General features: G+C 36.2%; 9 protein-coding genes, 2 long non-coding RNA genes and 1 other non-coding gene across 19 annotated transcripts; 6 read left to right on the top strand and 6 right to left on the bottom strand.

Moving 5' to 3' along the window:
• Positions 1–2,084: 2,084 nt before the first annotated feature.
• LOC125777256 (uncharacterized) lies at positions 2,085–3,239 on the bottom strand. The gene is made up of 2 exons (XR_007422201.1): positions 2,745–3,239; positions 2,085–2,690 (listed from the first exon to the last, which is right to left on the bottom strand). It is a non-coding gene; the product is annotated as an uncharacterized LOC125777256 (long non-coding RNA).
• Positions 3,240–3,482: 243 nt separating this feature from the next.
• Trnat-agu (transfer RNA threonine (anticodon AGU)) lies at positions 3,483–3,556 on the top strand. Its single transcript has one exon. It is a non-coding gene; the product is annotated as a tRNA-Thr (tRNA).
• A 9,923-nt stretch (positions 3,557–13,479) lies between these two features.
• LOC105223856 (high mobility group protein Z) lies at positions 13,480–33,301 on the top strand. 3 transcript variants are annotated; one of them, XM_049451941.1, is made up of 4 exons: positions 13,508–13,871; positions 29,544–29,628; positions 30,549–30,789; positions 32,016–33,301. In XM_049451941.1, exons 3-4 carry the CDS (start codon positions 30,637–30,639, stop codon positions 32,199–32,201), a joined length of 339 nt encoding a protein of 112 aa, XP_049307898.1. In that variant the 5' UTR covers positions 13,508–13,871; positions 29,544–29,628; positions 30,549–30,636; the 3' UTR covers positions 32,202–33,301. The 3 variants fall into 3 exon arrangements, with proteins under 3 accessions (XP_029405128.1, XP_049307898.1, XP_019844976.1); XM_029549268.2 differs by lacking the exon at positions 29,544–29,628 and having other exon boundaries at positions 13,480–13,871; XM_019989417.3 differs by lacking the exons at positions 13,508–13,871; positions 29,544–29,628 and adding an exon at positions 19,199–19,647.
• Positions 17,264–19,018, bottom strand: LOC125777336 (uncharacterized). The gene is made up of 2 exons (XR_007422249.1): positions 17,444–19,018; positions 17,264–17,366 (listed from the first exon to the last, which is right to left on the bottom strand). It is a non-coding gene; the product is annotated as an uncharacterized LOC125777336 (long non-coding RNA).
• Positions 33,302–34,535: 1,234 nt separating the features above from the next.
• On the bottom strand, positions 34,536–35,993 carry LOC105223857 (selenide, water dikinase 2). The gene has a single exon (XM_049451934.1). It carries the CDS (start codon positions 35,877–35,879, stop codon positions 34,755–34,757), a length of 1,125 nt encoding a protein of 374 aa, XP_049307891.1. The 5' UTR covers positions 35,880–35,993; the 3' UTR covers positions 34,536–34,754.
• Positions 35,994–36,442: 449 nt separating this feature from the next.
• On the top strand, positions 36,443–40,323 carry LOC125777334 (histone-lysine N-methyltransferase SETMAR-like). Of its 3 annotated transcripts, none has more exons than XM_049451937.1 (2): positions 36,443–36,599; positions 37,681–40,323. In XM_049451937.1, exon 2 carries the CDS (start codon positions 37,731–37,733, stop codon positions 38,748–38,750), a length of 1,020 nt encoding a protein of 339 aa, XP_049307894.1. In that variant the 5' UTR covers positions 36,443–36,599; positions 37,681–37,730; the 3' UTR covers positions 38,751–40,323. The 3 variants fall into 3 exon arrangements, with proteins under 3 accessions (XP_049307894.1, XP_049307892.1, XP_049307895.1); XM_049451935.1 differs by lacking the exon at positions 36,443–36,599 and adding an exon at positions 36,657–37,254; XM_049451938.1 differs by lacking the exon at positions 36,443–36,599 and adding an exon at positions 37,295–37,504.
• On the top strand, positions 40,187–42,624 carry LOC105223858 (high mobility group protein D). 2 transcript variants are annotated; one of them, XM_011201735.4, is made up of 3 exons: positions 40,187–40,326; positions 41,824–42,035; positions 42,110–42,624. In XM_011201735.4, the coding sequence occupies exons 2-3, from the start codon at positions 41,886–41,888 to the stop codon at positions 42,299–42,301; spliced, it is 342 nt and encodes a 113-aa protein (XP_011200037.1). In that variant the 5' UTR covers positions 40,187–40,326; positions 41,824–41,885; the 3' UTR covers positions 42,302–42,624. The 2 variants fall into 2 exon arrangements, with proteins under 2 accessions (XP_011200037.1, XP_011200035.1); XM_011201733.4 differs by lacking the exon at positions 40,187–40,326 and adding an exon at positions 41,255–41,414.
• A 1,212-nt stretch (positions 42,625–43,836) lies between these two features.
• On the bottom strand, positions 43,837–45,769 carry LOC105223859 (transport and Golgi organization protein 11). Of its 2 annotated transcripts, XM_011201736.4 has the most exons (3): positions 45,612–45,769; positions 44,695–45,407; positions 43,837–44,119 (listed from the first exon to the last, which is right to left on the bottom strand). In XM_011201736.4, the coding sequence occupies exons 2-3, from the start codon at positions 45,247–45,249 to the stop codon at positions 43,847–43,849; spliced, it is 828 nt and encodes a 275-aa protein (XP_011200038.1). In that variant the 5' UTR covers positions 45,250–45,407; positions 45,612–45,769; the 3' UTR covers positions 43,837–43,846. The 2 variants fall into 2 exon arrangements, with proteins under 2 accessions (XP_011200038.1, XP_011200040.1); XM_011201738.4 differs by lacking the exons at positions 44,695–45,407; positions 45,612–45,769 and adding an exon at positions 44,193–44,349.
• Positions 45,770–46,079: 310 nt separating this feature from the next.
• Positions 46,080–50,099, top strand: LOC105223860 (lamin-B receptor). Of its 2 annotated transcripts, XM_011201739.4 has the most exons (3): positions 46,080–46,256; positions 46,465–46,785; positions 46,841–50,099. In XM_011201739.4, the coding sequence occupies exons 2-3, from the start codon at positions 46,504–46,506 to the stop codon at positions 48,695–48,697; spliced, it is 2,139 nt and encodes a 712-aa protein (XP_011200041.2). In that variant the 5' UTR covers positions 46,080–46,256; positions 46,465–46,503; the 3' UTR covers positions 48,698–50,099. The 2 variants fall into 2 exon arrangements, with proteins under 2 accessions (XP_011200041.2, XP_049307889.1); XM_049451932.1 differs by having other exon boundaries at positions 46,080–46,785.
• LOC105223861 (uncharacterized) lies at positions 49,983–52,404 on the bottom strand. Its single transcript, XM_011201740.4, has 3 exons — positions 51,821–52,404; positions 51,457–51,756; positions 49,983–51,409 (listed from the first exon to the last, which is right to left on the bottom strand). The coding sequence occupies exons 1-3, from the start codon at positions 52,039–52,041 to the stop codon at positions 50,452–50,454; spliced, it is 1,479 nt and encodes a 492-aa protein (XP_011200042.2). The 5' UTR covers positions 52,042–52,404; the 3' UTR covers positions 49,983–50,451.
• A 447-nt stretch (positions 52,405–52,851) lies between these two features.
• Positions 52,852–101,493, top strand: LOC105223869 (uncharacterized). The gene is made up of 9 exons (XM_049451487.1): positions 52,852–53,707; positions 61,652–63,051; positions 83,131–83,275; positions 83,777–84,566; positions 84,756–86,768; positions 86,844–87,132; positions 87,231–87,697; positions 93,941–95,225; positions 96,700–101,493. The coding sequence occupies exons 2-9, from the start codon at positions 62,310–62,312 to the stop codon at positions 98,409–98,411; spliced, it is 7,443 nt and encodes a 2,480-aa protein (XP_049307444.1). The 5' UTR covers positions 52,852–53,707; positions 61,652–62,309; the 3' UTR covers positions 98,412–101,493.
• LOC105223862 (protein mago nashi) lies at positions 89,020–89,766 on the bottom strand. Its single transcript, XM_011201741.3, has 3 exons — positions 89,694–89,766; positions 89,368–89,633; positions 89,020–89,305 (listed from the first exon to the last, which is right to left on the bottom strand). Exons 2-3 carry the CDS (start codon positions 89,626–89,628, stop codon positions 89,123–89,125), a joined length of 444 nt encoding a protein of 147 aa, XP_011200043.1. The 5' UTR covers positions 89,629–89,633; positions 89,694–89,766; the 3' UTR covers positions 89,020–89,122.
• Positions 101,494–121,162: the final 19,669 nt, after the last annotated feature.

Below are 121,162 nucleotides of genomic sequence, written 5' to 3'. Positions count from 1 at the left end.
TTTTATTTTTTTAATATTTACATTAAAAAATTAATTTTTGAAGCAAAAAACTTAAATATTTATTTTTTAAAATATTTCGATTTGAAAAATATTTAAAGTATAGTAATAATATTTCAATTTGAAAAATATTTAAAATATAATAATAATATTTAGTTTAAAAAAATTACTTTGAATTTCATTTTTGAAATAAAAAATAATGTTTTGAAAAATAATTAACAATTTTTGTTAAAAAACATATTTGAAAGAGATTCTAAAAAAAATATTAATTATATTTTGTTATAACGATTAACTTTGGAATATTTCGTTTTTGATAAAACCCTTCTAAATACCATTTTATCAAAAAATTGTTATTTTGAATTAAACTTTTGAAAAAAATGTAATAATTTATTAAATACTACTTAAAAAAAAATTATTGAAAAAATATCTAAATAGTATTTTACTTAAAACATTACTTTGAATTTTCTTTTTGAAAAAAAATGTAAATAATATTTCTGAATATAGTTTCAAAAAAACAAATTGTTAAAAAGTATTTAGAAAAAGCTTAAAAATATTTTTAATAATATTTGTTGAAACGTTTTACTTTGAAAATTTTTACTTTTGAAAAAAAGTTTTATTTTTGAAAAAAAAAATTTTATCATATTTTGTTAAAAAATTAATTTGAATTTCATTTTTGGAAAAAAAAATTGAAATCTTATTTTGTTAAAAAAAAAATATTTTGAATTTCTTTTCAAAACAAAACTTTTAATAATATTAAAAAAATTACTTAAAATTTGTGAAAAAAATTTAAATAAGTACTTCTTAAAAAGTAATATTTAACATAAAATTTTTGGAAGTAAATAAAATTTGGGAAAAAATTGTCAACTTGTTGTACTGCAGCATTTAAACAACATAAATATAAATATTTATATGCTAAGAGTATGCTATTTGCAAACATAATATATTTTATATTGTAGAACATACATAATTTAAAAAATATAAAACCAAAATACTGTTATATTGCTAATGTTTATTGTTGTAAGTAAACATATAGCAGTTTTATAAGCGCGTAGTTACAAATATATAGAATATATAGCAATAGTTTAATATATTTTTTGCAATTTCCATAATAACTACAAATATATATACAATTACATAGATACATACATACATACATACCAATTTTGCAGCAATGGTAACAAAAGCTTTTTAAACCAAAAACTGCAATTGTAGCTTGCATTAAAAAAATAAAATTACTTCAGTTTATAATAAATAAAATATTTATACAAATACAATTACGTAAGCTTAAATAATAACAAAAACAGTTTCCAATTTTTTTAAGTGCAATAATAAAAAAATTAAATAACAAATAAATAAGTAAGTTAATAACCATTATTAATATTTTATAGTTAAATTTTATAAAATTTCCAATTCTTAAGTTAAATTAAATATTTTTTACTTAATGGTTGTAAGTTAAGTGCGTGTTTTGTGGTATTTTATATGTAAACTGAAAATACTCTTAGCTGTTATTTTATGAGAATTTCTAAAAAAAATTTGTTACAAATATAAAATGAAAGTGAAAATAACTGCAAAGCAGCCATTTTGCAGATATTTTCATTATTTTGAATGCAATAAAATGAAATGTTGTCTCTAAGTTTTTTAATAAATATAATTTTTATACAAGTTAAAATGAAAAAGATTTTTCTTTAACGTGAAAACATAATATTGGTAGTCGAAAAACTCTTTTCGTATTTATAATCAAACTTCAACTATTTTTTTATATTTATAATGAACTTTAATGAACCAAATATGTTCCATTTCGGTCGACCACTTTTTGCCATTTTTCCGCTAGAGACATTATTCCATCAGTGTAAAACTTTACTGGTTTCTCAGCGGAAAACTGCGACAAGTAATTTTCACAGGCGTCTCTTGAAGCCAACTTTACTCCATTAAGGTAGTTCTGCATTGACCGAAATAAATGGTAGTTCGATGGTGCAAGATCAGGGCTATATGGTGGATGCATCAGAACTTCCCAGCCAAGCTCTCCCAGTTTTTGCCGAGTCATCAAAGATGTGTGTGGTCTAGCGTTGTCCTGATGAAAGACGAAGCTACACATTTTTTCCGATTGCTTGCTTCAATCTCATCAGTTGTTGACAGTAAAATGTAGAATCAATCGCTCGTTCAGGCTGGAACAGCTCATAGTAGATAATTCCTTTCCAATCCCACCAAACACTCAGCATAACCTTTCAAGGCTTTGCGACCATTTGTTGAGCTTCACCACGCTTGATCTTTTTCACACGTTATGGTCGTATTTAGTCCACTTTTCGTCTCCTGTTACCATTCGCTTCAGAAATGGTTCGATTTCATTTCGTTTCAGCAAAGAATCGCAGATATTAAATCGGTTCATTAAAATTTTCACCAATAATTCATGTGGTACCCAGACAAAGAGTTTTTTTGTCTAGCCACTCTTTTTTAAACGGTTCAAAACCGTTTGATGTCGTCCGTACGGATGAAAACACTCCAGCTCTGAAAGAATTCGACGCAGTACTCTCCGTTGGAGAGATCAGGTAGAGAAGGGACTGGCTGCACTTGGTATCTCGAATTGGTAACAAATTGTAAAAAGAAGAAACGATTGGCGCGCGGATCCAGATTTGGTGAATACGGTGATGGTATTCCTTGCGTTTTTGGCTTTAAATTCGGTCACAATCACGCTCCTTAAAAAAAATCAAAAATTATCGGGATGAGTCGAGCAAGAACGCGTTTCATACCCAATATATCCACCAAAATTATTCAAACGTACTCGCGAGAGATGTCGAGTTCTCTTGCCATCACTCTAACAGTTGCCTGACGATTTTTGAGCACCATATCCTTCACTTTTTTAATATCATCAGTTGAAGAGGTCGAAGAACGTCCAGAACGAGGCATGTCGATCTCTCGACCGCCTTTAAAAGCTTTGTACCAATCGTAGGCTTGTGTTTTTGATAAAACTGAATAAAAAAAAAGTTTGTTCTAAAATCACAAAACAAAGAGTTTTCTAACTTGTCAGTGAATATAACGTCTTAAAATATGAACCAAATTCAAATCGTTTCTTATGATTCATTAAAACCAATAGAACCGTAAGAAAGCTGGGAAACCAAATGTTTAGAATAATATCTTCACAGGGTAGAAATACTTCTATGAACCAATGAAGTATGTGATTGTATATATGTATACCTACAAATCTATAAAAAAAAATAATTATCGGTTCTTCATTAAAAAATAATATATATTTGCTTCTTCCCTCGTTTGACAAAATTTTACTATTATTTTAAGTGCCTACATACATAACATACATATATATTCGTAAGTAATCCGGTTATTTTTAACCGTAATCTCGTACGGTCATAATCAAGGTGAATTTATTTCCAAACTGACCACTATGTTCTATTCTAGTGGTGGATAATGCTTGTATGTATCGCTTTCATATTTGCGTTGAAGTTTTGCCATTTGCTGACAGGGAATCAAATGGCGCCGTGGCTTAGTTGGTTAAAGCGCCTGTCTAGTAAACAGGAGATCGTGAGTTCGAATCTCGCCGGGGCCTTCGCTGTGTGTTTTCGCAGTCGATATTTTTTTATTTATGTTGAAAATAAATATCATAATTTAAACATTACTTATTTATGAACATAAATATTTATAACGGTTCAATTCCAGTTCAATCTGCCTTGTAAGCTTTTTAACTGTTGTCAAAAAGGACTGATGATCACAAATTTATCGCCACAGTTATAATTCTAACTGTCGTAGACCCGAAAAACATCCGCTTGAAATGAAAGTTTTAAAAATAATGCCTAATCTTAAACTAAATATCGACATTGGAGAGAGCATAATTGTAGAAGGTCTAAAAAAGTTTTATGTTAAATTTTAATGTGTCCAAAATTAATTTTGTTAAAAATTACTTTGAAAAAAATCTAATTAATTTTTTCTTTAAAAATATACATCGAATTTTAAAAAAAAAATTATATAATTATAAATTGTTAATTACTAATCAAATATTTCGTTAAAAAATTGGAAAAAAATACTAGAAAATATTCTGTTAAAACATTCAAATTTTATTTTTTAATTTAAAAAAAATTTTAAATCGATTTTCTTAAAAAAAGTTATGTTGAATTTCAATTTGTTCAAAATTATTTTTTTTTTATTAAAAAAACTAACCGTTTTGTCAAAAAATGTATTTTAAATTTCAATTTGTTCAAAATTAATTATTTTTAAATTACTTTGAAAAAAATGTAATTAATCTTTTCTTAAAAAATTATTTTGAATTTCTTTAAATTAATTAATTGTTAATTAATAATTAATTAATTGTTAATTAATAATTAAATATTTCCTTAAAAACTTGGAAAACAAATATTAAAAAATATTATATTAAAACATTCAACTTTAATTTTTTTAATAAAAAAAAATATTCTAAATACTATTTTGTTTAAAAAATGTATTTTGAATTCCAATTTGTTCATAATTAATTTTGTTAAAATTTACTTTCGAAAAAAATCTTATTAATTTTTACTTAAAAAATTCTTTTGAATTTCATTAAAAAAAATTAATTAACTAATTAATTAATAATTAAATATTTAATTAAATTTAATTAAAAAAAAATATTTATGCATGAAGAAATAAGACAAGAAAATGTGTTTTGATAAAAAAATTCGAGATTTTGCACACTAGTACTATGTATAAACAGTGATATTAAATAAGGTTAGAGGCTTCTCGTAATACTAGAAAAGTTAGTTCTAAGCTTTAATACGGTTCTTCTATAAGCTAAGTTGTTCTGTTGCTATAAATATATAAAAATCTCTCATACAGTTTTAAAGACCTTAAATAAAAGCTGCAAAATTCGCCTCTGACAGCATCGTTTATAAGTAATATTAGGAAACAGTACCGTTATAAGTACTATAGCATTTAACCATCGACGGTTAAGGACAAGTTCTTATTCAAAATTTACCAATATAGTACATGCAACATTGCGAAGCATTCCGCTTAGTTTCGCTTTTCTTACACCATCCCTACGCTCAAATATTGTTCATACATATCTAAATACATATGTACACATGTACATATATTACATGAGAAAGTGAAAATTAGGCCTTTGAAAGGCTCAACACTGAATCCGAAACTAAGAAATTCCACAATAAGCCAAACAAGCACGTTTGCACACCAAATACAAGGGTACATCCTGCGGCAAGGATACACGTTGAGCTGGCGTGCGTGGCCACAAATTTAAATATACATACTATGTATGTGTGTTTGTGTGCGTATCATACGACAAGCGTCAAGTTATGGTACGTTACAATTTCAAATACAATGCATGCCATTGACATTGTTGTTTCTTCCACCGATATTATCGCTTATTGTAAACGCATTCGAGCTATTTACGTGTGTGTATGTGTATATTTGCTTATAAGCATACGATTTAACTGCTGGTAGAGCTACCTCTGTTCGGATATTCATAACGGTCGTTGACAGAAAGTGCCACAATACACATACATATGTATGTATGTACATATGCTTGGTTGAAAACTATAGCTTACCCTTCAGATGCAGGACACCTAGATACAAGTATCAATATTCATACATGCATATCTACATACATAAGTATGTGTGTATGTTTGTGACAGCATCGTGTGACAGCAAAACCGCCGATGCATGCTGCTACTTTCCAGAAGGATACACGGGTACGGAGCTGTTGCAAGGCGTGCCAAAAGGATAAACGGCAGTTGCAACTGTAAATGTGCCTGGGGAAGTGCAATATTTGGAACAATAACGACAACATTGAGGGCAAACCGAAATCGAAGCATCAACGATGACATGTATATACATACATATGTATATACATACATACATATATGTATATTCATATGTAAGTTTGGATGGATGCAATTTTATACGCCATTGTGTGCATAAATGCCTACGAAGTAACGATCCTTTGCCGTTAAACTTGACACTGCATATTTTGGTGTTGCAATAATTGGGGTTGAAGGCTGTATGCTTTTGTTGCATAAATGGCCTCCTCATGCCACGTTTGCTATGTTTTATAACAAAACATAGAAAGGAAAACATAAATTTATCTAATTTTATGAGGTCAAAGGTTGACACTTTAAATCGTTCTATTTAAACTTTAGAAATGACGCTACGAAAAGGTGGTAGATTAATGAAAATTGCGTTATCCCATATCGAATATGCGTATGCTTTCTTCTCGACAAAAATTTCTAAAACTCTATTTTTTCTGGCCCTCCGCATGTTTCGCCTTCTTTACTGCCGTCGACAGCGCTTACGCGATCATAGCCGAGTTAACAACAGATGGCCAGTCGTTTCTTCTTTTCTCAATTTGGCGCCAATTCGAGATACCAAGTACAGCCAGGTCCTTCTGCACCTGATCTCTCCAACGGAGTGAAAGTCTTGCTCTTCCTCCGCTTTCCCTGGCGGGTACTGCGTCGAATACTTTCAGAGCTGGAGTGTTTTAATTCATACGGACGACATGACTTTGCCAGGATAGCTGCTGTCTTTTAATTCGCTGAACTATGTCAATGTTGTCGTATATTTCGTATAGCTCAACGTTCCATCGAATGCGATACTCGCCGTTGCCAATGCGCAAAGAACCATAAATCTTCCGTAGAACCTTCCTCTCGAAAACTCGTACCGTCGATATCTCGACTAATCCGCATGTTTGCTCATGTAAAAAAAAATGAATTTATACTTCGATGAAATTATTCTTTTGTTTCTCGCTGAAGACAAATCTAATAACAGCCAAAGTTAACGCCTGCAGCACTGATTATGATACCACGCTTCTTTTGTATACACATTGCTTATAAAAAAGTTATTGGTTAGGTTAGGTTAAGATGTCGACCCTGACAAAGATCTCACTTGAGTAGCTTAGAACGCCGATCCTTTGTAGTACCTAAAAACCCTATAACTGATATATACTGGATCATAGGACCCATACAAATCGACAAAGCATTTTTGGTTAGATAAGGTGTGATAGCTGATGAAAAGATCGCACTTGGATTGCTTTAAGCAGTCCTTGGTGATGCAATAAAGAACAAACTCCTGTACTGTGAGCACAGGCGTGTAATTTATATGCCCGCCACTAAGGCGAGCACTTAAGTGTTTAAGCCTTGATTTCACAAAGGCGGACAATCAAGAAGGAAGTACTAAGATGAGTGCACCTCGTCTTCTGCCATACATCTTCTGCAGCTGGAGTCGAGTACGATTCTAAAGCTTACAGTATGAACGCCGAGAGGGAGAGGGTAGACTTACTTGGCCAAAAGAACATTACCACACCAATAGTAGAACACACGAGGAGAGGAGACAGGAGCAGGGCTAGGAAACCCTTCCTTACCAGCTCATCAGCTGTCTAATAAGAATTCCTACGAAAGCGACAAAATGAACTTTGTTCAGGTGGTTCAATAGCTTTCTAGCACCAACTACTCTAGGCCAAAATTATCTCGCAATCGCACAGGAGCTTATCGTCGACCACTGGGTGCTAAACGTATGGCATCAATTCTAGTTAAAGCCTACTCATGCTTAACCCTTCTGTTGATAACACCGCACTACATAAATACATATGTACATATATCATTGGAATCGCTGGAAATGAGTTTGCAAGAAAGGGCACACTGTTGTTGTTTTTATTGTTGTAACGTCAAAAAGATCACCAGTCAGTCATTGGCTTAAATTCGAGTGAGTTCCAGTTGCGGGGCTGCGAAGAGAACATCCTCGTGGGGAACAATTCCCTATCATTTTAAAGGTATATTCATTGTAAGCTGTGCTTAAAAATAGCTCCGCAGGTCGTAAGACTGGTATTTTCCAGGTGAATACATTGAGTTCTAAGAAACTTCTTGTGTTCAGCTAGGTATGTTGCTCTCTAATCACAGTTGTTCCGACGGGTCGTTGTCCACCAGCAATTGGTGCACCTATGTACATATGTATGGCCAGACTAAAATCGTCCATGATCATTGTCGATGCTTGACGACAAAGTATAAGTGGCAGAACAAAATCTAAGAGCTACTCATACCTAGCCATACAGCTGACTGCATCACAGGCGGCATTCCATGTCCGGTCAACTGAAAATTAATTAACCGTCAGAATAACTACTCCATCACCGAACTATTAGCGATGCATGCCGCTCACTTTTACAAACGCCACATACACATACATACCTACACATTGTGAGGCGCTGAGCACATGCCGTTCGCATTGGCGTTAGGATATGCAGATTCTTAATTTGTTGTTACTTTCGACAAACGGCTGCAAATCTTAGCAATTGACTCTACAACGTTAGGCGCCGCAAAGCTATGCTAACACTAAACATATACATATGTATGTACATATATATGTATGTAGATACAGACAGGTTTAAGCACAAATACACACATACATATGTACAACTAACATTATACATACATATATACATAAATATACACCAGACAAGATTTTTAGACAAGAAATCACCTACAAAATCACATTTCCGCAGCCTGAGTATGGCAGTAAACCAATGTTATAACATCACCACCAATAATAACAACAAACACAGTAGTAACATATGTATAAATGATTTGTTTTGAACGGTTAAATTTGCTTTGGGCATCGAATTAACCCATCGGGAAATGGAAGCAACAATCGCTGAGTTGTGACCCACAATAATCGCTACATAAATAACACAATCCTACGAGTTGTGTATATGTATTTGTGCTGTTGATAACCTCCAATTTGATGCTATATGTATTCCCTACGCGTTAGATGTTGACAACGTCATTTACAGTTCAGCAGCAAGCCAGACACAGAGCAGACAGAACAAGAAAAAACATTTACCTTTGGTTACACCGAAGCTAATACATACATCTTCCTACATGTATTTCTTATAGCATGAAAGGGTATAAAAACATCTTTATCTGGATTTTGAACGTTTGGTTTGTAATGTAGCTACATGCTATAGTGCTTTGAACTGAATAATACAAGTATGTTCGAAAATTGTAACTTTGCCTTTGGAATTATATGTACATATGTACCACATTTTTCGTGAAAATATCTGGCCAAATAAAAAATTCCCCCTACACGAACTTGAATTGAATGGCATATAAGAAAAACAGGCACCGCGACTGGTCAGTTTTCGGACGGCGCAAGATGTTGTGATGTTAAAGTCACAAGGTGACATCACTGTAAGCTGGCTGCCAGCTGGCTCTGTAAAAGAAAGGCACCGTGCCTGGCCAGTGCTTAGCTGACATCCGCGCCACGATAGTTGTGATGTTAAAGTCACAAGGTGACATCACTGTAAGCTGGCTGCCAGCTGGCTCTGTAAAAGAAAGGCAGCAATTGACATCACTGTAAGCTGGCTGCCAGCCGGCTCTGTAAAAAAAAGACAACAAGTGACATCACTGTAAGCTGGCTGCCAGCTAGCTCTATAAAAGAAAGGCAGGCATCGTGTCTGGCCAGCGCTTTGGTGACACTCGCGCCGCGATGTGTTGCAATTTGTAAGTCATAAGGTGACTTCAGGGGAATCTTGTAGCAACTGGTATAATATATGTATGTACATATGTATTGTATGTAAATAAGAAGGTTTGGCTTGCCCCGCTTTATTCAGCTACCGTTCTCATAAATGTGTTTTAATAATAAAAATTTGTTTAAATAATAAGTGGGGTCACCCATAAATAGGTTCTTCCTAATGTTCAGACGCACACAAATATACATATCATACATACACACACATACATTATAGACGATAGTACCCCTGCCAACCATCAGCGGGTAAAAAACTAGATAATTAGTGGGTAACATTGTGGTAAACATATGGAGTGTTTTTTTAGGCCGGGCGGATATTTTACCCACTCACGTACGTATACATGTGATCATACAACAAAAATACCCCGAAAATGTGCGTTGGGGTTAGTGCATAGAGAAAAAATGTGTAGTTGTATTGAAATTTTTCTCACAAGCGGGTAGCCGTGGTTGGCTGGGTACATACTTACATATCATAATACATACATAATATGACATACAAATTAAGTATTCTACAGTTCCTATCTTTTATTTGTGATCATTTTTAAATAATAAAACCAAAATAATATTTAATCGATATGAAATATGACAACTAATTTTTATTACACAAGAAGCATATTATTTAAATTATTTATATACCCACACTAGTATGTAGGCTCAGAAGTAGCATGATGATTGGGTTACTTCTTTGCAGGAAGTCGATTTCATCAAGCTACCAACAAGTGAGACAAATCACACGCAACCAAGGCAAAAACTACTGTACTGAAGCAACCTCCTGTACATAATTACGTTTATATTTATGTATACATTTCGAACATACATACATATGTATGTATGTGCCAAATAATTACATGTAAAAAGCTAAACAGATATATACACACACATACATATGTATGTATGTATATCCACCTCGAAGCCAAGAAATTGGCGTTAATATGCCGCATTAAATATGAAATAAACGAACGAATGAAAATCGAATAAAGAAAGTGGGAGGATGATGATTTGCGGGTGGATTTGGCGGCTAAAGCGACTAAGGCAGGTAGAAGAGAGGCAAATGCGTGAGCGGCAACTTTTACACCTTCCCCACGTTATCAATGCGAGTACGTCACTCGCCAACACAATTCACCTCAGTTAAGTTGTTTACACAGCAGAACGTATGGCATAGATGTACATATGTGTGTATGTATTTATCTATATACATTTCAGAGGCAGCGGAGCAGTTGAGTGGCGAATGAATGTCCATTAAATTGGCAACTAATTTGAATGGCTGAGTGACGGGTTGACTAAGTGTCGCAAGTGTGCGTGAATGATGCGCTTCGTCAACGACAACGGCACAACGGCAACACTTACCTGATTGAGAGAGCAATCAAACAGCATATTTACAAATATTTTATAAATATGAATATATGTACATACTTATGTACATACATATATTGTATGTACGTATGGATGTGGCTTTAGAGATGGTGAGACTGCAGACATATTTCTGATGAAACTCATAAGAGGCTTCCCATTAGCTATGAGGCGTCTATATTTTTTTATTTAAACCGAATGACTCCAGATGTTTGAAGGTCTAACTTGCTACAGTTCACAAGCTATGTAGATACATACATACATATGTATGTATTTACAGCGAGCATATGAAAAAACACTAAATACTTATAAAAGACTACTGCTATACTCGAATTGGAGCAGAATTGAAAATTATGTACTTTCTTGGTATTTGAAACTCATACTGAATACTCCACAGCAATATAGAATAAGTTGGTGATGAATGTTTAATTTTTATAAAATTAAAAATCAGCCTTTTCATTTCTCGTTGTGGTTAGTTCCTCACTAATAATGTTGGTGAGCACAAATAACGACTGCGCACCCATATGTACATATGTATGTATGTGCATGTGTGTATGCACGCGTTTGCGATTACCAAACTGCTTTGTTGATACTTATTTTTTACTATCAACCGCATATTTATACCCTTCAATTCGTTAGAAGTAGCCTTCAAGCAATATCATTATCACCGGCTTATTTCAAAAATCAAAGTAATCTAAATAAAAAATAGCAAACACTAACTAAATACTTAGTACATATTGTATTATTACGAAACTCAACTAACTACTTTCCCAGCGTCGGCACACACCAAACGACCAATCTATAATGACAGTTATATGTCCATGTGTACATTAATGAGTATTTTTCAGCAGCGAAGTGGAATGCATATAAACGAGTACAAGAGACAACAACGTCGACGCTTATGGTGAGTAGTAAGCTTTTATCACCTTTTATTCGTTAATGGGTTTACTCGTTAGACTTATTATATTGTTGTGTTGAGTTAACCTTATGCCAACCAGAATACTGCTGAGTTAATTTCTTCACGACAGTACTGACTCAAATGAGTCAACGAATATTCGTACTAGTTCGTTTGCACTCTTACTCGCTGTCGACGCAATTATACGAGCGCATACTTGTGTAAAATGCGTCAACAAAACGGAAGAGAAAACTAACGAAACTTTATGAAATAATGTAGCGAGTAGATTTTATGGAAATATGTTGCGCTAAATTATATATTTTACTACCGCATGGGATTTCAAGTGCTCAGAGTTGCCACCATGTTGCGATTCATAGTGTAAATGATAATAAAAATTATTTTTGTTTGTAAACGCAAAAATATTAAAAAACCAGTTATTAAAAATTAATTATTACAATATGAATAAAAATTATACAAAAAAATTTGCTCAATCAGCCCATTTAGAGTTGCCATGTTACAACAATCGCGTTATAAAGTATCCTCTCTTTATAATGGCTTCCTTGTACACTGCTCATTGCCAGTATTATGTGCTTATTACAATGTTGTTATTGTAGCGTATGCTCAATACGAAATGTCGTTCATATATGTAAATATGTATTGAAGTAAAAATTTGCCACGTATGTATGTTAATTGATATATACAAATATGTATAAGCACATACGAATTCAAGTATTAACTAGAAGATGCTCCTGAGTATAGAATACAGTGGGCCATTTTGAAATTATCCGCTTGAAAATTTCGAAAAATCGATTTACGATATGTATATATATATACATATATGGAAATATTGACCGAAAGTCTGAAGTTGGCCCGCCAAATAGTTGTGGAATTTTGAGCATACTTGTAAGAATTTTTTAACTTAGTCTAATCGGCTCCCATAATCTTAAACTCGAAATGCCTCTTCTCAAAGCTTTCAGACTCGGTGAGAAAATTTTCTGAACCGGGCGACTTGAAATTTTCACATGACCAGGAAATAATCGCAGATACTTTATAATATTTTTAATTACAATTTTGAAATTTTTTACCACCTTAAAGTGTAAATATTTCCCCTTTTTTGGGAAGCCGAAATTTAAATGTATTTACATATCTAATTTAATAATAAATTTTCTTATTTTTGGATTTGAGATATTTTAAACAGAAAAATTTTCCATTTATCGAAGGTCCTGCTGGTGATTCGCTACGGCATCAAGGCAATACAATTTGCTCAAGCTCAAGCTCAAGCCTCTTCCACCTTAATACATAATTTTAACTTTGCATAACCGTTACAATGCCTAAAAACAAAACACTGTTGGCCTAAGCGGCTTTACACAGTATACAAACACTTTGCTTTGACATACTATTCAACACCGACCCTCAACCCCCGTTGTTTTTGCTCAGCGGGCCCATCATTCGTACACTCGTTAAAAAGTTGTTTCTGTTGCTGTTTCCATTAGCTCGCTGCCTGACGGGCTTGTGCGGCTCTAATATAGCTGCTGCTTCTTCTTCAACTCACGAAATACTGTACTTGCATACGGAGCGTTTTCATATGAACCCCCCACTACAGCCCACCAAACCCTCCGCCCAAATTTGCTTTTGCTGTGACGTTATATCGTCACTTCCCCTGTGAACCCGTTACTGCTACCTCAACGATTTTGTATATATATATGCGAGTGCTCCCATACGTACGAACGTACATTGGCTGGCTGGGCTGGTGGTTGGCTGGTCATTTGACTGTGGTGTGATGAGTATTTCATTCGTTCGTATGCTCGTTCGTTTGCCTTCGTTGGTACTCTACTCAACTGGCTGGCCGTATGGCTGATACAATGACTTGCTATAGGCTGGCTGGTACTAGCAACGACTTTATACTAGCGAACTGGCGAACGAAACACTTGGTATCTGGTAAAGGCAAGCAAGCAAGCAAAACCAAAAACCGAAGGCAAACTCAACTAAACTGCATTGAATAAAATCTAAAGTGAACACGCAAGGCAAAACTACAAGGCAGCCATAGCCAGTGGAAGTATAGAAGAAATATTAAATTTTAGTGCGTGAATTCAAAACGAAATTTCAGCGTTTTTTCCCACAGGTAAGTGAAAAGTGCTTTTCCAACATCGATTAAAAATTGTTCAAGGTGTTTAATTTTTATAAAACCGCACAAATTTGCTGCATTTTATTACATAAAAATTGCGAAAGAAAACGACCCAATTTGGCGTGGGTTTTCTATGAAATTTTCATACTCGCCGCCGTATTATATTGGAAGATTTCAACATGGACGGCGCTACTTGGCTAGGTGGCTGACTGGCGCGAGTTTGTTCGTTATATGTCTCGTTCGAGTACCGTTGCTCGTTGATGGTGGCATTATATTCTCGTTTCTGATATATTCCGCTGTATTTTGTACTGTAAGAAAATTAAGCGCGCGCGTTTTTCATATTTTCCCATACAATGCTGAAAGAGACCGTTATTTTTTGAAAGCCACAAGCGAAATTTAAAATGTGTTTTGAAAAGAAATGCAGCAAATATGTGAAGATTTTCTATAAATGTACATTGAAATATGTGGTTAATTACGTCGTATAAAAAAGTTTAGCTGTAAGATGGTGTGAGAGTATAGGCACTTGGGCGGTGTAGTGCAGTGCAGAGGGGGCTGCGCTGTACAAGGGGCTATACATACATATTTACATACTGTGTGTGTGTGTGTACATATGTATTTCATATACAAGTTTGTATGTTTGTACTAGTACTGTAATGGTGGGAGCGGGAGTAGTGCGGTTAGGAACTAGGTGATTATTGAGGAGGGCGGCTTAATGCAAGGGCGCGAGGGGTAATGCGACGACAGCGCGGTTGAAAGCAATGTGGAGCGTTGATTGTTCACACCGGCAGCGTTAACGTCTGCGTTTACGTCAACGGCAACGGCAACGTCAATGTTTGCCTATCAACGAGGGCGCCACTTTGAAGCACAGCAAATGGAACGCAGGGGAAGAAGGCCAATAGCGGTGTTCATGTTAGCACAGTTATACATACATATGTATATACGCTTATATGTAGAGTTGCGTGGCGAGTAACCAACATGATTATTTAATAAACGGAAAGTGCGCGCGCGCGGGCCATGTATAGAGATACCACAATTCTCATGCCCCTTTTAGCTATATAATATTTAAATTTAATAATTTATTGACTGAGAATACAAAATGGTAACATTTGCAAAAAACAACGTTTCAAAGCGTTAAATGCCGAACCAAATCACACTAGGAAGTAGCGACATTTTTATGAGCTGCTGCCGTCTTCACGGCATTTATGCGCGCGCGGCGTACAAAAGTATGCTTTGAAGCCGCGCGTCGCTACACCAAAACACACACCAGTAAGTTCAAGAAGTGACGGGCGCGCGCATAAGCATAATATCTTAAACCTATACATACACACAAATCTGTTTATTGTGAATTCATTTCGAAAGGGTGAAAGCAAATCTGAAACAAAGCTCTGCGTTGATTTTCCTACGGATATCAATATGTATTACAATATGCTCACAGCTATGCTGAGCCTCCCTCGATAAAACCAGCGCGGTGCTCTTGCTCTAGTGGCGTTGCTACTTTTGTGGCTTTTATGCAAACACACAAATACACTGATATTGGACTTAATCGCACAATTCAGACACACACAGCTATGTGAGCTGTTGAAAACAAAAGTACTCACACGCAACGTAGTGACAGCGGCAGCAAAAGCAACGCTGACTAGTAGCGCTGTGAAGTCTCGCCATTGAACGCCACTACAGTCGTGTCTCACGACTACTACCCCATGCGTATGTAATTTTATGCTGAGTTGCGACAAAATTTACACAAATTCATACATAAGTAGTTCAACAATATGGACGCCACTGTCAGAAAACATGCGTTGTACGGCTATATTTCAATTTTATACGAGATACTTTGGGCGCGCAAATTTTTAGACGTACACACGTACCAACTTCTGTCCCGGGTATGAAAGTATGGTGTGTAGGAGTAGGTACTTCATGACAATACGCACTTCATTGTTAACTCCGCCAAACAGTTAGTGCGCCAGGCAAGCCAGCTCGAATGTGCATCTTACGGTTGTAGTCCGGTCAAAGGGCAATAGAGTAATGCAATACATACAATGTACATATGTATATGTATAGATATTAGTGTATATGCAATTTCGAATGGCATCGTTTTCGTTGTAAATCTACGTACCGATGAATTTTAATATTTGAATTGGCGTTTGCGCCACATGTGCGTACGTAATACCTTGCCTGGCTACCACATATGGGCTTAGTGTTAATTGATGCTAATATATCACCTTGACCTACATTCAATAGAATAGTAAACAGCGTGTAGATTCTAGTTTATATTGACAATTTAATTGCTGTATTTATTTATTTTATATTCAATCATTTAATTAAAAATTCCATAAGTAATTGTGTGAAAAATATATATTGTGTCATATTTATATACATATGTATTTGTATATAGTATTTTTTAAGTTCCAAAAAGTTTTTACAGTTCTGTTGATATTCCGTCCAAAAAAAATTGAATATAACTATATGAGCTAGTATCATACTAAACTCATATATGTATGTACATATATAACACTACTTACCAAACCATACCGGGTTGGATTGCCAAAATAACAGTTCTGACAGGGTGACAACATTCGGTCTGAAGCATAACCAAAATTGCAGAGTACGTCTTTTATCTAATAGAAACAGAATCCAAAATCGAAGATAAAAGAGTTTTTTCCCAAAAGGAGAGTCATTTCAGCGGTCTGTAACCTTGGAGTATATTTTAACACGAAAAACTTACAGTAAACTCCAAAAATTGCACTGAAAACATTTAAACATTTTTGGCGATATCCATGTGTCGAATAGCATAAGAAAGCTATTACCAATAGATCCATATTCATTTGTCGGATAGCATCAAAAAGCTGTCAGCAATAGCAGGAATATCGTGTATAATAAACTAATAGATATGTGAATATTACAAAAGTAACATACTTATAGTAGATATTAAAAATATAAAAGGTATAAACACACTACCGAATATTTACTCACATAGTATGTACATATGTACATACAAATTATGGACTAATTTAATCGATTTCCGTTAGCACTGGTTGGTACCAAGCATAACCAAGAACAAACGAACAACTACTCAAAAAATAACAAATCTTCTTGCAATTACTTAAAGCCATTGATACACTTAAAAAAACACACGCCACTAAGTGTTTGTGACACAAATTTCCTGAATATATGTAGTACTCATAAACCTCACAAGTCAAAGACTTTTAACTCCACATGTCGGCCAGTCCATCCGATGGATATGCTGAGTAACGCGCGCTTAGCCGGTATAAAATCATTAGCATGTGCTGCGCTCGAACTACCGGTACCGATGCCGGCAACTAATAAACAATCTCATGTGCATGCGTACTTCTCCACATTCCCACATACCAAGTACTGTATACTGTAGTACATATGAACATGAATGCATGCGCTGGTAGAGATTTTCCCGCGATAGCTGACTAACTGGCTACTTACCTATCTGGTAGTCGACTGTCTGGTTGTTTACTTGGTTGTCTAAAATATATCGGCGACTCAATAAACGATTTTACACTAACGTGTCAGGATATTGGAACGGTGTCAAAAAAACTCACCAAACATTTCATATGAACGACACACAGTGCAATGGCCGATTTTCATACGAAGCCATCAGCTTAATGTGCACGCCACCAGTGTGATAAACGTCAACAGCAACGCACTGCAAGAGCAACGACGTACAGAAATATATGTATATTTTTCTCATGCAGAGCCAAAACGCCACCCATTCGTGAGCATAACTATATACATACATACATGTATGTGGTGTTTATTCGTTCGTTTTGTCAATGAGTCGGCAGCTGCTTGCTGAGTTTTCGGTACAGACGTTATTTGCACGACGCTGTGGGACATTTGCTGCGTGAGGGTAGATAGGCGGTCGTCGAACGCTTCGTCTCATTCGATTCCATATAGTACATGTAGATATGTATAGTATATGCTATGTATGTACATACATATGTAGATAGGTAGTTGTGAGCTTCGTGCAAAATGTGCTTGTGTTTTTTATTGTTGCTATCTTTGCTTCAGTCAGCTCATTGCTGTAGCACAGTACTGTACTGAGGCGGCTGATTATACGACAGCTGTATGCGTTGCTACTTTAGTATGTTTGTTGTTCTTGTTGTTTTTTATGTTAAACCGTTGTTTTTGCAATCGTTTTTGTTGTTGTTGTTATTAATATTAACCAGCCTGCTCGCTGGCGCACATACATACATATGTACATATTTGTTCGTTAACTCATACCGCCGCCTTGCCCCACCACTGCAATCCAGTACCCCGGCAAAATTCACATAGTACCCTTCAAATGACTACCATTTCTCACACCACGAATCAACCGTTTTTGTATACGATCGAGCGAAATCTACTTACTTTACTGGCACTGCCTGCCTGCCTGCATACTTGTATCTACACCAGTCGTAGAGTACAGCCAACAAGCCAGTCAAAGCAGTCACAATGTCAATTTGTCGGGCTGTTCGGTGCGTCAGACGCTCGGCGAGACCGCCAATCAGTCAGTCAGCCAGCCAGCTCGCCATTTCGATTTAGCAGTGGTGCTTTGCTCTACAATCGCCTTTACCACGAGTTGAATTGAGTTGAAATGTATCGAAATCAGTCAGCAGCGCTACAAATGTGCGTTTACATACAGACGTATGTATGTACATGTATATAAATTTGCTTGCCGTATTCGTATGGCCGTTCGTTAGTTCACCGGCTTGCTGGTTCGTTAGCTCGTTCGTATGGCAGCCATATTAAAAGCAGCCAAAGGCAGGCCAGCTATATCGCACAACCATGTCAGCTATACTTTTGCTTTGCCGGTGCTGTTGTTGCAGCTGCCACTACTAATATCGACGCTGCTGCTCTTGCCTTGATGGCCTCTCTACACGTAAATATGTATGTATTATTATAGTATGTCACTCACTTCTCCTCTATAGTCGCTCTAGACGCTGGTCGTCAGCACGTACATGTTCGTATGTTTGCATAACTAAATGTATGTGAAAGTGTGTATGCGTTATATCTGCTGCCGGCCCGTACGCCTAGTGGCAACTGCTGACATACAGACATGCACGAAGTCTCTGCTGGTCTGTGTAGTGGTTGCTTTTTGACTCGACTCAACTGTATATTGCTGTGTAGCTGCTTGTTCTTCTTGCTGCCGCAGTACACAAGGCACGCAGGCAGGCAGTCAGCCAGCCAGGCAAGGCAGCCCAAGTGTATGTACCTATGCAGAATCGTTTAATGTCGTCGACAACGACAACGGCAAAGGCAGCAGGGCAATCAGCAGCAATCAGAGTAGTAGCAATAGCCGCAGTAGCAGCAGTGTATAAAATTTTCTTCGCTGTTCATATAAACCCAAGCACAGCGCAGCCAAAGCAAGGCAAACCAAAGTATTTTGTATTTCATACTGTATTCGTTAATGCTTCGTTCTGTGTGAGAATCGACTCAACGACTCAGCTAACAAGCAAGCCAGAGCCATACAGCGCCATAAAGTGATAATAGCGTCGAAGTAGCAACGTACGCCAGCCAGCCATACAGCCATATAGCCAGCCAGCGAAGCAACGACGAAGAAATCAACCACTGTGGTGGCCTGCATATACTCGCTGTGTTCAAGTGTATTTTCTACTACTGCTGTATTACTGGCGCTGCTGCTGCTGCTACGTATTCATATCGCCAGTACTACACAAGGCAGTACGAAAGTCTCCTAAGCCACCGTGGGCACAGTACGTTTTGTCGTTTTGATCTCAACGCTAGGCGAACACACGCAGTGCTTCAAGTGAGTTTTTTTTTTTCAACACTGAAAATTTCACAAGTTTTATCATTTTATATATATAACTGTAGAGTATTTTGTGTCATTGTGGTTGGTTAAAAATTATTTACAATTTATTTAAACAAATTAAGAAGTTAAGTAGAAAGTGTGGTGTACTAAATTTAAGTGCAATTAAAGTTATTTGTTACACTGTGCGCCAATAATACATACTATAGCTACTATATATTCATATGTTGGCGAGCAATGAGCAGCAACGCGTTCATCTGTACTGACTGTATAGCGTTTGTGCTAAAACTAGGCATGTGCACAAACATACATACATAAAACTATGCAATTTAGTATATTGAAAAGCATTAACGGTTTTTGTAATATTCTAATAAATTGAAAATGTCAGGAAGAGTGCATGGCAAGTTAGAAGGCTAATTTTGCACTTAATTTCGTATGTATCTAAGTATGTGTGTATGCATGTATGTATGTAAATATTTATCTATCTAAGTAAAAATTACATGCATACAGCCTGGCACATTTCTCGCCGAGTTTTATGCAAAAACAGCACATATTTGTTGCAACAACAGTGCGTTGGAAACGAAAGTATCGCTTTACAATGGCAATTGCACAGATTCCAATCACCATATTGGCGCAATGGCGCTATCGTTAACAACAAAAGTATCAACAGATTTGAATTAATGCGCACAGTTGTTGGGTAAAAAAAGAACAAATACGTTTAAGCAAATCACTGAAATTAAAAAAAAATTGAAAATTTGTACATGATTACATACAAATGTACAACCAGTAGGTACGTACTAAATATACACAAAAAATTAAATTTAAATTATTGAAAAATTAATGTGAATACAAATTAACTAAAATATTGATAATGAATGCTGCGAAAAATAGTAGCTGAAATATTGAAAAATAAATAATCAAAAATTTACTGAAATATTGAAAAGTAATTACTAAAAAATTAATTTAAAAAAATAATAAAAAATTATCCAAGCCAAGAGGACAAAGAAATACTAAAAAAAATTCATAAAATATAAAAAAAATAATTGCTAACTAAAAATGTGCTCGCATATCTTTTTATAATAATTAATAAAATATTGAAAAATAGTTAATCAACTTAGCTAAATTAATGAAAAATAATTACTAAAAAATTAACCAAACTCTTGACAAAGAAATACTAAAAAAATTCACAAATAATTGAATAGTAAATACTAAAAAACTGTTATATTAAAAAATAAGTACTAATAATAATAAAGCTAAAATAATCAAAAATACCGACTTAAATATTGGAAAATAAGTACTGAAGCAAAAATTAGATAGAATATTGAAAAATAAATACTAAAAAAATTAGTAAATATGAGACTTGCAAAATCTCAAAGAGTACTTATTTTGTAGTTTTCAGATTATATAAAAAATTGATTGCACATATTATTTAAAATTAAAGTAAATTAGCTAAAATACTAAGAAATAAATACTAAAAATCAAACAAAAAAATGAGAGACTTGCAAAATCTCGGAGAGTACTTATTTTGTAATTTCCAGATTATATTAAAAATTATAATTGATTGCACATAATTAAGACCATTGATTGATTGATTTTACACGTAATACACGCGACTTCTGGATTACTAGCTAGATACTTGTACATTAAGTATACATATATTTTGTAAAAATAAATTTAATACAAAAAAATGTGGTAAAAACAATACCTAAAAAAAATAATAAATGAATGCATAAAAAAATTATTTAGTATAAAACAATTATTAATAATTAATAAAATTTTTTTTTTATACAAAAATAATTACTTAATAAAAAATTTAAATGCATTTAGTTAAAATAACTTGGCTTTAAAAATATAATAATACTAACAAAAAAATAATCTACAAGTACTTTTTACCCAAAATAATATCTAGTCTAAATAACAGAAAATATTCCTGCATATATTATTTATTCAAGTAAATTAAAAAAACATTTTCACACAAAATTGTAATAGTCTTCGAATTTCTATAACATTACTGCCACCAAAATTTGCTGTTGTTATGAGAACGCAGCTCACGTTGGCAGCGATCCACATTGATTTTATAACCACAAACTTTTTATTGACTAAATATTGATTACAAATTACACAAACAATCAATATGCAAGCGCAAAAAGTTATTTTTATCTACTAACAAAAATCTTATCGTTAAAGATTTCATCACATAAATCACTGCTGTAGATAGTCAACTAAGCAAACAAATTTAAGAATATTGAAGGTCAAAAAATAAACAAAAAGTTGAAATTTTCAACACCAATTTTATAAAATTTTACTATTATGCTAGTAATTGTTCACTAAGCCTGCCATGCAACACTGCATAACAATATATTTGATTTGCTTGCATTAAAATATATACATAAATATATTTTAAATAGTTATTGCTGATTTGATTGCAAATATAAACATATTTTATATTCTAAACACTTCAAGCAATATTTTATAAATATAAATGGTCCCAGTAACCCTTTAATAAATAATTTTTATTTAATTAAAAATATAATTAATTGCTGAGCAATTGCTAATTAGCTTTTTGACCGCAAACAAAATTCCCTAAACAAATATTTAGATATTTTTTAGTGGTTGAACACAATCTAAAAACCGCCAATTATAAATATTTATTAAGATATGCTTATAAAATGTAGCACTATCAGCAAATAAAACACAATTCCTTAAATGTATCATGAAGTCGCCAACATGTGCTACCACATGCATTCTTCAACATTTGTAGAAATGGCGCCAAAAATTGTTTACCATTGTATGTGTGTACCGAAAATTTCGTCTGTATAGAATACAATCGTGTACACGAAGATCTCGCATACCTTTTCCACTACCATGACTCAATCTCAACTGGTACCGACAAATACCTACTGTATACTTATTCACAACCCATATGTGTTTGCTTCTTCATGCGCTTTTATGTATGTATGTATAAAACATATTGGTTAAAATACGTTTTTGATATACTTTAGAATGCGTGTCACCGACATTTAAGTTTCAATTTTAGAATTGTTAAATATTTCATTAGCTGAAAGCTAAATATAACAAGTTTTTTTTGATAAAAATGGCTAACATTACGCGTTGATAAGTTTCAACTATAAAATAAGCGATAAATTGAACTGTAGAAAGTGGCGCAACTTGATAAAAAAAAATTATTATTTTTACCAAAATATTGTTTGTATTACCGCCTTATTTGCTCCTTATCGTTACACTTAATTGACACCGTAAATATGTAAATATTTTCAAACATTCTCAAAGCAAAAACCTAAGTTAATAAATGCTTTGAATTAATGAATTTGCGCACGTGTAAAATCGTACAAATGTTTTGCTAGCAATAACTATTTTTAGCATTATGCCTAACAGGCCTTTTGTTAATTAGGAACTGCATAAACAACTGCTGTGCTGCATTATGGTAGAAACATATAGCATGTGCCGTGATGCAGCAATGTTTAAGCGATTTATTTAGTAAGGAAACTAATATTGTTGTTGTTATGTTGTTGTGGTAGCGGCATAAAACATTGACAAAAATTAATTTTTGGAAAATAGTTTCAGCAGACATAATTTAACAGGCTGTTTTTTGCTGTCATAGAACCGACTTATATGAGAGAGAGAAGATAACAGCACAAGTAACGTATTTTCACGTAAAACACTCACATTAATGTACTGTGTGTATACACTCTCTTTAGACATAAGTACATATCTGCCTATAATGCTTAAAATTTCACAATTCGATCTCAAAAACATAAAATAATTTAAAAGAAAACCGCGTTTAATGACAAGTGCCACACAAGCGCTGACACAAAGTTAGGCTCTTAAAAAATCGTTATATGAGCAGTGGTAGACTTTGTGCCGTTTAAACGCGCACTCACTTTTCATAACGTAAGCATATTTTTTTTCCTTAAGCTAAACACCTTCCTCCGCAGCGTTTGCTTATTGTTTGCGCAAATATCGCAGCGATTGCTCGGCGATCACGTTCGCCATATTAAAGTATGTACAAACACATCTATGTATATACATATGTACACACGTTGCAGGTTTACATATATTTAGCTGTATCTATGTGTGTGTACATTGTTTTTGAAACCGTGAATATTGTGTTAAAAGGGGGTGTGCACTGTGTGGTATTTTGCGCGCCATTACCACTTATTCACCACACTAACACCGACTACCCCGCAAAGTGCTTGAGGTGTATACTATATATGCGCAAATTGTTTTTCAAATCGACGCTTTTCTATTCTATACGACATATACTCAGCGAAGTGTATCTGTTTATTCAGCGATCGTGTATTTTGTGAACCATTATCGCTCGTTGACTGATTCTTATATAGCACTCGTTGCATGCGGCGCATACACTTTATAGTGAAATTACATGTACTGCTCATATACATATGTATGTACTATATGTATGTATATACACTTTTTCGCGTTATATTTATTTTGGAGAGTTTGAGTCAAGTCACTTTGTAGAGTGTTATCGCGGTTATGTCAATTTTTTATTTTTTTATTATTTGCTGTCAATCTTTATATACACTTATCGCTATTTTTTGTTTGTTGGCGTGAAGTAAGTTTAGTAATGGCTGCTTTTGAGTGTAAGGTGATGACTATAAGGCATTCTTATAGCTAAAATATGAACGAATTTATAGCAAACTGCGCAAAAAGTTGGGGAATATGAGGTAGCAGGGTTGCCATGTGACTTATACGTACAGACATACTTTAAATGAAAGCTATGTAGCAATAGATAATTTATTATTAATATTTCATAAGCTAAAGAATACTTATACAAATGTATGTATATACATACATATCTCGCAAAGTTGCTGCAAGCTATAAAAATCGATTTTTTATTTGAAAATATTAAATGAAGCTTAAAATCTCAACTTTCCACACTATACCACTGCAACGACATCTAAAATACGAAAAGACTTTTTCGACTACCCAATATAATAATCTTTTTCCATTTAAAACACCACCAAACTATCCTATTATTCGTATGAAACGCTGGTGCAAGTAATTTCACCACCAATAGCAGGTTTAAAGAAATATTTGTTTCCAATATTTTCCACAAAAACAAAAATAAGAGTTAATTTTGACTGCACCGAAACCATAAAATCCTTAACAGTGGCTGCTTTGGTCAGTTTATATGGCGTCTATATGCTATAGTCGTTCAAACTGAACAATATGCTCGAAAATTGTTGCTTTACCTCTTACAATACTATATGACGAATAACATACAGATCATTTGTCAAATAAAAAAGTTTTCTATACCATATTCAGATATATAAAATCAAATAAATAATCTCACCTAACCTCACTTATGTACTCCCACGTTCAAAATTTTATAAAATACGCATTTGCTATAATATGCTTTGTTGTAAATTGAAACATCAACGTTCGTTTTATACTCAACTGCGTTTATTTCAAATAAATGTCGACTGCTATTGCAACGATATCTTTTAGTATCTAAGCATATGCTAGTAGCCTGCCAGTTTCTTCAATGCATTTCACCAACAAAGAAACATTTTACACTTTCAACTTTGCCTTTCTACATATGTAAGTATGTACATAAGAAATTCAAAGCAAGTCAAATAATAACTCACACCAAAAACTGAAGGCTACATGTAACTCCTTTAAGCATTGCATTTGTTCCGTGCTTGAAGAAAAATTTCCTCAAGCAAATGCTGAGCATTACTAGCACTGCCACAATGGCGACTTTCAGTTATTTGAATAACTTTTCATGCATACATGCTTGCATACATACATTTGGATGATTGCTTGTAGCTGTATGTGTTGATGAGTCGACTTTTAGGCGAGTAACCCTCAGCTGTCTGCTTGACTGCCTGTGAATGGTTTGGCTGTCGTGAAACATATCAATCGAAAAACGGACTCAGCCGCCATTAAACCGCAAATATTACAACTTTGTAGTTAAGCAACTTTTTCATTGCAATTACATTTTTCTGCAAGTACTTTTGTTTTGCCTGAGGGAGTCTGCAGCTAGTTTGCTGAATATACCATGCATATATAGCTGCTTGTATGTATCCATATTTAAATGATGCTTAAACATGAAATGATATTACAAATAACAGAAATAATAATATAGCATGCGATAAATTCATATATTACATGCAACTACCAATTTATTGCAAGCCTTAACTGTGCGACATGGCGTATGAGTAATATGCCAGAGTTCATGTGCATGACAGTATGTAACGTTAGGGCGAGCATGCGCAGCTAAATAATATGGGAAGAAAATTTAGTACAAAATTTAGCACCAAACTTAACTTAACGCCCATGTGCGTATATCCGTAAGTTGGTATATGTCTGCAAGCAAGTTTTTGCGTGCTCTATTGCGCATAACTGTACCTCGCTAAGCGTTAAACGATAGCTGTGAGCAATAAATGTGCGCACAGACACAGACGCGCAAAACATTTTAACAGCATTTATTTACTTTTTTTTAGCAAATATAAAAACTTCAAAAACTAAAAACAAGAACAAATAAATTTGATATAAAAAAATCACAAATAATTAAAAATTAATTAAAAAGCAAAAAAATTATAAAAGAAAAAAAAAATTAGTAAAATAAAATTAATAAAATTTAAAATATAATATTAACAACGGCTGAGTAATAAGTAGACGGCGTGCCATTACACCCACTGTATACAAATATTGCTTGCTTATGATACTCGCAAGGGAAAGTAATTACACAATTTTATGAGTGCTATGCATGTATTGTGTGTTTGGCTGTTTGTACTGCAGCAAAAACAAACTGTAACCACTGCAACTACAACAACAAACATCGATTTATTTGCTGGTGTTAGTGAAGACGTGGCCGACAGCTTGAAAGCGCGCATACATATGTATGTATCTGTATGTATGCATGTATTTAAATTGTATTCCTATGTTTTAGAGAAAAAACACTCAAACGTCGTCATTTAAATACATATCTACTTGTAGGCGCCTGCATAACTACATGCATACATATGTATATATTTTTCCAGTATTTGCATGTATGTAACGCTGAGCGCCAAAAAGATACCTACTTATTTAAACGCATATCGTATATGTATGTACATATGTATTTATATACATACATATATGCATATGGCCCAACGATTTGTGCTCGCATACAAAAGCATAGAAGCAACTGTCCACTGCGCAAATCCCTGCAAAAGTATCTACCCCAAAATGCTGGCATTGCGCACAAGCTCAAAATCTCCAACGCCAACACACAGCAGACATGGCAAATCCATAATCAGCACGCAGCACCAACATCAACACCAATGCCGATGCGAACAAATACAACCGCAAGCACTCACATATACATTTGCACACACACACACACTCCTACAACCAACGGGCAGATCCAACTCAACAGCTAGGCTACGCTACGTTTGCTTTTGCTGCTCTGCCGCCTCTGGTACTTTACCCATTCCAGTACACGCAGGCGTATGAGTGACACGACGACGACAAGCATGACGCGTCGCGACAACTACGAATATGTACGACGACTGTCGCTAGCATTTTTCTGTTCTGTGTATACGCTACGTCAGTAACAATGACGTTGGCAGCAAACACACACTGGCGCGTGGCAGCGACTGCGACAGCGTCGACCCCAAACTGACTGGACGTTGACGTCGCGCGGTCGACGTTGGCGCTGTCAGCCTTTATGAGCTTATGCCACTACGGATGCACACTTGTATGCGAACAAATACACAGTTACCGCTACTTGCGTTTGTATGTATGTATGTGCGTGTGTGAATGTTTATGGGTTTGTATTGGTGTGCGTTTGTTTTTGTGTGCCATATTTGACAATTTATTGTTGCTATTCATGATAATTTGTTGCTGCCGTTGTTGGCTGAATAACTTTATTGTATGTGTGCGTTGATTGCTATGTCATTTTGCTCGCTCGCTACTTACCTCAGTTTGCAAAGCTTCATAAAATGTTTTTAGTATAATATTTTGGCGTAAAATGTGGGGAAAATGTAATCAAAAGGGCGCACACACTAGATTTGATGGTACGAAGTGGCCGATATGCTAATTTTTTTTTTATGAAAAGTTAAAAATTATAATTATTAATATACATACATATACATATGTATGTACATACATATGTAGATGCGTAGAATTTTATAAGCATCTTTAATCTAATCTATGACCAAATATGATAAGATTAGAGCGATTACACAAACCTGCACAAAATAGTGGTCGTCACGTTAAATTCTCTTGTTATGTTAAAATTAAAATACATAATAAATATACATAGTATGTATACATATACATATGTACATACATACATTGTACATAATAAATACTATTCACATTTGTGAGCCAATTCGCAAATGCAATACTCAAGTAAAATTTAGCAATTAAAATTAATATTAAAAAATTATTTGGGAAACACTGCTCAGGGCATGTCAGCCTTTGTTTCTTTGTTTTGCTTTTGGCAACATGAGTAGAAATGCAAAATACTCAAAAACAACAGCAGTAAAAATAATTCTGTGATTTACGCACTAGAATTATTGGCGTGTTCTTTGAGAAATATTCATTAATTATTTTATTTCAGTATAATCAATAGTTCACTGACTATATAGTGTTTCATTTTACCTGAACTATACATATGTATGTACATATGTGCATTCCATCATTAGTTACACATAGCTGTAATGTAACTGAAATATATATACATACATACATACATGTTATATATTTATTTGCAAAACTATGTAAAGGGACGCCCTGTTGGAAATTTCTTTGCTATGTTTACATAGCTTTTAACTGGATGCTTGCCTGTTCGATTTGATTAATAAAAGCTGGGAAGTTATGTATGTACACTCGTGGCCACGCAAACCTTACCTTTATACTTTCTTAAATTTCTTTTTCGAACTTTTTCGTTCGTTCGGGATTTTCTGCATTTTTTTTTAATTATAAAAATAGCCGTCTTTCAAAAATCAATTTTTCCAGATCAATATTTTTCTATTCCTAAATGTAAGTAATATTTGCCCAAATAAAGCCATTATTGAGCTTATACTCGAACACCAGGTTTATATCCGCATATTTATACGTATGTACTAGGGTGGGTCGATTCCGGACTTTTTTCGATTCGGGATTTCTAATAGTGCGGAAAAGTTGCCTTAGTACTTCCTGATTCCAATGCAACTTTTTGTTTTGAGATCGGATTGCATATTCAACTCCGGCCGAAATTCGCCTAAAATCGTGAAATTGTCTACTTAGCTCCTGAAATACGCATCTCATGGCAAAATGTATAAAACAAAAATTATTTGTCATTTCATTTGCTACCGAAATGGTATATGTGATCATGGCCGTAGGATGAACCGTTCCCGAGATACGAACGAAAAGGCGGCGCGCCACAGCGCAAGGTGAAAATTGTTGCAGCTCTCAGCTAACCTGTATTGGTCACCCAGAACCCACCGCGTGGATGTGCCTGCTCTTCGGGTTCCTCCCAAGCCCAACCCAACCAACCAACCATATGTCAGGCTTGTTTTAGTCTGAATCTGTGTCAAATTTATTGATAAAATCAGATTTTGTACTAAACTTTGGCACTTGTTGCCTAGATTTCAGTGTAGAGCGTATAAAACGATCACGAGATTGGGGGCCAATAACTTTAGAAGATGCCTCTGTCACCAGTTTGACGGTTCTCTCGACTGTCACGGTGTCAGAGGGGAATTCACTAAATTTCCATACCTCTGCAGTGTCTCCCGACAGCCCTTTTATGAGTTCTTCGTTAGAAACTGAACAAAGAACTGGTGGAACAGTCAAGGTAATAGTCTTCCAGTTAATCATATCGTAATAATTATTAGCTTTGAAATTCAGCTTCGGCACTTTATTACATCTAACCCTTCCATTTACAGTGTCAGACTGCTTATCTGGCTGCCAGAAGACGGTCAAGGGCTATTCTGTTGAATGGATGAATCGTCAACCTTGCGCAGTTTAGCAGTTAAGTATCTCGACCTTTGAATTGCAGCATAGAGATGGCGCGAGCCATCTTTGATTGAACTGTTGAATCTTATTGAGAACCACAAAGGTGAGTAAACTGTAAGTACGTCTGTGTTAAGGTCCAAGGCGGTTTTCGCCAGCAGTGCTTGGGCTGCCGAACAGTGGTTCAGATTTAACTGAAGGCACTTCATCTTTGCGGTCTTGCGGCAGCCTTTTTATAAGCTGGGCAGCTAAAGCTACCAGTCGGGTGCTTATTTGTCCCATGTGGGCATAAGAGACATAGTGGCTCCCTGCTGCATCCTTTTGCGGCATGCCCCTTTTCTCCACATCTATAGCAAGAGCCGGTGAGATCTCTGCTGCTTTTACAGCTACACGATATATGGCCAAACTCAAAGCATTTGAAGCATACTTATGTACATACATATATACATATGTATACAAACACTTACAAAAGTACATATAAATAATTAAAATAATATAATATTCATGTGCACCTGATTGATTATAAATACCTAACTAGGCATGTGTGTGCATATATTTACCTACATACTTATATACCTATCACATGTATTTTTGGGTAGCTAATTAGGTAACTTCGAAAACTCTAATGAACAAAAGTATATTACATGCTATCACATAAGGGTTTAATGACTATACAACTACTATATGCATATTTGTATATGTATGTATATACATATGTACTTACATATAATGATAAACTGCAATAATAGTTTAACACGATGACATATACATATACTTATGTATACATATACACCCGCGCCTACTTATGTATAACTACTTGCGTATACACAAGCAAAGGCCATAAAAACCACAATCCTTGTAACTATTAACACTATTCATATTGTACATAAATACATATGCACTTAAAATGAAAATTAATATATGTTCTTTTCTTACAGTTGAAATTGCCAATTTGCCCAATTAGCTGTGCTAATAACTTGTACTAAACGTCTCCAAATTTGAACAATCCCAACAAATATTCAAAATATGGCCGGTGAACGTCCAAAGCGTCCTCTGTCAGCTTATATGCTGTGGCTGAATGAGAATCGTGAACAGATCAAGAAAGATAATCCCGGCAGCAAAGTCACAGATATTGCCAAACGTGGTGGTGAATTATGGCGTGGCATGAAAGACAAATCTGTAAGTTTAAAACAATTCAAATAATATATGTACTAAACGACGACCCCCAGCGGGTTAGGGGGCGGTAGAATTTACCCGCGGTAAGGTATGCCTGTCGTAAGAGGCGACTAAAATCCAAAACAGGTGTATCTCGACGGCTAAAAGGTAACATCGCCAAATGTTACCATTTTTAGCGTCGTCTACTGCCTGTGCACATATACATTGATTATAAGGTGAGGATGAGAACTAAAAATACTACTTCACTTGGAACATGCTTGAGTGTCAACGTTATGCTTAAGCATAACATGACCCCATGACCAATAACAGTAGTATAAGAGTCTCTGTTATTCACATACTTCATTGTAGTGCAAAAAAGCGAATAGGAAAATACAGATTGATTGCAGGGCATTTTGAACAAGTGAGATAGATATGACAAAAATATGAAGAGGATAAAGTTCAACCAATTTTTAGTATCAGTCAGAATATATATAGGACAGCCAGGGACCTAATTCGATGAGTACAGTTGGTATGAAACAGCTTCACATATATAGCATTGATATAAATCAATTGAGTCAGTCAGAATAAACATATGCTAAGGTTAAATAGAAGATCTGATATTCGTTTCATTTTTAGTGCGTTAACACGTGAAAAAGAAAACAGAATTTTGAAGAGTAGAACAACCCTCAGAGAACTGAACGGGTACAGGAGTTTTCAAAACAGAGGATGCGCCGAGGCAGAGACTCGGTGTAAAGAGTTTATTTTGTGGTTCGCAGGGAAAACACGACTGCGAGTAATAGTTACCATGAATAAAGCGAGGGAGCTTTTCGCCAAAAAAGCTATATTAACATATAACAAGCTAATGTAAAATCCAAAAAAAAAAGAAAAAAAACCTAAAAAACATAAAAAAAAAATAAAAAATAAGAAAAAAAAAACAAAAAAAAAACTATAAAACAATACGAAAAAACAAATAAAAAAAAATAAAAAAGGAATTCCAAACATTGGGCGTACAGAATGAACAACAACATATTCTGCAGCGCTCAAAACAATTGACAATTCTCGCGAGATGTCACAACAAAAGGGTTCGGTGTAATGGTGTCAAGTTTACTAATATCTTGTTTATCATTGCATAACATCTATGGACCCGACAAAACAAACACCAAAAAAATATATTATTATTTAAAATTTGCATAATTTAAATTTGCATACACATAAACTAAACGGGTGTCGTTTCATTTCGCTATCAACAGGAATGGGAACAGAAAGCAATGAAAATGAAGGAAGAGTACAACAAGGCCGTCAAAGAGTATGAGGCCAACGGTGGCACAGACACCGGTGCTGCCAAGAAGCGGAAAGGCAAGCCCGCCGCGAAGCCCATCAAGAAGACAAAGAAGAAAGATACATCCGATGAAGAAGAAGAGGATGAGAGTGACTAAGCGCTGGCGCGCTGACGAGTTACTGGCGTTTAGCGGAGTGACGAAAACTTAAACTATAAGTTTTAAATATTTTATTAAAGTAATTTTAAGTGGCATATACAAATGTATGTATACATATTTACGGATGACATTGATGGGTAACTTTAGTTATACATACATACAAATACATATATGCACTCAACAAAACAAAAACAAGAAAGAAAATACAAAAAAAAAATATATACAAAAAATAAAAAAAAACTTTACTTAAAAATAAAATAGCCGTAAAAGTAATACAAGTACATAAAGTTTCCAGTTTTTAAAACGTTACAAATACGACAAACCACATAAGAGGAAAACAAATAGCAAAACAAACATTTTTGTATTCCTTCCAACTGAATTAATTTTCTTATTTTGATTTTCCTTCAAATGATTTCCTATATATTTTTTAGTATGGTATACTTTAATTTTATATTGTAAAATATAAATTAATTATGTATTAGAAAATCATGCGATTTTTCTTGCATGTGCATACATTTATATGTAGTGAAAACTTGACATTTTTATGTGGTAGTCGAAAAACTCTTTTCGTATTTTGTCAATACAAGGTACGTTCCAAAGTAAACAGGAAAAGTTACAGCTGTTCAAAAATGAGTGAAAATAATGCAGAAATTTGCAATATTTTGAAATTTTTGTATAAAAAAGGGAAAAATGCCACGCAAGCCACCAATGAAATTTGTGAAGCTTACAGAGGCGATGCTGTATGAGTTCGTGTAGCATCGTGAAAGATGCACCTCGCCCTGGTCGACCTATCTTTGAAAAAGTCAATGCGATTCTTTGCTGAAACGAATAAGACTTTTTCGATTACCCTATATTTATATTTTAAAAATATAAATTCTCTTATCTACTGCTAACTATATACTACAATGATCGCTGTTTTCTGACTAAATATTTTTTTATCTAGTTAATATTTAAAGAAATTCTCTCCTTTCATTTTTCACCACATTTTACTGTAAGTTCGTTTTAGTTATGTTTTGTAAATTTACTTGATGTAATGTGAAACTTACAAAACCAGTAATAAAAAACAAAATGAAATAAACAAAATATATATAAAAAAATAAACTAAAGACATTTAACTTATTGTGTATTTTCATATAAGCGTGGAAAAGATAAAAATTTGAGGCAAGCATTGATACAACAAAAAAAAAGAACAACAACAAAAATTTGTGTATTGTATATGCGAAACGAAAAGTAGCAAACAAAAAGTTATACAGAGACACATAAACACGTGCATACAAAATTATCTGAAAATGGACTTATTAAGGTGTAGACAAGTTTTTAGAAAAAGCAAAAAAAAAAGAAAACATTTTCATATTTGTCTTTTTGCAAATTTTGTTGCAAATAATTCATATAACAAATGTATGTATATTGAAAGCAACACAGCAGCATTATAAGGATATTTTTAAATTAAAGTTCATAATTAAACAAATATTAATATTTAAGCAAATATTTAAAGCAAAATCTTGAACCAATCAATACAAATCAGAGAAAAAATGATAGTTCATGAATTTAATATATTGAGAAAGGTATATATATATATATATATATATATAAATAAATGTAGATTTGAGCCAGAAATTAAAAAAAAAGATAAAAAAAAAATTAATAAATATTAAAATGTATTAATTCACAAAGAATCCAAGTTTTTCATATTAAGGTGCCAATATTATTATTTTAATATAAATTTCGAAACTGTTTAGTCGAATTGTTGACAGAATTCAATTTGCTCTTTTTTTTAGTTTTGATGGAATATCTGCAAAGAGAAAAGTGTGCTATTCCAATAATATGCAAGTAAAAAATTTGTTTTTACTTTGGTGGCCCGAACTTACCTTACTTCTGAACATGGTTGCGAATTTTTAAATTAAAATATTTTGGGCTGAAAATTAGATTTTCGTTTTTTATGTCCGATTTTGAGAACGCAAATTAATTTCTAACCCAAAATGCTTGAGCCTAAAATTTATTGCGTAAGTTTGCAGACCAATGCTCTAGACTTTAGAGTATTGAAGATGACGCCCTTTTAATCCGGGTTTGGTCTTTTTTATCCAACATTAAGATTTTCAGGATGACAAAAAGTAAAAAAATTTTCCATCAGTTATTTTTTATTGCTTCAAGAACTGAATGTCACAGCAACCTTTAAATATCTTCAATTAAAATCCACGTTGATACAATAATAACACTTTAAGGTTTAACGCTAGAAATTAACTTATTTATTTGTGTACTACAATAAAAGTTAATATCAAAATTATATCGGAAATTTTCGGGATTTATAAATCTTTACGAACATCTCGTCATTAGTTGAATATCTTAACTTTTACAATTTTGTAATGAAACAAACTTTTAAGCACAATCCATAATTTGTATATCGAATAAAAGATCAAAAAAAAATCTCAGAGCTTTTCATGATTTAAAATCTTTACGAAAAACTCGTCATCAATTGAATCCAGAACTCTTTATAATAATTATGGTTGAAACTTGTATACATTGTAAATAAGTTTATGTAACAAAAGATGAGTTTTATTGATCAACTTCAAGGATTTCCGCATTGGATTGAAGATACGCATCTCGTTCTTCGGCGCGCTTGACACTTCCAACAATCCATGCTTGTTGCTCTTTATTACTCAGCGTAAAGAACTCGTCGCAAAATGCTTTGGCCTTATCGGCTGATAAGCATATTAATAAGCCACCAGAAGTTTCCACTGCTTTGCCACTTTTTAGCTTAAGGTCTTGTCCCAGTATTTCACCAATTGTTACTACATTCGCAATAATCGGCAATTTATTTAATACAAAAGATAATTTATCTTTCTGGAAACAAGCGAGATTTTTTGCATGTCCGAGCAAACCAAATCCAGTCACATCAGTGGCAGCATGTGCTTTATATTTGTGCATAAGTTGAGCGGCAATCTTATTGAGGAATGTCATTGATTTGACTGCGCTGTTGAAAGTTTTCCTAATGTCATCATCACACAAACGTGCCGATATTTTAAGATATTTCTCATTTTTCTCCTCCATCCAAATATAGGCGTTGGTAGCTAGTTGTGTACCAAGCGGTTTAGTTAATATAATGGCATCACCATCTACAGCATTTGAGGGCATAATAATTTCTGCTTCAGTACAAAGTGAACTAGCTATGCCGCCTATTATGCACCAAGGATTGTATGAAACACTTTGCACATGTACTCGAATTCCGGCCTCCTTTGCCGATTCGAGAAATCCCTCAACTATTTGCGGTATTATAACATCTCTTTCCAATTCTGAAAATTCAGTTGAAACGCTAACCAGCATATTCAGCTTATCAAATATCGTGACACCCACAGCATATATGTCGCTTACAACGTTGGCTAAAGCTATTTTGCCCATTATTTTGGGATCATTAATTAATGGATAGAAAAAGTCAACAGTTTGAACGAGAAAATAGTTTTTGTGGCGAGCCAAAGGTATAACAGCACAATCCATTCCAGAGCCAATAAATCCATCCTTATCCTTTTTGTTTTCATCATGAGCAACTTTATGTAAAATGTCTGTTTCCTGTAGATACTTAAGGAGTACCGCTTCAGGCAACTTACATCCTCATCCTCTTAAAGTCGAGAAATTTGTGAGTCGAAAGTCTTTAGAAAGGCCGTGGTCAGTAGGATTAAACATTTTTTCAGTGTGTTTTCACGTGGCAGCGGCTTAATATAAACTAAAAAAAATTAAGGTTAAAACTGTTTACTTATTTTATTATTAGATTTGCTTGCATATGTTATTTACAATATGATTTTCAAAATCTATTGTGATCGGTTTAATGTGCATTCTCAATGATGTTAAGTTGTTCGTGTTAGTAAATCGAAAACAACTCACAACAGCTCCAAGTAATATTATTGGAGATATATTAATTCCCAATTATAAGGGGTTATTAAAATCTGTATAAAAAAAATTATTATAGAGATGTGTCAGCGTCCATTTACTCATAACCGTCCATTTAATTATAAAAGCAGTAATGCAATTTAAAAATTTTCTACTCTAAACTGCGTAGATGCATGTGAATAGTGTTGATTATTATGTAGGCCCATATAAAGAAATACTTTTACAATTGATAACCTTCTAGAAAATACAAATTTATTTAATGTTAAATTAGTTAGAAACATTTTTAAACAATTAAAATTTAATTTTCTTAATTTTGTATGAAAATACAACTTTGGCTGAATTACTCGTTATACGAATTCGTTACTTCCGCATTCGTTATTTTTTCATTGTGCAAGTTTTCTACTGACAGAGGAACTGAACTTCATTCCGATTTTGTAGTAAAGTGAAACACTTAGATTTTATTAAATTCGTGACATTTATTAATCAAACTTTTGATCAAATTCGATTGCTTTCAAGGTAAGGTAATAAAACTTAGTTTTTTAAAGTAATGAAAGGGAAGTATTTTCCTGCAATAGAAAGAAAATAATTGACAACTTCAACGATGCTGAATTACAGTCGGTGTCGAGAAAAATTAAAATAAAATTTTGCTATAAATATTTTCATACAATGGAAACGATATACAATTGTTTATCATCCTATTTATTGTTTTCTCCATTTTCCACTCTGTTCATCACAATGCATACCTGCGCTTCGGTAGAATTGCCGCCATCGCGGTAAGTCATTTGTTTTTATCTTTTGTTACGGCTTCGCTCGATGAGTTTTTTGTTGTTACTTTCTCATATTTGCCGGCATCATTTAATTATATATGTATGACTCGCTACCTATGTACCGACATAGGTAAAATAGCGAGTAAACAGGCATTAATACAGTTTAGTGACTGCGCAGTTAGCAGCGCAGTTGACGCAATATAAACTGCAAGAGAGAATCGTCATTGTTAGCATAAGCCATAGTAGGGAGGCAAGTCAAAAATATACATCGATGTTTTTTGCGATATAATGCATCAATGCATTTCGATGTATCATATAAATATATCGACAAATCGATGCCCTGAAGAAATACATCGATATATCGATGCATATCGGAAGGTCCAAGGCACTTGATATTAACTCTGGTGAGAAATTGAAAAATATTAAGTTTTTAATCTATAACTATTAACTGGAAGTAAATAAATGTATATTCAAAAATAATAAGCACTTAGTGAGTGGTGTACATTTAAAAAATTGACCCTGCTAGGTACATAGTATCTGATGAAGCTGTTTTCAACTAAAGTTATTTTGAAATCCCGCGCTATTTGTATGCTTCTTAACTTCACTTGATGAAATTGTACATGAAATAAAAAGTCGCTTCAACGCCAGCAAAAAGTTGGTATTTTATAAGTGTAGCTGTAAATATAACGCAAGATTAGGACTCAACATCTTATTTACTATAATTCGCTACATACTGTTGTCTACAAAATCTTATATATGCATAAATAATATTTGTTATAACTTATTGTTGTTTTTAAATTCATTACATAAACATTTTTTATCATTTTCAGAAAAAAAATTAAAATCGGGAAAATTGAAGAAAAGTTACAGCTTTTCAAAAATGTGTGAAAATAATGAAGAAATTCGCTATATTTTGAAATTTTTATTTAAAGATGGGAAGAATGCCACACAAGCCACAAATGCAATTTGTGAGGTTTACGGAGACGATGCTGTATCGGTTCGTGTAGCACAACAATGGTTCGCTCGCTTCCGTTCTGGAAATTTCGTTGTGAGAGATGCACCTCGCTCTGGTCGACCTATCGTTGAAAAAGTCGATGAAATTATGGAAAAGATTGAACTGGACCGTCACATAAGCAGCCATGACATCGCAAAGGAACTTAACATTCATCATCAAACGGTTTTGAACCATTTAAAAAAGGCTGGCTACAAAAAGATGCTCGATGTTTGGGTACCACATGAATTGTCTGTGAAAAATTTAATGGATCGAATTAACATCTGTGATTCTTTGCTGAAACGAAATGAAATCGAACCATTTCTGAAGCGAATGGTAACAGGAGACGAAAAGTGGATCAAATACAATAATGTGCGAAAAAGATCATTGTCCAAGCGTGATGAAGCTCAAGAAATGGACGCAAAGCCATTATTGACGCCTAGAAAGGTTATGCTGAGTATTTGGTGGGATTGGAAAGGAATCATCCACTATGAGCTGCTGGAGCCTGATCGAACGGTTGATTCTACATTTTACTGTCAACAATTGCTGAGATTGAAGCAAGCAATCGAAATTAAACGGCCAGAACTGATGAACAGAATCGTCTTCCATCAGGACAACGCTAGACCATACACATCTTTGATGACTCGGCAAACACTGGGGGAGCTTGGCTGGGAAGTTTTGATGCATCCACCATATAGCCCTGACCTTTCACCATCAGACTACCATTTGTTTCGGCCATTGCAAAATTCCCTTAATGGAGTAAATTTGGATTCAAGAGAAGCCTGTGAAAATTACTTGAAGCAGTTTTTTGCCGAGAAACCAGAAAAGTTTTACACTGATGGAATAATGACTCTACCGGAAAAATGGCAAAAAGTGGTAGACCAAAATGGTACATATTTGGTTCATTAAAGTTCATTATAAATATGAAAAAAGTTAAGTTTGATTAGAAATACGAAAAGACTCTTTCGACTATCCTATATTTATATTTTAAAAATATAAACTTTCTTATCTACTGATAACTATAACTACAATAGTATAAATCGTTGTTAAATAATTAGTTAAATTCTCTCCTTTCATTTTTTACCACATTTTACTGTAAGTTCGTTTTCGTTATGTTTCGTAAATTGACTTGATGAAATATACTAAGAAAACCAGTAATAAAAAAAGAAAAAAACAAATGAAATGAAACAAAATATATATAAAATATGAACTAAAGACATTTATTTTCTTTTAAGCATGGAAAAGATAAAAATTTCAGGCAAGCATTGATACAACAAAAAAAAAACCAACAAAAATTAGTGTATTGTATATGCGAAATGAAAAGCAGCAAACCAAAAGTTATACAGAGAGACATAAACACGTGCATACAAAATTATCTGAAAATGGACTTATTAAGGTGTAGACAAGTTTTTAGAAAAAGCAAAAAAAAAAAACATTTGTCTTTTGCAAATTTTATTTGCAAACAATTCATTTAACAAATGTATGTACATATCTATGTATATTGAAAGCAACACAGCACCAATATAAGAATTAAAGTTCATAATTAAACAAATATTAATATTTAATCTTGAACCAATCTATACAAATCAGAGAAAAAAAGTTAGTTCATGAATTTAATATATTCAGAAAGGTATGTATATACTTATGTATATAAATAAATATAGATTTGAGACAGAAAATTGCGCGCGGATTGTTACCCAGAGGACACTTGGTCAAAGACCGGAAGTCATGAGCTGCTGGAGCCATATGTAAAAGAATCGTTTCTGGCCACTCCCAAGTGAATGGCGATCAGAAAACTTTTGTCACTTGCGTGAACTTCTTATCCTTTTTGTTTCCTGTTTCCTGTAGATACTTGAGGAGTACCACTTCAGGCAACTTACATCCTCATCCTCTTAAAGTCGAGAAATTGTTGAATCGAAAGTCTTTAGAAGGCTGTGATCAGTAGGATTAAACATTTAATACAAACTTAAAAAATTATAACGTTAAAACTGTTTGCTTATTTTATTACTAGATTTGCTTACACATGTTATTTACAATATGACTTTCGAAATCTATTGTGATCGGGGATGCTGTTGTCAAGAGCCGTTACAAATGTAGATGTACACAGCCTGAATTTCAATTAACTAATTGAAAAGAGTTGATTATTGTGTAAGCTTATAATACTTTTACAATTGATAAACTTCTAGAAAATATATATTTATTTAATGTTAAATTAGTTAGAAACATTTTTTATCAATAAAAATTTAATTTTCTTAATTTTGTGTCAAAATACAACTCTGGCTGAATTACTCGTTATGCGAATTCGTCACTTCCACATTCGTTATTTTTTCATTGTGCAAGTTTTCTACCGAGACAAGCTTCTTGTACAAGTACAGTTCTTGAACAAATTCATTCCGATTTTATAGTGAAGTGAAGCGGTTAGATTTTTATTAAATTCGTGAAATTTATTAATCAAACTTTTGATCAAATTCGTGGTGTTTTCAAGGTAAGTTAGTAAAACTTTGTTTTAAAAAAATTCAAAGGACAATACTTAATAGTGCAATAGAAAAATAAAATAATTGACAATTTCAACGATTCTGAATTACACTGTTGGTTTCGCGATATCGTCTTTGCGCATTGTATATACATATATGTAAGTATATTGGCGCCAAAATTAATTACTGATGCTTTCACCTTTTTTATGATTTTTATTAATGAAATCATTATGATTGCTCAAACAAACTACTTTGCTTCAGTTTAGGGAGGGCCGTTAATTAAAAAAACTTTCAGGACTCGAGCCACGCACTTACAGCTGTACCCAAGTAAACTTACGCTAAAAAGTTTAATTTTACTGTGCCATTTGCCGCTATCTTGAGTTTTAGCAAGACGACAGTAGAACAAACTATTCTTGATATATAATTAAAAATCTGCCTACGAATTCACTCCAAGTCAAATTAGTTCAGGCACTTTTATGAATGAACTGAAATTTGATTATAAACGTGTTCGATTGAGTCCTTAGCTAGCAAGAGTGAAAATTATTACATTATACAAATTTAAAATAGACGCCAAATAAATTATAGAATAAGTGTCCATTGTAAGTTATAACGGAAAGGGAGGTGAAGCGTACTATTATATCACTTTATTCCATTTTATTCTAATTAAATTTTGCTACAAATATTCTCATACATTACAAACGGTATACAATTGTTTATCATCCTATTTATTGTTTTCTCCATTTTCCACTCTGTTCATCACAATGCATACCTGTGCTTCGGTAGAATTGCCGCCATCGCGGTAAGACGTTTGTTTTCATCTTTTGACTCGGTTTCGCTCGTTGAATTTTTTGTTATTGCATATGTGTTACTTTCTCATATTTGCCGTCATCATGTAATTATATATGTATGACTCGCTACCTATGTACCGACATAGGTAAAATAGCGAGTAAACAGGCAATAAAACAGTTCAGTGGCTGCGCAGTTAGCAGCGCAGTTGACGCATTATAAACTGCAAGGGAAAATCGACATTGTCGGCACAAGCCATAGTACAGTTGAAATCAAGGATTGCAGAAGAAAGGTTAACTTAATTCTAACTCTGGTGAGAAATTAAAAAATATTAAGTGTTTAATATAAAACTATTAACTGCAAGTAAATAAATGCATATTAAAAATAATAAGCAGTTAGTGAGTGGTGTACATTTTAAAAATTGTCCCAGCTACGTATGTGTATCTGATGAAGCTTTTTGCAATTAAAGTTATTTTGAAATCCCGCGCTATTTGTATGCTTCTTAACTTCACTTGATGAAATTGTACATCAAATAAAAAACGTCGCTTCAACGCGTGCCTGAAAAAAGTTGTTCTTTTTATAAGTGTTGCTGTAAATATTCGATATGAAGAATCATGCTAGATTTTAGGACTTCAACTTTTTATTAACTAATTCGCTAAATAACTATTAGAAATTATAGTTGTTTTTAAATACATTACATAAATATCTTTTATTATTTTCAGACGCAAACTTGAGTTGTATTGTTAATTCAAACATCACCTAAAATAAAAAAAAAACAGTAAATATGTCTGATAAACCAAAGCGTCCTCTATCCGCATACATGCTATGGCTCAACAGTGCACGCGAACAAATTAAGCGCGAAAACCCCGGTATTAAGGTGACTGAAGTCGCGAAAAAGGGAGGGGAATTATGGCGTGCAATGAAGGACAAATCGGTGAGTTGTGATAAGATTTCAAAAATAGAGAATCTTAACATTAATATGTTCTTTTATTAATTATACTTTAATAGGAATGGGAAGCAAAAGCTGCAAAGGCCAAGGAGAATTACGAAGATGCTGTAAGAGAATTTGAAGCGAATGGCGGTAGCTCTGCAAATGGCACCACCAAGAAGCGTGGTAAGGCAGCGAAAAAACCTGCCAAAAAGAGCAAGAAGGCTGAATCTGAAGACGATGATGATGATGAGGACGAAGAAAGCGATTAACTTTAGATGATATATATTAAATAAATCATAACACATCTTTTCAATATACAGTAAAAAGAAGACCGGCTTGCCCATCTGTAACCATATCGATATATTCACACAATACATCTATAATCATATAGTATATGTCGTAAAAAAGTTGATTTTTTTTAAACAAATTTGCACAAAATTTCAAGTACGTGAAAAACAGTAAAAGAGAAATGCATTTATGGTATAAAAAGTCTTTAGTTCTAGTAAAAGTCATATGCAAAGTAATGTAACAAAAAAATTGCATTTAATTTAATATTATATACTTAAATAAAAAAACGTATTAAATGGAAAAAGAGCCATTATTACACTAAAATATGTGGTCGTTGAAGCCGTGGGGAAAAAATAAAAAATATATGTATATAACTGCATTTATTTACATATACATACATTAGTGTAGGTATAACGTGAAAGGTTGTACATATATGCGAATTAGGGTTTTTGCTTGAAGAAAGTAAATTCTTAGCTTTGTGTGTTTTTCAATTCAATATTATCAGGATAATGCACGTTAGGATCTACAATTTGGTTTCGAAAAATGAATAACCATTAAAAAAAAAAAATAAGCCAAAATTAACTAATGTAGCAATAATTGCACTAAAGATACGGATTGTGCGGCAACATTTTTTTTCAACTTCGTTCAATAGGGTACCAATTGTAACACAGGAAAACGAGTTAACTAAACCCAATCGAAAGATGTTGAAGGAAATAAAATGCAATAATTTATTTATTGGTACGATTTATAATCCCTTAATAAAGCATTTTTAATTAGAAATAGTTTTAGATCCCTTCAAAGACGTGTCTCGCGTCTCCGCACTTTTATTAAATAAAGAAGTTAACAGACAACGTGCTGCCTATTTTTTTCTAACTAGTTTCATTTCTTTCAGATTTAACATATTTAACAATAATATGGCATTAGAGTAGAAATCATTGTAATGAAAATTTATAAATAGAAATATATGAATATAAATACTAGTAAAATTAACTCAACGTTGTAGTATGTATTTAAAGTCCAAATAAAGAAAAAATATCAGAAATAAATCATGTTAAATATTTTTTCTACTATTCTTATTTGAAATTAACGATATTTTATGTAAATGTTTTGATATCATGGGCAAATATCGAAATAACTTAAATATTTAATTCAGCAAAGACATGTGTCATATATTATTTTCTTCTCTTTGCATTTAAATATTTTTATTTTACTTCGATATAAGCACATTATTAACAATATTAATATTGAAATAATTTAGGCTAAAACATATCAAATGTTCGTGGGTTTATCAGTTTAAATTCAAATACACACTTTCTCCATTGCTATAAAATACGAAAATGAAGACCAAATAAAAAGAAAACATTGTTATAATATAGGTATTAGCATTAGCGCTACTTACAATACCGCCCCAACCAATAACATTTTTTTTCGTAATTCTCGAACCCCAAACATTTTTGGCGAATAACAAAATTCCATTAAGATACGTCGTTTTTTTTGCGCTTACTAATGCTCCTCGTATATAAAATTCAATTACGATTTAGCCAGAAGACAGCCTTCAAAACAAAATACGCTAAGCCTAAACAATAGACGATTTTTTCGCGTTGCAGGCGCTGTTCATTACTGATTTCAATGTTCAATACGCGACGATTAAGTTTGGCTAATTGCCGACGCAAATATAGGATCTCTTCATGTGGTGTAAGCTCTCCCATTGGTGTACCTTCGCGATGGCTGACAATTGATGCATCGTGGTTATTGTATGCCAATTGCTGCGAACGTTTGCTGGCACCACCCGTAGTCAACTGAAAAATAATAACCAAAAAATTATACATATATGTATATGAAATGAACCAAAGAAAATTTTGCTTTAAGCACCAGCAAATCTTTTAAAGCAATTGTTTTCAAAGCATTTAGCATTTCACAAATTTTAGTTTACAATATGGCAAATATGTAGAAAAATGTCTTCTTAGCAAAATAAATTGAATAGCTGAGAATGTGTTTAATTTTCACAATGAATTTAATTGAAATTTTGTGTTAAGACAGTTTTGAGTGTGAATTCTTAACAAGTTGTTTTCAGTCAAGATATGTATTATTAAAACAAGAAGAAATGTTTTCTTTTATTGCACTGAAACTCTAATACCCTTCACAAATAAAAACAGTTTTCAAACTAAAACTTGATTTTAATGGGACGGTTTGTATGACAACTATTAGCTTAGCATCCGATATGAAAAATTTGTTCGGAGATTATATCAGTATTAAAATGATACCACACTTCATATTTAATTATATATTTATACTATATATAGCGTTTCTGATAAGGTTGTTGATTTACACATATTGCATTACAATTAATGCTTATTTTTTTATGTAAACTTACTTGTGAGTCAGATTCCACAGAATTAGAGTCAGTGGGATGAAATCCGACTTGCGCATGGCCTATACCATTAGCTCGTACGTAAGGAGGAGGACGTGTATCATCGTCGTCATCGTAATCGCCATCTTCAAAGTCGGCTCCGTCGTCATATCGATGTGGTGAACACTCCTCAGAAGCAGACGGAAAATGGTGTTCATTTAATGTAATAACACGAGGTGGCGTCTGTACACGCATCATGCTCTCCGTTGGATTCTTTGGTAGAATTGAGTTTTCCAGTTGTATTTCTCGTGGTGCAGAACGTGTCTCGAGATGTTGATTATGACCTAATACCACTATGCGATCTGGTACGTTCATGTCAATTTTATCGTGATAATTCCATGAATTAATTAAACCATTTTGATTTGATAAGAGTAAATCTTCGTCAGAAAATTCTCCTGTTGCTTTAATGCGCTTGGGAACACGCATTTTGTCATTTATTTCATGTGCAAATTTAGCTTCTTTATAAATATCTTCATCCAGACCATTGAACATGCGGGTTGGCGATTGTGGTGTAGCCATTCTCTATAATGGGTAAACGTTTTTGTTTCTTTTCTTGGCAGGTTTTCCTTTGGTAAAGTTTCTGCCTGAAACTCAAAGTTGTGTTGGTGACTTTATTATAGTTTTTCCACAAGATTATGTCACAATATGCGGTCGTCGACACTTTACAAAAGTTATGCCTATGTTCCGTTGGATTTTTTTTTTTGCAGCGGTATTACCAAATTTTACAACAGCATAGACGGCAGACAGGAAGTAAGGCCAAGTGGAATGTTTGTAAAAACAAAGAAAATTTTTGGTTTGACGGAAGAAACGGAAAATTTTTAGATTAACTACTGCAACAAATAATGTTTTTTATGTATTGAATTTTACTTTTTCTTGCTTACTTTCTGATTCTGGTGGAACAAAAAATATTGGGAAAACGATTCAATAATTTTCCAAATTTTCCTCTACTCCTGTTTTTGTTCTTTATTGCAATTGCGTGTATATTTTCTCAACTTACGAAATGCAATTATCTGACAGCACTAACAAGTTGCCAGGGCTTAAAAATATTACATACGTTTTTTTTATAAATGGATTTGTTAGAACTAAACTGTTAATAATAAGTCTTTTATTAGTGAGTTAATGTATGCTTACGTAAAATTATTTAAAATTCAGAGCCAAACCTTATTGAAACTATATCGTTCCTCCCGTTTAATAAAAATAGATGTTTTTTGTTAAAAACTACATTAATTTTGCTGTTATTCAACACTAGTAATCCTAGAACTTTTCAGCTGCCTGTTTTGTTTGTTTCATTCACACACAAATGTTTCTTTCCACCACAAACCCCCCTGAAGATGCCTTCTCTCTTTTCCTTTTACATACTCTCCCTTTTCGACGCTTACATATATTCATTTATTACAAAAGTCTAAGCGGCATCACCTTTGAGGAACAATTTTGTGGCAAAATAATTTAAATTCAAATTATTTGTTAAATTGTTAATGCATATTTGTCTAATTTCTTAACTGTGTGTTTAACGAATTTACTGTTAGGTAAATATATATTTTAGTCTTCGACCAATGTTTAGCGAACAAAAATACCTCGGCAGGGCCACAATAATACAATCAAAAAAATAAATGTACAGTAACGTCGACGTCGACTTTGTGTTGCGCGCGAAAGAAAATTGTGCTGGTCAATCAGATAAATTCCAATTCAACTTGATAATTTCAATTATTATTGGTTTCATATATTATTTTTTAGAAAAAAATATAGGGATTGCAAAATATAAATTTATGAAAAATGGAAGGACGGCGTACTCGAGGGCGCCCAAAACGCAAAGACGTTTCGGTTACATTAGCAGCAACTGAAAAACCGAGCACAACAAGTACACATGTAAATGTGCCTACCAAGCGCAGTACGTCTAAAACAAACGTCTCGCCGGCAAGACGTGCATCGCCTGGTCGCACACGTCGCTCTTCGCGACCACGAACATCAATTGTGTCGTCAGCGCCATCCACAACAACAATTCTGATAAGATCCTCTCCGGAAGCAAATCCTTCCCCCATAAAGGAGTTAAAAGAGGTATGTTAAATAATAAATTAAAGTTTGTAAAAAAATTTATTTATTATGTAATTAGACGCCGTCACCTAAAACAACAACATCCAAAACACGTATACCAAGTATAGTTGGTTCGAATCTCAATACAGGCGGCAGAAGCTCACCGCGCTTTGCAGCAAAGTCTTCATCTTCTATACACAGCACCTATAGCAGTAGTAGCACTCAAAAAACTATTGAAATACGTTCAACAACATCTGCTTTGGATACTGAATTCCAAAAATTATCGGATTACATACGTCGATCTGTATCAAAAGCCATTGATGGAGATAAGCGTGAAGGTACGCATACGCCAACAACAAACACTGAACTTGAAAGTCGATATAGCCGATCTGTATCACGTTCTATCTTCGATGATGGCGCTTCTTCTAAGGCAGAGTTTTCTGATAATGAAACAAATGGACGCACTGGTGAAGATGATGAAGAGGAAGAAGAAGAAATCGAAGAATACAAAAGTTTCAATGTTACCAGCCCGCATTCATACTCTACTTCAGCAATTGGGAAAAACTGTCGTCAGTTAGAGATACCAAGAGAATTTGGTGGTTGGATAGGAGCAACTCTTTTGATGACAGTTGCGCCGTGTTTAGTGTATTATTTGCAATGGTGTTGCCAGAAAAATATTTGTGAGTTGAGAATGCCCTATGCAGATATCTACTCGGTAAAAATGGACGATATTTGGAATTCGATTTTCTACGGTGAAGCTATAATTGCATTTCTTATATTCAATGTGGGAGTAATCATATTATCGATACTGCTATGTGGAAGATACGTATACTTGCCCACTGAACGCACCAGTCCATACTATCGACTTGAATATACGTTTAATGGATTGCCTATAGCGATAATAATTACATTGGCACTTGGTTATATCCAAATTGTAAACAAGGGTGTTATTGATTTCCTGCTATATCATCAACTACAATTTTGCGTTTACAGTTTTATAAATGCTTTTATTTTGGGATTTTGGGCTTATATACGCTCTTTGGCAGTAGTAGGACGCGCAAATCGTGTACACGGAAATCTATATGGCAGAACCGGCAACTTTTTGGTGGATTACGCGCTAGGCAGACAAGTAAATCCAAAATGGTTAGATTTTATCGATTTCAAATTGGTTTTTTACCGTATGACTTTGTTGATGACACTAGTCTATGTGGAATGTTACTTAATAAAAATAGTAACGTTGCCTGACAATCCGCCAAGTGGAGAAGGCATCTGGAGCGTAGTTATGTACTATTACAATAACACACGTTATGATAGCGCTGCTCTACTCACATCAGGTATGCTGTTAATATATATTTGGGATGCTTTAATATTCGAGCATCATTTGGCCTCGTCGTTTGAACTGCAAAGTGAAGGTTTCGGTGCATTGTTATTGCTACGTTATGGTGCTACGCCACACTTGCTGACAGCTGTAGCACGGTACTTCTTTGAGCAACAACTTGACCGTAATGTGCAAAGCTCAACACCACTGGCTTGTTGTTTTGCCGCTTATATACCAATCGCATTACTGATCACCGGTTTATTGCTTAAACGTATAAGTAGTGCTGTTAAATATAAATATCGCGTAAACCCCACAAATCCTTACTTTGACGGCATCGAAACTATACACACTTATCAGGGAAGACGTCTTCTACTCGGCCCGTTATGGGGTCGTCTACGTCATCCTAATTATGCGGGCGAATTACTGGCGCTCTGTGCTTTGGCTATACCTTTGTTTGTGCGCTTTGCTTGGCCACCACTCATTTGCATACTGCTCCTGTGCATAGTGTTGTTGCATCGCACACAACGTCTACAAGCGCGCAATATGTCGCGTTATCACTCATCTTGGGTACGCTACTGCAACAAAGCGCGATACTATATACTGCCGAAAGTCTATTGAGCGGTTAACTATAAGTATATATGCATATATGATGCAATGAGATTGCAACTGATACAGGCAAATATTTACCCTAAGTTTAGTTCATAAAACATTTATATAAAAATTATTTTAGTACAAAATTATAAATATAAAAAATTTTATTTTGTCCTTTAGTTTAGTTTGTTCGTACTGACTATGTGTAGTTTAGAAAGTACTGTTTTAAAAAATGTGGCATAATTAAGACGCGTGAAAAATCTAGTTTATATTATGTTCGTAATTATTATCATATTTTTTTGTCAATAATTTAACTTTTGCAATTGTATATAAACCAAACTTGCATGATTTGTGAAAAACACAACACAACAAAAGCAATTTTATATGAAAGAGTTCATATTTTTGTATTGTCAACGAAAACAGAAAATAATTTTAAAACTAAATATATACGAAAAAGCAAGGTAATCCTTTGCAATAGCTCAAATATGCACATGTAATAACGAGGTCAATATACATATAAGTTTTATGCGCTTAGGAAAATCGAGTGTGTATACGCAACCGAACGGCGGAAGAATCATTTTTCAGCCTATTGCATATATTAACTTTTCTGTGGGCCTTTAATTGGTAACTCTCTGCTCAAAGTGTATAGTTGATAAAATGTGAACGAAAAACTCTAAATACGCGTTGCTGTACACTTCGATTTTTCAAACGCATCCATTCATAACACACGTACATACGATAAGTTATTTAGGTCACAAATGTGTAGTAGAAGGAATTATTTAAACCATACTATCTGGATAATTCCGTTGACGATATGATATTCATTGACTTAATTGCCCTCTACACATGCATATGTATTTTATATAAAATATTAATAAGTGACTTTTTCTTATAAAATTTAGTTTTAAATTAGTTTTACTTTGTCTCAGCAGACTCGTACAAATCCGCGGTAATATAATAATATATAATGTAACAATCAAAACTTACAAAATATTTTGTTTTAATTTGGATTTGTATTTAAAATAAATAGTACTTATGAAGTGTTATAGAGTAGCGCAGCAAATTTTTTACTTTAAAAATTTTGAATTAAAAATTGTATTTTCAATTTTAATTCTGATGTTAAATATTTAATTTTTAATTCCAATTTTGGAATTATTAAATTTTTGATTCCGATTTTGCATGAATTTGAATTGGAAATTTCATTTTAGTAGTAAAAATGTAAAACTTAATGTTTAAACTCAAAGATCTTAGATTAAAAATTCAGGAATTAAAATTTTCAGTTTAAAGTTGGAACGAGTTAAAAAAGGAAACATTGTCTTGGTGTTTGAATATTTTATTTGTAAGCTTTTTTTCAAATGGGCTTCATCCATTTTAAAGTAGCACTTAACGACTACAAAACAATCACTATTTTTTTTTTTTTTTTCAAATACATACAGCGATAAATAACATAATTTACAAAATATTAAAAATAACATATAATTTACTTTAAATTTTACTACTGCTTATTAATTTGAGCATTTTCAAGCTTAAATATGTATAAGAAAAATCTATTTTAACGCAGAAACCAGTTTACGGCTCTGCCGACCCAGTTGGTCAATAACGTACCCAATTAAATTAGCAAAATTATTACAAAAATTAAATACTAGGCCTAACATTACTCCTACAACTATTGCCAATTTCAGCAACTATATGTGATATGGCTTATATATTTACATAGCTATAACTTAATACATTAGAAATATTGAGAATATAACATGCAAGTAGATAGTATATAGCACTACTTAGATCAAACTGGGAAACAAATCGTTAAAACTACCCTGCCAGCCGAAATCTTCAACATTCGCGTCGAACTGTTCTGTCGCTGTAGATGTTGGTGAACCAATAATCGATTCATAACCATGATCTGAGGCGGTTGAATGTAATGACGGTGCAGGTGATTTCGCTAACGGACGTTTAGGTCGCAAGAATCGCTCTATGGGATCGAAATTAAAGTCATCGTCCGAATCATCGACCACATTGAGAAAAACATGTGAGGGTGTGGTTGCAGGTGTTGGATATTTTATTTCGTCACCCATTTGCGGTGTTACACCATCACAGTATATTTCTTCGACGGCCTCATTTACTGGCACTGCATCATCATCCATTACAATTGTTATAGAATTTGTTTTGGCATCGTATGTACCATACACCGTATCCGGTGGTATTGTGTGGACATCTGTTGCTTGTTCTATTCTAAATATTTCATTGTCTGTAGTTATTGTAGGCGTTGTTGTTGTTGTTGCTGATGCAATTGTAGGATTACTATTTGGCATAGTTTTTAATTCATCATTTATCGCTGTTGGTGATTTATTTTGTAAACGTTTTGCATCATTTTTTCTGGATGATGTCCATGTTGTATCATTTAAGCTGACACTTTGTGTGTTTGTATGTTGGCTGGATTCCAAGCACTCTGTTTTGGGCCCCACCACTGATCCAGGCAGTCGCTCTGCGTTGCTTGCAACTTCGGCAACATTTTCATTGCACGCTCCATCACCAGCTTCCATGTCTGCTGCGATATCGGCCAAGAGGCTTTCGGCAAGCTCTTCCAATTTGCTGGCGTCGAATTCTTCGTCGACGAGGAGCATATCTTGAAGAGTAGGCAAAGTGCAATAATCCTCCACAGTGACGCTACTGAGTTGCTCTTTTTCAGTTGTTCTTCTGTCGACTGCGAGTCCATTTGAGTTGATCCCTGCTGCAGAGGGTCAGTATATATGGATACTGCAGATCCATTGAGTATGGACTCACAGCCGGCACAAGTTTCAACTGTAGTTTTAGCATTCAATTTGGCTGCATTACTGGCGAGTTGCTCCTGTTGTTTCTTCTGTTGTTGTTGCACTTCATTGAGTTTTTGACGCAGAAGTTCTACTTCCATATCCAATTTGCGATTTTTCTCAAGAAGTGATTCATTGATGGCTTGTAAGCTTTCACATTTATTTTGCAAAATTTCTGTTTTTTGTGTCAGTTCATCAATTTCATGTTCCATGTCTTCCATACGCGCTTTCTTACGGTCGCGTGATGTTTGTGCGGCTACACGATTCTTCAATTTTCTGCAATTATTTTTTTATACATTAAAAAAGTGATCTTAATTTAAAAAATAAAACCTATACTCACTTTCTTTGTATTTTCTCTTCCCAAGTTAGGTGGTCAAGGCGGCGCTTCTTGCCCCTAGGCGCTGAAGCACCATCCTCAACCACCGCATTTGCATTAATTGTTCCTTGCGATGACGTGGTCATTGGTGCTGGCCTTATCTTTGGCAATGTCATGGTTGGAGTGTGCGATATAGCCACGTACTTGGGCACAGTAATAAAAACGGCTGGTGCTGTCGCTGCCATAGTGTATTCCGTTTGAGTCCGCTTTACTTAAAGGTCCAACGAGTTCTCAATCAAATAAATTTTTCTGTACGGTCTTATCCGAAGTTATGTTATTTTCTAATGAGGCATTACAGCTTCTTCGACTTTAAATTGTAATTCCTTTTCTCTATTTCATGTTTACACTTTCCCTTATTATTTAAGACTGACGTGTCTTTAGTAATTACTTTTATCCACTTTATTTTTACGTTTATGTCGAGTTAGGTTCTGCTGCATTTCTCAAGCCTTAACTTTTTCTCCTGCACTTTACATGACTACGTTATGGTATCTATAAAAAATTTCGTGTTTCACTAATCGCTGTCGTGTTCAATTTGAACTGGTGATTTGTAATCTTTGCACTAGTAGTTTTTTTTTACTTATTGTTGTCATTTACTGACTTGGTGTTTTCTGATTGGTCGTAGCAAATCGGTGTTGGACTTGATGATTCATTGGTGAACGTATATAAAATACGCTCTCTGATAATAACAATTACAGGGTTGTATGAGTAAAAAAAATATATATTTTAAAAATTACGATTTTATTTATATTTCAAATAAATTATAATTCAGACTGCACAATTAGTATTTGCTTTTTAAGCATATCAGATTATATAGATTATAAATTTAATTTACGTAAAGATGTATACGTATATTTCTATTGCGGGCTTTTAAATATTGAACATTGTACACCCTGTGACGAACAATAATAATTTTGATCTTCTACAATCTTTTCCAGAGTTGCATGCCTATGTTTTCGGAAAACGAATTCCGAAAAAATGCGCAACGCGATTTTCGGAATAGTTTTTGTTTTGATTTTTGTCTTTATAAAATTCCTTAATCCGGAATAGAGTTATTTATATATACAATGAAATAATAGTGCCTGGAAGTGATAAAACAAATATATACTGTTAAAATTACCTCAAATATGTAAAGTTATTAAATTTAGTTATCTTAAACCACTTGTTTGCTATTAAAGTGTCGCTTCTAAGCCAACTTATGTGTGTATGTGGAAATAGATGGTAACTTTATAAGAAAATTAAAGGAATGTTGGCAAAATAAATTTGTGTAATTAAACATAAGGGGATACATATAAAAGTTTTTTTTATATAAAATAATTCGCGTAAGGATTAATACTTTGTTAGCATATCTAAGCGTTGCAGCTATTTTCTTCATGCAATGTTATAGGAGAAGGGGATGATTGTGCGCGGGTGAAAATGTCTGACACAGGTGCACGCAAGTTAGCCAAGTGTAACATTACAGGTGGCCCGCATTTGAAACATTTTACAAATACATATTTTTGGTTGTAAACAAAATATTTTCCTTTATATGAAAACTCTTAAATTGCTTCCAGAATTTAAACACAAAGTGTTAAGTGAATTGAGAGATGAAAATTGTAAATTCCAATTAGAACGTATAACATCAAAATATACATATTTTAGTACTATTAGTACGATTGGCAGCAACTAACCTTAGTTAATTTTTTTGTTAAATGTGTGAAACGGTTTTTAGTGACAATTTTAAAAATAAGAAGTAAATAATGAACTTGGGTTAGTGGCCAACATAAAAATACCAAGACAACTTACTTCTTGGTAAGTTCCGGATATTTATACTGTAAAGGCTACTAATACGGCGCTGAGACCCTGTATAGTTTGGTAAGTACTAGTCGGCACTGTCAAGTTTGAAATCCTTAGTAATTGATCAATCGTATTAATTAGCTGGCATTTGGATCACTTTTGAAACATTCCTTCTAAGGATCTCACCACTAATGTTTAGAACTTTTTGGTTTACAAAAAAATAAAACAAACCCCACTTGGAGGCTTTTTGTAGCGCATATTTTACTATCTATTTAACTTTGCTAAAGAAATTGTCAGACGTTCGACCGCAACAGCAACGAGTTGCTGGTAGAGACTTGAGGCGAACGGCAACATCAATGCTGGTTTCGAATGTTAGTTCGATTCGTTCGTCGTACCTGTTGGTTGTGTCCGTTCGGTGCGCTGCTTTTTGTTTCGCATATTTTGCTGGAGCGTGTGCTTCATTGAACAGCTATTTACATATTTATGTATGTGCTAGTATATACATACATATAAATATTTTGTGTTTTTATTTGTATAAAAATGTGCATTGTACTAGTACATATTTATATACTATGATATGCAATAGTTTAAATTAGACTTTCCTGCGTCTAATGACCATTGAAAACCATAAATATACATGCGTACATATATGTTTGCAAAAAAGTGGCCAAACAGCACTGTATATTTTTTTACACTATTTGCCAAACGATTGACAGCAGCAAACAGGTGGAGTTGGTGGAAACCGGCTGACAAACCGCTTGCGGAAAAGGTGTAGAAAAGAAAGTCAAGTGCGTTTTAAAGTCTCGGTAGCGCGTGAGATCTTCACTGTTGTCTTTGTCGTCGTAGACGCCATCGTCTGAGCCTATAGTTAAGTTGTAATCCGAGGCACTAGTAGTGATGTTGTGAAACTTCATATGCATTATACATACATACGTATGTATATACACATAGTCCGGTTGTCGTCTAACGTCTTTGCCGATGTGTTGTTGTTTTATTTTTAATTTTATTTTCGCAAAGATAAAACTATTGCAAATATTGCAGTAAGTACTTAGCTACACCTGCAGCATTATCACACAACCGTAGATTCCAACACACACTATCAATAACGTGTGGTCAGCACAACTTTTAACAAGTAATTTCGCTTGCTGTTTACTATTGACTGCTGCTGGCTTTTTGCATTTGTTGTTCATGACACTTTAACGTTTCTTCTTTGTGCCTGCGTTTATAATTTAAATGTGTAGTGTTTTTCGTGTTTATCGACTGGGCGACGATTTGTTGTGGAACGTGATTTAATCGCGTATGATTTTGATTTGTTGTGAGTGAAAATGGAAAGTGATGATCTTTCACCAGCTGCGGCTTCCCGTCCTTTACTGCGACAGCTGTATCAATGGCAACAGTATTGCTTGTGTAAATTTGAGTGCAGCGGTGTTAAATTTATTTATTTTTTTTGAATTCTGTGAGTGTGTTTAGCTGCTATGAATATACATATGAAGATATATATTTTGGTGCCAGTGTACGTGATGTGCCAATAAATAAACATGCAACATAAAGTAAAATCATATAAGAAATGCAAAACGTCATTAAAACGTGTCAATGCTAGTTGTTGGTAGCAACTGAAAGTGAATTTTAATTGAACATATTGAGATTATAAATTTTATGGATTAATAACATAAACGACAATTAAAACGAATTTGTTATTTATAAAAAAGTTCTGATAATAAATGAAAGTTTTATATGTTTAAATGGATTGCAAGAAAAAATTTAGGTGATAAGAATAATGATACGATTTTTGACAACTCAATTTTTATTAAAAGTGCCTTTTAAATTATTTGTGTTGTTTTTGAAGTATTAGAAAAAAGACGTTATAGTGGGTTTTTTTTAATTAAAAAAATAAATATATATATTCTTTAATTTTACAGAATATAGGAAGTACTAGAGTAAATAAATGTGTACATACATAAATGCTACATATGTCAGTTGACACACATAACAAACTCAAGGAGACGCAAATGGTCAAGTCAAAAATTAAATCCTTATGTAGGCATTCTGAAGAGTAAAATTTTAAGTTCACATGCTAAATATTGTAGTTATTGTATATGTATGTACAAAACACGTACATACATATGTATGTATGATACAATATAATTGCATTTAACTTATAACATAAATTGCTTCCCAGCACGCTAGGGTTAAATGCATTTTCTATGCAATTCGGTCTACTGCGTTTTCCAATGTCTATGTTTTCTTCATAATTAAAATTAAAAAAAAAAAAAAACAACTGAAATGACCTCTGATATTTTTTTCTCATAAATTTTTTTTTTATATGAAATTTTATGAATTTTTTTTTATAAAATTTTGGGTTTTCCAATATGTATCACATGATTTCTAACTGTGAAGATTCCTTCTGGGTATATGCTGTTCAGGGTATACAAAGTATATACATATATACATACATTCATACATACATATCGTCACCTGAAATGCAAAATAACGTATCATCAAAAAATTCGAAATTGAGTGTCTTATTGATTACGCTTCACTACATCAAATTATATACGTAATATTAAATATGTTCAACATTTTCTGGTTCTGCGGTCATATATAAACCAGTTTTAACCAATATTAATATTTTGTTTCACTCATGTTCCATTTTATTCCGTGTTTCATTCATGCCACTGTAAATTTCTGAAAATGTTGTTACGTTAATTTGCATTTCAGGTGACGATATGCACTTATCTTTGTACATACATACATATGTAAGTGCATCTTTCGATATCTATGCAACCAAAAAATTCTAATCTATCTCTCACTTTTGCATTTCATATGATTTGACTGAAAAATTGGATTTCTAAGAATTTTTTTCATGCGTAGCTCCTCCTATTTGTTTACAAGCAGCAGGTCGCGGCATCTGTAGCTTTTAATTCTTTTTATCTTCAAATTCATGAAGATACGTTATATTGCACAAGTTATGCGTCATAGCTGCTATAGCTCAAATATACTTACACATTTACACACATACATTTGTGTCTGCTTACCTTTGGCTACATACCTTTTATCTTGGTCACCACAATTTCTAAGAAATTCTTATTACACTCTTCTCTTTTCACGTAACTTTTATTCGTTTTTATACTCTTGCAGCATGTTGCTACAGAGTATAATAGTTTTGTTCACATCATAGTGCTCGGGTTCAGAAATTTTGTTCAAACACCTAATACCGTAACACTTTTTTGAACATACATACGTATTTGAATAAACACCCATCTTATTTCTTTTATAACTTATTATGACCCTAATCTCATAATTGCATTTGAGTTATTTCTGCAAAATTTTCAAATTGTCACGCATTCATTTGCACAGTCTGATAATTCCACAGTTTATTGTAAAAGCGCATTGTATAAAATATTACCTATACATATGTATACACTGGTATATAATGTATGTTCCTCTGTAGATCGTGCACAGAAAATATACACAGTTGTAGAATGATAAAAATATTGTCTCTTAAAGTTTGTTTAATCTGTTTAATGTTTCCGAAAAAGAGAGAAATAACCAAAGAACTACTAAACTCCCAGCAGAAGCACAATAAGGAGAGAGTATAACGAGAATGGTATATATGGAAGTACATATTGTTTCAGGCCCAGATGTTAGATCATATATTTCACCCGGATCATATATTTTCATGTATTTTACCACAAATCTTTATTAACTCAGTGTCTTCAGCGCATGACTTTTAATGGCTCCAGTTTCGAAAGCAGTAAATATTCGCAGGGATTCAAACCTGCTGAATACGGTGGCTGAGCGATGATTTTCGTTTCGTGTTTGGCCAAAAAATCAGTCATAATGTGATGGCGCATTATTGTTGTGAAAAATGCATGATGTTTCTGCTCACAAATCCGGTCGTTTACGACGAGTTCCTTTACGTAGATGTCTTCAAACAGCCAAGTAGTATTGCATATTGACTATTCGACCCTATGAAACGAAATCATTATGAATCACATCACTTTAATCAAATAAAAGATGAGCTTGATGTTGATTTTTGACCGAAATTGACATGGCATCTGCCTTTTGCGACGTCATTTTTGCATACAACTCAGGTTTTTTCCTCCAAATCTAGCAAAGACACGGTCAAAACATGAACCAAAATGTGTTGAGTCGATACATAAGAAATCTTGAGATCATCTCCTAACTCTCTAATGTAAAAGACGGCTTTCAAGCAGTGTTTCTTTAATATTTTCGATGCTAGTTTCATTGAGGGGTTACAGACGCAAAAAAACGGCCTATTTCCAACAATTATTTTTTTTATTAAAAATTAAGTATTTTACACAAATTTTTTATTATGCAAAGATACATATTTTACAAAGATTTGGAGAAACTTCCAACGTAAAATTCGGCTATCACGACGTCATTTCCGGCAGTCTCTCAGAAAAAAGGTGCCTCCGTGATGACGGCAGATCCTCTTACAAAGTGGAAAGGCAAAAATACGTGTTTTAGTTAAGACCATAAACTAGGTATTGGAGGAAGGGAAAATAAAAAAGGGAAAATTTTAGTTTTGACAGTTTTTATTTTTTGACTATAGAGCTGACCTCGAGCGCAGCTTTTCAATGCTGTATCTCTAAAACTCTTTCTCTCTCTCTCTCTTGCCCAAATCAACTTGAGACTTTAGCACAATAATCTAGAGATGTTAAAGGGTTTAAACAATGTTTTTTTTGAAGCCGTGAAACCCATGTAATCCCTTAAAATATTGGGTAGTCGAAAAAATCTCTTCGTATTTCGTCAATAGGTGCCGTTGCAGTCGTATATCTCCAGTGCTACCAATAAATAATCGACGACTCGCATAAGTCAAGTTTTGGATGACTTCTACACCTTGCTTTGTGCCAGTCATATACTTGTGTTTGTGATAAAGTAGACTCCCCAAAACACTTCTGCAAGATTTTTCCGTAGCCGTGATTTCATTGGAAACAAACATTTTTTATCGATTCACTTTGCGTACGCCGTTTAAATGGACCAGTCCGTCTCCAATTTGTTGAAATGGTAAATACATGAATATTCGTAATCCTATGTAGGTGAGTCCTCCAGCCCTTGCAGATTACCGAAGTTTGCGTGTTCGGCGTTAGAGTTTTAAAAACATTCACGCTATAGCTTAAGCGTTAAGATTATAGAAAGCATAGATCGCTCATAATTTCTAACTATAGTATCATAAACTCGACGTAGGTATTCAACAGAAAATAATACAACAACATTATTAACACAGTAGCAATGGAACAATGCCACTGCCACATTCCAGCAACAATGTCATGTGACTGCATTTTTTTGTTGCGGTACATCTGCAATTACTCTGCTTAGCGTTGGCGGCTGTAGCACTCAACATGTCATTTGGCTGATGATATTGTTGCCGCAAACCGGCTTAGTACTGCACTTGGCACCACCGTTGCCATCGATTACCTCACAAACGACTTGCGGCTGATGCATTTAGCCATCCAACACGCAGTCAGGCAGACGCTGGTCTAAGAGTCCGTCAGCAAGTCTAGCAGTTAGTCAATTGCTCATGCAAACACTCAGTCAGTCAGTTATACGGTGTCTTCGTAGCTTTAAGCTCGTCTTGTCGATTGTAGCGTGTTGTACGGCTGTCGCTTCAGTCATTCCTCACATCAGATCAACTGGCAAGCTTTTTCTTGCGTTTATCTTCATATAAAATAATTCCAGCGGCAAAGAGTTGTTTTTTTTTTTTGAAAAAACAAAATTCCAATGAAATTTTTTGTACAACAATGCATGTTGTGTTTTTGCGAAATTTTCAGTTCACACGTTTATACATTTAGCCACACACAGGCTAACTTATGCTTTACTACTTCCCGTCGACTTTCCATTGCGATAATGTGGAAAGTTAAAATTCAATGTTTTAAATATTTAACTCGCACAGTGTGTCTTCTGTATACTATCTAAGCTTTTTCGGGAAGACGATTATTTTGATTCTGGTGAGTCTATATAGACGTGTATGGCCCAGTCCTGATGCAGCACAATTTCTCTCTGGATGAACCTCGTTCCTTTTGGAAGATAGTTTCCTTCAGACGGTCCAATTGCTGACGCTACAGGTCTAAATTAAGAGTTTGGCCGTGTGAGAGCAGCTCATAGTATATACTTTTCTGCGGATCCCACAAAATATATAGCAAAACTTTCGTGACCGTCAATTCCGACAGGTCACCGTTGCAAATCGATTACGATCGTTCTCGCTTGACGTTGTCGTATGTGGCCCACTTTTCACTACTATTTACCATCCGCTTGAGATATGGATACATTTTTTGGGATTCAGTAGTAATACGCTGATGGATTTTTGGTCCATGAGGCTTTTTTTTGTTAACTTATGTGACGCCCATGTTTCAGGCTTCGTTTTTACGCAATGTTCAGGTGATGGTTGGACGGGACGATTTCCGCTGTTCTCTCGATATTTTCGACAGTTGGCCTTTCAGAACGTGGTGGACCTTTGACATCAAAATTACCGGAACCGAATTGACGAAACCAAAATTGCCCACAATTGGCTGTTACAGTATCAGTGGCATACGCTTTTCCCATTTCAGCCGCCTGACGTATGTTTTCGCTTTTATCGTAGAAAAACTCTAAAATATCGCGAGTTTTCTCTCTGCTTTCTGATTTGTATTCTTAATAAATTACTTAAGCGAAGCTTAATTTCCGGTTTTGAGTATTTTAAAAAAATAATTATTCTTAACTCCGAATTGCCTACTGTGCTGCATTCCAGCTTCAGCGTCGTTAGCTCTTCGGACATTCCCTTTTTCTTTCTCCTTACCGCTACACTGCATCTTTCACACATTAATCACTTTTGTTTTCCATTGCGATTGCCACAAGGTCTGGTCTGTCTTTACGGTTAACCGCCTTACGACACTCAGGTGCAGCTGAATATTATTTGTACGTTGAGGTTAAGTAGCAGCTTTAAAAGAGTTTAGCGGTCTTTGGCCACGATTAGCTTAAGTTTGTAGCTTTCCTTTTCGCATTACGCCACTTTTTAGTATATTTTTAATATTTTAATTTGGACTTTTTATAAGTAATTTTAGTTTCAATGAAAACTGGTTGATATTTCTTTGCCAAAGACCACTTTAAGCTGCATATTTATTTTGTGTCTGTCGTCTGCCATGAAAACTTTTAAATGCTTATGCTAAAGTTATTACGTATTATAACTTAGACATACTGCTATAAAAGTTAAAGTTTCCTTTCACTTGTTTCGGGCAAAATTGTGCAGATATTTTAAGCTTGACATCTAACTACTTGCAATCTGCGAATAATTTAATTTTTTATGGCTTTCTCCAAGGTAAGTATCTATATAAATTTTGACAAGTCGTTTATATGGCATTCAGCATTCGGGCTGTAGATACGAAATTTAAAAAAATGCGCAGAAAATCATATTTTCCAGCACTCGAAACACTTTTCATAAGCACATTTTGGGGTCATCTCCAGCACCTTCTGCGTATTTTTTTTTTAACTCTTCGATCGACTGAAAACAGGTTCCCACGGAGCAGTAATTTCAGTTGCAGGAACAGAAAAAAATCACGCGGAGTGAATACGGTGGTTGATCGTTGGTATTCATTGCGGTTTTTGTTTTAAACTCGGTCACAATCGGAATTCGCACGATCAAGTACATATGTCCAAAGAGATCTGTTTGCGGTACTTTTTTCGAAAAAAATTCACCATTATCGAGAAAAGTCGAGCAAGAACACGTTTCATACCCAAAATACCAACCAAAATCCTTCGAACGGACTAGCGAGAGATATCGAGCTCTCTTGACGATCCAAACTAGGTTAGATCTCCAAAAAACAGTCCTTGACCGGATAATATCTAGATCTATTCCGGAAGCGTAGAACCGCCTGTCGTAGGAATTGGTCAAACCACATCATTGCTGCATATGTTGCTTCGGTGCAGCCGAAGTTAACGTTTTTCTTAGTATTTTTTTTTTATTTCTAAATCCAACAAAGTTCCATTAATATAATAAAATTTTTAATTTTATTTATTTTTCAGATGTTTTTCTACGAAAGCTACTCAAATTTTATTCAAAATAAATAATATTAAGAGAAGTTGTAAAATGGAATATTGCTGATAATAAAAAAAACCTTAGAATTTAACGCAAAAAGAGAGAATATGCAATTTGCCTATATTAAAGACAATCGTGGTAGTGAAGTGAAAAAGTTCTTCTAAAAAATCTAAAAAATATATTAGTGCATATACGAGTACAACTATGACGACAGCAAGAAAATTGTGCATTTTGCTAAAGTAAATTTGCTCCAACAGGTGTACGTATGTATGTATCCACGTAACTCCGTACGTAAGCGTTGGATATTGCCGGCATAAATAGAATGTTCTGTGCCTCGAAATGGTGTATAAGAAAATTGCAAATAAAGATAGTAGTGCTCGTATTTAAAGTCGCGTGTGAAATCGCGAAGCAAACAAACGCACGAAGCTCCTTACAAACGTCAAACTGTGAAAACAAGCAAACGCTTCAAATGTACGCAATTTTCTACTACAGTTAACGTAATGTAATTAAACAGATTAGAAAGAAATCTCATTAAAGCATAATAGAATAAAATAATTGCAAAACAATAGCAACAACAAACAGCTAAATTAAAGCCAACAATAGAACAACAACAACGAACTGCAACCGACAAAATCGCGTAGAAAAATGCCGACATTGGCGGCAAAAAATTCACAAGCCGCAATTGCTAACATGGCAACAGCAGTCACAACAACAACAACACCACAAACAACAGCGACGGCAATAAATTCCGGTGGCAGCGAGCAGTGCGACGCTGATGTTAGTGCAGCAAGAATAGCAACGCCAACCGACACACAAAACACCGGTGCCGCGTTGAACCATCATTATCATCATCCGCCGGCGCCGCATGGAGGCTCGCATGCCGTTGGCAATGCCTTGTCGCCGATGATAGCAACTGCAACAACAACAACTGCAGTCTCAGCGGCCGGGGCAGCTACCGGCAGCGTTGCAGCCAGTTTAGCCACATTTAACGGAAATTCAAATTTAAACGTTGCCAACGGAAACATCGGCGGCAATAACAATCACAACAACAGCCACAACCACAATCACAGTCACAGTACGCACGCTGGTGTTGTGGGCAAAAAGCCATTGACAAACATGCATACATCCCGTGAGGATGTTGCATCACCACAACCACAAACCCACCTACCACCACCGCCGTTAACACAACTGGGCAATGCTATGCCGCCAACATCAGCTTCCATCATCAACAATCAGCAGTTGTCAGCCACTAGCAGTCAGAGCAATCACAATCATAACAACAATAATAATAGCAATATCAACGGTGGCAATGGTAGCAATAATAATAATAGCAATGGTAACGGTAATGGCAGCGCAAACATTAGCAGCATTCTCAAAGGAAGTAAAGGTGAGTCCAATTCTATTTGAAAGCTGATAATTATGTATTCAATAAAATGCATATGTAGTTATGTACGTATGTATCGAAAATTGCAAAATGCCATTTCAAATTGAAAATCAAATTTCAAACTCTCTATGTACTCTTATGCAGTTTTTGATACTCCGAACCATATTACTTCCATGAAAAGCACACATTTTCATATTCAATCCGTCTATGCACAGAAATACATATGTATATACAAACAGTTATTTATGTATAAATGCATATGTATGTATGTACATATGTGAAATGGAATGGCTCATTAGCGTTTAGACCAGTTACTAAGTAGTAACCTTGTTTTGAAATTGTTGATCGACTGTGGGAAGTTGCTTATTTACATTTGTAATTAAAACCTATTACTATATTACAATATATAGTACATACACATATACAAACATATATATACATACACATGCCATTAGTTTTAGTCATTTCCTAAAACTATCAATTTCAAAATTTTGAAAGCAACCACTTTGCTTTAAATCACAATTTGAAACACAACTTAATCAATGAGCAATAGATTCGTTGGATTTCGTGCATACAGGGTTTGTCCGGAAAGTAATAAGACTGAGTCGATTTAAAAAAATATCGTTACAATTCTTTAAAAACTGTCAAAATAGGTTCCTTCTGAAACATTGAAGGCGTCAGAAGGCATTCTCCAGATTAGCGTTGAGAGCCGAGGTGCATACTGCTTGGATTCACTCTGTCGTCTTGCCTTTCATCGGGCTTTTTAGGCAAGGAAACAAAAAAGTCCGGGGAGGCCACATCTGTGCTGTGAGGCGGCTGCGGTAGCGTTGAGATGCCGGCCTTGGTTAGGTAGCTGATCTCAGGAAACGCGGTGTGGTGCAACTTCCAATCGGCTGCGATGTCTTCTCGATGTTCAAGTCACAATGTCATGAACCACAGATTTTGAAAAATTTAACATTTGTGCAATTAAACGAATACTTAGTCGCCGGTCTGAGTTCAAAACTTTGCGCACACAAGTCACATTGTCGGTGTTTGTCCAAGTTGCAGGTCTACCAGTATGGTCTTCATCAGCGACATCTCCCCCACCCTCTAAAAAGGCATGGGGCCACCGAAACACACCCCTTCTTTGTAAAATAACATTTGGGTAAACCTGCTTGATGATATCAAACGTCTTTGTGTGTTCTAATGAACGCTGCATTTTTGGCTGGCACCGCTGACAGAATCACGTCGTGCGAAAATGTTTGTCCTGACTCTCCAGGTGCTTAGAGAACTGACCACCTGCTCGTTCGTTAGCTAGGAACGACGTCTACCGAATCCAGTTAGTGCGCGCTACCTCCGAAGTACAGTCGCGGCGGAAGAAAATCAGTCCTATTACTTTCCGGACAAACCCTGTATTAGATTCATATACGCATAGTATATTGTAGTTGTTTTTGGAAATTTGTTTTATTTCGGATTATTTTTACCAACCGCCAGTAATTATTATTTTAAATTTATGCAGAATGGGAATAATGAGAGACTTACAGAGTTTGATCTTTGTTCGTCGAGAGAGGAATTTACCTTTCAGTTGCATGTCAGTCCAAATTAGCATTTGTTTGCTCACCATGTGGTGACCAAAGTACATAAAAGTCGTCTTATTTGCTAACTAGTTTTAACTAGTAACTTTTGTGTGATTATAATGATATCTTTTGACATTAGGAAGGCATTAACCAACCACTTAGTATTACGTTCCACCTCTGAAAGAGTCCGATTCGTCTAAAAAAGGGGGTTTTATACGAAGCTTGTTGCGTTTCTCATTCACAATGTCTTTCTTAGGTGATGTGTTCGAAACCTATTATAAATTGTTAGCTCCAATGTCCAACATGTCTACTTCATAAAATAATTCATTCAGCAGAAATACTACATTTACCGTAATGCTACAGCTACCATGGCATATTCTACGTTTTACTACAGTCATTCAAAGTCGTCGTGTTTACTATGTCATTCTCTCCCTTCACAACATTTCGTTTCGCACTTCAAATCAGTACAATTCATTATAAAAAAGCGCTACTATTCTTATTGTCCATTATAAACAATAGTCACGAAGCTTTGTTTACACTCTCTGTTTCTTGTAATGCGTGGTTTTAACTAAAAATAAATTCGTATTCTATTTTGTATTATACAATGTGTAGGCTGACGCCTTAATCGGCGCGTGTAGCCAAATAAAAGTCAAGCGGCGATTCGTAAATTCAATGCCGGCTTACTTTACACTATAAAGTTGTGTGGGACCAATGTTTTTCATTTACCATTACTCATGCTTTTGCTCTCCAAGTTACATGCCGTGTGCGCTGAGAAGAAAAAAAATAAATGAAAAGAAAGGTAACACGTTTTTCGGACGCTAGGCCATTGACCCTTTCATTTTCGTTGCTGCCCTCAAAATCGTTTTCTCTTATTTTCGTTTTCCTTATGTAATTTCTCTTACCCTGACCTCTCAATGCATTGTTCATATGTACGTTTGTTACATAATGACTGTGGCTATTGACCGTTGTGTTGTAATATACCTGACTCGATTTTTAATTCTGTATATACATATGTATGTAGGTGTAAAAATTCATTAGCTACTTACAGTCTCAAAATTCTTAAAATTCTTATTGATATGATTTTTGAAACTTTGCATTTGGAAAAACTGAGATTTGAATGAGTCGACGTTACGAGTTTTCGAGAGGAAGGTTCTGCGGAAGATTTATGGTCCTTTACGCATTGGACACGGCAAATACCTCTTTCGATGGAACGATTAGCTGTATGAAATACACGACGCTATTGACAGAGTTCACGACGAAAACACATCAGTTCTGAAAGTCTTCGACGCAGTATCCGCCGGGAGAAGCAGAGGAAGAGAAAGACCTCCACTCCGTTGGAAAGGCCATGTGGAGTAGGACCTGGCTTCTATTGGAATCTTCAATTGGCGCCACCTTGCGAAAAGAAGAAATGGCTGGCGCGTTGTTGTTAACTCGCGTAAGCCGTGTCTACGCCAGTAAAAAAGAAGAAATTGTGTTATTTTTGTAGGTCTAACTGTTCAAAATTATTGATTGGGTGCATTTACTAGCAGAATGTCCGTGGACCTCGGACATTAGGGATCTGGTATGGGAATTGGTTGGACTGATGGACGATTAGATGTTAGTGGTGCGATTTCCACTAGTCGGAATACCGAACAGTTAGGGTCGTTTGCGCGTGAGTTGTTTAAGCGGCGAAAGCGGTTAGCTGGGAATTAGGGTTAGATTTTGTATCAGTGGTGTGCGTGGGGTCCAACCCCTGGCTACCAGTCCAGAACCGTATGGAAGTTCCACTGGTAGTAGCTTCGGCTACAAGGTCGGACCGGAGACTTAATTCTGGTACTACGGGGAGCAGGAGCCCTTAGAGTTTACTCCAACCTGCTCATGCGGACGGGCCCCACGGGGAGTATCGTGGTGGTTGTGGTTAAAACTCAAATCCGGGAAGAACTGTCTTTGTCAGTTGAATGTGGAGTGTGGAGCGCGGCAGAGGTTTTAGATGGGCCTTGTACCCGACCAAGGTGGTTAGTGTGTCCATTCCACACTGCCAATTGGTACTGAAAATGCCTAGCATTCTCAGGGCGCTGATCAACGCATTCTATTAATCTATGTGCTTTTTAAAGCACCATGAAGTTATGCCGATTTCGGCACGTATCTCGACTTATTTGTGGAAATATTTGAAGTCTTTTGTGAAATCCTTGAAACGATGTATGCTCTGTAAAGACATTTTGGTTCACAGGCCCAGTGTAGACGTTAAACTCAATATAAAAAATGTCCGAATGAACTCTGAAGTCTACACGTGGTTGTTACTATGTTAAGTCCTTCGTATATTCTATAGTTCATGTTGCAAGCATTTAGATGTATTACAGACGTTTCAACTGTTTTGTTGTAAATCAAGTTGGTGTTAAAAGTCATCTGTTACATTCCATATTGTTGTTGTTTTGGCAAATTTGATTGCCGCGGTTGGCTGCATGCGAATAATTGGCGGGACATGCGACTTGCATGGTCGAGTCACAGTCGCCATACGACGTGGAATACATACATATTTCTATACATGAGTAATTTCTATAAATGACAATGAAAACGCCAACGAAGACGCGGAAGTTTTAAATACGGCTGTTGCTGGTGTGATTGTCATAAGAAGAGAATTATAGCAGTGAGGTTCATTAGGACATGCAAGCAACTTCAACGCCTGACGTTCAAAAATGTCCATAGCTATTCACTGTGGCGGTGATATTTTATGTGGGCGTGTCCAGACCGTTGAAACTTTACAAAGAACGACATAAATATACTAAGATAGCACTGAGAAGAGACGTATAAATGCAACAAGAACGCTTCGGTAATGAGAAACTCTGACCGAAACTTGCAAAGAAAATCGTCAGAGCAGAGTCTTACAATTTGCAAGCATCGAAAATTATATTTGTGAGTTATAATTGTCGGTTGTCGCCGCTGAAGCTTTGCTGGTTCGTTCGTTCCGGCTACTTGTTGCACTGTTGTGTGTTTTTGTTGTTTTACAAAAAGTCGTACGAAAGTCGATCTTCTGCCTTCTTCCTACCAGCAGTTCCTCATACCATTTAGTTTCGTTGCCTCGAGTAAAAAGTGACCTATTGTAATTTTTTTTTATATAAGAAATAAAATAGCTATAGTAAAAGATATTTTTTGGCAAAATTCGGTTTTCTTATTCAATGGTGATATACTGATTATTGCGACCCTCAAACTTTTCCATACCATTTTTGTAGTACAATTTGTCCTTTGCTTCAAAACAGGTATAAGTTTCGGCGATCACTTCTTTATTCAACAAAAATTTCTTCCCAGCGAGTGTTATTTTGAGGTCTGAGAACAGGAAATAGTCGCTGTGGGTCTGATTTACAGAAAACGGTGGATGCCGAAGTATTGCACATCCCAAAATACACACACCATAACCTTGCTAGCCATCTGATTGCGAATTTCTGCGCTTTTGAGAGGATTGTCGTGTAAAGTCCAATCGGATGGCTTTCGATTCAGTTCACATCTTTAGAGTGCTTGCTATTAGGAACAACTTCACTTTACGGTTAACCGAAATTTTATTTTGGTTAATTTTGTGATGTTATTGTCGGTAACAGTCTTCTTAATTGTATTTTGAAGGCCTGTATATTTCGGTCGGTTGAGTAGTTTGCGAGAGATCTTGTCAGCCGACTTTGAAAACACAATTTTGAAAAAAAACGTTTAAGTTATGAGTGACTCGAGCGCGCAATTTATCAAGGCTGTATTTCCAAAACTATTGCTAGAAGCAACTGGTGAGATCAGGATAATAGTCTAGAGATATTACAGATTTAAATGAGACAATAAAATTAGTTTTTTTTGAAGCCGCGAAGTCTGTGCTACCTTTTAAGCCCAGTGGACATTTTGCTACCGCAAATTTTTGGGTCTGTCGGCAAATTTTCTAGTAAGCAATATTTGTCGGTTAACGATTTAAATAATAGGGTGCAAATATAAATAATAGGTACAAATTTTATTTAAAATGATTTTTTTTGCCACATAGGATTTCCTTGTACTCTTTTTATATTATTTTCTTATGAACTCCATGTTTATGTTTATAAGCATATTTGCTACACAACACTTGTGGTATAAACAATTTATGTTTCACATGTTTGTAAGTACGTATGTATGTTTGTATGTTGCATCGTGTGGCATGTTGCCGCGGCTGGCTCATGCACACACAGCGGCTTACTGGCGTTTTCTATTGTTGGCGCGCGCGTGTACAAGGTCTTTGACTTGCTGACATCAATAAAACGAGCGAGTGCAACCGGCATGTGGACGGTACACAAACAAAAAAGCTGCTGGAACCAGCCTAACAGCAGGCAGCAGTGATCGTCGTCGCCGCATAATACGCCAAGCGTTTGGGAGTTTTCGCCTTCGCCTTTGGCATTTGCAATACAACGCAGTGCAGAAGTCAGTTTTTACTCACAGCTGCTCCATTTGCTCACGCATTAGAAATTTCCGTTTTTGTACTTAAATACTTATGTATATGGTTTTTGTTATACCCTCAACAGGGTATATTAAGTTTGTAACGTGCAGAAGGAAACGTCGGAGATCCTCTAAAGTATATATGTATACTCATAACTGATCAGAGTGTTGAGTTGAGTCGATTTAGCCTTGTACGACTTTTTGTCTGTCTATAAGCAGGGTTTGTCCGGAAAGTAATTGAACTGATTTTCTTCTGTCGTGACTGGATTCGATAGAGGGCATTCCTAGCTAACGAAAGAGCGGCTGGTCCGTTGTCTCCAAGCATCTGGAGAGTCAGGACAAACATTTTGGCGCGACGTGTTTCTGTGAGTGGTGCAAGCCGAAAATGCAGCGTTCGTTAGAGCAGAGGCGATTAAATTCTGTGTGAAACTTGCTAAATCTGCAACAGAGACTTTTGTTATGATCAAGTAGGCTTACCCAGATGTTGCTTTAGCAAGAAGTAGTGTGTTTCGATGGCACCAGGCCTATTTAGAGGGTCGGGAAGAGGTCGCTGATGAATGAGCAAATACAAAATGAAAAAGCTCATTGTCTTTTTTGACACCAAAGGCATCGTCCACCATGAATATGTTCCTCCTGGACAAACTGTCAACGCCACGTTTTACGTGGAAGTCTTCAAGAGACTCAAACGAAGGGTCTATCAGGTCAGACAAGACATCGCTGCCGATTGGAAGTTGCACCATGACAACGCCCTAGCTCACACCGCCTTTCTTGTGAACAGCTACCTAACCAACACCGGCATCCCAACGCATCCGCAGCCGTCCTATAGCCCAGATGTGGCCCCCGGACTTTTTTGTTTCTTGCCTGAAAAGACCGATGAGAGGCAAGCATTTTGAGACGGCAGAGGGGATTCAACCAGCATGCACCTGCCATACAAACTGAACGTTCTGAATCAAGTTCTTGTAAGGAATCTCTTGTGTTTGTGAATGGTGTTATAGCTTTGGTGCAAGCGAAGTTAACGTTTTTTCTTATTTTTATTTGTTAAGGGTATTATAGCTTCGTTTTTTCTTGCTTTCTTTATTTCTTTTTGCCCATTCAACACATACTATGTATGTATATTTCTGTATGAATGCTTTTTCGCTCGTTTAATTTAATTCTTTTTGATTTTTTTTTTTACCCTTTTTCCTTTCTGTTTTTATTAAATGTACTTATGGGCACACTTATGTATGCATCTTCATTACTTATAACAGTATATTGTAGAACATTTCAATTCACAGCTTCGCTTTTTTTATGAACAGACCCTTTTATGCAGAGTATTTGTAAAGGCTTCTATGTACTTGTTGTTTTCTGTTGAGACGCTAAGCACTTGTGTAAGTCTCTGCCTCGCACATTTGTTTATATTTCTGTTATTAAGTCACTTAAGTTATACAAGTAAGTAATTTTTAATGCATATGCACTCATGCCATAAAAATTTGATGAGCGTAAAATTTCTTGCGATAATCATAGAATTTATTTGAATGTCTCACTTAAAGTTTATTTGAAATTTTTATTATTTAAGATAAACAACTCTGTAAAATTTGCTTGAGACACCTATAGAACAGTTTTGGTCGCACCGAAATTCTCATTGTTAAGAAAATATTCTCACACTTTTCCGTATTCCAGCCCCATACACTATATGGTATGACACAATGTGATTGGGAGCACTGAAGATATACGACTGCAATGATATCTATTGACAAAATACGAAAAGACTTTTTCGACTACCCAATATTAACCGTCCGCAATTAAGTAAACACTAAAGAGTGGTGAATCGAACAAGCAACTGGCTAATTAGAAAACTGGGGTAGAAACGCGGTGTTTGTGGTACTCGTCACATTATTTTGCTCGAATTTAACAGTATCCCTTTATAGTTGCTTGTATACCATCTGATCACATTTAACCCGGACTGACAAAAAACTAGTGGTGAACGACACCACGTTAATTAAATTAAACGATTGCTCTTTATCTTAATTTTTGTTCGAATTTGGCTTAGCTTTTCGATTTCATCTTATTTTTGGTGCGCCATTTACTAGATTGTTGGACTGTTTCGCTTTTTGAAGGTTAGGGCTAACTGAAAATGCTATGAATTTAATTCTAGCAGCGCCATCTATGTGTCAGGCCGACGACTTTTCAATTGACCTGTTAACAGGCATTTTAAAAATTTTCGTATAAGTCATCATGAATGTTTCGTTAAATATTGTTTTCGCACCACAAGTGAGGTAGCATTAGTTTACCTGAAAAAATTTCGTATTTTTTTAATTACCCTAAATCATTATACCGTCTATTTAACCTATTCTCATTTACTCCCTTTATCTCTAGCCTAAGAAAATTTAACCTAATTCCACTGTAGTTACAAAAGCACTATTTCAGCACAGTTAATTAAAACACATACAGACAAATCTAAGCATTGAAGGCATCATTTGTAAATATTTGCCTCCACTGAAGCGTTTAAAACTCATTTGGGTTAAGCAAGCAGACACATTTGCTCATATGTAGATAGTAACTAGTATACATATACCATATAATAAACAGTAACTATGGCTATGGAATTGCAAGCGTAAAGTGATTGAAATCATCTGTGTGAAAGTGATTTTTAAGGGAAGCTTTGAGCTTTGAGAACATATGAAAAATATTTAATTCATAGAGCGCAGCATGATGGCTACTCTGTCGTTGCGGTCAACCGACATGGCTTGTTGTGATGAGTATATCCACTCGTAATATCCGCTGACCAGGCACCGTGACTGCATTTCTTTTATAGAAGCAGCTAACAGCCAGCTTCCCGCGAGTTTACATTATGACTGTTAAATCACATCACCACGCGGCTTGAGTGCCACCCAAGCACTGACCAGGCACCGTGCCTGCATTTCTTTTATAGAAGCAGCTAACAGCCAGCTTCCCGCGAGTTTACATTATGACTGTTAAATCACATCACCTCGCGGCTTGAGTGCCACCCAAGCCCTGACCAGGCAACGTGCCTGCAATTCTATTATAGAAGCAGCTACCATCAAGCTTCGCGCGAGTTTACATTCTGAGTGTTAAATCACATCACCTCGCGGCTTGAGTGCCACCCAAGCACTGACCAGGCACCGTGCCTGCATTTCTTTTATAGAAGCAGCTAACAGCCAGCTTCCCGCGAGTTTACATTATGACTGTTAAATCTTAGCCACCTTCCCGCGAGATTACATTATGACTGTTAATCACATCACCTCGTGGCTTGAGTGCCACCCAAGCACTGACCAGGCAACGTGCCTGCATTTCTTTTATAGAAGCAGCTAACAGCCAGCTTCCCGCGAGTTTACATTATGACTGTTAAATTGCAGCCAGCTTCCCGCGGGATTACATTATGACTGTTAAATCACATCACCACGCGGCTTGAGTGCCACCCAAGAACTGACCAGGCACCGTGCCTGCATTTCTTTTATAGAAGCAGCTAACAGCCAGCTTCCCGCGAGTTTACATTATGACTGTTAAATCACATCACCTCGCGGCTTGAGTGCCACCCAACCACTGACCAGGCACCGTGTCCGCATTTCTTTTATAGAAGCAGCTAACAGCCAGCTTCCCGTGAGTTTACATTATGACTGTTAAATCACATCACCTCGCGGCTTGAGTGCCTCCCAAGCACTGGCCAGGCACCGTGCCTGCATTTTTTTTATAGAAGCAGCTAACAGCCAGCTTCCTGCAAGTTTACATTATGACTGTTAAATCTTAGCCAGCTTCCCGCGAGATAACATTATGACTGTTAAATCACATCACATTGCGGCTTGAGCGTCACCCAAGCACTGGCCAGGCACCGTGCCTGCATTTCTTTTATAGAAGCAGCTAACAGCCAGCTTCCCGCGACATAACATTATGACTGTTAAATCAATTCACATCGCGGCTTGAGTGTCACCCAAGCACTGGCCAGGCACCGTGCCTGCTTTTCTTTTATAGAAGCAGCTAACAGCCAGCTTTTCGCGAGATTACATTATGACTGTTAAATCAATTCACATCGCGGCTTGAGTGTCACCCAAGCACTGGCCAGGCACCGTGCCTGCTTTTCTTTTATAGAAGCAGCTAACAGCCAGCATCCCGCGAGATAACATTATGACTGTTAAATCACATCACCACGCGGCTTGAGTGCCACCCAAGAACTGACCAGGCACCGTGCCTGCATTTCTTTTATAGAAGCAGCTAACAGCCAGCTTCCCGCGAGTTTACATTATGGCTGTTAAATCACATCACCTCGCGGCTTGAGTGCCACCCAAGCACTGACCAGGCAACGTGCCTGCATTTCTTTTATAGAAGCAGCTAACAGCCAGCTTCCCGCTAGATTACATTATGACTGTTAAATCACATCACCTCGCGGGTTGAGTGCCTCCCAAGCACTGGCCAGGCACCGTGCCTGCATTTCTTTTATAGAAGCAGCTAACAGCCAGCTTCCTGCAGGTTTACATTGTGACTGTTAAATCACATCACCTCGCGGCTTGAGCGCCACCCAAGCACTGGCCAGGCACCGTGCCTGCTTTTCTTTTATAGAAGCAGCTAACAGCCAGCTTCCAGCGAGATTACATTATGACTGTTAAATCACTTCACATCGCGGTGCAAGCGTCACCCAAGCACTGGCCAGGCACCGTGCCTGCTTTTTTTTTATAGAAGCAACTAACAGCCAGCTTCCCGCGAGATTACATTATGACTGTTAAATCACATCACCTCGCGGCTTGAGCGCCACCCAAGCACTGGCCAGGCACCGTGCCTGCATTTCTTTTATAGAAGCAGCTAACAGTCAGCTTCCTGCTGGTTTACATTATGACTGTTAAATCACATCACACCGCGGTGCAAGCGTCACCCAAGCACTGACCAGGCACCGTGCCTGCATTTCTTTTATAGAAGCAGCTAACAGCCAGCTTGCCGCGACATAACATTATGACTGTTAAATCACATCACATCGCGGCTTGAGCGCCACGCAAGCACTGACCAGGCACCGTGCCTGCATTTCTTTTATAGAAGCAGCTAACAGCCAGCTTCCCGCGTTTTACATTATGACTGTTAAATCACATCACATCGCGGCTTGAGTGCCACCCAAGCACTGACCAGGCATCGTGCCTGCATTTTTTTATAGAAGCAGCTAACAGCCAGCTTCCCGTGAGTTTACATTATGACTGTTAAATCACATCACCTCGCGGCTTGAGTGCCACCCAATCACTGGCCAGGCACCGTACCTGCTTTTCTTTTATAGAAGCAGCTAACAGCCAGCTTTTCGCGAGATTACATTATGACTGTTAAATCAATTCACATCGCGGCTTGAGAGTCACCCAAGCACTGGCCAGGCACCGTGCCTGCATTTCTTTTATAGAAGCAGCTAAAAGCCAGCTTCCCGTGAGTTTACATTATGACTGTTAAATCACATCACCTCGCGGCTTGAGTGCCTCCCAAGCACTGACCAGGCATCGTGCCTGCATTTTTTTTTATAGAAGCAGCTAACAGCCAGCTTCCCGCGACATAACATTATGACTGTTAAATCAATTCACATCGCGGCTTGAGCGTCACCCAAGCACTGGCCAGGCACCGTGCCTGCATTTCTTTTATAGAAGCAGCTAACAGCCAGCTTCCCGCGAGATAACATTATGACTGTTAAATCACATCACATCGCGGCTTGAGCGTCACCCAAGCACTGGCCAGGCACCGTGCCTGCATTTCTTTTATAGAAGCAGCTAACAGCCAGCTTCCTTCAGGTTTACATTGTGACTGTTAAATCACATAACTTCTCGGCCTGAGCGTCACCCAAGCACTGGCCAGGCACCGTGCCTGCATTTCTTTTATAGAAGCAGCTAACAGCCAGCTTCCCGCGAGATAACATTATGACTGTTAAATCACATCACGTCGCGGCTTGAGCGTCACCCAAGCACTGGCCAGGCACCGTGCCTGCATTTCTTTTATAGAAGCAGCTAACAGCCAGCTTCCCGCGAGATTACATTATGACTGTTAAATCACATCACATCGCGGCTTGAGCGCCACCCAAGCACTGACCAGGCACCGTGCCTGCATTTCTTTTATAGAAGCAGCTAACAGCCAGCTTCCTTCAGGTTTACATTATGACTGTTAAATCACATCACCTCGCGGCTTGAGCGTCACCCAAGCACTGACCAGGCACCGTGCCTGCATTTCTTTTATAGAAGCAGCTAACAGCCAGCTTGCCGCGAGATTACATTATGACTGTTAAATCACATCACACCGCGGTGCAAGCGTCACCCAAGCACTGACCAGGCACCGTGCCTGCATTTCTTTTATAGAAGCAGCTAACAGCCAGCTTCCCGCGAGTTTACATTATGACTGTTAAATCTTAGCCACCTTCCCGCGAGATTACATTATGACTGTTAAATCACATCACCACGCGGCTTGAGTGCCACCCAAGCACTGACCAGGCACCGTGCCTGCATTTCTTTTATAGAAGCAGCTAACAGCCAGCTTCCCGCGAGTTTACATTATGACTGTTAAATCACATCACCTCGCGGCTTGAGTGCCACCCAAGCACTGACCAGGCACCGTGCCTGCATTTCTTTTATAGAAGCAGCTAACAGCCAGGTTGCCGCGAGATTACATTATGACTGTTAAATCACATCACCTCGCGGCTTGAGTGCCACCCAAGCACTGGCCAGGCACCGTGCCTGCATTTCTTTTATAGAAGCAGCTAACAGCCAGCATCCCGCGAGATAACATTATGACTGTTAAATCACATCACGTCGCGGCTTGAGCGTCACCCAAGCACTGGCCAGGCACCGTGCCTGCATTTCTTTTATAGAAGCAGCTAACAGCCAGCATCCCGCGAGATAACATTATGACTGTTAAATCACATCACATCGCGGCTTGAGCGTCACCCCAGCACTGGCCTGGCACCGTGCCTGCATTTCTTTTATAGAAGCAGCTAACAGCCAGCTTCCCGCTAGATTACATTATGACTGTTAAATCACATCACCTCGCGGGTTGAGTGCCTCCCAAGCACTGACCAGGCAACGTGCCTGCATTTCTTTTATAGAAGCAGCTAACAGCCAGCTTCCCGCGAGTTTACATTATGACTGTTAAATCTTAGCCACCTTCCCGCGAGATTACATTATGACTGTTAAATCACATCACCTCGCGGCTTGAGTGCCACCCAAGCACTGACCAGGCACCGTGCCTGCATTTCTTTTATAGAAGCAGCTAACAGCCAGCTTCCCGCGAGTTTACATTATGACTGTTAAATTGCAGCCAGCTTCCCGCGGGATTACATTATGACTGTTAAATCACATCACCACGCGGCTTGAGTGCCACCCAAGAACTGACCAGGCACCGTGCCTGCATTTCTTTTATAGAAGCAGCTAACAGCCAGCTTCCCGCGAGTTTACATTATGGCTGTTAAATTGCAGCCAGCTTCCCGCTAGATTACATTATGACTGTTAAATCACATCACCTCGCGGGTTGAGTGCCTCCCAAGCACTGACCAGGCAACGTGCCTGCATTTCTTTTATAGAAGCAGCTAACAGCCAGCTTCCCGCGAGATTACATTATGACTGTTAAATCACATCACCACGCGGCTTGAGTGCCACCCAAGCCCTGACCAGGCATCGTGCCTGGAAATGTACACCTGGTGTATCTAGTTTATACCTTGTGGCATATTTATAAGCTAAGAGAATAGCACTAATGTTCTAACGTCTAACAAACTTTCTAGATACGTTTTTTTTCATATCCGAGACGCAAGTATGCAGGAGGAAAGCGAAATGACTAAATATTAAAAAAAAAAATGGTGATATATTTCTTAACGGCAAACAATAGCTGTTAGTGTAAAATACATTCCTGTTTATGCATGTTATTTCAGTCCTTACGCTACTTGTATTTAAAAGTTTTTCCCACTTCCTTATATTTTTCCTGCAGGGTACTTTTGTATTCCAAACATAATATGCTCTGTACTACTTTCATTGAAGCAGGGAATCGCGGAAGTGATTAGAAGTAGAATAGCAAAGAAATATGAATATGCATACATACATACATACACACAAATGTATTATCATGTATTCAGAGACAAATATATCTACATAGAGGCTTTTATCAGGTGCTTAAACATACATATGTATGTATATGAATATATTGTACACGCAAACCTGCTTATACGGGTTAATCGAATGTTGACTATTTGTTTGCAAGTGGAAGAGATACAAAAAATGCATCTATGCATATATGTAAATATATATTTTTGCATTAATATGTCTTTAGGTATGTAATCTAATGCTGGGTTGTGTAAAAATGCGCGAAAATTGGGGCAAATATTGCAGGTGCTTGGCAGGCACATATCACTTACATACATACATATATTAACATATATGTATGATACATACATATATTAACATATGTATGTATGTATTTATGAAAATGTTGCAGACTCTATGCAAATGTGTACTCAGATTTATGCCGTAGGGTCTTGCTATGCAGTCATATACATAGTTTATATGCCCACATATAGTATATACATATATGTACATCATAGATACATACATATATACATTATAATGCAAATGAGTGTAAGTAAAAAGATTTCTCCCTCATTAAACTTTTTACATGCTCTCTAATTCATTCTGAGTCATTGATCCCTTCAGACAGACACTTGAGTTTAATGGTGAAAATATTTAAATGCATTATTGAAATACTTTACCGTTATGTCAAGTAATTATTGTATGAAATGCACACACATAGAAATAAGTTATGATTTATGTTAGAAAATTATTCGATAACAATTTTTTTTAAACGAAACTCAAGTGCTGGCAATCGAGCAATATAAAAGTGTGTTTTCGAATTACAAACTCGTGAGAATTTTGTTTCTTCACACTTTTGGGACACTATTGAACATTTTCAGAGCTAAAAAGCGCTCATATTTTCGCTCAGTACTTCAGGGACTTATGGAAACAAGTTTATAACGTTTTTTTTTTTCAAAACGACGCTACAAAAGTAGACCGATAGGGACAGCAAACGATACCATTTTTTCCCGCTCTTATGACATTTCTCTTCAGTAAGATTTGCCATTTTATCATGGATGATCGATCCAACAGCGAGTCGAAATTATTAAAATCTACTACCGAAATTCGGAGTCAGTGGCCGCAACTTTAAAACCGCTACGTTCAATTTATGGTCTTCATAATCGTCCTGTCAGATCAACAATTGAACGTTTAGTGGAAAAATTTGAATCCACAGGCACAGTACAAATTGTTCCCGTGCCCGTGAGACAAAGGCTCGTATTGTCGAGAATATTGCTGCCGCTAGCGCATTGAGGAAGACCCAAATCAGTCTCTCACACGTCGTTCTGAAGCGTTGGACATCTCTGGGACGTCGTTGTGGCAAATTTTGCGAAAATATCCTGGCCTACATCCTTACAAGATCAAATTGGCGCAAGAACTGTAGCCCTTTGACCAGAATCGTTGTATATTCGTGAATTGGGCTAAGCAACAACTTGAAAATGATCCGGATATCCATCCAAAAATCATCTTCAGCGATGAGGCTCATTTCTTACAGAATTGCTTCGTCAATAATCAACATATGCGTTGTTGGTCTGGCAGCAATGATCAAATTTGAGCCAGACTGAGAATTTTATTATAAAACGTTATTATCGTCTTCAAAATTGGCAAAAACAGGCATGCCAACGCGTAATCTGATTTTACAAGCCTCGGCTGGGATGGTGCCCTCAGTGTGTCTGTTTTTTTTTTTCGATTCACAAACATGCTAGAATCTGATGGCGCATTTTACTGGTGAAAAATCCATGGCAGAAAACTACAAATCCGGTCATATACGCAAATTGCTTCGCATAGGCATCGCCAAACGCCCAAGTAGTATTCCGCATTGACCATGTGACCCTGTAGAATGAGATCATGATGAGCACAACTTTAACTTTTGAGGGATTTTGTCTTGGTTTTTCTTTTTAAATTTTTTTGGATCGTCATTTGTTAGATAATTGGATAATTTCGACATCGTATTCATGAATCCACGTCTCGCTAACAGTAATGAGGCTTCACAACTACGTTGTCAAGCATACCTTTTGTGACTTCTACTCGACGTATTTTTTTTCGAAAGATTCAGTTCTTTAGCTTTGAGTCTAGCATTGACATGGTTCACACTCAAAACATTAACTAAAATGTGTTGAAGCGATGATGAAGGAAAGTTGAGGTCCTCTACTCTACTCTATGTGCCAATACGACGATTTTCAAACACTGTTTCTTTAAAATTTTCAATGTTATCACCAGCAACAGAGGAGCATGGACAACCCGCATATGAATTAAGTTTCCGATGAGTTCACGATCTTCACCGAATATCTTGTGCCAGTTAAAATACGTTCGTGATGAAGTAGACTCCTCAAAATACTTGTGCGACATTTTCAATGAGTGTGTTGCCCTGGTTCCATTGGAAGCACACAATTTCAAGCAAAATCCATATTTTAAAAGTGTTCTAAATATTTTAATTACATACTTACATTTGCCGAAGTTCTTCGAATTTCTGAAGCAATTTTTCACACTCTTCATAATCTCACATTTCTCTTTTTATCTGCCTTGTACTTTGTATTCTATGCGTAAAGACTTCTTTTTGCACATTCCATTGTTTGCGCAATTGCTTATTATGTGACTCAAACAACAATAACACTTGTGCGCAACAGCATCTTCAGCCAATTCTTCCATTCAACACTAAATCCTTTGTTGCTTTTGTTGCTGTTATCTATTAGCCGGTGTTTAGAAATCTCAACAAGACAAATTGAAAGAATAATGTTTTTTTGGTCGACCACGCCGTGCTTTGAAGCGTCGCTTTGTTGTTATTAGTGTTTAATGCAAAGATCGGTTTTTAACCTGTTGTCGCCGCTGTTGCGCTCGCCGTAAAAGTGGGTCAGCAGTGCTAACAGTCATTCTACAGCAGCGCAGTTAAGCAAATATTAACACCACTAACAACAAACACAGCAACATGAAGCTCTACCCAGCGAGAGTGCTAGTGTCGCAGCCGCTGTACCAATATGGTTTTTACTCTATCTTCCGCCACTTTATGCACTTCGCAGAGGTATGGAAACCCGTACATACACATATACTTGTACAGAATCTTTATAAACATTAGGCTGGGTCATCAAATAAGTTGAAAATGTCAATTATTTGTAAAGCTACACTAAAGATGGGTTGTTCAGACGACAGTCATATCCACGTAACCGACATGAACCCGAACTTAAATCCAGCCAAAAGCTGTCAACTCGGCAGTATTCTTCAAAATTAAGAACAATACTAAAGAAGGGATACCACTATCTTTCTAACGGTATTACAAGCTGCGACGGTCGCTCTAAGGCTCAGCGAAACTGGGTATATGAAGAGCGTCCAAAAGGGGGCGAAAAGTTTTATCTGTGCAACCTCCCAGACCTCGTCAAGAAACCCTCCTATATCCTCCTTACATCCGCATAGAAGATGTTTTATAGTCTCCTCCTCTATATATGGTCTTCCTACAGTCTCCTTCCCTATATATGGTCTACAGGGATGCCTGCTTATTAGACATTGATGTTTTAGCACTCCTACTAGAGTTCTTACATCTTCTTCCTCTTTATTGGCGTAGACATCGCTTACTTGGTTATAGCCGAGATTACAACAGCGCACCAGTCGTTCTTCCTTTTCGCTGTTCGGCGGCAATCGGAGATTCCAAGTGTAACCAGGTCATTCCCCACATGGTCTTTCCTCTTCCTCTGCCTCCCCCTCCGAGTACTGCGTCGAATACTCTCAGAGCTGGAGTGTTTTCATCCATTTGGACGACTTGACCTAGCCATCGTAGCTCCTGTCTCTTAATTCGTTTAGCTATGTCAATGTCGTATATGACCTATAGATGAAGTGGAAACATCGTCTATGTCAAATCTTAGTGAGTGATAACTTTAGATTCATATTTCGTTGACAATTTCTATTCTGTACCCTCTACTTTCTGTCAGAAGCATGTCTTTTTGTCTGGCTAAGCGCTTTTTTCTCAACAAAAATTAAGCAAAAATTTATTTGTGGGTCGATCTTGAAGATATTTCAGAGTAACTGCTTACACAGCAATTTTCTTTTTGCAAAGTTTTCATTAACTTTCCACTTTTTGGCGGAGTTGAGCTCGCTTTTAGAAAGAATCGACCCGTCATAATGTAAACACATACATACATTGTATATCAGTAGTTTGTGGTTTGGTTGTATCAACGAACCCTTTGCAACTTCATCAAGCTCTTCGTATGCTTACCTCTGTTTTGTTATTTTTATAGACGAGATCCTTCAGTTCACGCTTCGCTCGTTTTATTTTAGATGTGAGTTAGTGTTGGGGCTTGCTTTATGCACCACTACACGCATAGGTAAATCTACTACATACATACATACACATTAGTGCAATGAATAGATTTAATACTTTCGGTATCCCCCAATTTTTGCGTCTTTTAGCTGGACCCTCGTTGTTTATAAATGTTGTTGTTGTGTGTTGCCTTTGTTTATAAATACATACATACACATTTTGCATTCCGGGAATGTCGTCTATTGGGTTTGGAAGAAGTTGTGTGCGGCTTTATGACAAGGCGAATCGGCGGCTACCTACCGGATAGTAAATCTGGATTGGTGTCATTGCTAAAATTACTTCCACTTATCTGCGTCGGAATCAATTAAGTGGAATAGTTTTGTGGTTGAGTATAAATAAGCTTTGCGAGATTGTTTGCCGCCAAACGACGGGACGTCATGTGGTGGCTCTGTAGACAATTAAAATAAGATAATTACGTTGTCGTATGCTGCTCGGATATTAGAATGCTGTTTGGCAGACAAATTGTTGTAAAGAAAAATTAATTCGCTTGTTGTTGTTGTTGTAGCGGCAGAATTCTGTCGAGTTGACAGTTCTTGTCCGGATAAAAAAATCCGGGTCCGTTTGCTTTACGTAGACCCGACTGTCGTAGGAACAGAAATATGAATTCGGTAACTTAGACGGGTGTTCACTTTTCGCTGGTAGAACCAATTGGCATATGTTCCTGCTTTGAATTTAGGGTCTGTAGCCATTCAGATATCAATTCGGGCGTTCGGAGTTTCAATGCTTTGATTTTTTTGATGTCGCTGTCATAAAGATCGCAAAGCTCTTTTTTATATTCTTATATATCCATCAAAAGGGCCGTCAACTCGACGGTAATCCTCAAAATCATTTCAGGATTTTTTTCTGCAGCCATAACAACATTCTCTATGTTCTAAGCAATGATGACGTTTCTTCTTTCTTCTTTTCGTAAGGTGGCACCAATTGGAGATTCCAAGCGAAGCCAAGTCCTTCTCCACCTGGTCCTTCCAACGGAGTGGAGGTCTTCCTCTTTCTTTGCTTCCCCCGGTGGGTACTGTGTCGAATACTTTCAGAGCTGGAGTGTTTTCGTCCATTTGGACGACATGACCAAGCCAGCGTAGCCGCTGTTTTTTAAATCGCTGAACTATGTCAATGTCGTCGTTTATCTCATGCAGCTCAACGTTCCATCGATTGCGGTTTGCGTCGTGGCCAACGCGCATAGGGCTATAAATCTTTCGCAGAACCTTTCTCTCGAAAACTCGTAACGTCAACTCATCGGTTGTTGTCATCGTCCAAGCCTCTGCACCATATAGCAGAACGGGAATAATGAGTGACTTATAGAGATTGTTCTTTGTTCTTCGAGATAGGCCTTTACCTCTCAATTACCTACTCAGTCCGTAGCAGCATCTGTTGGCAAACGTCATTCTGTGTTGGATTTCGAGTTTGACGTTGTATTTGGTATCTTCATTTGTCTTCAAACGGATGTTTTTAGCTACTCAGAGGAGCTGCTTGAGTCATATGTAAAATTATCGTTTTTGACCACTCCTAAGTGAATGACGCTCAGAGAACTTTCCTCACTTGCGTGAACTTCTACAGAAATATGCACTGAGTTCAGAGTTTATCTTCAATAGATGCACCTATTAAGGGAATTCATCTATATTTTCCCAATCTGCATAAATGGAACAATGGGTTGGTGGATCGTAGGGACTGACTTATCGCTCTTTCTGTCAATAATATTTTTATTTATGGTAAAGTATATCGAGTATTTTTCTTTTTTTTACAGAAAATTTGCTACAAAACTGTTATAACGGCGCTCCCACCAGTGATAACACTGTTTTGGATATTGACGATCCAGGAGATGGACTAGGGCCTTTGCCACCCAAGTGGGAGACCGCTTACACCGAACGCGGGGAATTGTATTTTATCGAGTAAGTATGCATCCATATTAAAGCGGGTAGAGGGAGCCAAAAAACGGAAAACTTGCGTATGTGGGACTTGTTCTACGGATTATTCTGAACAACTTTGTCTAAGAGACTATGATTCTGAAACTGGGTTTGAGCCAGCGGTTTTTAAGCCGGAGCTTTTTGATATTCTCTCGATCATTTGACGGAATGGGCCAGATCGCTAAACGATAACATAAATCTCCCATACAAGTTCTTATTCCGATTTTATAAAAACTGTTCTTTTGTCGGAACCGCCGATATCGGACTACTATAGGATATAGCTGCCATTCAAACTGATCGATCAAAATTCAGTCCTTGTTTGGATACTTTTTTATTGGACTGGGTATTTTCACGAAACTTAACATAGGTTATTGTCCAAGACAACGCTACAATCAGCTGACCGATCAAAATCAAGGCAAAGATTCCTCACAAAAATGTTTTATTTATTTGTTTGTACATTCTTTTCTTGTCTTTGCATTATATTAGTCACAACACTGGCACGTCCCATTGGCTCGATCCGCGTCTATCGAAATTTCAAAAGAAATCGCTAGAAGACTGCGGCGACGATGAACTCCCCTACGGTTGGGAGAAAATCGAAGATTCATTGTACGGTACCTATTACATAGATCATGTTAACCGGCGCACACAGTATGAAAATCCAGTTTTGGAAGCTAAACGTCGCGCAGCTGAACAAAGACAAAAACAACAACAGCAACCGCCGCCACCTGCACACAGCAGTACACAAAACACGCAAGGAATGGGTTACATACCACACCAACAGCCACCGCCACCACCACCTACTAATCAACAATCACAACAACAACAACAGCAGCAGCAGCGTCCGCAAACACCGTCTACACAAATAACAACTAATTTGGTGAATGGCGCTGGCATTGGCAGCAATATAATTGGCGCTGATGATGGCGATCGTGTTACTCCAGCGCTTGGCAACAATATGGTTGATATATCGCAACGTGGTATGCAACCACCGCCAACGGGCGCGGGTATGCAGTCGGCACCAACAGCACTGCTGGCATACAAATTCACGCGAAATCCCGGCGAGATGCAGGGCGAGCGCATCACCGCATCGTTGGTGAAGTCTGCACGCGGCCTCGGCATCACCATTGTGGGCGGCGATGATGGCGCGGAAGAGTTTCTGCAAATCAAGTCGATTGTGCCGCACGGACCAGCGTGGTTGGATGGCCAGCTGCAGACAGGCGATGTGTTGGTGTATGTGAATGAGACCTGTGTGCTCGGGTTTACGCATCACGAGATGGTGAGTTGATTTTTCTTCTTGCATTATGTAATTTATTATGAGAAAAACTTTATATTTTTTTCCATTAGTCAATTCTACGTAAATTAGTTATTTTTTAATATAACGGCACTTTATTTAAAACTTTTTTAAATATGTATATAGTAATTTTTTTTACTTTATTTTGAAAATTAATCATAAAATTTTGTGCAGGTCAATATTTTCCAGTCGATTTTGCCAGGCGAAACCGTTACATTAGAGGTATGTCGCGGCTATCCTCTACCATTTGACCCCAACGACCCCAACACCGAGGTGGTCACCACCATAGCGGTGGATGGTGTTAGCGTTGCAGCGACAGACAAACAGCGTCGCATGCTACTCGATCTACATATGGATGGTAACTATAATTTTCTCGAAACTATCGGCGGCGACGGAGGCGGCACAAAATCTCACCCTCACAACCAAATGCGCAATCAGCACTCACCAGTCACGGGCGGCTTAAATGACGGTTTCATTTTGATGAAAAAACCAGAGTTGCAAGTGCACACATTTACGATTGTAAAGGGTGCCATGGGTTTCGGTTTCACCATTGCCGATTCGGCTTATGGTCAGAAGGTGAAGAAGATACTCGACTATAATTGTTGTACGCAACTGCAAGAGGGTGACGTACTATTAGAGATTAACGGTATTGATGTGCATCAACAGAGTCACCTTGAAGTAGTACAGATATTGAAGGATTGTTCGAAAATTGAACCGACGCATGTGAAAATTCAACGCGGTGGTCCCACTTCAAATAGTACTAATGCCTCACCAGCAGGCGGCGCTTATAGTGCCAATATTTTGAGTAATCCACCGCCAACAAGCACTTCAAGCGGCAGTAATCTGGGTAATGTGGCGAAATTGCGCAAGAATTTTACGTCCTCATTGTTTCGCAGCAAGACGCCGACCGCAGACCTATATAGTACACAACAAAAGGAGATTCTGCCTATACGTCCAAAAACACCGCTGGTCGATACGCGTCGTACACGTGCACAAACACCGAATGATGAGCTACAGCATTGTGTTGATGTTAACGATGGCAACGTTGATGGCAGATTGTCGGCTAATAAGGGCCAATTGGTGGATGCTGCCACGCATAAATCCACAAATAGCCTACAGGAAATTGAGGCAATTAGTCAAGATATACCGTACTTGGATCCATATCCGAAATTGGTGACCAGTTTGAGTGAGCGTTTGGCCGGTGCAACATTGCTAACCGAAAATGCCGGCAATGGTGGCGTCAATGCTGGTAATGTCGATAATATGGGTAGCATTAATATTGGCACTGGCCACCACCACGCCAGTGGTCTTTCGTTGCCTTCAAGTGCTGCCGATCCCATGCGTTACGATCATCAAGAGTACGTTTCGGCCGGCATGCGTACAGTTGGTGGCAATAATATTTATGGCATTTCGCCGCTGCCCAATAGCATGAACAATTTCTATGCGCCACAACAATTGCCCACACCGCCACATCTTAGCTTTTCTGCCAGCAGCAGTTATTCACCATCGACGTCGCTTGGTTTGACAACAACATCCGCTACACATCACAATATCCTGCATCATCACCCACTTCAATTGCCGCCACCACCACAACCACCAGCGCCGCATATGCATACACATCCACACGGTGCACAGTACTCACCGGCATCTTTGCATGCGACTACGCCGTTACAAGCGGCACACATACAAAATGAGCGCATGCAAAAACGTGTCAACGAGCTGCTGAGTGATCGTCGCCGTGTGGGCTTCTCCACGCTTGATATGCCACAACCACAGAAACTCTCGCCAGCGCCGTATGTTAACCAGCAATTGTTGCAACAACAACAACAGCAGCAAACTTCCCAACATTCACCGGCTGTTAGTAGCGTATCGCAAACGCCAGCGTTGCCTTGGTTAGGTGCCAGCAACTACACCAATACGATGCAGTCATCACCGAGCGGTAACCTACCGTTTCTACAACGCAATGGCGGCGCAATCGATGCGTTCGACGAACTGACGACGGAACAGTATGAGCTGAGTGAAGTGACTTTGGAGCGTCAGGCGCTTGGTTTTGGATTTCGCATTGTTGGCGGCACGGAGGAGGGCTCACAAGTGACCGTGGGTCACATTGTTCCCGGCGGTGCTGCGGATAATGACCAACGCATTAATACAGGTGACGAGATACTCAGCATAGACGGTATCAATGTGGTAAGTTTATAATATGGTGAATGTGCTAAATATTTTAGGCAACTGTTAAATTTTATATTCACCTTTTTTCCGAAGGTCAATTCGTCGCACCACAAAGTTGTTTCATTAATGGGTGAGGCGGCATTGCGAGGACAAGTGACTATGATACTACGTCGTCGCTTGCGGTTAACACTTCAACCACATTTATTGCAACCACAACAACAGCAACAACAACAATTACCCTTACCGCCACCGCCGCCATTAAACATGCCCATGCGCAATACATATCGATACCCATACGATGTTATAGTTAGTCGACACGAGTCCGAAGGTTTCGGTTTTGTAATCATATCTTCGTCAAATCAATTCTACGGCTCTACTATTGGTAAATGTGACAAAATATACATATGTACATATTTAGCTGTTACCGCTCAAAAGGTTATGAAATGATTGTAATTGTACTGTCTTGTGTGTGTTTTGCAGGCAAATTGATACCAGGCAGTCCGGCCGATCGTTGTGGTGAGCTGAAAGTTGGTGATCGTATCATCGCTGTTAATCGCATCGACATTTCCGGTATGTCACATGGTGATGTGGTCAACCTAATAAAAGAATCGGGTCTTCATGTGCGTTTGACAATCGGTTGTCCAAAAGATGCCTTGACGACACCGACAACTACGTTGGGCACACAAAATTCAGCATTACTTGTCAACTCCGCACAAGTGTCGCCAGGTCAATTATCACAAAACCAATTAATATATACACCGTTGACAACGCAACAACAACAACATAAACCACAGATATCGCCAAATTTATTGTCTAACAATCAAAATGGTGGCAACTATTTTATGGAACATCCCAGAACAAGCGCGGCAACAACAACTTATGTGCAACAGCCACATACGCAATCGCCATTGCAGCAACAGCAACAACAGCAATTGCCACCACAATTATGACTTTGAGACTTACGCATAAGACTCTACAAAAGTTTCCTTTAGCACAACAACGTTGTATATACGAATATTTTATAGGCGAATAATACATTTTACATTTTTTATATTGCAATTTTTATAAAATAGAATAGTGCAGATATGAATGTTTTTATAGTTATTTGTACGATATAATAATGGCACCTATTAATACATATCTACATGCATACATCATCTATACATTTGTATGTATATATCAATATTTAATCATAATCTTAAAAATATCCATATGTATATGTAAAGAGAGTGCACATGAGTTGGAAAACAATAATGTTTAAATATTTCAACTTATACGCTCTATTTTTACACACTAACCCGTATTGAATCCCAAAGACTGAATTTAGCCCCGTGCGCATGAAAATGCGTCAAAAGCCACAAAAAAATTTAGAAATCAATTTTTAACAGTTAAGCATTTGATATTAGACATTTACAAAATTGTTACAATTTTTAAATTTACAAAAAATATATATGTATATGTATATGTAGAATTTGTGCAGAAAATTTGCATTTATTTACTCTAATGCACAAGCAAGTTACCCTTAAGAAATACTTATTATGCTATATAGCAGTCTATTACATACATATGTATATATGCATTTAAAAATAAATTTTTAGAAATATTCTCATACATATCTTCTGCATATATTAAGAAATTTAAGCAATAATTTTGTGCAGACTGATTTAAAATAGTATAAAATTTGTCTATTTTAATCAGTCTAAGAAAATTACAATTTAGTTTATGTCACTTACATACAAATAATTAATTATATAGCCTGTGCTAGCCTTAAGTAACCAGTGTCACCTTATATTTACTTAAGTTAATCTGAATGCTATTACATGTTAATATTTTACTATTTTGTGTTGGAATAAATTTTGCGGTATATAGGAATGAGTGTTATTCTATCGAAAGAAATCTGTTTTTAATATGCATGCAAGTTATTAGATTCTTTGAATAAATTAAAAAGCAATTTTAAAGATTTCTAAACAATAAAATTGTTGAAAAGCGGTCTATAACGAGCTGCCCTAACGTTTGACCATATGCCAAAAATACGAAACACCAGCAAGGCAAGTCATAACTTTGTTGTTATTGCAGCGCTAGCAAAATATCCAAATGATTTCTATGAATGCTTTGGAATTGAAAATTCTTGTATCCGACTAATGCAACTAGTTCCACAGGCTGGTAGATATATATGTATTTCTTCTTTTATAAACCTTATTAAGCATTCGAGTGTCTCAATAATTTCTGTGCTAAAAACTTTTACCTATCATCATTAAAACCGCATTCGTAAGTATGTTTTTAGATTTTAATTGAGATAAAACATAGTTTTGCGAATACAAAATGGAAATTAAATATACATATGTCAGTATTAAAGTTACAAAATTACACTATTATATTGGTTTAATTTTGAAGTGCAGTCCAATGAGTGAGAACACCAAACACTTTAAATCCTGTACTAAATAATAGAAGCAACGGAGACCCTCGGGATCTTTTGAACGGTTCACATCGACTAGTGACCCTGTTTTCGATGTTGTGAACGAGATATGTTCATCGCCTATGACAATTTCCAACTCCTAAAAGTGGCATTATAATTTAATATGCATACATATGTACAACTTTATATATTTAATTTTACCTGTCTGCCTACGCGATCCGGTGGTGGCCAGGGTGAATCGTCTTCAGCCATAATTTCTGAATCCAAAATTATTCTCTTTAGCTCTTCCATCACCGATTGATGCACAAACGCTTCCTTACGAATCATTGTGTCGTTTTTGTAATTAGAGTTGTTGGCGTAGCGCAGTTTACCATCCGGTCGAAATTCGAACTCCAGAAACTCATGACCAAACTTGCCTTTATGGCCAACATAGTAACGTAAATAGAAGTCCTCCGTAGTCATAATATCTAGTAATAACAAAGCTCGAATAAAATCTTTAAATATTTTTCACTCTTTCGTTTGCTAACCTATTTTTCCGGGTTTACAGCGGTGCCAAACGTCAAATTATGCGTCAAACTTTCTCCACCTTCCATTTTGTGTTGCCATACTGTGAAAGTTTTAACGGAGGGTTAAAAGTAGAATTAAAGTAAAAGTTATAAATTTTTGACAGACAGTTTGATTTAATATAATTTTAAAATAAATCATTTGCTGTTAATAATTTAAAACATGCATACTGTAAGGTATTTTATTCATTTTAATGAAAAATATGCTTCACTTAAACATTTACCAATCAAATCTTTCTATAACGCTTACATTTTACAGTTTCTTAGATGGCAGCATCTGTTTATTCTATTTTCGCGTTGCCAACAGCAATCCAAAAAATGCGAAGATAGCTCAAAATAAAAGGCACATTTGATTATTCTTGTGATTTATTGAACATGTGCACAAAAATTTCATATTTGTATTATAATATAAAAATGGATTAAAAAAAAATTGTGTAATCCTGGTACTGGAGTTATATATCGATTGCTGGGAAAAATAAAAATGCGCATTAAAAATCGCAGTGTTGCGGCTTGTAACAGATAACATTCCATTCTATGCGATGGGGATAACCTATGGCGGCAACAACAATGTTGACAGCAGCGACATCGACAAAGTCATTTGCAACAAAGTAGTTGAAGAAAAAGGGAACGTAGCAGTAGCAGCGAAAAGTAAAAATGTAGATTTCAATCTACGCATTGTGAAATAATAATGGATTCTTTAAATTAAAGGCTTTAAAAGTTGAAAAAGTAGCTATTAACGCAGCTTTAGGTTGTATTTCAAAAAGGTAAGTTAAATAATGTCCCAATTGTATAATATATGTAATTCGCAAACATTTGTAATTACTTTTTCCTAATGCACGACTGATTGGGGGTATGGTTGAATATACATTTTGTGTTGCAAAATTGCAGGATTGAGGGTATCAAATGCAAGTTGAATAGGATTCCAGATGATGCACGAATGTATTGCGTGATGTAAAATATAAATGATTTGTTGTAAAGTTGCAGGGCAAATGGATAGTCGAAATGCAAGTCGAATAAATTTTTTGGTAGGCAGGGAGTTGGGGTAATAGCTATGGATATGCATGTTAAGATATACATAATTCCCGATATAATCTAATATTGCTAAAAATGCCATTTTATTGTTCACACTACATCCTTAAACCAATAGAGTAGGTTATATCAGGGTGCAAAGTATAAATTCAAAATGGTCGGACTGAAAACGCGAATAATTTTCGCGCCGAAAATGTGTAAAGAGCGCAAGGAAAAAAACGTTTGTTTCGCTGACTACTCCTGATTATATCGGTCAAAGTAATTTTACAAAGCCCATTGGGGCTGATATGGAAACTGCAACTGCAATGAATACGGGAGTGAATGGGACTCAATTGCAATTTCTATCGCTCAAAAAGGTATTGTGCAGAATTTTACATATTTTGGAGCACGTGCCATGCTCTTTTCAAGGTATTTTGCAGTCTAACAGGAGAGACGATTATTTATCATTGTGAATGTGTGTGATTGCAACAACAGAACATTTTCCGTTGTGGTTTCGTGTCGAGTGAAAGTGCATATAGCAATGTGTTATCGAGCGTGTGCTCCAATGAGCGGTCAAGCAGACATATGTATGTACAAAAATTGCACTGTAGATGCATGCTGGTTGGTATAGTATCCTCATGTTTGTGCTCCAAAACTAGGAAACTCGGTCGCGCAACATTGTTGCTCAGTACCAACTATCTATGTATGTATATGTTGATCTGTAAAACCAAGTAATGGGGTGACTGCACAGCGAGTATAGCAGAAAACTGGCTTAACTGTGTAACCGGAAATGGGAGCTAAAGCAAGAGCAAAAACAAAAAAAAAAAACGCATATCATGTTGCTGTATTTGTATTTTCGCAAATGTAATAAAACTGGTAGTCTCGGCTGCAGGCTTGGTTGACATATCATTCGTGTTGTGCTTTGTAAAATCGATGACATTGAGTGCAACATTGTAGAGCACCAGCTGCTCACGAGTAATATAGCCTGGTGTGGCATCAATTTTTGCGTTGTAGCCACGTTCATAACAAAAACAAAGTAACGCAGTCCTGGTACGAATTTTTTTCCACTAAATTTTGACTTTGTGCAGATATTGTGTTGTACCCTGGCTCAAAGGGCAATGAACGGTTGGCTTTCAAATAAACCTGGGAACTACGAAATGTCGTATAAAAAAGAAAAACTATTTCTAACTGTTTTTCTGTGTATTCAAAACGTACAAGAATTGTGAATTTTAACACTGTTACTGTCGCGTTACCTCATCTTTAATTCCTGTTGAAACAGTAGTATAAGCGTAGTGTTGCGAGATATACATTATTATGTACATATGTATATTGCAGACACCCTAAGCCATCAGAAATTCTATGCGCAAAGGCGACGGGCAGTCGGAATTTGGGACAGTAAATGTAAAGTTACTTTGTTGTGCACGAACAGTATAAGCGGTTTCTTGTAAGCTTGTGGAAAAAATTTAAATAATTACTAATTTGTGTATATATTTCAAAATACACAGATATAGTTTTGGCTATGAATGAATGATTGCATTGTGAAATTTTAAAGTACTGCACCTGTTAAAAACAAATAAGCAGCTATATACTCGTACATATATGTGAAATAAAGGATAAGTGCTTGTTCGTTAAATTACAAACAGTGCCATAAGGCTGGTTAATGCTAGCTCCCAGTGTTTTTTAAATTTTATTTTAATTATTTTTTTTCAGTTTCCGGTGTACATTTGTATGTATGAATGTATGTATGTATATTCTATAGTCGCTTAGTGCCTTAATTTTTTCTCATAGAAATAACTAGCTCCCAGTTGTTTTTAATTATTTATTAACACATTTTTTAATCATGTTTCTGGTAGACGTTTGTATGTGTGTATATTGTATAGTCGCCTAGTGCATTCATATTTTCTCATAGAGATAATGTATTAAACAATTTTGCGGCGTAAAGTGGTATACCACTGGCATAGCAATAAAAATTATTTTTGAAAGCCTTTTTTGAACAGCTTTTAAATAAACACTGTCTTTTATAAATATATTTTAATTAAATTTAAATAAACGCTGTTTTTTTAAACATATTTTAATAAATTTTTTTTTTCCTTGCAGGATCCTCAGGTTTCTAAAACTGGTTTTCAGAAGTTTTTCAATATCCTCATATACAAAATAACAAGCTTTTAGAGCAATTTTCAGTATTTGATCAAAGTTATTAGTGTGAAAGTACATCGGCAAAGAGAAAATGTCATTGCAAAGTTCTTTATTTTTTTAATGAAACTTTAACTGTCCATGGCTAAAGGAAAATATTGCCAATATGACCGCTGCTGACTGTTAAACAATTCTAGTTACATACCACTAAACATAAAGGTAATATATAAAATTGAAATATTTGTAAGAAAAAAAATTTTAAACTCTAAGGACCGTTTTCTCGATATCTGGTTACCAACCAAATGCCAATTAAGTTCTGAACTTAACTTAACCAAGACTCTTTCTTTTGGTTAAAAGAAATTTTTAACCAGAACTTAAGTGACTGCTGGCTGCTAACCAGACATTGAGGAAACGGCCATAATTAGAAATACAAAATGTATTAAAAATAATTCTTTCTTTCTCTTTATATTTAGACTTGCTGCAATTCTTTGCAACATTTGCGATATTTAGCCAATAAAAATGGTTTACATGTATAACTTTTTTATTACAATGCTATGAAAATCACACAAAGGTCAAAGAGCGTCAAAACACGGCATATACCAAACAAGCCAAGTGTGGATACATCAAAAGACGGGTGTGGTGTTCATGAGGACAAGTACATGCCGGTATTAACATTATTCTACATGCTCACTTACACTTTGCTCCAATATGTACAAGGAGTATGTGCATTCCAGTAGTAACATTACAAATTCCATAAATGGCAAAACAAGAGCAAAACAACAGACCGCAGTGTTAGTAATTTACAACCAAATTCGACTATGCGATAGTACATAAATGATTGCAAAGCTGGAGAACTAGAGAAGAATATAAGAAAATAAGATTTTTTTTGCGTAGACCGTTGGCCAAGAAACAGCTGATCAGCATATAGTAGTGTATTTGAAACAATAAAAAATAATAATAAACAACACCGGCGTTAAATACATGTAAAGCTGTTATATACCACAGTTTTTTTATATTGCAATCTATAAGTATAAATAGAGCGGAGCACAAAAAGACGAGGAAAATAAAATAAAATAATGACAACATACGAGCGAACTTTATGTAACAATAATGGCAATAACAGCAATAGCGAAAAGTTGCGCAGTAATGGCAGCTGCAGCAGCAGCAGCTCCTTCACGAGAGCCGAAGTGATAAGTAACAGCGCAAGCAGTAGCAACAGTAGCAGAAATCTACTGCAATTCTTCGCCATTGTATTCGTGTGTGTGGCCTGTTACTGGAATAGTGCGCAATGTGAGTTGGTCTTCGACGATATTAGCGCTGTGCGCGATAATAAAGACCTACGCTCGTACACGCCGCTACGTAATATATTTCTCAACGATTTCTGGGGTACACCAATGCGCAAAGAGCAATCGCATAAATCATATCGGCCGTTAACAGTGCTCACCTTTCGTTTCAACTATTGGCTGCACGAACTCCAACCATATGGCTATCACATAGTAAATATGCTCTTACACATTGTTGTTTGTCTGTTGTGGCGTCGTGTTTGCAGACTATTACTATTGCATTGCGCCGGCGCTGTGGGAGCATCTACATCGGCGTTAATACAACGTTGTAATATGTTGCGTATAAACACTTGTAGCTTCTTGGCAGCACTCTTATTCGCTGTACATCCCATACACACAGAAGCCGTTACAGGTGTAGTCGGACGTGCCGAATTACTCTCCTCGATATTCTATTTGTGTGCATTTCTCGCATATGCCGGCGCTGTTAACACGCCAACGACGCTGCTACATCGTCAACAGTCGTCACTGCATCAACAACAGCAGCAGCAACAGTCGGTTAAGAAGCAACGTACACGCTGGTCGGTATTATGTTGCACTTTTGGCGCTTGCTTATTAGCCTCGATGCTGTGTAAGGAGCAAGGCATCACTATCGCGGGTATTTGCGTAGCTTATGAATTGTTCGTGGTGCAGCAGTTGCGCCCACTTGAGCTGTGGCTGTGTGTGCAGCGTTTATTTGAGGATCGTACGCGTATCTTGACGCCGCAACATGTAGCCAAAAGCCCGACAGCTGCAGCAGTTAGTGCATCGTCAACGACGGGCGTGTATAATCGTGTGAGCGGCATTTGGCATGGCACTTTGTTGCGTCGCTTGGGGTTTCTCGTCTGTATTACGTTTGCTCTGCTGGTTGGACGTGTGTACGTGATGGGTTCGCAATTGCCAGTCTTTACGCGTTTCGATAATCCGGCTTCGGCAGCAGCGACACCAACGCGTCAGCTTACATTTAGTTACCTGATTTACTTGAACTTGTGGCTGATGCTGTTTCCTTGCAATCTGTGCTGCGATTGGACTATGGGTAAGTTTAACTATATACCTTTGTAGACTAGTAGCCACGGTAGCTAATGTGCTTTCACACATATTGGGTTGTCAAAAAAGTCTTGTGGTATTTTCGCTAATTGGCGCTGAAAGCGCATAGTTTTAGTTTTATTCGTCGCATCGGGTCATGCTATACCTTTTTGGAAAGCACATTTCACGCGCTAACACGTGTTTGATTGATTGTCGTTTCTTTTAAGTCGTTCGTAAGTTAAAGCGTCGCAAACATGGAGCAAAATAAAGAGAAATAACGGCATATTTTACAGTACTTCTACGATAAAGGCAAAAATGCATCTCAAGCCGCCAATAAATTTTGTGCAGTTTATGGACCCGATACAGTTTCCATTTCCACCGCACAACGATGGTTTCAACGTTTTCGTTCTGGTGTAGAGGTGGTCGAAGATGCGCCACGCTCCGGAAGGCCTGTCGTCGAAAATTGCGATAAAACCGCTGAATTGGTCGAAAGAGACCGGCATAGTAGCAGCCGTAGCATCGGTCAAGAACTAGGCAAATCATCAAAAATTCATTTCAATTTCAATAAAAAAAAAAAATTCAATAAAAATACCCCAAGACTTTTTTGACAACCCAATATAATGAAAAAATATTGCAATTTTTATTTCTACCACCAAAATTTAAGGAAAAACCTTAGGAAAAGTTAATTTTTTTTCGTAAAGTTTTTGAAATTGTTTTTCTAAATGCGAGTTTTTAAAGTGGGATTCGAGTCTAGAGATATGGATTTCTGAAAACATGTTTTTTTCACGAATTCGATTGTCTGAACGAATATATTGGGTAGTCGAAAAAGTATTTTCGTATTTTGTCAATAGATGTCGTTGTATATCTCCAGTGCTACCCATCACATTGTGTCATATAGTGTTAGAAAGGTGAGATTTTAAGCTTCATTTAACCAGAAAAAAATTAAATTCGAGGAAGTTGAAAAAAAGTTAAAGCTGTTCAAAAATGAGTGAAAATAATGAAGAAATTGGCTACGTTTTGAATTTTTTTTTTTATACAAAAGGAAAGGGTGCCACGCAAGCCACCAATGAAATTTGTGAAGTTCGCGGAGACGATGCTGTATTCAGTTCGTGTGGTTCCTTAGCTTTCGTTCTGGAAATTTCGATTTATACTGATGAAAGTTTTACACTGATGGAATAATGTCTCTACCGGAAAAATGGCAAAAAGTGGTCGACCAAAATGGTACATATTTGTTTATTTATTAATCACCGGAAAAATGGCAAAAAGTGGTCGACCAAAATGGTACATATTTGTTTATTTATTTATTAATATAAATATAAAAAATAAGTTGAAGTTTGATTAGAAATACGAAAAGACTTTTTCGACTACGCAATATATTGTACTATATTTGTTGAAATTAAGCCTGAAGATTTAGACGATATAAGCCTTAAGCATGAAAATATTTAATTCCCCTAACATGTCTGTTTCCATGCTGTTCTTTTCAGGTACCATACCACTGATCGAGGGTTTTAGCGACGCACGTAATTTGGCCACCATAGCAACATTCGCCTCGCTAGCCGCAGTGACGTGGCACGCTTGTACTACACGAAATTTAATGCACTCTCGCGTGTTGCTGATGGGACTGGCATGGCTGGCGTTACCCTTCCTACCCGCTTCGAATCTATTCTTTCACGTTGGCTTCGTGATTGCCGAGCGTATACTGTACATGCCCTCCATGGGTTATTGTCTCCTGATAGCCTATGGCTATATGCAAATGGAGGAATATTTGCGCGTTAAAGGCGCAATTGCGCGTCGTTTCCTTCAACTAGCGCTCGGTTTGTTGTTGCTTACGCATGCGTTAAAGACATTTGAGCGCAATAAAGACTGGCGTACAGAGTATACGCTATTTATGTCGGGCGTATATGTGAACGGACGCAATGCGAAACTGTTCAATAATGTGGGACACGCGCTTGAAAATGAGCAACGCTACGCTGAGGCGTTAACGTACTTCCAACAAGCGGTACGCATACAACCCGACGATATTGGCGCGCACATCAATGTTGGACGCACTTATAATAATCTGCAGCAATACGAACAAGCCGAATTGGCGTATCGCCAAGCCAAAGCTTTATTTCCGCAAGTGAAACCGGGCGAGAGTTATCAGGCGCGCGTAGCCCCGAATCATTTAAATGTATTCATAAATTTGGCACAACTGATAGCGCGCAATCGTACGCGCTTGGAAGAAGCCGATCTGTTATATCGGCAGGCGATAAGTATGCGCGCCGACTATGTACAGGCGTACATCAATCGTGGTGATATATTGATGAAACTGAATCGCACCGCGCAAGCGCAAGAAGTGTACGAAAAGGCACTACTGTATGACAGTGAGAATGCTGATATTTATTATAATTTGGGTGTGGTATTTTTGGAGCAGGGTAAAAGTGCGCAGGCGCACGTCTACTTCAACAAAGCAATCGAATTATATCCCGAACACGAACAAGCATTACTCAATTCCGCCATACTATTGCAAGAGCATGGCGGTGCAGAAGCGCGTGAATTGTCGCGCATGCGCCTCTTCAAGGTGTTGGATAAGGATGCGAACAATGAGAAGGTCTATTTCAATTTGGGCATGCTGGCCATGGACGAATCGAATTTCGACGAAGCGGAACAATTTTTTAAACGCGCTATACATTTGCGTGCCGACTTTCGTAGTGCGCTCTTCAATTTAGCATTACTATTGGCCGATGCGAATCGACCGTTGGACGCAGTACCGTACCTGAATCAGCTAATACGTCATCATCCTGCACATATAAAAGGTTTAATACTACTCGGTGATATCTATATAAATCACATGAAGGATCTCGACGCAGCGGAGCAATGTTATCGCAGTATATTACGTTTTGAACCGCACAACATACAGGGCTTACACAATTTATGTGTTGTATTTGTGGAGCGTAAGCGTTTGGCGCGTGCCGCTGCCTGTCTACGCTATGCACATCATTTAGCGCCACATGAGGATTATATTCTACGTCATTGGCAAATTGTACAGCAACGCTTACAGAAGATAACTAAGTTACCTGAAACATCGCCGGAACGGCAAATTGCCTATGCTGAGTATGAGCCTGATGAGTTCAGGGTGTTGTCAAACAAAGTGGCTAGTAAGACTCACACTAATATGCACGAAGACAACAAACAGCAAAAACAACATCGTCGGTAGGAACGACCACTAAACAGTAGCAGTTAAGAGCGTCATATAATGCTGAGTAAGTTGAAAATATATTCATTCAAAATGAATAAAATGTAAAACAAAAACATTTTAGAAATTAAGTGTCGGCTTTTACATTAACATATATACAAAGATATATAAACATATGTATGAATAATTATTGAAGGCAACTAAGTACGTACTTAAATTGAAATGTGCGGCTTTTGAATAGTGTATGCGCTGTATATTATTTGTTGGTCAATTAAAAAGCCAATGCATATAATTTTATTTTATATTGACCTCAAGTTTATATTATTTAAAAAAAGTAGGAAGCGGTCTGTAGCAAAGCTAATCTGTATATGTTGTTGTTTAGCGGCAGAAAACATTTCTGAAGTAATTTGAAGGAATGCTGCCGGTTTGACAGTGCTTGGCCGGCTAAAAATCCGGGTGCGTTCTGTTTAAGTAGATCGTATGTATATTACGGTCAGTAAAAAAAAAAAATATGTCCAATAAACCTGTGCTGCCAGATTTTGTACGGTCTCAAGTGTTTAAACCTTTATGTCTACCATAATTTTGTTAAACAATTTATTGATTGGTTTAACGATTTTATTTTCTTTTTTTTTAAGCATTTTTTCTATTTTTTTTTTTAACAAAATTTAACTATTATTTATTCATTTAAACATTTATTTGTTGTTATTAATATGACACGCTTGCGATTTATTTTTTTGGTTTGGCAAAGATTTACGAAAATGTTTCGCTTTTCAAATAGCGGTTATTTACTGTGATTTCAAAATTCCCTCACCGGTATATTTAATGTCGTTTAAAGCGTTAGAATGTAGTTGTAACGGTTATTTTTATTGACTTCAAAATTCTCTTCCTCTCTTTCCCACTTATAAGACATTTAAATTTACATTGAGAATATAAATCTTTATATTGTTGATTTTAATATCAATTCACCAACAATGTATTATAAAGTTTACAAATACTGTTCGGTAAAATTAATGTATGAATTCCCTATTGTTGTTGTAGCGGCAGAATTATTGGCCAATAGAAGAGAAACACCTTTTAGTTTTATCTTATACAATTTACTTCACAAATTTTGATTTACTTTAAGTTTTTACAATTTCTTTTACACAACTCGCATTCAATTTAAGTACATATGATTTATCTCACAAAATCGGATTTACTTTTAGTTTGTTTAGTTTATTTTTCGCAAGATGGGATTTGGTTTTAGTCTATACAACGATCAGGAGTAAAAGGTCTTGATTTGTCGGCTGTTAGTAGGGCTTAATATTTGCCTTGATCCTTGAGCTTCAATATTGCTTAGCAATGCTTTTTCATTTTTTGAGACTTACATATGTATAATACTTGCGCTTGATCTCTTTGTAGTCGAAGGATCAACTGTTTGTGTTGCCTGTATGCTTCTTTCTACAGGACGTTTTATTTTTGGCTAGAGTTTTTCCTTCTGCTCAAAGCACCAAATGCCCTAGCGCTAATTCTTTATACTTAATTGAAGTTGAAGAGTACACTCTAACTGGAGTTGCTTTTTTAAATGGATTTTAGCTTCAAAGTCGATTTTCTTGTAACTTGTATATACACATTTAGCAAAAGCTAATTGCTCAATTTCTACGCCCACGTTAAATGATGATGAATACCCGACGATATTTGAATTCTGCTTATTACAGACAAGTTCCGCGAGTTGGTCATAATGTGGATAAATTTTTTTCGATACAATTACAACTTACCCATAATCCTGTCCTCGATAAGCTCGGCGGAGCAAAAGCTTTTATAATCGCCTAACCGCTTAACGAAGAAAACTGAGCAAAATCACAAAGAAAACTAATAATTACAACTTTGACCTCAAGTTTGTATGCCAATGGTTTGACAGTTGACTGACTCGCAAGTCACTTTGTTAATATTAAACAGGTTCTTCAGAATCTTTAACTGCTGCAATAGAACTACAATCTAAAACGTTATTAGAAGGCGGATAGAGAAATACTGCGACCTTATGCCGGATTGTAAAAAAAGTGTATGGTTGCACATAAGAAATTTCTGTTCGTAAAAGCCTCACACCACATATCAGCAGTTACGGAAGCACGCCCAGCGTTTACAATACTTTGAAGTTTGCTCTGCATTTCTAATTTCTTTTCAGTTGCGTCCTAAGTTATCTGCCGGGAGACTGTTCTTGGATGCGGAATCAAATCGTCAACGTCTATGTGCTCTCCGAACTTGTGCCCTATTTTAATGAGGTGCCGCGCTACATTTTTAAATCCATCAACACCTAACGTTGCAAATGGTCTGCAGTCTACTACCGTCCAATTTACACACTCTTGCAAGAAATCTGTTAAAAAAGATATTTACTAACGACTTACTTACATTTTTTTTTGGGTTTACCCTTTTTTTGTTCTTGCCCTACTTGTACACAGGGAATTTCTTGGGTTTTCCTTATGAAGCACTTATGACGGCGTAAGTTAGATGTTTGCGTTCCATTATGCCGAAAAATGGCTTCACATTTACGGCAGCAACAAATTCATTAACAGTGCATCCACTATCATCTTGAAGTTCGCAAAAAACTGACCACATTTCACTACGTCCTTTTCTTTTTAATGATTTTCTTAGAATACCACTTCTAAGTTTTTCAGAAATATTGTCAATAGTATTAGACATACTTTGGGCACGTCAGAATGTTGCAATAAAAACACTGGAATGATATCGAACTGTTTTCGTTGTCATGAGTTGGTAAGAATCCAACAAGTCATTTGTACAGAACAAGCCTCGCCTGCACATGCAACGATTTGAATCGTTTTCAAACTGTACATGTGTATGATTCGAACAAGCAAACCTGATCAGTGTGTTGATTAGGTATGAAATGGAACAAGCAAGTTGCGACTTGTATGTTTGACGTTTTTCGAGTAACAAGTCATACATACATTGATGTTGTACAAGTTAACACCAAATGCAAGTAACTCCTTGCAGATCTCTGGTGTGCAGCGTCTTGTGAATATAATTGTGAAAAAGTATCCCGGTTTGAGAATCCGGCTCGAAGGACCAATGATTATTCTCGAACTCTCGACGAGTCACTCGAGGACGATGCACAGTGGGGCCGCTTCATACAAGCCGCGGCAAAAAATAGAAGGAATCGAGGTAGGGCTTTGAAATTTGGCACACATCTCTCATAGTGCCAAATTAGATGAAAAAAAAAAATTTTGTTAAAATCCGCCACAACCACGCCCACCTCCCATATAACACAAAAATCAAAAATCATCCCTACAGTAAACAAAATTTTTCTACAGTGTAATATTTTGTAAATATAAATAGCTTGTTCCAGAAAAAATAAAGCAAATCCGCCCACAATTTACGCCCATCTCCCATATAAGATAATCACAAAAGTTGCAAGATCTTTGTTGCTGTTATCACAGCTAGACTGTTTTAAAAATTGTCAAACGGATTTGAATCACACTAAAAATTATTATTTCTCTAAAAATGAAAGCCCTCAAGTCCGTCCACAACTACGCTGCCCACCTCCCATATAACATAACCATAAATATTCAAAAATGATCATATATTATCTTCATTATTTATTTCAACAAGTAATTTTTAACATCATCATCCAAATTTCTAAAGTTTCTTGTTTTCTTCTTTTAAGTGCCTTGGTTTTCCACATTATAGACCCCCTTTTAAAAGTTAACGGGAAGGAAATTATACCCAATATGTAAAAATAAATTTTATTGTTTTTTAATTACTAGCAAGTACGGAGAAATTCCCAACTTAACTGCTTGCTGATAGCATGATTTTTTGACAACGGATTCTAGGTTGTTCATTTCTTTAGGGCTTGCATTACACATGTACAGACATAAGATGATCGCTTTATACAACCAGTTGCTGCTTGAGCTATTTTTTTTACCTGTCCATCATGGTAAATACAAGATTGTGACGTATTTCAATAACCTTGTCCTTTATATGTCACAAATGTTGGCAATATGTTGATTATGGTTTCCTGTATCCTTTCGACAATTTATTTAGTATGGTTTTTGCGGTTTCCTTTGGCATATTCAAATTGAATCGGCCGACAAAACTTGTGTAAGAAGGCCTAGAGTTCTTGCCATAACGTGTCTGTTTGCGTCTATAGTTTTAAGCACTAAGGCACCATAGATACCATAAAATAAATTTGTATCAGATATACCATCAAATTCCGTTAGGTATGAACTGGTGGTTATTGACTTCGATTTGACGAACGTCACAACCCCATTTCGATGTTAAAGTCACATTATTTCTGGAACATGAGCTAGATTTGTGAAGTTTCTCGGCGGCCAAAATAATTCTTTTAGCTGTGTTATCAAGTAAACTTTGCATTGAGAAATCAACGTTTGTGTAGATATTGGTGTAATAGTAAATTTTTCAGGGTAACAATAGCCTTTTCTCCTCCCGAACTCTCTATAATCGGTGCAACACATCACATCCGAAGTCTTTAAGCACATTTCGAACAAACTATCATACTGAATGCTTTGATAACTGTGGCATCAATATTAACATCGCCAACGCTTTTTGAGAATCTAAGTATGTCTTCTTAATAGCAGCTGATCCGCTGCGTGGCCATTTAATTCTTGTTCAGGAGTACTTATCTCGAAGTTGTTGTTGGACCTTGTAACGTTTAGCCCGTTGACTACATTCTTCAAATTTCTTTACCGGTCGTCCAGCAATTAAACTACGTTTTATTTGAAGTCCCTCCCGGCGTAATAATTTACTCAACCATCTCTACAGTAAAATTCTTATCCAGCCATACAGATGATTTTTAAAAAGTATGTTTTTTTTCCTGCTTCGGCACTGGTTTCATTGTTAAATTGAAATGAACTTATGTACCTTTTTTTAATTTGTTCTAAAATTAACTTCACCTTATCTTCAACCTAAAAGTAGGGAATTTATCCTCAAAGAACTGCGTCAACATATCACTTTTTTGGGGGGACCGCACCGAATAAATATCTTCAGTAAGCTGTCGCTCGATTACTTATGGAAACGGAGGACATTTTGCAAATATTATTTGCAATATATAGTTATACAATCACACTTTCACTGTTAGGTTTTATTACACAACGAATTTCGAAATTACACAAACGCTACTTTTAAATTATCAATATGTGAACAACACAACTCCCGTTCATAGCTATCATTTGATCCTTATCCGCACGTATCCGCAGTTCATTTTTTCGTTATCATATTCCTTAAAAGTGTACATAAAATATTAGGACTAACTAGACAATGTAGGTACACGTAGCTAATAGTCAAAACTTAATTTTTATGTAAACTGGTCGTTTAAAAATGGTTTTTATTTTAAAACTTTGTCAGAAATGGACATGAATTAAGCCTATGAAATGAAAATAATTATTTATAATATATTATAATATATATTAGGATGGACTTTGAAGTCACTTCTTATTGCATAAAACGTCGAAACCCCATACGCGTCTGTTCTCATACTGTTTTTCTCAATATTTTTCACAATTTTCAAGAGTTCTATTTTTATTTGACTTTAAAAATACATTGTTATGTCAGTGAAATGGCAATTCGCAAATACGTGATAAATTAAACTATATTCATTGTCTAGAAACACTACTGGAATGAAATTTTGTTAAAATTAGATAGTTAAAAATTACATATTTTTGCCGCCTATTACCCACTGTGCGATGCGTTGATTATTAAGAATAAGAAAAAAAGGAAAGTGTATTACTTTAAACACCCAATTTTGTGTTTAATATATAAAACGAATTTATTGTGTCTAATACGTTAAATTGTTATAAATTACCTTTGTTAATAAGAATGGTGATGATGGCCGGTGGTCGTCTTGATTCTCTTCCTTCTTGGTTGAGGGTTGAAAAAAAAAAGTGATTAGCTTGCTAAGCCATTGAGTGAAATCTAGCGGGAGTTTTTAACGAAACTATTGCCAGTTGAGTGAAAGTTATTAACAGCTAACAGGCAATAGTTTGTTATATACTCACTAGGGTGGGTAATAAGAATTTAGGCACTGGCCTAAACACTCACCAATAGATGTAGTGACTTGTTTAATAACGGACAAATGGAATAAAGAGCAGTGGTGCATCAATTGTTTTTGCAGATATCAGTGCTGCCAAGTTTAATAATGATGTATTATTATTAGTTTAATAATCATATAGAGTTGCCAAACAGTAAAAAATGAAATTCCAGCCAGGTGTAAAGTATTCCTAGGATAATAAAAATAAAAAAAAACATAATTTTGGCTTTATTAGAATTGATTGGTCACTGTGATTGGTCCTGCAGTGGCAGATAAAATTATCGGTACATTTGTCCATTTTTTGTTTTTTATCGGTCTATCTGCACAAAAATTTTGTTAATTTGCCTTATGTCAAATATTTTCTGGCTGTCACACGATCTGTACATATAAATGACAAAAAATTGGTACATTTGAGCAATCGTGTGATTTCAGCTTTACAGTGCGTATAGACTATGCAGTATACATAATTATAGTGCGCTTATATCGTCGCATATAATAATATTGCATTTACATCGAGATGAGTTGTTTGTCTTATAATTATGGTGACTTACATTGTAACATGTAACTCGCACGGGCCGTAATGTTGGCATAACTGTCCAACATATTAACTCCGGCTTTCCTTTTTCAATAATATTGTTGACTCCTTCTGTCCTAAGCTGATACTCGGCATTAGATATGGTTAAAGTTAATAAGATTAATAAAATAAACATAATGTTAAAAGTTATGATTAACCACCTTAAATGCATGAGGTCAGTACACCCACATACATCTAGACCAAGCTCGCCCCATTATGTTAAATTGCCCCACTTAACACGAAAATGGAATAATTATTCTTTCCGATCAAACGCGCCGTTTTCCAGGAAAAGCTCAAAATGTGGGTTTTTCTATATGTACCATATATGGTACACTATTAACGTGCATTGATGTCAAATAAGAGTGAACATTTTTTCGTACGTAAATTTTATTTCATTTATAGTGGAATGAAAAGGAAATTCATGTACACCCAAATAAGGGTAAAATCAATTTAGGTTGAAAAGGAATACAAATAAAAGTAAACTATAAACTAAAAATATCTTAGTAAATACATATATTATTTTTTATCATTTTATGATATGCTACAAAAACAATTACGTTTATCATATTTAAACAAAGATGTACGTTACATCTTTTCACATTTGAAAATTGAACGGTGGTTTACGTTTCCGCTCTCCAGCATAGCATTTTTTCAATTTTATGCATCTTCCACGACTTTGAACTACAGGAAAAAAATGATCAATACCGTCGAAACGTAAGTTCTGTGTTGGTCCATATTCTTGTTGGCGACGATAAACTTGCGTGAGTGCTCCAGATCGGTTTTTGTTCGCTTTTCTTGGTTGCTGCCATTTTTTTGTCAATACATGAGATACTTCGTTAGACGGAACGCTTTTTTGAGGTCATTGGGATATTGGAGTTTGCTCTTTTAAAAAGCAGCCGACGCATTGACGCATGCAATATCCAGTAGGTTGATAAAATAATCCTTATATAACCATTTTTCTGCTTTTAATGAAATTTTATGGCGACCGAGGTGAGAATCCATCAGATCTACAACTCTCCCATATGCAAATTGTAGTCCTTTAATGATTTGGGGGCCAAGATATTAGTTACTGCTTTCTTTTCCTTTTTATCACCAACGTGTGTTTAGTCGGAACTTCGATGTCCATCGGCTTGTGAATTGCGCACTGGGTTCGTTCCAACAAAAGTTGAAACCAGATTAACCACGCCAGATTATCCTTTCCAGATAAAGACGTTATTGGTACGCTATGTATTGTAGTTTCTGAACTCTGCTGAGACACCTCGAGTTCGTATCTTCATCATCACCTTTGTATCCGGAAGCTTGCAATTTTTTATTCGATTTCGCACATTGATGGTCCCAATGCTGAGAATAACTTGGGTCCCGTAGACAAATCAATAAGGGTAATGGATGTGTAATAATTATCCATGTATAGTCATATAATTATTTTGGAAACAAGGGGAACTCCGCGAGTCACTCGAACTACAATATTATTGTGCCGAGACCTTCAATCTGGTTCGCCAGGCAGTAAAGAATGTGCTTCTCCAGTATAAATTTCAAACTTGTACATAAAACCGGATACGTCACAAAGTGTGCAAATAATTTAAATCCCCATTTTCTTGGGTTTGCTTGGGAGTATTGCTTCATGAAATGACCACTTTTATGTAGAACACATCTGTTTTCGTCTATCGATAGACGAGATTCCATAGGAATTGTTTGAAACGATCATTCAGACAATTCCCAGTACAGGTCCCCTCGCAATTTGAATTACTACGGTCAGGATATCTTCGGGTTATATTCATCATTGTTATTCCTGTGATATATTCCTTTATCGTTCTCAAACTGTTCACTGTCATTACGTTTCCGTAAAAAAAAACACAGCATCAACTCCATTTTTGCCTATTCCAATAATCTCGAACGCAAGGTAGTTTGTGAATAGGACATATAATATGTAATGCCAATAATTTTCTAAAATCGAAAATATCTCAACATTGAAATTTGGGTCGTTATGTTTTTCTTCCACTTTATCGTAGTGAATGGTCTCATTTACTATTACTATTTTTTCCATTAGTTCGTCGGCAAAAAAAAATAATTAAAGCAACCATATGCAGTGGCGATACTCATCTAATGGATCTGCCTTAAAAACTGACACTTCCAAGGAAATAGATTTGCTCATTCATTCAACTGTAAAATTACCTTTTTTCCAGCGGATTCTTTCAAAATCTGATGACGCTATATCAACCAACAATATTGTTATATTTACAGGCATTTCCTTGCGTATAGCCTCTTTCGGACAAAAGACTTTCCAGTGTACCGGTGTTGATATAAAACTAACCTTCTTTTTTTCGGATGAGGGGATGGAAGTTCTTGGCGCACTATAGATAAATCTACAGAGACGTCAGGGACTCGTCCCGGAGCAGTTTTATACTAGAAGTTTGAAGCACTGACATCATTCACATCATCATCATTCAATCTCTCTTTTTAAAATGAATCACTAATCGAATCTTCATCTAATAACTCATAGTCGATCTCGGCTTGATTTCTAACACGCTGCGGGTTTCGTGTTTCATCTATTAATTCATCCAAATGCATCTGCAGATTCTTCATCATCAAAAGAGACATTTCCATTTTTGGGTATATGTACGCTCATCCTCAAAATCATTCACATAGCATATTTTGCTACTTCATCCGCGTTATACCTCTTTTCCATCAATTGTTACACTCCATCACATATCTGTACATATATCATGCTATATCAAACAGCAAGTACTGGAAAGGATATTTGGGTCACATGCATGAAGTACCATATGTGGTACATACGTAAAAAAAAAGCGAAAAAGTTACAAAAATTTATCGTATATTTATCACATTTTGATTTATTTATTTAGCTAAAATACACTCTACTGTACTTACCTGTAATATATATTTCATCACAAACAATGTAATAAATTATATGTTTAATGACGAATGAAAATCACAACTTCAAATTTTTCCGCGATTATTACGTTCGAAGACCAATTCGAAAGCTCGCTGGTCAACTGCATATAAACCTTAGCATAGCTGCGACGACATTCAAATAACTGTTCATTTTTATGGCTTTCACTAAGAGTAAGCAAAATTCAATTCAGATTAATTTTCATTGAAAAAAATGGACGGCGGACTTAAGGCGTGTAACCATATATGGTACGCCATGCATTTAAGGGTTAAATAAAAGAAAAGATCTAGCAAGTTATCTAACACAAATTTAATTGGGGCACAGTAAGGGTGTCGCAGATTGTCTTAGCGCTTGCACAATTTTCTATAAAGAGCACAGAGCTACTACGCGTCTTATTATCAATTCCACGTGTTCTAGCATCTCGAGTATTGAATTCCTGGAATGTTAGCGGGCACATCCAGACAGAATGAATATGTCTGATCTACCGTATTGCCCGTTACGTTAATTTTAGCCAACGCTGTCCTGTTAGTGTTGTTCACGATGTTGAGTAGCATTTGGCTAATGTTGCCATCCCACATTTATATTTAAAAATTATATTTATTTATTTGTGAAGTTGTACAATTTGATTTTAATTTCGGCTGCCATATGGTTGTGTTCGCGTCTCCACTAGGTTGGGGATCTCTCCTCAAAGACTGTTGTGTTCTTTTCTTTGGGGGTGTTTTTTTTTTTTTACGTTACGGGTCCCAAACCCAGCGCACAATCTTGGCAAAGGATGATTCGCCCTCTCACTTTAGCTCGCCTTCAAATGGCTACCCAGAATGTTTGATTTGTAAGATCAAACGTTAAACTCACTAAAGATTCGTTAAGTTCTTACCACTGGTAGGGGAAAAATAAAGTTCTTTCTTCAAATGAGAAATTTTTCATTCTAGCAACAGGTGCATTGAATCTACTAATATGCTCTCCAGCTGATGTTCTATCCGGATTAATGACAATAGCGTTATTATCGCCTTGACCATTAGCATTAGTGTTTCGAACTATTTCTGTTGCTCCAAACGATGCCATTTGAAAAGATGAATTGTATGTTCGAATTGACTTCAGGAATTCGTTAGAATCTGGATCCGTGCCGATAAGTAATCCGTTAAATGGTTCTTCGGTTCTTTGGAATCTTTTATCTCTCATACTTCTGGGCCTACTTGTATTACGGTTCAAATCAGCCCATTTGCATTTTCTTGGCATTGCTCATTGTACAAAACACATACATATAAATAGAATTTATGAAATTACTTAATGATGGAAATCGTACAATAGTTTAAAGAGCTTTTAGGAAAGCTCTCAACCTTTTCTCTATCACTACCAGGGGCGTGGCAATAGTGTTCACAAAGAAAAGTAGTTTTTTGAGAAAAATCACATTTTTGTTTCAACTTTGTAAACGCTCTAGCCGCTAGAAACTTAGCCTTTCCAAATATGGCAAAAAAACATTTTCCAAAACATTTATGTATTGGTCAGAGCGCATCGTGCCTTCGACGAAGTGAATTGGTCCGGGTCCTTCGTCTGAAATGCAGCTCCAAACCATTACTGAAGGAGGATGCTTTACTCTAGGAATAATGCAAGCTTCAGAAAATCTTTTCTCCTCTCCTGTGTTAATTTCGACTTTTTAGCAGGCCTCTTGCACTTCATTCCATTTTCGTAAAAACGTCTACGCAAAGTACGGTTCAAAATTTCCACACCACAGTCCCTAACTGCTTTTAAAATGCTTTCAGAAGTTGCGGTACGAACTTGCAAAGCTTTTCGAACAATCAACCGGTCTTCCCTGTCTGTAGTCTTCCGGAGGCCCTTGCAGTTGTTCCTGTTATTTCCGAAAACAGCCGCTTCATCACACCACGCGCTTAGTTTTTTTGCCAATTCAGCCACCGATGCACAGTGGGGCAGAATGACCTGATTTTTAACCATTTTTCCAGAAGTATTTGCTTTAGGGTAGTTTTTGATGTGATATGGTGTTCTCGAACGCGTCTATCCAAATGATCCCACAAATGCTCGATTGGATTAAGATCTGGGGACTGTGGTGGAGTTTTCAGGGTGTGAGGAGTGTTGTACAAGACCCACAATCGAACAATTTCTGCTGTATGCTTGGGGTCGTTGTCATGCTGAAAGTAGTACTCGTTCTCAATTCCTAGCTTTTCAGCACTTCTCTTCAAATTTTCTATGAGAATATTCAAATACAGTGTTTTGTCCATTATTTCGTCAATAAACACTAACTCTCCAACGCCAGCTGCTGACATGCAACCCCACACCATGACTCCAGCACCTCCGTGTTTTCGCATTTTCCTGAATGGTGTTCGCGATATCTTTTAAAATCCTTGTTGCAAGCCTCTTGTGCTTCTTCCGATAATTGGTCGATTGGTAGTAAAGCGTGAGAAATTATTTCAGGGCCATGTATTAAAAACTTATGCAAATTAATTCCCGTATCGCGGGAATTTGTAAAAAAATATATTTTTTCTATCTGCCAACGCGCAGAGAAAATGAAACACGTCGTGTCGACTGGATCGCCGGAGACAAAATCTATCTTTTATTTCCAAGTGACTAATATGTATTTATACATTTACTTATTATTTACTTAAAGTTATTACATATTGAAGTTGAGTTTGAAAAAAGAAAGTGTCAATTTACATTAACCCTTAATAGCCTGATTTTTTTTTTGAGCTCAAAAAAATATATGTTATAAAACTCACGATTCTGAACAAGCTTTGTTCTATAACTTTGTTTGCAAGTGAAATATACCTCAGCTATTTTGATGTTGGTCAATGTTTTTGTGTGCTGTTGCATGTCGATTTGTCTTTTTTATTGTAAGACAAGGATATACAGGATACACCACAGAAATATATACTACACCATTATTGGCTTTAGTTCCGGTGAAATACAGCAAAACAGTTTTTTTCTAGTGTAAAACACAAATGTACTCCACATTTTCGACATCGTACTTTTGTACGAGATGTGCAATTGGGATTGATATGCGGAGAACGACAAGTACTTCTGCAAACCACGATCGTGTCGAGTCATAACATTGTAACTAGAACGTATTATCTGTATGTATTGTGAAAAATCAAGTTGAAATTCTCGAATACGCGCACATTCAATTGCACCATTTTGCCCGTCCACTAAAATGGCATCGTTGAGGAGGGGATCATTCCGTTCAATCGATGGTGTTGAAGACAAGTGCGTTGGTCGAAATGCTGCTGTGTTGCCACGTTGTATAGGCTGGCCATATGATGCAAGAAGTCCGGTTTTACGTTGTCCTGTAAAGGTTTGTTGTTGTACCGTTCTGACTACCTCTTCTTCCATTGGTTGTGCGCAAACACCGCACCAAACTGTTACTTTTTGGTCGTAAAGAGGCTGTTCTTCAATTAATTGAGGATTTTCGGTGGCATAAAATCGGCAATTTTGCTTGTTTACGCCTCCATTCAACGAGAAATGTGCCTCGTCTGACATGATGAGTTTTCGCCAAAAGTCAAGTTCGTTTCAATTTCAATTTCAACAATTTCAGCGCGTTCTTTTGGAGTAAAACAATAAAGAATACCACTTTAGTTTTAATTTTAATCTTCTTCTTTCCTTAGGTCTTGTCACACCGGCGCCATAAAACGAACGAATAAAATACAAGAAATTCAAACCTAGCATTTAACAGAATATGTAAACTTAACATCCTAACGGAGTTTTGTAACATGCATGAATATTGTATTTTGCTTATGAAATTCAAACTAATTATTGCATCATCCAATGTTTACCAACATTGGTATAACATAGCTTCACATGCATGGGTTGCCATGTTTCCTCAATTTAGAGCTTCACATGCATGGATTGCCAACAACTTTCTTTGCTTCTAATATTATTTTGCTGTCCTTCATTATCTTTGCACAGTTTTTATCAAAAAATACTTTTAGTCCACCTTCTACGGCTCTCGCGACCGACATGAAATTACTACACATATTTGGCACGAATACACTGGGGCCCCGGTTGCGTCGTTAATGGGGACCGTAGAGACGCGACGCAAAACGAAACGACGCAAATCGAAACACATTTCCCCATATACTTACTGCAAAATATTTTTAATTTGTTCCTGAGTTAAAAAAAAATGCAACTTTTTAAGAAGGCATTTACATAGCATACAAAACATTTATTTTAATCTATATATATGTATATATCTATAAAAACAAACTCACATTTTTAAAGCAAAACAGCAATTTAAAAAAGAAATGCGATGAAATTAAAACCTTAGTCGTCCATAATTTCTTCGGGCTGAGTTACATTTTTGCATAAAAATGCGTCCAAAGTTTGTTGTATAAAGCATTGTATGGCGTCGGAAAGAGATTGACTTGCCTTGGCACTACGATTTTCATCGGGATCATTGTTGCAAAAAATTTCAATCGCCTGTTCTACCAGTTCCATCGCTTTTGCAATTTGCGCAGTTGTTAGCTTTTTTGGTTCTGTTTGGATAACGGTCGGATCAGTTTCATCATCCAACGTATGTTCAGTACCAAAAGTTAATAACATTTCGTTTGTGAGCTCTTCATCCTGTAAGTTTAACAGTTCGTTGATATCCTCAATCCCCATTCCTTCAGTATTATTTTCCCTAGCCAGATTAGCAATTTCTTCCCACAAAAACAATTTTTATATTTTCAGAAATATCATCTAAATATATGGGATGTCCTCGAGCATTTTAAAATCAATCTTTTGAGAGCAACAATAATCTTTCAGTTCGGGAACAGCGCAATTTTTAATCCAATCTATAAATAGCGTGGCAGTCATCCATGCTTTCTTATTAGCACGCCAGTGAACCGGAAGATCACTTCTATTCACATTTTTAAGGGCTCTTGGATTCTCAGACTGGTAAATAAGAAATGGCTTGAATTTAAAATCCCCTTCTGCGTTTCCACCTAGAAGAAGGGTAAGTCGATCTTTAGAGGCTTTATACCCAGGAGCAGATTTTGTGGCCTTGGAAATGTAGGTTTTTTTAGGCAACCGCTTCCAATACAAGCCAGTTTCATCGACATTCAAGACCTGCTTGCGAGAATATCCCCCTTCTTTGACAATAGCTTGTAGTTCAAGTTTAAATTTTTCCGCAGCTGGCTTATCAGCGCTAGCCGATTCTCCTTTTAGAGAGATATTATGCAAATTTGCTCTAGATTTAAAGCGTTGGGACCAACCGTTACTTGCTTCAAATTTTTCGGAACTTCCACAGCTTGTTGATGGAGTATCATTCTGTAGATCATGAAAGATGCTGATGGCCTTATTTTGAATAATCATTTTGCTCAGGGGCACTTTTCTTTGGTTCTCATTTTCAATCCAAACCGACAGAAGAGCTTCCATTTTAACCAACAGCGGACTTCTTACTTTGACTTGTTGTGACTGTAGCGAGGTAGCAGTTTTTGCAAATTTTGTGATTTGGTCAGCATCTCGGTTGCAAATTGTCCTTACAGTAGACGAAGCTAAGTTAAGATGTTTTGCGATGTCAATGGCTTTTTAATTCGACACTGATTTGTTTGCGCTTTTGACTCATTTTTTCGCGTGATTAATAGCCAACTGAAACCGCAACTGCGACGGAAATTCTCTGCCGAAAATTCATATTTCTATATGCAGCACTTGCATATATGCCGATAATTGGGAATCCCCTTTTTACGGAAAAATTGTTTTCTGTAACTGAATATGTATGTACATACATATGTACATTGCTGCATACGTAGGCATTCAAACGACCGAAACTGAAATTAACGACGCAAATTGAAAACATTGTACAATACATATGTATGTACTAGAGGTCTCTAGTATGTACATACATATTTTGCGACGCAAATCGGGTCGACGCAAACCGGGGCCCCAGTGTATGGCAAAAAAAAAATTTTCCAAAACAATTATGTATTGGTCAGAGCGCATTGTGCCTTCGACGAAGTGAATTGGTCCGGGTCCTTCGTCTGAAATGCAGCTCCAAACCATCACTGAAGGAGGATGCTTTACTCTAGGAATAATGCAAGCTTCAGAAAATCTTTTCTCCTCTCCTGTGTTAATTTCGGCTTTTTAGCAGGCCTCTTCCACTTCATTCCATTTTCGTAAAAACGTTTACGCAAAGTACGGTTCGAAATTTCCACACCACAGTCCCTAATGGCTTACCATTGTATTAACTTCAATGGGAACATTTATAATTTGACCATAAATACCGTATTGACCGTGAACATGTCTAAGTCTTCGTATTTGCATGAAGGGAATCCTCGGTGAAATTAATCGTTGTTCTACAAGATTTAATTTTGGCAGATGGGATGGAGTTTCTGGGTATGAAAAACCGTTGTATGTCGCCATTGAAGGTATTTTTTCTTTGTTTAAAGCCGCTTTACACGTAGAACAAATGTCAACATTTCTACCACACACATAATTCTAAAATAGCAAAGAGAACATATAGTAATAAAATCATATGAAGTACCAATAAAGATAAACAATTGATTAAAGTAAAAAACTCACCGGCAATATTTTTTGTAAAATATTCTTGTGTATACTAGATGTCTCACTTAAATCTTCCATCCACCAAAGCCTATCACAGACAGCACAAGAATGTCCAAAAGTATTATTTTTAAAGCTAGTGAAAAAATCTAGATGACTACTGCTGTGTTGGTAATAATTTGTGTAAACTGGAATTGTGACATGATTTTCTAAAAATTCCATCTCAATCACATCGTTTTCGTCATCAAATTCAATTCCACTTGCTTCGGAATTTTCTTCGGCTGCTGTATTATTTTCCAAGTTTAAAGGACCTTCAAAAATACAGTCTTCAGAGTGTTGACTACTAATATTGTCCATTATCATATCAAACTTACTAATTCTGTTGTTTATTATCATTTCCTGTACGTCAATATACGGAGTAAAATGCTGATTGCGAAGATGGAGGTGAATGAAGTTTTGTGTATCATTCACAATAAAATAACAGAACCACACTTTTTCTTGACTTGTGTTGGTATCGAAGAATTGAAAATGCACACAAATATTCTGATTGTATTCTCTTGAAAATATCGATATACAATCTAAATCTCCATATTTGGACTCACTAACAAGTATACATCTTGCATTATTTGGGTTTTGGCAGGTATGAAAATATCGAGATTCCAGTAATTGTTTTCTGAGTTCTGATGGTGTTATTCTGAGCCTTAGAACTTCAATGAGAGAATAAAATAAACAATTGCCGTCTCCAGGAATGTTTATTGTTGTTAAACGCTGTAAAATGGCGTTCGACTTTGAACATTCGGTATGTTGCTCGTATGGAGCTTGGAATGAAAGATTTATGACTGATCTTTGAGAAGATGGCTGTGTTTGTGTTGGTAAATTAACAGTATCATGCATCCTAAAAAAAAAAAGTTATATGCTTTAAAGAAAAATTTGAAAAAAATATGAAAAAAGTTGGATAAAAATTTTGAAATACATACAGATCTTCAAATGATTCAAAGTGATCAGTCAAAATTTCGTTGTGTCTCATAACAATTTTTTTGTTTTTGTTTTTTACATTCTGTGTATCAATGAGCTTGATTTTTTTCCTGAAATTGAAATATTAAACATTTAAATTCCTCTAAATTCAGAAATTATTTTGTAATTTCGTAGATGAGGCTAAAAAAATAAAATTCAAAAAAAAGGAGCACCCTCATATGCATACATACACATCGATAATTTTGTATTGTACCTTTCTCGTTTATTTTCAATTTTCTTAATTTTTTGGCGTTCCCTATATGCCTTTTGAAATTCTGCATTCGTTTTTTTTGGTGGTTTTGCGGTTCTGAAAATGATTGAAAAATATAAATAAATAGAAAAATAGAATTATTAATAATAAATTAATAATAACATATATGTACATATATTCACCTTCAGATGACTGGCCGGAGTCATCTAATGCCTCCAATTTACTTTTCTTCATTCTTTTTATACGATCTCGCAAAGTAGTAGTTTTAAATCATAAAAGTCAGCAGCTTGACTTGTGTTATATTTTTTTGAGATTACATCTTTTATTGCAAGTTTCATCTTCGTCTCATCTAAGTTACATAAGTTAGTTTTTCTTTTGTAGTTTCGAACCATCGCTAAAAGATCTTTGTACCTACAGGTATAAATAAATATTTTAGAAATTTGTCTTGTGTTCATGGTACTAGAAGCACTTCAAGATTAGACATTAAAAGCAAATCCCTAATTACACTAGTGGCAAATCTATGGCTTGGAGGTCATTGACCAGTGCTGAATTCATCCATGGGGTACATTTGGCAGTGTCAACCAAATACTGATGGAAAAGCTTGCGACATTTCAGGATGTAGTTGTCTTCTTCTTCTTCTTTACTGGCGTAGAAACCGTTTACGCGATTATAGCCGAGTCAACAACAGCGCGCCAGTCGTTTCTTCTCTTCGCTACGTGGCGCCAATTGGATATTCCAAGCGAGGCCAGGTCCTTCTCCACTTGGTCCTTCCAACGGAGTGGAGGTCTTCCTCTTCCTCTGCTTCCCGCGGCGGGTACTGCGTCGACTTCTTGCGGATCATTATTCTGCACGAACAGAAGTTCATCGCACTGAGTTTTTTCGGTGTTTCTTGGCCTATAAATGAACAATACACAAAATATTGAATCGTAAGTAACATTTCTTCTCAGAAATTGTACTTTTTTTTACCAGTAGTTGGATTTATCAATCGCATGCTGATGTGATAGCCGTCATCACCTCTCCAGAATAATATCGGATACTGTAATGCATCATAACTACATACGGTGTAGCTCGGAAACACGCTGAAGTTGTTCGTTTCTACGGTGCAGTACAATATCTCGCGATTCAAACTGTTCGCCAACAATGACGATTGCCACCTCATCGATTGTTGGTGTGTTGAATCGTCTGGCATGCTGCTCCATCGGCATTTTGTCTGCTCTGATGACGATTCGATGGTTATCAGGCGGCATGCGGTCCAATGCGATTTTGAACAATCGAATCAATTCATTGTGTTCATGGAGAAATCTTTGCCAATTTAGTACGATTTCTCGCCTTGTGCCGGTCGCAATTTTACATCGTTGATTTAGTTGTTCAGTTTCATTAACGATGAAATATATTTGATAGTCGGCATCGGCAAATGGTATGAGCGAGCCTGCTCGATGGTATATTTGTCCCTGAATCTGTAGAATAAAAATGTCAAATGTTTCACTGGAAATTCCATGCAAAGTAATCACCTTGAACGTCTGCATAAATGGATCTCTAATGATCTTTGTTGCACCAAAAGAAGTCATTTGAAAGCATGAATTGTATGCTTGTATGTGTTCTGCAAGAAATGCTTAGACGTCGGCGATTCTCCAGTGAGCAAGGAATGTAATGGTTCTGGTGGCGGTTCCAATGCAGGCAGTTTCGCCTCGAATCCTCGCTGCATTGCAATGCGTACAAATAATATCCATTGCTTCAATGGCACCATGCAGGCTGTAGTCGCAGTCAGGATCGTAGTGAAAGCCAACATGTTCCATTTGATCGCGAAGGCGGAGCGGAACTCGGCCTTGACGGTAATTTGGCCGTTGATTGTCGGCGAATTCAGCTCTAATCTGTGCACGCCGCTCTCTGTACACCGCTCTACCTCGGGCATTCACTTGAGCGCGTTGCTCTTCGCTTTGATTTCTTTTTGATATTGACATTCGATGTGAATCACTCGTATGCCTGCCAACCGTATTACGTTGGCGTAGTCGAGACATTTTCTAGAGTATACATATTTGAAGTACATAAATAAAAATGGAAAAATTAACCTAAAACTACATCTTATTTTATGCAATAAGACCCACCAACAGTGTATTTGCAAACCGCATGGAAGCACTTACGAAACAATAACAATACTCACTTGTACTTTGTGTTGTACGCAGAATGTTAATCACGTTGAAATCTGAGAAAAATACACACAATGTTGAAACATTTTTTTTGATACACTCAGTGCATTCGGAACACTTACGTTCTGTATGTCTTTGTTAGCTTGACAGTCATCCATAGAGAGAATGACAGGCAAAAACGATCAACATGCGATGTCAATGTTTTTTATTAATTGTAAACATCCGCCAGTTGTTTCTGTTTATTAGTAAAAGGCATTTGACAGGACTGCCAATCTTGCGGCAAAACATTATTTCATGAGAATTTGTGTAGGCGGGATGTATCATTTTTTTGCAAAACGTGCAATGATACACACATTAAATTTCTTATGTGCACCCTCCAAACAGATCCCAATCACCCCTGAAAATTTCATTGAAATCGGGCAAGCCGTCTAGGAGGAGTATGCGAACAGGAAGTTTTGCCACTTAATTTTATATATGTAGGGGTGGATTCGTGTTTATTTTTAAAAAAGGTTTTTCAGTTGATTTTAATTTTACAAAAAACTGATTTTATTTGATTTCACAACTGATCTTAATTTTGCCAACTACTTGCATCTAGCATGGTGCTCATACACGTGTCGACTGACTGTCGTTTCCAAAGTCTTCGTTACCCATTTCTTTGTCGCTACTCGTTCCTTCATCGCTACTCGTTGTCTATTGCAGTCAGTGTTGCATGTCACCGTCCATACGCTCGCCCACTTCTGGTCTGTCCTTTATGCGTTCCCACATATATATAGACAAGTGATAGTAATTCTGAAAGAGCACACTTTGAAGTATATAATTGTGTATTACTCGTGTCAAAATATTGATGTGCACCGCCTCTGCAAATGATGTCCCGAACGTCCTCCAAAAAAAGGCGCTCGGCGGCAACCACGATTTCCTCGGTTTGGATTATCTGAAATAAAAAAGGTGAATTCTTTTAAGCTACATATTATTCTATACATATAATTGTATACATAAACAAATGCTGACTCGTGACATTCCCTCGGAAAAAAGGTGCATCCGCGTTGTCAGCAGAACTTCTTTCAGGATCATCTGAAATAAAATAAAAAATACGTGTTTTAGTAAAGACAATAAACTAGGTATTGGACGAAGGAAAAAAAATGAAAATTGGATTTTTGGCAAATGTTTTTATGCACATGCTTCTTCATGGTTTTTATTATTTGTCTTTAAGAGGAGCTTATTTCTTTGCCTTTAAGGAACATTGTATATTCTGAATGTAATTTCGAGCTGAATAGAACAAAAATCTTAAAAGAAAATACCGCTTAAAGGGTGCATACAATTTTTTTTTTTTTTTTTAATTCAGAAAGATCGTTCCTTTATTGTATAAATGAAAATGCAATACCTTACAGACGTTCGCACAGAGCGATATACAATTATTTAAAAAACTACAATACATGTAGGATTTACTTCAAAAAAGAATACCGCGTTTTAGTTGTAAACTGTATTTAATTTATTCCGTACTTCAAAAGTTCAGGGCGGTGGCGCGACCGTAATACACAGTGTCTTCTTCACTACTACTGTTTGAACAAATGAATCTTAGTTTATATTACAAAAATGGATGATCCATATGGACCGTTACCATGATGGCTGCTGATGGATGCTTCGTCAATTAACAGCTGATTTGCAGTGTTGCCATCTGAACTACATTATGCGTTCAGTGACAATACTGCCACATGTTCTATATTTTATTTCTTCCTACATACATTATATAGGCTAGGATATATGCTAAGCACGATGTGTTGTAGCTTGCTGATTGGTTGAGTCATGTAGTGTTGTGTTGAAGTTGAAGAGTACACTCTAACTGGAGTTGCTTTTCAATATGTTGCGGAGGTAAAATATGGCCGCCGAATTTCTTTCAATTCGCTGTGCCTAATCTCCTTGCGATTTCGCAGAAAACAGCAGTGGGATAACAGATTAAATTTTTAGCTTAAAAGCAAAAAATAAAACAAATAATAATTAATGGATAAAAGCGCGTAGTTTATGTACGTTCAATAGCCGTTTTAACGTTAAAGCTTTATTACTGCGATGGAATTAAAGAACTCTTATATAAAACACAATAAGAATTCAAATTCAAATTTTTAATTTTTTTAATGAACGTGAGTTGTGCGCCATTTAAAATATGATTCTTGACGGTATAAATATCGCCTACCGAACATAGAAATTATGTTCACAATTTTGTTTACAAATTGAAAGTAAAGTAAAAAATAAAGAAAATAATTTGATATCGTCAAAACACGAAGAATATATCTTTAGAATTGAAGTGCTGTTGATGTCGATTTAACCAACTAAGTAACCTTGGAAAAAAATCGTCAAAAATTTAACTATCAAACAATGAACTGAAATACCTAAAAACTCTCACTCTCAAAATAAAATGAACGTTGTCAATCCAATTTTCGTTAGAAGTTGCAACAAACCTTGCAAACAAAATGAAAAAATTCAATCACTTTCTACAATCATATATTTCAAAAAGTCTCCTGAAATTTTGATATAAAAATGTTGAAAACAGCCTTTTTTCAACATTTTTTTTTTCATATAAAAGATTAAATTATTTTTTAGAATTTTTTATTGTTACAAACATACACTATTAACAAAAAAATTCTGAAATTTTTGTAAAGAAAAATATTTTAAACTCGGAAACGATTAATCAAAACTAATGAAAGAAAATAAAATATTTAATTAAAAAAGACCAGCAAAGGCATTAAAGTATTGCAATTTTGCGGTTCCAGGTCGCAATGTCGTCATCTAAAGGGGCGGTCTCTCATCCGATGCTGTTTTGTTCTCTTCATTGGGGAAAATTTTGTTTGCTTTTTGAAAATACTACACAATATAACTTACAATTAAATATCTCTTTATATCCCTCCATTTAAAGAATGTTTCCAAAAAAATAATAAAGAGTACAAGTACAAGTACAAGCCAAACGTGCGCCTATACTCTCTTTGAACCGAAACTACGGACTCCAGTGCGTGATAGCGGCGGAAAATCCAAATTCTTGTTTCAGTGTCCCAGTTATCCATTTTTGTTAAATGTAAAAGTCAATTTTTTTATATCGGCTTTCATTAGCCACACTGTGTATTAATATTTTCAAACATTATTTATTCTTTTCATTATGTAATTCTAACATTTCACCTGTATACCCCCAAGGATATGCAAGTACAACATCATCATAATAATTCCTATGTTTTGCGTCATAGTGATTTAATGCTCCTTTCTTTGTTGATTGCAATTTCACTGTAAAATTCTTTTTACGCAAGTAGTGTTCTTCAACATACATTTGTTCATGCTTAAAAAGTGCTTCAACGAAATTTTCAAAGTTTATCGGATGAAGACGCAGATTCCACAAACATTCTTTATTTCGCACT

Source organism: Bactrocera dorsalis, chromosome 3 (genome assembly GCF_023373825.1).
Source record: "Bactrocera dorsalis isolate Fly_Bdor chromosome 3, ASM2337382v1, whole genome shotgun sequence".
NCBI classification, from domain to species: Eukaryota; Metazoa; Arthropoda; class Insecta; order Diptera; family Tephritidae; genus Bactrocera; species Bactrocera dorsalis.
The sequence above is the reverse complement of the archived record's forward strand: the minus strand, read 5'-3'. Positions and strand labels throughout refer to the sequence as shown.

Bases quoted from the DNA above. Each gene is read 5' to 3' on its own strand.
- LOC125777334 (XM_049451935.1), top strand. From the start codon at position 37,215: ATGCATATCGGAAGGTCCAAGGCACTTGATATTAACTCTG. The intron at 37,255-37,680 runs GTGAGAAATTGA...TATCATTTTCAG, and splicing joins GGCACTTGATATTAACTCTG to AAAAAAAATTAAAATCGGGA.
- LOC105223862 (XM_011201741.3), bottom strand. From the start codon at position 89,628: ATGACTACGGAGGACTTCTATTTACGTTACTATGTTGGCCATAAAGGC. The intron at 89,306-89,367 runs GTAAAATTAAAT...TGCCACTTTTAG, and splicing joins CGGATCGCGTAGGCAGACAG to GAGTTGGAAATTGTCATAGG.
- LOC105223861 (XM_011201740.4), bottom strand. From the start codon at position 52,041: ATGGCAGCGACAGCACCAGCCGTTTTTATTACTGTGCCCAAGTACGTG. The intron at 51,757-51,820 runs GTGAGTATAGGT...AAATAATTGCAG, and splicing joins GAAGAGAAAATACAAAGAAA to AAAATTGAAGAATCGTGTAG. The intron at 51,410-51,456 runs CTGTGAGTCCAT...TATATACTGACC, and splicing joins ACAGTTGAAACTTGTGCCGG to CTCTGCAGCAGGGATCAACT.
- LOC105223859 (XM_011201736.4), bottom strand. From the start codon at position 45,249: ATGGCTACACCACAATCGCCAACCCGCATGTTCAATGGTCTGGATGAA. The intron at 44,120-44,694 runs GTAAGTTTACAT...ATTATTTTTCAG, and splicing joins CTGTGGAATCTGACTCACAA to TTGACTACGGGTGGTGCCAG.
- LOC105223869 (XM_049451487.1), top strand. From the start codon at position 62,310: ATGCCGACATTGGCGGCAAAAAATTCACAAGCCGCAATTGCTAACATG. The intron at 84,567-84,755 runs GTGAGTTGATTT...AATTTTGTGCAG, and splicing joins GGTTTACGCATCACGAGATG to GTCAATATTTTCCAGTCGAT. The intron at 95,226-96,699 runs GTAAGTTTAACT...TGTTCTTTTCAG, and splicing joins GTGCTGCGATTGGACTATGG to GTACCATACCACTGATCGAG.
- LOC105223856 (XM_029549268.2), top strand. From the start codon at position 30,637: ATGGCCGGTGAACGTCCAAAGCGTCCTCTGTCAGCTTATATGCTGTGG. The intron at 30,790-32,015 runs GTAAGTTTAAAA...CGCTATCAACAG, and splicing joins GTGGCATGAAAGACAAATCT to GAATGGGAACAGAAAGCAAT.
- LOC105223858 (XM_011201735.4), top strand. From the start codon at position 41,886: ATGTCTGATAAACCAAAGCGTCCTCTATCCGCATACATGCTATGGCTC. The intron at 42,036-42,109 runs GTGAGTTGTGAT...ATACTTTAATAG, and splicing joins GTGCAATGAAGGACAAATCG to GAATGGGAAGCAAAAGCTGC.
- LOC105223860 (XM_011201739.4), top strand. From the start codon at position 46,504: ATGGAAGGACGGCGTACTCGAGGGCGCCCAAAACGCAAAGACGTTTCG. The intron at 46,786-46,840 runs GTATGTTAAATA...TTATGTAATTAG, and splicing joins CCATAAAGGAGTTAAAAGAG to ACGCCGTCACCTAAAACAAC.